The following is a 123,611-nucleotide window of genomic DNA, read 5'->3' as shown; positions in this document are numbered from 1 at the left end:
CATCATTTTCCATGCAGACATTCCAGGTTAATTTCCTTCCATTTTACTCTAATCACAAGAAGCTGACCCACCTTTGGTGGGTTTCTGCTCCCTTGCTGATTCAGACACTCATGCATTAGAGATGTACCTTTTTTTTTTTTGGTGTCTGTATCTCTGCTGCTCAATTTGCAACAGTCTCACTCAGTCTTGTACGCTGATCCTTTCACATCCAGTCTGTTAGTTTATTACAGAGTCTATTCCATTCAATCATCCAAAAGAGAGTTAGTCTGAAGAGGGAGCACAGTTGCTGACTGACTGTGTAGCACTTCTAATAAGTCTCCTTCTCTGGGATATATCCTCAAAGGTATCGGTTGCTCTTCAGGAACATTCTCTTTCAATGCACAATGGCTGAATCATTTGTGGATATTAAAGGGACACTGTCAAGTACTTTTTAAATAGTTTTTAGGGTTTGGGTTTTTTTTACTCTTCCATTGTTTGTAATATTCTCTTACAAGCTTGAAAATAAAATTTCTTTCCCTATCGGTTTTGTCCTTTTCCATTTGGGCATGTATGGTTCTCTCCACTCACCCCATTCCTTTCACCATCCCTGTCCTTCTCCTCCCCACCTTTCTTCTGTGACTGGAGGAAATCTGTATTTCTGATTTCCTGCTGACTGTCCTCATTCTATGGAGGGTGTGTCACAACTCTATGGGGTTGAGTTATTTTGCAGCTGCCACAGAGGAAGCATAAGAGCAGGAACCCTAGAAATACGGAGATTAGCTAGGATTTTGAGGAGCAAAAGCTCAGCTGTCACAAAACAATGACCCCGTAGTATTCAAGCCTGAACTTAGCTCCCTCCAAAATCAAGATAATGTCTTCAGCCAAACTGCATCCATTTAGCAGCAGTGCCAAGCAACGTTGCACGATGGCTGAATGCAGCTGCCTTCCATCATCATACCAGCACCTCTCGCACCTTCTGTGGAGACAGGGCAAACGTAGGCTACCAGCTCCTTTGGCAGCCAGGCTGTCACAGGTTAGGTGTTTCTGGACTGGAGAAGGTGTCAAACTTCAGCCTCTGTGTTTGAACATGGCAGCCATCCTGCAGCGTTGAGGACAGAGGTTAGCAGCTTAAGGCAAGGTCGTATTTTTCACCTCAGTTACTTGACAGTGTCCCTTTAAATATCAGAATGCAACGGCACAGGTACTTACTTCTCTGGCAGAGAATGTGGGAGGTGGAACACCGTCCAAGAAAGCCAGCTTACTGAGGACCAGTGTGAAACAGCATGGTTTCTGAGGCCACTGTACCTTTGTCTGACCAGATTTACTATCTACCAAAGAGTGCTTTTGGCAGAGGGGAGAAAAGAGATGGTGGTGGGCAGAGGGAGAGGGAAGGGGCAGTCCCAATCATCTCTGAAAGTAGCTATTCCCCAGAAGGAAGGTGTTGCAATGAACGATCTCTGGAAGAACTGCTTCAGTAGAGAGAAACCTGGCCAAAGCAAGCAAACACAGCAGCCTCTCATCCCTATGCCTATTCTGGAAGCTGTCCTCATTCCAAGAGATGAGTAATTATAGTGGTTTTGGGAAGGGGGAAACACTCACAGATGAAGGGACAGCTGTCACCCATGATGTCGTTTCCCTCCCTGCCCTCCACTCATTTAATATGGAGAAGTCAAATTCCTTTAATTTGGCTAACAGATAAAATGTTATGAGGTCAGAAGCACAACTTGCTGTGAAAGAGTGGTGTACTCTGAGCACACAGGACTCTGCATACTCTCACTCCAGCTCTGCCACTGACTCTGTAGCCTTGGGCTGTTTGGCTCAGTCCCCCCTCCACGCAAAGGGGGAATAACAATACGTACCTACCTCACAGGGGTGTTGTGAGAATCCACGTTGGTAAAGCCTGTTGAAGTGCTAAGTCTACCACCGGTAGTCACGAGGTGGGTGGTGGGGGTGAGCAGCGCTGCCCTTTTGCTGGTTACAGTCCGAATCACAGCGGGAGTCCCATCGGCCTTCTCCTGCTTGGAGACCCTCCCTGATCGGAAGCGGAGGCTGTCGCCCGAGTGCCCTCTCCTCCATTGCATGACATTTTAAGCGGCTGTGAGGTGCAGGATAGTGACAGACATGAAGTCCTACTTGACCAGGGATTTGCTACAACGTTTTCTATATCTGTGGGGTTTGTTGGTTTGTTTTTTCCATATATTGTGCTTAGAAATAAACTTTCCACTTAGGGCTGGCGGTTTGGGGTCTATTCTGTTGCATGGCAATGTATACAAGTCTTATTGTCTGTCTTACTGTGCAAATGATCCCGCAGCCCAGTTTCAGAGATGGGCATGGTCTGAGCCTTTTCACAGCGGCATAAGACTCAAAAGCCTGTCTAGACTGTTTAATATTTAAACAACACTATGAACTTGTCAATTGTATGTGTTCTGTGCAATACGAAGCATGTCATTAGCTGGCTTGATGGGCAGAGGGGCTAAAGGAAGGTCAAAACTTGTTCAAAGAGCTTCATACATGTGCCAGCATGGGAGCCAAAGGGCTGCCACCAGCAAAGCATCTCGGGGGAAGCCATTGGAAACTATTTTCAGAACAGTTTACTCCAGAACAAGGTACTTCTGAGTTTACGAACTTCTAGGCTGCCAGCCTGAGAGAACAAGTGCAAATTTAGTATGGGGGTTGGGGTTTTGAATTCCCTTTTTCTCTCCTCCTCAAAGTTTTGATGGCAGAAATACTGAGGATCTCCCTTCCACAGCACAGTTCTCTCATCTCCCACAGTCTCCTTGTGCTGTCCCCTTTGTGCTACTATGCAGGACTTTCAAAGGTGCAAATGGAGACAGTACATTCCCGAGACATGAAAAATAAATTGAATATCAGGTGATTCTAGCAGATAGACGAGATGGGGCAGAGCTATGCTACAGAGGCATCTCTTCTTCCCCATGTCTTTCTTTTAGTCTTGTCTGCTGGGTCCCTGAAGAGACGTTCCCTGTACGTTGTTACAAAGCCGTCAGATCACCTTCCACTGACAAACAAAGCTTGCAGAGTTTGGCAGCTGTTTCTCCCAATGGAGAAAATTCTGGGTCCTATCACTGTGGAGACCCCTCAGTTCTTGGGCTTTGTGGTCCTCCAGCACTGTTTGGGGGGTGGTCAGTGTGGAGTATTGTGTTCAGCCATCATCAGAAATCATGTGTGTATGGTCCTGCTCAATCTTGTGATTTCTGCCAGTCCCCTGATTTTCTGTCAGCTTTGACAGGTCTTTCTGGTAATGCTTTTCTGGTTATGCTCTTCAGAGGTGTTTTGCTCTGTGTCAGTTGCCAATGCCATTCTTGCCTACTGAAACATCAGTGCCAGCCTCCAGCTTCCACAGCTCTTCCATTCTTGCCATCCTGTCTCTTGGTAAATACTCACTGCCAAGTTCAAACTCTCTTCTGCTGTGCCTGCAAGGGGTCAAGCACATGCACTAACTCAAGGGTCACCAGAGAACACAGGGAATTTTAAGAGTTTGTATCAATAAGTCAAACTCTGTAACCATCAGTCTTTGATATATATTTACTTTGCCAATCTCAGTGCCTGTTAATTGGTTACTACAAAAAAAAACTACAAATGCTGGCAAAACCCATATACCCAGCTAACTCTTGATTTCCAATTTAAAATATAAAAAACTATGGGCTGTTTTTCCGAAAAATCTGCTATGTTCCCTGTTGTGGTTTCCCAAGCAAGGTGGTGAAGAGGTTCTTGTTTTACTTTCCCATGATGGGATGGGCAACCCAAGGAAAGAGAAAGTCAGCAACTTAGATTTGAGTCAAGAGAAGTGTCAGCTGTCCTGTTTTCACTCACGGAGACAGGAAAATACTACTCATGCCTGCCAGATCCCTGGCTCTTCTCAAAGCCCTTGACCTAGCAGCAGTACAACACTGGAGCCAATGGCTGTAGCTGGAGGACCTTTCTGAAGACTTTCAAGTTCTGTCCACTTGTAGCAGACTTTCATCCTCTGTCCACTTGTAGTGGTCAGTCATTCAAGCATCCTCCCTTTCTTTTCCTTAAGAGAAAAAGATCATTTTGACTAAGCAAAGCACTAATGCTCTTCAGTGTAGGATGAGGCTGTACCATTAGCAGTTCCAGCCTGTGGTACATCCACCAGGATTCCTGTCCATATTCTTGTGAGGATGCATGGTCAGAAGAGCTGCTCCTTCCTCTTTCTCTTTTATGCTGGTCAAGCTCTTGCGGAAAACAGTTAGCAGTGCAATTGCCTTAGGGACTACTGGCTGAGTATCCTGATCTCCCCTCCATCGTCATCTCCCCTGTGACTGCTCCTTCTCATTCCTCAGGTAACAGATGCCTCATCCCCTCTGCCATCCTTAGACCCTGGCCCTGAAGATTTCATGAGCAGACACAGAATTCCTCCCAGAGTAGTTTTTAAGTCCTTCTACGTCGTTTGCGTTTCCAGACAGGCAAATTCACTCCATTGATAAACAATGATGTTCAAATCCTGAGAGGACAAGCAAGTGTAGGAGCCTATTGCATTGACCTTCACCATTTCTTACATGCTGAAGGAAATATGGTGAAAACACCAATTGTTTTCCTCCATTCTGCAGCAATGGACCAGTGGCTCAAGGAATATTTCCCTCAATAATGCAAGTCTAACATGCAGCAGTTACTGCAGGCAGTCTTTGATCTCAAATCTATCATGTTGGATAAAAGGAGAGCAGAATCTGACAGTTCTGTGCTGTTTACACAAACATCAAAAACTATCTTAGTTCATTATTCAAATTACCTCCAGGTCAGTGGGTGAATTTCTCCTTTGATGAAAGAATGATGTTTTCTCTTCCAGAACTGGAATGGCAATATAATAGATATATAAACATATACATATATATTTATAAATGTTATCCTGGAAACATAAAGAAGAGATAAAAACCTAAATAAACCTACAACAATACTTGATTTTTTTAATAGGTCTTGACAGAATCCAGGGAGTTGCTGTGTGGAAAATGCGACATAGGGTTTGACTTCAGGCAAAGAGAAGACAGAAGATGGAAATACTTTTAAGGCACTCTTGGCCTATCTTTAGTTCATGCTCATTATTGTATAGCATTTAATTAAGACAGAAATATGTGGAAAACAGACACTCAGCTCCAGCAGCAGGAAACAGACTAAAGACCCCTCAAAATTATCTGAGCCTTAAACAAGCACAATGATGCAAAAGCACAAACAGCTGCCATCACAACTGCTTGAAAAGAGATGGATTTCTAAATGGGACAAGAATTCTGACCAAATTTTTTTCCAAGCCACATTTCCCATATTTCTTAATTAAAAAAGGAAAAAAAAAGAGAGAGAATATTCCAAAGGAGTGTTTTGATACCTAAGTCTTAAAGAAGTAAGTAACAGTAGAGAATAGATACTAAGAGAAGATGCTCCTTTCTATGTTATATTATGCATCAAGATGTGCTTTGCCAAACAGAATTAGGATATCACATTCAGTTCACTGATCATTCAAAGAAAGTCTCAGTGACTAAGTCTGCTCAACGAGACTTCCTAGAGTGTAGCCTTCTCCAGAGTACCAGAGCTCCCATCTGGATAAGCTGGCATCAGGCTGTTTGCCTTCAGCTGCACTCTTCTGTGGTGGGATCACCACCTGTTGTTAGCAAGTCACTGTTGGGCAACTTTGATCAGTTGATATAGGTTATGATATTAATAATCACAAAAATTGCACATGCCCATTGTGCCCCTGCAAGTGACCTGTGTCATCCTTTCACTGCTCAAGTTGATGAGAGCTACTCTGCTCTTTGGTCTTCATCACAGGAGAGCTTTCCTTTAAAATCCAGCCTGCCACACTTATCTGGGAGATTTTCTACTACACTTTATAGAGGTTCTTTTTCCTATAAGGATGAACAGACCTTCTGACTAACCCACCTGATCTTATTTTCCAGCTAGAGAGACAAAAATTAATGTTCTCTGACCAGCTGATCTCAGTACCTATGTTCTTATGATATTCCCCCTCCCCCTTCAGTCACTGCTCCATAATCTTCACTTTCCTTTGGAAAGGGGTAATTCATTGCTACCAAATGGTAGCAGTCTCTGAGATGGGAGTCCGGACAGCCCTTCTACTCCTTGCTAACAGGCACACAAACCTTCCTCCCACCCCTCTAGACTGATGTGGCCAGCAGAACCCTTTTTCATGGAGTTTCACTTCTTGATCCAGAAGAACAACCGCTTTCAAGCATCTCCTTTACTGCTATCAAGCTGTGGGATAATGGCATGGGGAATCTTTTGTTTCTTAGCCTCAGGGTAACGACAGTGGATGATGTACCTTAGCCAGAAACACGGTGAGGACAAAGCACTTGTATTTTAGATGGTGGTAAACCTGGGTGAGGCTTGTTGTGATCCCAGGAGAGCAAGAATCTTTGTCAGCTTCATACAGTAGCAAATGAAAATGGCCTTGTTCCCTCGTGTTTTTAGCTCATTTACATCAGCTCTCCATTATAAACAAACCCTTTTGTAGGCAATGCAGGCCAGGCCTGGGGAGGAAATCTTCCTCATTCCAGAAGCACAACCAGCCCGTAGCTATGCATCAATCCCTTTGGGACTTTTGCCCTCGAGAGGCTGAGCGCAAGAATGGAGGTGGCTAGCAGGGATGGCAAGAACACTTCCCCAGATCTTCATCCCCAGTGGGCAAATTTTGCATCTCTACATGTGAGTCCCCTTTGAAGTCACTCTTAAGGCATCCTTCACTACTACAGGGTCTGCCCAGGAGAGGAAGCAGTGTCTCTGCATGGATCCCCCAGGTCTGTTGCTGGGATCCTCATTCAAGCCTGTAAGAAATCACTATGTTGACTGAAGGTTGATATGAGTCAATGGTGCATCCATGCAGAAATACTCTTTTTGAGACTACTACAGAGATGTCTGTGGGGTTGGGAGGGAGGGGGTGGTTTTGTCCAGGGCAGGAAGCACGGGGAAGGGAAGGCTGCAATGTAAGGAAAAATCAGCCACAAGGGAGGGGCTGACTAAGAGGAATGACCATGTCGACCGTGTTACTGTCCCGTCATTCTCCTGAACCCAGAATGGAAACTTCCAAGTGCTCTTCATGAGCTTACGTTTATTAGAAAACTATTCCTGGGTGTTCAAGATTGTTTTCTAATGAAAATATACATAATAAAAAAACAAAATTAATGACTCTTGGTAATCTTTTCCTTTCCTCTCTTCACTTGTAACATATTTGAAATTCACCTCCTTTCTCATTTGTTTGCTACAATAAAAACTTTCTTTCTGGTCACAATTTACACCGGGCCTTACACAGTAAACGTTTATCTTCTTTCTACACATCAGAGGAGAAAACTTCACATAAGGAGATTTGAACAAAGGGCCAGGGCTCAGCATGCCTAGCACAATGTGTTAGCACTTTGACTTATCATTTCTTTATGGCATTAAACAGCAAAAATTGTTTACCAAACATCACTATAAGATTCCTGTGTAGTGTCAAGAGAGAAGCTTGAGGAAACCATGGTAAGTACATGCAGCTGTTTTCAGAGCATCCACCCTGATGTGCTGTGTCCTTCCCAGGGACTGTACAGAACTGCCCTCAACAGAGAACATCTCCTGTCCAAACAGTGACAAACAGTCATCCTCTACTCCAGAGCTGTATCTTCTAGAGATTGCTGTGGAAACACCAGGACACAGGCAATGCTCAGAGCAAACATGCACAGCTAAGGGAGGACACTGGAAGCAATCACCACTGACATGGTTGGAAGGGGATGATGGTAAAGAGCTAGGCTAGATCCACAGCTCCTCTCCTGAGTGCATGTGACAGCCAAGCTGTACCCCAGGACACCTTCTGAGGCTGCCCCTTGTTTCTGGGGTGTCTGCTGAATGCCTAGAGCATCACCTGTCTAGGTGATGTGCCCAGAAGGTCAGTGCCATCAGCCACACAGTCTTCCTATCTCAGGAGGAAAGCAGGGGCAGTGTTTCACCAGAAAATTGTCACAAGGAACTCTGAAAACTCATGCCAAAAGGTCACTGAACTTCCCCGTGCTTGCACATGTGAGGATATTGCTCTGTAGAGTTAGGTGGTCTGTTCCTCATCCATCCCCTGGAAGCACATAAGTCCTTTTCTTCTCTCGCTTTTTTTTTTTTTTTAACATAGATCTATTCCAGTAAGTCTGTTGAAATGCAGAGAGAGACAGGGAGGGAGAAAAGAACAAATAGAGAAAAAGGAAATAGGCAGGACAAAGAGGTGCCTGTAAAGAAACAGCTGTGCTAATCAGAAATGAGGGACAAAAAAAGAGGGGGAACAGGGATAGGACTGGTAGAGAGAAGGAAGATATGTGAAGAGGCTGGTGGCAATTATTGATTACTGCAGTGATAACACTGATGGTTTAGAATAAAGAGGATGAGACGGGTCCTAGAGGATCCTCGGGGAAATGAGGAAGAAGCCGTGAAACATGGACAAATGGACTTCTCCACCCAGCCTTTCTATGAGTCCGGTACCAAATCTGGTTCTTTTCACAGACTGCAGCCTGACAAACTTCTTGCTAGATCAAATTCCCTGATTAACAAAAACCTGCATCACCCAGACTAGACAAACACAAATTACTGCGCACATCATCTTACCTCAAACCCAATTATTCTTAATAGAATGTATTCTTCCTAATTCAAGGTGGCCTCCCAGGGCTAGTGTTATTCAATGCACACAGCTCCATTGCTAAAAGCCATCACGTGCCCTGTACCTGCTCAGACCAAAAGTAATTTCCTACACCAGCCAACCATGGCTCTGCTGAACTGTAGCAGCTGTAACACACTGTGGTCTTTGCCACCTCAGTGGATTTCAAGAGAATAGGGCTACTGAAACACTGGGTTGCTCAACAGAGATGTAAGGTAGCCTGTAAAACTGGGGGATTTGAGTGATATTGCAGCCTGGATTCCCTCACACACAGAGAAAGGAGTGTTGCCAAAACATTGGGATCTGAGCTCAAGCTACAAAATTCACCGCAGAATTGCAAAAATCACAGGCTCAAGAGTAAAAAGCTTTAGAGGTAAGGTGGTGGCAGGAAGATGTTTTAACCCCTGGAAACACGCAAGTATTTTGGTTCAGAAATGGGAGGAAATTTCAAAACCTAAACTACAATGAATGTAGGTATAATCTGAATGGGAACATATTTACCTGAATCTTAAAGAGAAAATAATCTATTTTGAGAATTTTAAGCAGCAAGTCAGTGCCTCCCATCCAGAAGTACTGGCCACTTCCAGAGGCAATATAACAGCTGTCCACTCAATGGCCAGAGGATGCCCATTTCTAAAGAAGACAAACAACTCTCTGCAATTACAGTGGTAAAATTCCCAGTGTAATAGAAGTCTATTAAATAGACAACAAGTTTATTAATTTTGAATGAGATCACCTAAGGGGCTGAAAAAAACCTGACTGAAATCAGCAGGATTTTTCCTCAGGCTTGAGTGGGCGCATAAGACCAGGGCTGTGCCCCTGGGGCATTTTGTTCTCCCAGCTCCCCAGTGCTTTTCTGGTTTTGCAATCCGGAAGCAAGAGCACAGGAGAAGTGGATCAGCTCTGCGAGGTCAACTGAGCCTGTGTTGCTGCAGGATTTGCAAAAATTACTATTTTAACCATACAGCCCCTCCCTCCCATGTTTCCCATTGAATTAATAGCATTTAAAGCATCCCGTTTGCAAAAGCCTCGTGTGAATCGACACAGCTACACCCAGTCATGCCTACGTGTATAAACACGTGCCTGTGTGAGGTGGCACTGCTCAGGCACACACAAAGTCAGAGCAAGGCCACCTGAGATGACTCCTGGCATGCATTGTCTTACTGCCTGATGAACTGGCATCAGCCAAAGTGGAACCATAGTTAGGTACCTGCATCTGCAAGGGACAAGAGCCTGTTCACAGGCAGGTATGGTAATCAGCTGAAATATTCTGAGTTCTTACCAAGGTCAGTTACATTTGTAATCGAGGCCTCCATCCTCAAAAAGAGCCAAAAGTAGCCCCATACATCCAGGCAAGACACAGTCCCAGAGCTGCACACCTTACAGAGAATAATTGAAGTATTTCACTCTCATTTCAAGTATAGCTGGGAGCAACAAGCACCGATTACTTAATTTAAACAGTGCCCTGGTTATTTAATGCATTAAATAATAACAGACACCCATAAAAGCACTTACTTTATATACTTTTTTTAATGCCCAAGCCTTCTCTCTAATTTTTGAGTGCTGTGAACTTTATTGCATCACTAAAGCCTTATCAAACTATGGAGCAGTCTCAAGTCAGAGCATAATGGATCGTTTTCAAAGCTATAACTGGTGTACAAGGAGGCAAAATCATTTCACTTGAGTGCCACTTTCACATACAAGCTACATCTTTTCCATTCAGATCAAGTTTCTTGGTGGTGAAAGATGCCAGATCTGGAGCTGTCTCTGCTCACAGCACCCAGAGTAACCCTTAAAGCTCCCTGTGTCTTCAATCTCCAGTAAACAACCTCTGTCAGCTGAGCAATGCTTAAGGCCATCTATTTCCACCTGCCTTTGTACGTATTTAATGTAGTCATCTACAGCTACAGCTCACCCAAATTTATACATCTAAAGGCCACTTGTCAAGTTCTAAGCTTCCTTAGTAATCATCAGAGAAAAATAGGTGCCTCCTAGGAATTATTCATCTCAATTGTGTTCAGCACCAAACTGCCCACACAGTTGTCTAGTATGATTTGAGATGCTTGACTGGCCTCCATTGTCTCAATTTTAAATTGACACCTATCTGTAAAGTTAGGAAAAAAGCACCCACCCCTCTTTTGCATGTACCCAGCAGTTGCATCAGTCATTTTTCCCCCGACTTTATTAATCAAAGGAAGCAAGTTTGGTCGCCCAGGCTGAATACAAGACGTGGTCCCCAAAGCAGTTGTTTCTTCACTTACTGAAAAAGGGAGAAGGAACCTATGGCAACTGTGAGGTTCTCCTACTGTTCACAGTCAGTGTGAGACTTCAGCTACCAAATCTCTCAGCTCTGCAGCTAATTGTGCTTGGGGTCTACAGATCATTACATCTGTTGCTTGAAACCTGCCTCTATTCTCAACTTGGTTCTGAATTTGCAAAAAGCACAAAGTAAAATACTGTTCAACTTTTCCTAAAAGTAAAAAACAAACAAACAAACAAACAAAAAAACCCACAAAAACAAAACAAAAACACAAAAAAACCCCTAAAAAACCCCCCACTTTCTAGGCCAATTTAGCACCTCAAATTACTGTTACCTCCTGAAAATTCAGCCTGCGTTTCTAAACACTCAGGGGAAATGCAGGATTTTTTAAACAGCAAATTAAATTCTTCAAGGTTGTGGATGAAGCCTGGCAAAAAGTTGTTCTCTAAACAGCAAGGCAGGTAGTCCTATGCCTGTCACCATTTGTGACTCTCATCATTACAGCACATCTTGTAACAGAAGCATCTTTCAGAGCTTTAGGGAATAGTTTGTTTTCTTGCTTAAAGCCTGCAAAAAAATCCTGAGAAAACAGAAGAGGAAAGGTAGAAAGAGGCTGAGTCCCAGACAAAATGGAGCAAGTAAAGCCACCATAGCCAGCAAGCTGGCCTGATGGAAAACACAGTCCCATGCTACAGGACAGCCTCGGGATTAGAAATCATGCCTGAAAAGGTTTAACTAAGGCATTTGTCCGACAGCCAAAGCAAACAAGAAGAGGCACAGGGAGGTGTTTTGAGGCTTTAAAATACTATTTGCAAAGTTGAAGGAGATCAGAGGCTCAACAAGGTAAAGCTGCTGGTGCCCATTAAATTTTGCAAAGTAACAAATCTGTGAAAGGGAATCATTCATGATCTCACACAACAAGGAACTGATGTTTTCAGGGAGAGCTCTGCACCCAGGAGACATTCCTTGGACTGCCTTTCTCAGCTACCCAAACAGCAATGCTCCTCTCTCGTCACTTGACCTCTGAGCCTCCCATTCTGGAAAGCCAAGACATGCTGTTCTCCTGCAGGGCAGGAGCAGATGTACCTGGCTTCCTATCCCCACCAACAAGTGGGCCTTGGGCTGAGCTCTCAAGCACTGGTGGGATCAGTCCTAACCTGCATATGCACGTCAAAGGGTACCAGCAACCCTGTTCCTTGCCATGGACTTGATTTGAATGCATCATATTACACTAAAACTACAGCCCAGGAGGCATTCGAAACATCCACAGTACACTCTCAGCTTCTGTTTCTGAACATGTGTAAAAAATTCCCATTACTTTACCTCTCCAGAAAGAAAATCCACTGCTTTCTTTGGCATCTGTCTCCACACTTCTTCCACACTTTCCTCTGCCCTGTGGTGGTGGTGGTAATTGCTGCTGTTACTGAGATGCACAAGATTATGCAACTGTCTAGCATTTTGATTTAATCAGCATGGGGAAAAAATCTGCTCCAAATTCTATTAATAACTACCAGCCAGCTCTCTCCTTCTCTCCCTCCCCAAATTCCCATGGAAGGAGGATCACAGACAGATCCCTGCAAGCGCAAACTAGCAGCCTGACTGGATCAATAACATCCATGGTGCCAGGAATCTGTAATGCATTCTGGGTAATTAATCTGCCAGGGAAAGACAACCTTAATTAAGAACAGCCAAGCTGTTCTTTTCCCAAACCTTGTGCTTAATAAAGTCACAGTATTGGTTTGGCTGAGGATTTTGGTCTAAATTTTAATGGGTTTTTTTGTTCCTAACAAATGTTTTGAAAGCAACTGTGCAGGCAGCAGGAAAGTCTTCACACAACAATCAGAGCTACAAACTCTTTACTTTGCCTTCTTGATGCCATATTAAAGGTGGATGATCTCATTATTTAAGATACCTCAGTGCTGGAGAGAAGCACTGGCTTCAGCTGGGATGGGCACTGCTGTGGAGAGGTTGCCTCCATCCATAAAGGGCCACAGTTGAGATAAAGCTGTGACCTCCCCTCTACTTCTTAGGAAGAGCATCCAGAACAACAGTTTCCTCAGTAGGCCAAAGTCTCTGCATTTTCACAACCCTACAGGCAATCTGGGAAATACCATTTCAGCCCTATCAGGCTGCAAGCAGCCATTTGGATATGGGCAGTTGTGCAGGTCACTCCAAAGTTCCTGAAGCAGCTGCTGCTGCCACAAGACAGTCAGAAATCCTCCCAGGCATCACTGGATGATTTAGGAGGAGTACTGGTTATATTTCAGATACACAGAATTTAAGTTCTTTGGTTTTTTGCTTCTGCTTCTACTTTAAACTCTTCATTTCATGCATGATAAGTGTATCTATAGCAACACTTATTCCAGTGTGCTCAGGACCTTTTTCTGGCACCAATGTCAATTGGTACACACTCTGCCTAGTCCAAACTCGTATTCCTCAGGGCAAAAAAGGCCAAAGGGTGGCCACATCCAAACTGTCCATTGCTCCTGACCTGTGTCAACTCCTGAATTTTGCTGGGTACCCTCATGCTGACAGCTTGGGCCAAAAGCAGGTCAAAATCCACGCTAACAACTTACCAAGATGAGCCTGGGAGTGTTTCCTGGGCATCTATTCATGACAAGGATGTCTCAAATATTCAGAAAGACCCAAGAAACTCCTCCCAAACTGGCACTATATCCCAGCAAGGACTTGGTCAGCTGCAAAAAAAACCTGCCTGAAGCAATTTGCACAGCCAGTTTTGAGGGCCTAAAAAGGTATGACCCAGAGACTTTCAAAAGGATCTCTAATTTTACCAGCCCTGCTCATCTTTGCAGGTCAAACTCTACTCACCTGTCTGAAGCCAAGGGGGGCCTCCATATTTATTGGCAAAAATCAGCATTTTCCCTAATGGTATCCTGGACAGAAGGTAATTGTGGTAAAGGCTGATGATTTAACTCCTACCATGGGGACAGAATCATGACAGCTAGATTAAAGATGTCCTTTATATACCGTCACTGAGCAAGAGAACATGATAATGAATGAGTTAATTACACCAGCATTTGAGGCTGACACTACCCATCTGCTGCTTTGATTAATTAAAACTCTGATGGACAACAATGAGGCCCTTCTCAGGTCTGAAAAAAATTAATTGCCAAAGTCCTCAATAAATCTAACAGCATCACTGACTGAACTGGCAGAAGAGTCCACTGTGAACAGCCCCAGAACAGAGACAGCAGAGCATATCATGGAGTTTGAAGCATCCCCAACATGATGCATTAATCTTTCACTGTTGCTGGGAGCTGGGCCTAGTAGTTTTAACTTCTTGTTTAATCACCTTTTCTTTCCTCTCAACATCAGAAGGGGCAGTCTCAGTAAAGGACATGAGCTGCTGAGGAAAATAAGGGCTTTGGCCCTTTTGATCCTTTTTCCAGGTTCTCCAAGCTGTAATGAATGGGTTGCATTTTTTCTCTTGAGTATCTGTTCTCCTTCTACTAGTTGTAACCAGTCCTGAAAAAGAGAGATTTTAGAAATGCAACGGGAAGCCAAACTTTTCCAATGCTTCCTGTGTTCAGCAATCAAAGAATGACAAAAATCAGCAGCAGTTGCTCAGAAAGTGGTGGCAGACTGGGCACCTGTGAGCAGGTCAAGGGAAGACTCTGAGAAACCAGACACAAACCATGTGTCCTGATTCCATCAGAGCAAAGGCAGGGCATGACAGAACCATCAAATATCCTGAGATGGAAGAGACCCACAAGGATCATTGAGTCCAACAGGATGAAGTCAATCAAGGCACTTTCTATTGTGAGAAATCCTAGACTCCAGAACTGCTTTCTAAAGAAGGGAAAAGAGGAAAGCCCTAGTGCACAACCATTAAAACCCAAAAAAAGTCCTCACTGTACTGCAAAAAAAAAGTGCCCACAGCCGGGGGGGTGGGGGTGGGCTGGGGAGGAATTAGTGCTTTTCACTTTTTGCCTTCCATCTGCACAGAAGTTTTACAAACTAAGCACAACTACAACACAATGGGATTTTGAGGGAACACCACAAAAGTCCACTTTCTTGTGCAACAAACAGAGCTAGAGGGTACCAGATCATCTTCAAAGCCAGTGCAGCTCACACATGTGGTTTGGAGACCTTGGAAAAGATGCTGCTTTTTCAGAGAGAGGGGGAGAAAAAGCCTTTCCTTCCATTTTTGTCCTACTTATACATTGTTAAGCAGTTCTTGCATTTCACCTCAAACAGTAACAATTGAGGAAATAAAGCTTCTTCATGCTACAGATCCAAGACAATGATTAATAACAATTATCAGCAGTGATTAGTTAATATGGCCATAATGCAACAATCCCACTGCCTTCCAGTGAATTGGAGGCATCACTGCATTGGATCATGCCAGCTGCTCTCATTAAACACTGCCTCACTCCTGAGGACAAGAGGACAGTCCTCTGCAGCTCAGCTCAGCATGATGCAGCTGCAACTTCCCATAGCCTCTCAGGCTGGAACGCAACAGCAAGAAACAGACAAGAAATAGCAAGTTTAGACATGCTGAAGAAAATACAGAAACCAGTGCTTTATGATCATAGAATGGTATGAGTTGGAAGGGACCTTAAAGATCATCTCGTTTCAACCTCCCTGCCTTCCAAGCCCCATCCAACCTGGCTTTGAACATTTTCAGGGATGGGGCATCCACAACAGGCAATCTGTTCCAGTGATTTGCCACCCCCACATTAGGGAGAGGGTGATTATACCCAGGGTGCATGGCTCTTATTGCTGGGTCTTTAGTTCAGTAATTGAAAAGGAACCATGTATCAAGGGGTAAGACACGATCCAGTTAGCAGAGGACAATAAAACAGGTTTACTCACGGGGTTCTTGTTTCAAATTACTGCACCTGGTTCTTACAGTGTTTCAAAAAGCAAAGTAACTTCTAACATACGAGTAAAGTAACAATGGGCCCCTTTTCCAGTTACAGAAAAAGAGGAAAATAGTCAAGGAAAGAAATAGAACTGAAATGGGAAAGGTGCTTTCCAACAGGTGCTGTGGTCTTTTGCAAATAGTAATAACTCTTATCTCCATCTGAGCAAAGGGGGGTGAGAGATGCCACATATGTACCTATTTTTCTCAGGAGAAGAATGGAAGAGAAATTAGAACAGACCAGATATTCAAGGATTAAAATTTTTGAAGACTAACCAAAATACACAAGGAGCTGTTATTGCTCAGATGAGCCCCAGCTGCCCCAAGGTATGTCTGTATCATGCAGAACAGAAGCATGCAGAAGTGCCCTAGGCATCTCGGAAAAGCCAGCTAGGTCAGAACTGTGCAAGTACCTCCTCAGAACACTGTGCTCCCCTGAGTCCAAAGGGCAAGAGGAGGTTAATCTTCCACCAGTGCATTTTAAGGCGTCTTCAGGAAGCAGATAATGTGGCATGTCTCTGCAGATCAGCTGACGTGACAGATAGGTACAGACATGTGCATCCACTGTGGACTGAATCCATTACTCAACCTAAGATTTGGGTCAGATTTTCTGACTCCACCTGCAGCTCAACTGAAGACCATTCCAAAAACCAGAGAGCAAGGATGTGGTAGGGATTTGGGGTTTTCACATCTTTTTGCTTTCTAACCCCTCCAAGTATTACATATTTATCTCATCAAATTATCCAAGAGCCTTTCCCTTGTTGTTCAGCCCCAAAAGACTGCACATTCAGGAAAGGTATGAGAAACCATGCTCCAAGGACAGGGATTTTTTTTCTTCATCCCAGTTTTAGGTTTAAGCCCATTTCACATATCAATTTTTAATGTTAAAATTTTATCTCCCTCCAAAGAATCATGTTAGAAGAAACACTTTTCATAAGAACATTAAAACCTTACAGCACTCTGCAAAGAGAACCATCATTCCAGGCTCCCTGCAGTATTTGGCCATTACAAGGTAAGATGGGGATGTGGGTATAACATTGGCTTCAAATTTCTTTCTTACCACTGTCAATTTGAGGTAAGCCCCAGTGTTATTTTTACCCACTGTAAAGACCAGGTACTACAGAAGAACTTGGTGTAACCTGCCACACTGCAAAACAAGTGTCATATTGAATTAGTGATTTTCTACTGCACTTCTGTCCTGTTCTTCCACAAGTAGGCATGTAGTAGAAGAGTAATAAAAAAAATTAAAAATCACTTTCTAACTCCTGTTTTATAAATCAGTTAATACCTCCAGCTACATAGCATTATTGTCATGGACAGTCAAGAGAAGTACTAATTAGCCTGGCCCAATGAACAATTGCATTCTCAGTTCTCAATGTCAGGAGAATATCTCATTTGTACTTTTAGAAACTGTGTGAGGAGGAAGAGGGGAAAACAAAACTCTGATGTAGTATAGTTCTTGACTAACCAGTTACTGCAGTGTAGCTGCCTTATTTTTGTCATAAACCCATCTGGATATGCAGAGGGACTTATTTTATTCACAAGAATATACAAAATAAGCATCTCTCTGATGAAGTCAGTGAAACTGTATTGCTATGCAAACCAGCAAAAACAATATCAACAGTGACCCCAAAAGCTCCAGTGGCACAGACTCTGCTCTAGGCCATCTCTTTTGCAGAGTAGGCGGAGCAGTATCATAGAAGCAGGCTGAAACTTTTGTTTCAGGATCACAATTTTAAGTTGACATCTCCGCCGCCTGCACCAGCTTTTGATCTTGAAAGCTTATATGGGTGATGCTCTTTCCTTCCTCATGCCAATGTATAGATCAATATGACCCTCTTTATTCATCTAATTATAGCTGCAGGGGGGGCTCTTTGCAGCTCAGGTTCATTTGTCTCCCTGTGATGTTAATACAATCAGGCACAAGAATCACTTCATTAAAAGATCATCTATGCTTGATCTTATTTCAGCTATAAAAATCATTCCTTTGTCATACAAACTGTAGGGTCAAAATTGCCAAGCTAAATGACTCACTGTAATGCAGGGAGCAGAGTTCAGCTCCAAAGAGCAGCTGCCACTACGTAAACACAGCACTTCCACCATGATTCAGATGGAGGATCTATCCACTGCACAGATAAATGGCCACTCTGCAATCAGGTACAGGGAGGAAATGAGGAGGACATTGAATGTAAGGTGCAGAGTATCTGTGGCAGAACCCAGAGCAGAGCCTAGCTGTCCTTTACTGTAAAATGATGTCCTGTTTTATTTAGTCCACCTCCCTCCACCTTCCTACTACATATCCCTCCAGAAGTGCAAAACACAGGGTTTGTTTGTTTATAGTGTAGTCAAACAGACACTGTCCTCAGAGCAAAGGGCCTCTTTTCTAAGCAGCTGGTGGCCCAGAGGGGATGAGACCTGCAAAGGAGGCTGAGAGTGTCCCAGAAAATGCAGCTTTAGGTTGGTACTTCATAGTCACCTCCTAGATGCAGCTTCCAGCTGGTCATCCTGTGAATATATCCTTATACAAGAGCACATCTTCAGTGATACAGACACAGACTAGAGGAATCAGGTAGAGGAAGGCTTTCAATTTGAAACTCTGTTATTGCTAGAAGATGTTTTAGCCTCTTGAGTAGAACAGACAATAAGGGGGTAAGGGAACAGCACAACCAGCCCACTTCCACTGGATTTTTTTCAGCTCTAACCTATTTTTGCAGACATCATCTGAGGACATCTACCCTCGAGGCCTGTGGGTAAAGAACAGTTTCTTTGTTAATTTTGCAAGGAAATCAATGCAGCCTTGGGACACTGTAACATGCACACAGAATATGCAGGCAGAGCACAGACTTAGCCACTGCCTGTGCCCCAGCCCAAAATGGGCATCTTTAAAATCCTCCACAGGAACAATCTTGCCCTGCCTACATCTGCATTTCTACCAATACTGACCTATCTGTGTGCATATTGCCTCTCTGTATTATAAACCACTCAGCTGAAAAATAGGAGCAATACTTGTTCTTTTGAAAACCTCAGGATGAAAGTAAGCTGTTACAACACTCTCTGTGCCACTAAGTTTATTAATAAACACACAAAGTCATGAAATCTTTTTAGCAGATTTGCACTGAAAAAAATCTCTACAACCTGTACATGCTAGAAATTCAGCAGCAGGGAAACCTGAATTCTTGGTTCATTACTCATAGAAGTTTCTGGACTTGAATTAAATACATATGCTTAACACCATAACTGCTCATATAGCAGCATCTTAATGTGAGTTTTTCTCACCTTATCATCCAAAATGATTTTCAGGAACTAGTGATCACAAGTAAGTCAGGGAGAGATAATTATAGGTTACCAAGTTGAGACTGGCCTCGGAGAGCAGAGATTAGTTGTACAGCAAGATAAAAAGCTGTAATGGAGCAGCCGAGCACAACAAAGTGGCAAGAGGTCTACCATGCTGCATTGGAGAAATAGTTATGTCCCCAAAGAATGGTACCTTGGAACCTCATTGGCACCCTTCTGGAGAAGTGACTTTTGAAAAGCCATTATGACAGAAGGATTTGAGGGGTGTCATTCCAGTCCCCAAGAGTCAGAATCAGATGGCAATTTCCTGCAATTAATGGTTTTGATTGCCAAACCTGGAAGTGCAGCACACATTGATGATTTTATCTGAAGGTAAGAGCTGGGAATGAAGCACAGCAGCAAAACAGGCTGGAGGGGAAAGCATATGGCTTGACTTCTGCAACTTAGCAGACCTGTTTCTTCAGCTGATATCTGACTTCAAACTGTATATGCTTTATGAGTTGACTTTCCCTTCTCTTCCTTTCTTAGTTGCCTCAATGCCTTTAATTCATGCAGGGAAAAATTCATGCTCCACAGACATGCCTGGCTTGCTGGGTACCAAAAAAATCCCCAAAAGAATCTAGAGGAAGAGCATTCACAGCAGTTGTGCAAGCTTCCCTGCACCCTGCCACCAGACCATTTAGAACCTGATCAACCAGGCTGTCAGTCCTAGGTGTACCTTGGGATTTTACCTCAATATCATCCATGCAGTCAAAGCTACTCAGAGGGAAATTGTAGTGCAATGAAGACAACTTCTGCCCCGCTGGCTGGTTTCGTGCTGTCTCTGAGAGTACCCAGGAAATCCTCAGAGGCTTTAGGAAATCTTTGTATGACAAAGATTATAGCCAAGGCTACATTACCTACAGATGCATTTGCTCTTCATGAAATTGGAAAGTGGGGTTGATTGTTTCTTTAAAGCAACATTGCAGAGGGGCTGGACTAGATGACTTTTCAAGGCCCCTTCCTATGCCACAGCACACGCCACAGTTGAGACAGCCACATACACAAAGTGTCACCATACAATATCAGAAGGCTCCAATTCATACAGAGTAACACCATACCTCATCAGAAGGCTGCAAGCCTCTGCCCTTCTTGTTCTTTAGCCCAACCTTTTATACCCCTCATGTTCATGCATGGCACCTGTGTGCCCTCTGTTCCTTTGGTGGTTGGTCAGTGCACCTGGGCACTCCATGGCTCATTGCTGTCAGTGCTGCTCACCTGCTTCTCACAGCTGTGCCCACTGGGGATGAGGCTGGGCCACAGCCCCAGTCCCAATCACCACAAACTGTGTGTCTACCACACCTTCCAACCCAAACTTCTCTATTACATAAAGCCTAACAAAATATAGAATTACATCCAATAATTCCTGCCATTCTGCAGCTACTGAGTGAATGATAGAATTTTCTTCAGTTTTGCTCATCCCATAGGATGAGTTTTTGTACCAGCCACAAATCATTTGCAACATGTCCTAATTTTTCAAGACCAGATACTGGCAACCTAAAGACCAGATTCCATCACAAGGAAATTCCTGCACAAAAACTTCAGCAGTTACACTTCAGGGAAGGATATTATTTTGCTTTGGATACCTAACATATGTTTTCTCCATGTAGTTGTGACTTAGAGTTTCAATTCTCTTTACTCCACAATAAATATCTGAAACTGCCCACAGCTCTTCTGTGAAGAACAGAATAATCTTCCCTTGAGGAGTACACAGCTGTCTAGAAGGTGAAGCTGGTCCTGCCTTCCAGCACACTTCAATCTGTAACATATATCCATAATGTGGTCCCCTTGGGTATGTGTCATTCTTGTGTTTTAAGTTACAGTGACCTGTGGGTAGCAAAAGGTCATTTTTGCATGCTTTTCTCTCATCATGTTTGCTCCTTTTCACATGTCCTCTGTCTCATCACAGTTCTTACTTCTGAATCATCATCAGCTTTAGGTTAACAGGGATTATACACAATCTCATGTGTAAACCTCGAGCTGTGAGTCATTCGAATGCTAAAGCCTATATTGCTCCCATTTCCTGAGGACTGCAGAGAAATCTCTTGCAGACAAGCTACAACACAATTACATCTTGTCTTGCTGGACTAACCCTATTCCTTCTACATTGATTTTGTCACTGCTGCCCGAAGGGAACTTCACGACCATTTGCATTTTTAAATAGGTCAGTGTGTGTGTGTGTCTGGGAGAACTGTAAGTAAATGCTCATTATGTAAAACAGATCATTCTTTCTGGAATGTGAAAAGAGATATAGAAAGGCTGTTCTTTCCAATAATAAGCTTTGAAACATCATCTGTTTCATCTCCTTGCCTTTCAAAGTCATAACGTGGAATAACTGCTTCTCCATTTCTCCAGAATACCTCAGTCTTTGTCTATTTAATGTCTGCCTCTCATATATTCCTGGTGCCTGTGGGACACTTAATGGAACTCCCATAGTTCCATTTCTCCTCAAGACTAATGATCATGTTCTCCTCATGCCCAGGGAACATCACAATAACTTGCTTTTTTTTTCCTTCATTTATTCCCATCCACCCCAAATCTTCTGTCATAAAACTTTGGCACTGACATACCTTCTGTATATGAAGTCTCATTCAACCAAAGTCCATCAAAAGTCTTTCATCTGCCTTCCCTGGGAGATACCATAAGTAAACAACAGGCAGAGAGATTTTTGGTCAGAGCATGGTGCTAACAACACCAAGGTTGTGGGTTCAATGCCTTGTATGGGCCACTCACTTAAAAGTTGGACTTGATCACCCTTGTGTGTCCCTTCCAACTCAGGATATTCTGTGAAACTGTGAATAAATGGCCCCTAATGAGCCTTCAACAGAACTAAGAATAAAACCCTACTGTTGCTGTCCTCAACTAGTGAACCATATTAGCTCTCTTACATTCTTAGAAAATAAAACAATGAGAAAATTTTAATGCAGCTATGAAGGACACAGCCTGTTTCCCTTACTGTTTAATTTACAGGTTGATTTAGATGGAATCATTGAGGATTCACCTGTTATAGAATTCACCTCTTCTGGAGTACCTCCTTTATCTTTCAAGAAACCTGACCACCAGATCTCACAGAGTTTTGAGCCACCCCTTGTGACAAAGCCACAGACCCTTTACAAACAACATGCAGCAAGCCCACCCAGCTAAGCTATGTGCATTGTCCCTGTAAGTGCAGGTGCTCCCAAGTTTTCCTTGTTTGTTAGCCAGCAAAAGTACTAAAGACAGAAACCTTCCCTATCTCTGCCTCTTCAAGGCATTTCTGCATTTCTGCAGTAAGTGCATTATCCAAAGATAATGTTACTGTTGCTACTAATCAATGGCTTAATAGCTACAAAACACACTGATAGTCCTGGTACTTTAAGGGATAGCATATAAAACAAAAGCAAGTTCATTAAACATACGCAATTTCCCTACCATCAAACCAAGTTTCCTTCCCAAAATCTTTATTCCTTTTACTCAGGCAGAAAAAGGATATACTTGCTGGCTGATGTTATCTTTGATGAATTCCCCCCAGAAAATTAAGTGAATCAGCAAGCTGAGCTGCTAGAAGATCAGATGTTAGTTAAAGGTAGGATTCAGATGATATGTAAATTTGTACAGTAGCCAGCACAGTTCTGTGAAAGGTGGATTACTATCACTTATGCTATTCTCCTCTTGAGGAGCATTTAGCCTTCTAAACCTTGGTGTTAAACTGAAATGTGGAGATCCTACAGGTGACAACTACTGAAAGTTCCCAAGGAGTAATAGGGAGTAATCTACATCACAATCACTAGACAAAGATCATATGATTTCTCAACTCACCTTTGCTGAGCCATTTCTTATCCTTTGCAGGCGGAGAAATGACACCTTCTCAACATTCAGGACAACTGTGGACTAGACCAAATTCACACAGGACTCACACAGTATTAAGGCATCACAGGAAAATGCTCTTGGCTGGCTCTCATCCATTCAGATCAGAGCCTTCAATGCTGGCCTGCTAGGGACCAAAGGAAAAAAATTCTCTCCACCCCACTCCCTCCTTTTTCAGTAAGTAAAGGGTCCCTAAGCATTCTGATACAGCTCCTGTAACTCTTGTGAAAAGTCAGAGGGGCCATTTCTTCACACTGCAGATGTACTCACTCCATGGGGAGAGAACATTTGTCATTTGATTACTTGCATTAGCAGGCTGGAGAAGGCATTCTTATACATCCCAGTCATATAAAATTCCAGCAATCAGGTACTAACAGCTATTTTACCTTTCTTTTCCTAGCATGATGTCTGATCCACATGCTTCAGGCAAAAATATCTGCACCACAGTTGGTCTCCTCAGGGGCTTGTGCTCCCCTTATGCATTGTCTCAGATAGCAGACAGAAAACGTTTCTAGTTATACCCTACATTGGAGGTATTTCTGTTTTCTGATAATATCTTGAAAGCTGCAAGATTCACTCCCTTCTGGAGGAAAAGAAAATGACAGTTATTACTGCCTATTATTGTACTGTAAAATAGGAAGAAAGGAAGAGAGAGTTGGAACTCAGTAAGACCATGAAGAAAAACAACCCTTTGGTTTGATATATTTAAAGCAACAGTGAATATATTTCCATGGTCAACCTACTAATTCCATTATAGAGTCCTCAGACTTTCACAGCAGTCCATACAGCTGACTTGATGCATAGGGAGGGGTCCTAAGAATTAACACACCAGTAAATATATATGTGACCAAATCTGAGTACTTTTTAGTGCTGCAGAATAACTCATTATTTGGTAACAGCGAAAACTACTGTAAGTATTTCAGGTTACTGGCAAAAGAGGTGCTTCTGATGGTCAGCTGTTGAGACTTGTACTGGGGAAGCATCAGAAGGAACAGAATTAATTTTACTATGTCTCAGTCATGCTGTCTTCACAAAGTTTATTGGGAAGAAGCAGATTAATTTCTATCCAGCTTAAGTCACTAAAGTACAGTATGTGCAGAGTCAGATGAGCAAGAGTCTATTTTAAGGCACTCATCTCACATATGCGCTGAAGTTATACCTAGTCTGTAAAAACAAAATTGAGAGGTTTTCTAGTTCCTGTTATTTTCTTAAAAGCAAGCACTATTCATACTATTTTCATAAAAGCAAGCACAAGAGGGAAGGTAGAGGAGGACACAATCTTTCCACTTACCAAAACTTGCTGAATGGAAAAATATGATCAAACTTTAAGCTAAGCTTTGTTCAAAGGTTTTCCAAGTAATTTTCTTGTAAAGAGTATCTCTATGCCAGTTTTTAATGTGGAGTTCAATGCGGGTTTTGATCCTTTGGGAAAGGTAAGAGAGACTAAAAATCACAGCCTTGCCTTTTTTAAATATATCTATTTCAGACCTTCATATCAGAATATGATAGTATTACAAAAGAAAAGTTCACCTATTCTGGTTTCCTTTATTTTCTTTAATATGTGGTAATATATTCCTCTGAAATTTTCAGGTTCAGTAATCACAAGAAAAGAAGAGTCCAAACTGGTACAGAACTTCTTCTAGAGCTGCCCTCAAAACAGTGCAGAGAAATGCTATACACAAACTCTACCCCCCAGAAAGGCAAGTCACCTCTTGCAGAAGTCAGTGCTGCCTTACTTTACCAGCACTTTAAGTGGTGAGGGTTTGTTGAAAGAACTGTTTTATTTATGTGATAATTCTTCAAAGGACTAATAAACAAAAGCCTGGGTGGGCCTCCAGTCCCCTGCTAGTGCTGTGAACATTTTGAGTTTTTAAAAAATCTTTGTAACCTGCATCTCAAAAAAGACACAAGAAAACTTGGAGGTTTCCTACATCTGACATTCACAAGTGCTCCCAGCACTGAGCTCCAATACGGTAATGGTACCAAGAGAAAAATGAATATGGAAGGGGAAAGGAAGCAAAGCTGAAAATTTAGTGGAAATGAGATTTCCACTGTCACAAACCAACAGCTAAATTTAAAGTGCTTATTTCACACTGACAGCGGTGAGGCTGAACAAATCCAAACCCACCCTTACAAGCACAGCAGCAACATCTACCAGTGTATTTGCCAGCTTAGCAACATGCAAGTCAGAACTGTTCTTTCCAGATTATCCCCAACCCTACTGAGATCACAAGGGAATTCCTCCCTTGCCTCGTGTGCAAATGCAGACTATAAAAATGGCCTGTGTCTTTAGAATTCACAACTGAGAGATGATTTTCCTTCGTCTTTTTCTAATTCCTAAGATCCTGCTCCAACATCAAACAGACAATTCTGTCAAAACCCAAGCACCAGAAAAGTTTGCAAGATGTAAATCCACCCTGGCAACTAAGAGACCACAGTGCAGCAGAACAGGTCTCTTCACATTAGAAGTGTTTTGATGGTACGTGTAACACTTCTGTGCCACATTCTCAGGACAGAGATGAAGCCTTGCTTTCAGAATTCTCCAAACATGTTGACATTATACTGTTGACCTGACATTCATTTCAACCTGATTAGTATCACACAAATCACAAGTCTTAACTATGTAACATTCTAGATGTTATGTTTTTATTACTGTGGCATATTGACAACTGTCCAAGAGAACAAATTTGGTTTCTGAGTACAAAAGGAATGAGACCAAACTTGAGAACAGCATAACAAGTAGCAGACCCCACTACAGTGACAGAGCAAAATGCTTTGTGCAGAACTGATATAGCCTAGATATTTACAGATTCACAGTATAATTGTAACCAGAACAGTCTTACTCTTCCTCTATGACTCCCAAACCCAGTATTTTGTCCTTTTCTGTGGAGTACTCTCAGTTCCATGCTATGGTCCTAGATCCCTCACATATTACTTACCCTTTCTGGTATAATACTTTTGGATATTCTCCTCCTCCCAAAGTCCACACTGCAAAATATTTTTTTTAGTCCACACTCCTGTTCTAATTAAGGAAGAGAAGTCTTCACAGTCTTCTTTTTTGTAGATGCTCTGATAATTTCTCTGCCTATAAAGTACATTACAAGGGATGTTCTGCTGCTTGCAGGAAAACAAATGCACTTTATGTTTCCTTTATAGCTGCTTTTGAAGTGAACACCTAACTGCTCTAGTGCTCCTGAGGACTGGTCAGTGTGGCAATTGAAAATGAGAATTCTCACTGTAAACAGTGAGTCAGCCTACTAAACAGTAAGTCAGACTTTGCAATTGAAATTGTGAGCTTAAACTAAATGCAAGATCTCTTTCAGTCATTGAATGAGAGCCTGAAAGCTGATCCTTTGCCAAAGAACAAATGTAACATTAGGCTGCTGATGTGACAGACCCTCACTAAGATCAGAAGCTTCTGAAGACTGAACTCAGAAGCCTGGGCAGAATGAAAGATGATTTTCTTGCCTTCCAAGAATTCACTTTTATTTATTTTGAGCCATAAATTCTCATTCCTCTTCTCAGTACTAGCAACTCAATCACCACACTGATCCTACCTGTACATATTGTGCTGTACAGGTAGCAAGAAGATCTATGCAACAATTCTCCATGAACTAAATGTATATTCTTTGACAGAAGCAACACACTCTAGAAATGTGGTCAACTAAATCAAAATAAACAAAGTAACTCCATATTCTGCTCACCAGGTTCTATATTCTGTGTGGTCTTGACCTGAGATGTTCTCATCATCTCTGCAATATAGAAAAAACTACTTTACTGGGGTGTTGCAAAGTTTGGAGTTCATAAAAAATAGAATAAGTATACTCTGCTTCTGTGGAGGAATTTTGATATTCAATGTTTGCATTGTAGGCCCAGCAAAGGGGCTTTTGATAGTTTCCTTTAGGCACTGCATAAGTAGTCACCTGATTTTAGCAAACATGACACTGAAGACAAAACCCAACCTTTAAAATATTTTTATTAAACAAAAAAAAAAAGTGTAAAAGAAACCCCCAGCCAGTATACTCCATATATTGGCCTTTAAAACACTGATCAAATAATCCTTATTTACAGTTGAGAAAAATATCTTCTGGTGATACAAAAGCTATAAAGGTCTGCAAAAATCACTTGCTCCCTGCCATCTGCATTTGAGGAATGCTTTCAACTCAGTCAGGATAGAATGTAAGACAGGAGAGAGTAGGTTGCTGTGTAAGGAAGTAGGGGCAAAAATCAATTGCTATTTCCCAAACAGGAGCTGTTGGCCACTATAAAGTGCAAATATTCCACAACATTTTGCAACTACAGATCATGATTTTTCCTTTTTTTGTGATCTTAATATAATTTTGCACAGTATATTTATACATTTATAATAATGAAACAACAGCTTTTAAAGGAATGAATCTGGTTAGAACAGACAAGCATGTGTGAAGGTGTCATTACTGTCTCTTCAGCTCTGTAATCAGACTTGGATGTCTCTTTCTAAGCAGTATTTGACTAGTTTGGATTGCTCTGTGTAGACATTATTCCATCCTGGTTACCATTATTAACTATTATCACATACCTATCACAGCTGTCAGCGTACAGCTCTGAGGGATTCTTCTGCTCTGGGTTAGCAGTTCTCAGCAGTGTATGGAATGGATACAGAACTGATTCATTCTCCTTCTAGTACCAGGGGCATCTACAGTAACCTACTAGCTAAAAGTCGAAAAAAATCAAAAAATCCCAGCACATGAAACATGAAAATGTGTGACAGAAAGGGACAGAGACCTTGGGCTGCTGTGAGCTGACAGGAGAGAGAACCTGTAGTACAGAGATGACCATAATTACTGATCTGGGGTCAGTGTGGCAAAATCAGCACACGCTGCTGTGTGCCTTAGATTCTCTTGTGTATTTCAAACTATTAACGTGTGAGTCCCTGGCCTAGAATTTTTTCCCACAAGCCTCTGTGGTGGTTTTCATGGTGCTTTGTTGGGTTTTTTTGCTATATCTTGTTTTTTGTTTATTTGAGTTGGTTGGTTAGTTTTTTTTTTAAGTATGAAAATAAGAGACTTTTCCCCTTCTGTAACAATAAACGTATAGGGTTACCTCCACTAAATATTCAGTATTACCTGGTAACCTTGCTGTGACATTTCTGTCTTCCTTCCCAGGCAATGCAACATGAATTTCAGGCATCAGAGCAGATTCTCATTAAATTTAGTAGTGTTCAGCTAATACAAAGGACAAGCTAAATTCAGTGCTAAAGAAAAGAAAAAAAAAAAAGATGCCTTAAAGGTATCATTACTTCCCAAATATTTCAGACAATTTCAATCTTCTGCTCTAGTTTTGAAAGTCAGATGACATTTATACCAGCTGGAAACGTTTCTTGGATTTCTGTTCTCATCTGAGAAAATAAAGATGGATGTACTGTCTTCTCATTAGCATCTTTTTTTGTGTCCCATTTCACAGAGACATCTCTTCGAAACCTTTGCTTCCACAGTCACCATATATCACTGGTCACATCATGTCCAGCTGCAAACAGAAGAAAGAGATTTGAAAGAAGCAGCATCGAAGTTATTTCTTACATGTGTTCAGAACTGTGGAAACCAAGCATATTTGGAAATCCTTATCATGTAACATAAATAGATTACACAGAATTCAGTACTAATCTTCTATAAAATCCAAAAACAAACCTAAAAATCTCCTCTTCACATAATCATCTGTGCAATTTATAGATTTTTAAAAGTACAGTCCAAATGTAGAAATCTGTTATCAAAGCTTCTTTAAAACCATCTACACCATCAGCTTAAGCCTTGGAGACAGATTTGTAATGAGTCAGCCTGTAAAAGACAGCTGAAATATTTATTAAAAAAACTGGTATCCTTGAATTTCAGCAAGCCTATGTGGAAAAGTTTAATTCATAAGATCAAAACATATTTTTAAAAATGTTTTTGGGTTTTCAACCCACATAAGTAGCTGTTCAAGATCTACAAACCTTTTAAAATGCTATTATAGTAAATTGTACCAATCCACTGTTAAATGAGTGGCTCACTGGCTATTTTGAAGCATATTAGAAGACATATTTTGCCCCTATAAACACCTGTGTTACTACATCACATAGTATTTGCCATCATGAAATTATACACCTGGCTAAGTTTTACAACAGCAAGTAAGTAATTTCATGTGGCTCTTCTGATTCAATTCCTTAGGTGTTTTCTAAACCATGCACTCTAATATCTACTGCTTTAAAAAGCATTTGGCTCTCTCATTGCACCTTCCACTTAGAACTTAATTCTAAAGCCACACCATATCTTTATGGTACTCACCAGATCATCAACATCACCACCTTCATCTGTAGGAGGCAGAGTTTCATTTTTCTGTTCTTTTGGAGCCAAGAACTAAAAAAAAAAAAAAAAAAGCAATACTGACAAAACTGAGAACCTTTAATGTGAAATTAACAATGTCTCCTCTGTTTATCAAAACAAAGCCACCTGAAATTAAAAACCAGGAAGGAAGTGTTTTCTGGTTTCCACCCTCCAAATCCATATTAAACTACAAAAAACTTTGAAAGACTTGCTTTTAAAGGATTTTATGTGTCAAAAACCAGACATAACGATATGGTTCTTGAGACAACACATTGTGAGGCTGTAGAGCAGCCTGTGATAAGGATGCTGCAAATATTATTCCCTAGACTAGGGGGAGATAAGAAAGATGCATAGAAGAGAAATAATTTGAAGTCTACTATGTCCACAGAAACAACCTCAGGCACAAAAAGATTTTGAGACATCAGTGGCTGCAGCCTGGGACTACACATTTTTCTCTACCCATCCCTTTTTGTCCACTGTCAGATGGGATTCTGGATTAGATGGAAATTTTATCAGTTTCAGTTTAACCAGGTTTATGATCTTAAAAAATATTGTGTAGCTACACAATGCTCAGGGATAACAAAATGCCCCCAATGATATGAGTACATACATGAGGGTGACCAATGGCTTCTTTGAGACATTTCCTACACACAGCATTCTAGTTCTGTGTTGAATTTTTAAGCTTCCCCATTTAATTCAATTAGCATTTACCAAATGAACAAAGATATGAATTTAAAAAAAACTCTCTAATATGCAAGATTGGTTAGAATGCCAGTCTTAAAAATGGAAAACTCATTATGTAAAATTACATTGCTGTAGCTGCTGATACAACTCACCATATGCCCTTCACTTAAAGCATGACATTCATAAACAGAAGAGAAAGGTAAGTTGCTCAGATACGATAAAAACTGAAATCAAACATACAGACAATATCTGGAGTACAACCACCTCCAAATTATTTCACAGATTTTTCTCTTCACCTAAAAAAACCCAAAACACTAAAATGGTAGGGAAAAAAATGGCAATACTTAACTCTTACTTAAAAAAGCATTCAGTTGTCTACAAATCCTGGTTACTACCTTTTTACCAATATCCTTAATACAAAATCTTTTTTTCTTCTTATTATTAAACTGCACCAGAGCAAGTATACAGAGCTAGAAACAACCCTGCCCCCAAGAAAACATAGGTATGAAGCAAACGAGGAAAAGCCACATTGCCAGACTTGGAGTTCTGTCATCCTTAAATCAGAAACAACTTCACTACAACTCCAGATGATGAAAGAGAACAGCTAAGTAGAAAATAGCCACATTAAACAGGCTATAAATACCTGCTTAGATAACTCTTTTGTGCTCCTAAAAGGGAGTTGCTGTTCAGCTGGGGAGTTCAACTGTATCAGCCAGAGAGGTTGTGTAAGAGGTCATGGGATCCCTATTAACATCACCAATCTTGGAGACCATGCATTTGTAGTGTGAAAAGCTTAAGCATTATTTTAAATAAATAAAATATTCTGACCCTTCTCTAGAACCCCAGTAACAGCTTCAGGCATGGGGCAAAACGCTGACTTTCCTGTTGTATCCTCTAGGATGAAAAGCAAATACATCATGTTCGGGTAACACCAAAGACAGAGGATACAGGCAACCTCTGTCTCATTGTGTCAGAGACCAAAGGTAAGACCTTTCCTATATCCTAAGCAGCAACAACCAAGAGAAATATAGAAATCTCACTCCACAGACAACATTCATGTTCTCACATGCTAAGTTTAACTTATTGTAGAGATTCTAAAGCTGAAAAAAAAGGCAGGGAATGTGACAGAAGCAATTAGAATTTCAGGAGGCTGTACATCTGTTTATCTTTTTTGTTGGAAGAGTTCTTAATCTAGTAGTAATATAAAGCACATACTATGAAACTAAAAGCTAATGACATTTGTCAGCTCTGAAAAGCTTTTTGTGCCAGATCAAATTTCCTTTTTTCACATTTAATTAAGAGTCAATTGGTATTTCTGAAAGTAGCACATTTATCAAAATTTTTACTATCAGCTTTCTCATGCTAAATTATGCAAAGGAAACTAAAAGCTAGAGAAATGTACAATGAAGATTTGCAGTAAATTGAAACCTGAAGTTTCCACCAAATGCTGAACATCTGAAGTTGGGTTTTTTCCCTGAAAACCTGTTTTACATTTATGCAAAAGCAAATTACATATAATAGCTGTGCTGAAATCCATTATCTTCCCCAAAGCAACCAGAAAAAGCACTTGACATCCCTGCTCTTTTAACCTACCATCCTCATGATCTAAAAAGAGTATCTCCACTATTACAGGGGAAAAAAATTCTCAGTGATAGGAAAATATGCATGCATAACCTACCTCAAGCAAAAAGAAAAAGGAAAGTTTGACCTGTCTAATAAGCAGCCTGGTAAGTCTTCCTTTTTCCTGCAGACAGCAACCCTATATAAAACTTGTAATCTTACAGACAAAACAGTCTTGAAACTACTAGCAGTTAGTAAACAGCACATAAGAGAATGGGCTTTTGTGTCACAAAGGACAACACTGACAGACAACCCCATGACCTACAGGCTTGCACATAACCTCTACAGAGGTGAAGAAAACTTGTATCTTACCCTGTTGGGAATTTTGAAAAAAATCCAATGTAACCCTTAAGTGAAGGGTATCGCTTTCAGAAAACAAATTAAGCACTTTTGCAATCTGCTGTAGACCTAGGAAAATGCTGCCTTGTATTACACAGGAAAACAGTGGCAGGGTTTAATTGGACCAAAGAGGACTAGATTTTATACCAGCCCCACAATATCAAGACAAAATATTCTAATCCTGCAGATCTTACTCCAAGAATACACAGTTTCTTAATGAAAAAGTCATATGACTTAACAGACAATGGGAATTAGGGTTCTGGGTTTGGATTTGGACAGTGTGTGGGGAGATGGTTATCAAGTGAATATCTGGAATTGCCAACTGCTTAGTTAGCAAAGAGATGCAATCCAATTACTCTGGAAGTTCAAGTAACTGTCATATTAGAGAACTCTGCTGCAAAACTGATTTCATGCAATGTCTTGTATTCCTCCAATTTAATGGGAAGATATAGCTATTGTATGACCAAATGATCCATCATAAAATGACCTTCGGTCACATAATAGTTTCCTATATTGCAATAGATGGTGATTGCAGGATGATGGTAAACAGAAATGTAAATTTGCAGTCAGCCTATAAATGCCTTCTCCAGCTTAGCCTGGCAGCTGTGAACCCAGTCCTTGATACTCTTTGTGCTGCATTCCTTTGCAGGCACAGTATTTTTTAGCTACCACAAGCTCACAGTGAAGACAATGGTATGCTGCAAGGTCTTTGTGGCTAACAGAGATTTCCTTAAGGAACAGTGGCTATTTCACACAGCATTAGCACATTTTTTTAAGCATCAGTGGTAGTTTCAGACTAGAAAGTACAGTTCTCAAGAACAATATTGTCTTAGGAAGTTTCCAAGTAAATTCATAGCACTTGAAGTAGATAAAGACTGATACTCTTTAAAACCACCACTGGGGGAAAAGTTGCTCTGTACATTTATGTGCAATGATAAACAGCCAGAAGGTCCTTCATGTCTAGAAAAATCAGCATACTCTGTCATTTGTATCCTGCACATGTGCTCAGCTTTCTGGACTCCTGGTTTGTTAGCTTTTCACTTTCATGACATTTCTGTGCCTTCTTCACCTAGAGGTAAACTGTCACAGACAAAAAAAGCAGTTTCAAAAATACAACCTTTTTCTACTCATTAACTAAATCATAGAGAACCTACGTCTACCCACTTCTGGCTATTGCTTATGGAAGGCCTGGAAGTTGCAAAAGTCGATGTGCCATCTTTTATAAAAGCTACCTCTCTGCAAAATGGTGATTTTAGACACAGCTTTACCTTCAGGGGCGTCTGTGATACAAGGACCTTTTTCCTAAACTAACAGCCTGATACAAAAACATCCATCTTATCCTTTCCACACAAATATAATTTTTGACAGCAGCTCTGAATTCTGCTTCCTTACAAAGAGAAGGCACCATTCTGCCTGTTACAATTCAGTCCTTTGTAACTGGGACATCCTTCGTTCATCACTGTAGTTATTGAAATGTTACATATCTGTAGAAATCATACCTGCAAATAGCCCAAAACTCCCATTTCCAAAAGGATCTAATATGGTCACCAATAACACCCCCAGCATCACATATGATGTCCACCAATCCACAAGAGCTGCATGAAGTGAAAATATTGGTACCACTGCATGTATGGTGAAAACTAGCCTCAACAACCTGAATTGCTGGAGCTCATAAAACCTTTAAAAAAAAAACTACCAGATTTTTGAACTGGTGCTACCAGTAAGAACATATTTCTTTCTGTGAAGTTCAAATAGTGATCTTACATATGTAAATAGCTCTCTGCTGTTCCACTACACTGAGTTGCTGAAGTTCCTGTTCTTTGTAGAAGATATTTTCAGATAATTTCAATACATGCTACTTTTTAAAGACCAATTATAGTAAAACATTGTAGTACATGCTAAGGTATTTTTGCTCTGAAATGCAGAAGTTTCAATTGTGTAGCAAATGAACATTCTTATTTCTTCATATGGATCTTATTTCATTCAGCTGAAGATTTATCCACATAAGAAAGTCTTCAGTGCCACAGCAAGGGCTCTATACAAACAGATGCTCATGAAAAAATGATACCTTCTCAGCCTCTTCACCCGTCACCAAACTTTCTTCCGCTTCATCTTTAGTGATCAAAGAAATTCTTTCTGAAAAAAACCCATAAAATATCATTAGAAGATTTCCCAAAAATTCACCTAATGCTAGAAGTGAAAAAAAATGTTTCACATTCCAACTTCTGGATGTGTCATCATCACCAGCATAAAAGAATATCACTCAAAGGAAAATGTGACTTGCATAAATGAGTCAACTATGATATAAAACATGATATAAAAATAAATTAATGAGCATATTCATAAGCACGCGGAAGTATCCATTTAGGAAACTGCTAATATTGTGACAATCAAACTAATGAGACACTAAAATCATAGATCACAGATGAAATGCTGAAAATCTATTAAAAATTATACTTTTAGTCATTCACAGCATGCTCTTAGGTCCTCAGCAAAAATTAACTCCTAGCATTCAGACACTTGTGCTGTGATTACCTAGTCTGACTACCAAAGTGCTGGTCCTGCCCCACTTTGCTCCTTGGTTGTGCCAGCAGCACCACCCTATGCAGCGATGTCCCACCCCCCCAAAAAAAAACTTCAAAAAATTTTCCATTTATTTTGACCCCAACAGTTTTTCCAGCCCAGTTCATCACTTGGCCATACAAATGCTTGTGCCTGAATAAGCAGCTGTGGCTGTGAGAGCAAAGAATAGGAGATCCATAGAAATTTCAGCAGCAGTGTAAGCATAGAATCACCTCCTTGTGCCCACAGAGCCACATGGCAGGGTTTCGTGAAACAAAAATTTGTCAAACAGATCTGCCTTTCTTCTGAGCCTCTAACTCATTAACTTACATCCATCTTCTTTTGGTGATGGCAGTCACTCATGACAAGACCCAATGCACATCACACTTGGTAGAAAAGAGGGGATGGGTCACGTGGCAAGAATGAGAGAAAACAGAACTTCTGCTCTTGTTAGCAGCAAGTGAAAAGCAATTTCAGCTGCCTACTGAGAACAGCCAGATTATGCATTAAGCACCAAGATTTCATTTCACCATGTTCTCAAAAGAAGATAATCTATGCTGCATGAAATATCATCTCTCTCTGTATTTGTCTGGTTGATTTTTTCCTCAAAAACATACTCCAGTTTGTCAAAAACTCTGAGTTATACTAACTAAAAACTATTCATGGCTTTGAAAGATCCAAGTTTGCTACTTTCAAAGTTTATTGGTTTCTTTTTCCAAATTTATACAGAGAAGGTCCCCTACAGCGCTACTGAATATAATGTTCTTGTCAGTGTTGTCCTGTGCTGTTTTTTTCACATTGCTAAACAAATTCCCATCCTGTAATTCAAAGTTGGATGAAGTAGACATTACAGCATGTCTGGAGTTCATCACTTTGAATGGTACTACACAAAATCACATCATTGCATTTTATAGCATGCACCCTTCAGAGATACAGCTGGGCATTTAACAGATTTTCTTAGCATTGGTTCCAATTAAAAACAAGAGTATGATGTAAAAGATTTTTTTTAGTCCACTACATTTTCTATTTGTGAAAATGTTCCTTTATTTATCACTCGTGTAGTCTCTGAATGTCTTTTAGAATGGCACTGCCTTGTATCTCCCAGTTTAATCATAGGTAGGTGTCATATTACCACATATTCTGTCCTTCAGGTTGCTTAAATACGAAATGATCAGTGACACATTTCAACGCTACCTATGACTTTTTGGAAGCTTAAACTGCAAGAATCTTTTTATAGCTCTGAGTTTTTTCCATTTATTCTGAAATTGTGTCTTCTCCTTACCCCATAACATTTAATTTGTCTCTTCTTCCACAATTAATTTACCATTTCAACAAGACTTGGCACTGCATTATGAATAATGCTGATATGAAACTATTAGTGCAGAAAAGGAAAGGAAACTGCAACATGAAAGTTTTTTTTTTTTTTTTTTTTTTTTAACAGGCTGCAGGAATGAAGCATATCAAAATGCTGCAGTGGGGTTAGTTTAAGTGCCCTACTATTAATGAAGTTTTCTTACTTAGTGGATAAATGCAATACAACTAGAATTTGTCTAGTTTTTATTAAATGCCATCCTACCTTGGACCATGATCTCCCAGAAATCAGATAAGGCTTTATCTTCCAACTTTGATTTCAGGGCCTGCAGAAAATCATTAAAGCACTGCACCTTGGACAGCTGAAAAAAAATGTAACAGCAACTGTAAGCAAGAAATATTAAAACTACTAAAGAGCACTGCAAGCTTAATCCTTCATGAAGTCATTTAACATGGTGAATACAAACATCTCTACAGAATTTGGGGTTTTTTTTCTATTAAAACTGTGAGTTCTAAAGAAAGGTGAGCCACAAAAAGTGCTTCTCAGAACGCTAGAAAGACTTTCTAGGAAATACCTTTGTTGAAGAAGAAAACTGTAGGATTGTACTTTTAACTAGCACAAACATCAGGTCATAGGCCTTCTGTTTTATGTTTAAAAAAAAAAAACAAAGAGCAAATAATACCAGAGAGGTATTATTATCCCCACTCCCATAAAATGCAACTCTATTTCTAAAATTTGAAACATACATAAATTCTTTTTGCTGCAGCAATAGATTATCAAGCAAATAGGCCCATCATGCCTTTAATTTGAAAGAGGTCAGAGTATTCACACATTAACATTACCTTCATGGCCTCCTCTCTAAAAACTCTGATACAGTTAATCCCTTTCAAGTAGTACTGTGAACCTTTATTTTCCAAGAACTGATCAATGCGGTTAATCAACTGCCGACTCACTGGAAGACAAGGAGAAATAAACTGATAAATAAAAGAATGCACACTTTCAAGGAAAAAAAAATCCAACTTTTCTTTTACATCTTTCTTTTTCTACTCCACAGGCATCTAAGTAGTTAATCATACCCACACTGCCTCAAGCTATGCAAGTTAATAATTGTTATATAAGCTAGTGACAATAATTTCAGCCTCTCTGGAAAAGCCAGATATACTAGGAAGAACCTCAAGCATGTCCAAGGCAAACTTTTCCCTGAAAGCCAAAAAAAAAATGCAGTGGCCTAACTTGTTTGATAAAAATTTGGGATCCTAAAGCTTAGGAAGGATAATGTTTTACAACACAAGCACATCCCCTAAACATCCCTTGCAATCAATGCATATTTCAATAAAAGCGTTAAATTTATGAAAAAGGTGTAATAATGTCAAACCAACATGTGTAGGGTGACTGCAGTTAAAAGACCTTGCTGTTATTGACATCAGAGTATGTCTTGTCTTTTTCTTGCACAGGTAGTTTGATAATTTTTCATCAGAGCAGAGAGGTTTGTGATTATAGAGATTATAAACTGTGCATGCCTAACAGAAAGAATCAGAAGTAAACAGTGAGACCTGTACCAAAACGAAGGGGAACACCAGTTTTACCCTTACTGTTGAGCTCCTAAAAGGTAGGTAGCTGTAAACCACTGCAAACAGACAAGAGAAAATGTCACCCAAGAGCTCCGCAAATCCAAACTAATTTCTGCTAGATTTTAGTAATTTACTTTCTCTTCATGTTTACTTAGTTAAGGAACTGCCCAATTTTACCCTCTGGCAAACACCTCAGCCAGAGAAAAAAACAAGTGTGAGGAGGATACAATAGTGAGCTATAAACTCAGAAGCACTGTGAAAAGAATGAATAGGGAGTTGATAGCGCCCTGCCTCTCTCAAAACAAGAGCCAAGAATTGGGTTAAGAACAAACAATAAAACAAGATCTTTTGAAACATACATCAGCCGTTAACCCCTTTACCAAAGGCTGATTTAAGTTTTAACAACTTAAAAAATATCTGAACTAATTCTTAGACTTCTTAAAAGAGGATGTCTGTCAAGGGAGATTAACAGTGTTGTTGCCTCTGAAGAAAAAGAGTCAGGAAAGCTTTCTGACCAAGTCACAGCATCTACTTCTCCTGTTCTTGTACTGTTAAAGATCAGTCAGTGGATTAGCAGAACCCTTCCCCTGATCTATAGCCCTTCCCAGCTCCAGATGTTATATGGGCATAGACATCACTTCAAGAACCTCAGCTGTAGAAGCATCAACAAAGAAAAGCACCTACCAGAGTAGCAGAAGAAACAAGAAGTAAACACACCAAGAAGACATTGTTTAAGTACCGTGTTCCTCTCTGCTCATTGTGAGCATGCACAGCACCAGCTGTTACATAATTTTCTATAAAATGCCTAATTGAACTGAATCTGATGGACAATATCTCTGCATAGTGTGAAACAAGGCATGTTTGATATTCTCCCACTAGGTTTTGACAGTTTCTAGAAAAGGAGGCAGATAATGGTTCTGCCCAACAGCAGCTACAGCACAACAAAGTGTGCTAAAGTGCCTACTGTGCCAGAGGTAATCAGCTCACTCTCTATTTCACCAGTAGCTGACAAACTAAATTGAAGTCTAACTACTTAAGCTTCTCAAGTTAAGTCAGTCCATTTTTTTCATGGTTAATGATTTTCTCATTAAATGTTCTAATTTCTTATGAATTGCACTAATAAAAGCAAGTCCTGCTGGTGTTTTCAGTGGTGGTGGTATTTTTTTTAAACACTGCCTTCTCATTGATGTGTTAAATTAAAACCCCAGGCACTATAAGAGTGCAATAAAAGTCTTTATTGTCAGAAAGATTCCAGCATACTGTTTGAAATTATCAGACACTCTACTGCTTCTTTTGCATTTATTTTTTTTTTAAATCCCTTTCCATTTGATTGCCCTGGCAGCCATCAGAAGAAAAGACTTTCTTGCTACTGACTGTGAGATGCCTCCTTTTGAAGTCAGTGGCAAGGAACCAAATGAAACCTGCAATGTTTTCCCAGGCACTGAGAGTCCATAATATAGGCAGCAAACTGGTTACATGGCAACAGTATTAAAGTCACATTACTCTAATATCCTGAAGTAGCTAGGCTAAAAAGTTTGTTCTGTCCATTGGGCTTCCCTTAAATGATAGGCCAATGATGGATGAATCTAAAATAGACAAAATTTCCTATGTTCTGATTAGACTACCAAATTACTTCAGGGGGCCAAAAGTAATATTAAAGAGAGTAGATAAGGATTATATCAGGAAATTCTTGAAGTGGTTGCTGTTCCTTTACACTTCTAATCTGAGAACTTCGTTGGTTTCCAGCTGCCTTTTCCTTAGTCTGAATCTTTGGGTCTGGATGCTGCAAAAAATAGATGTCCCTGTTTTTGGAGCAAGGCATGTTCTGCATAAAGATGTCTTTTTAACTAAGCTGTGATAAGCATTAACTCTGATGTGTCCCAGACAAATCTCAGGCATTGCGGTTTTGAGGAGTAGGCCCCTGAGTTACAAACTGACAGCCTATTCAGGCCACTCCTGTGTAGTTGTAACTTTTTTCTTCTCTCCCAACTTCCCAAACTCCACACAAACTTAAGGAAGTGAACTAACAGACTTCTACATTTTGCATTAACTGGAATTTCCAGCACTCCTAATAACCACCACATTCTGCAGAACATCCCAAGAAATTTTAATGTCCTCTTTCCTCTTTCTACTGTACCTGACTGGTTAGATAACAAAAATAGTTATTAAGGGTTGGAGAACTGCAGGAAAAAATAAATCCCAGAATAGAAGATCTTTTAGTTCTAGCAGAATTTAATCCCTTCCCCTCTGGCATTCAGATACATTTGCTACTCCAAAATGCATTCACTAGTGCTGTCATTTTTTGTGAAATATGCCATGAACAATTATATTCACTTGTTATCTCTGAACAGCTACAGTACAGAAGTGCAGTTATATTTTCATGTTTGTTCAGTTCAGCTCTTGGTCTTGATTACTATACCAATCAGATTACACAATAATAATAGCCAAAACTCTCTATTATTACAATCCGAGCTCAATTCCTTGGGGATTTCCCCCCCTAAAAAATAAATCAGGTTAAAAAAAAATTTCTTCCTTTAAACAAAAATCTCCCGTTAATCTTCTGATTTACGTGCTGCTGGTGGTAATGATTTGTATTCATGGGCAGTGTTTAAAGTGTGATTCACTGACAAATCAGTTAAATCACCCGATAATTCATTTTAAAATACTGCTCTGTATCATCTTTCTAGAACTGAAAAGAAGAAAGAAATTCTGAACTGAAAACTGTACTAATTTTTAAGGGCCTCCTTCGTCTTTAAGCCAAGAAATAAGAAATTTAAGACCAAGAGCTGTTGGTTGTTGAACTCATCCAATACCCTATGAGGTGCTGTTCAGTTTTGAAATGGTGTCTCTAAACGCCCTGTGAGTATGGATCAGCATGATTGAGGCCGGATGACTGAAGGACATACCACCCAAATCCCTACTAAAAACAGGGTTCACTGTGGAACAGGTGCCTCAGTGCTCCACAGACTAGAGTTCCATGTAGCTCCAAAGATGGAGAGTCTCCAAGTTCTCATGGGCCCCTTTTTCTGTGTAAGTCCCATCATTGTGATCTTTATTATCTTTTCCCCTATAACATCTAATTCAAATTCTGTTTATTGCAACTCAGAGCTTTGAGTCTCACCCAATCACTATGCCCTTCAAAGATAAACCTGGCTTCATCTTTTCTGTATATCTGCTTCACAGAGAACTTCAAAGTGATTCTATACATTCAAGTATTTGCTTTGCAAAACCCCTTCTAATGACTGAATCATTTTCATCAAACCAGTCATTGCATTTGGCCTACCTATCAGTAGAGCATGAATAGTCTCTGAAATACATAAAAACATCCAGTAAGATAAAAAAAGCAGACAAACTACAAAAACATGCCAACAAAGAATTAAGTATTTGCTTTTTGGAAAACTATTTTAGCTCCAGAAAGGTAATTAACTATACTTATTTCTACAGAAAATCTTGCAATGAAATATCATCATTGTTCACAAGCAGTTATTGATTCTTTCAGCTCTATTTTTCTAGAAATGCATAGGAAAAAATATTAACTAATATACTATAAATACAGAAATGAGAGCTTAGTGCAATTTTTCTCTGGACATGCAGATTTCTCTCCCAGCTGAAAATCAGTAAATTAAAAAAGCTTTTTCGACATCATGTTCTCAGATAGGAGTACTGTAAGATGCAATGAATGTGGCCTATAAACTCACACAGAAAATTTACAAATCAAAGAAAATACTATGCATGTGTCAATACCTTTTTCTACTCCCCTGATTCTATCTTATACAGAAGCCTATGAAAATACAACACAACACATCAGACATGATCTGCTCTCCAGAGATGGAGACATGGATGGAAACCTCCAAACAGGAGGATGAACTGGTAGTACGTGGCTACTCCTTTGGCATTACAAAGACGGCAAGCACTGACTGCATGCTCTGAAGCCAAAGCAATGAAGAAACTCGTTGTACACCCTTGGGACCAACAATTAGATTCTACTCAGGTAAACTAATCTATTTTATGTGCAGTCATTGACAAAAATGTCAGAAGACATCATTATCAGGAGACATCTCTTTGTGATGACTGTACACTTGTGACTTGCTCAAAATAAGACCTGCATAACATGACATCTCTCTGGCCATGAATGCAAATAAGAAAGTAAGGATGTCTAGAGGGAAACACAATTCTAGTTACATGAGCATCAGCATTAACCAGTAAGCTGAAACCATCAAACATATCTCACCATATAACCCCTAAGCAGCTCCCTACTGTAATAAACAACACAGTTTTCAGGTAAAACCGAAGTCGACTACTGTTTCAGGAATTGAGCTGCCAGTCCAGAAAGCCGATCTCTTAAGACCCTTGCCAATCTGAAAATCTTTGATTTTCTGCAAATACATATTTAGGCATTAGTGGCAAAGTTCTAAAACAGCATCAGACACAGACTAGCTTCCACTTAAGACTTCTGCTATGAAAGGTACAAGCCCTGATTAGCGAATCCCAGTGAGGGCACTGCAGGAAATATACTGGTACCTATTTTCAGTGATAAATATACCGTCAGGACTTCCTACAAGCTGTTTCAGAAGAAAAAGAAAAATAATCACCTTGCCATCCTCTGGTACTGCTAACTTTATAATTTTGGTGTGGGTGTGCCATTAACCTGCAGCTGAATTAAAAAGCAACTGTAGTGTCAATATTTGAAGTCCAACTCTTCCTACTGCTACAGCTTCTCTATCTACTAAAAAACAACCCACCTCCAATCAAACAGTTGAAAGGTCTTTCTCCTCCCAGTGAAAGGACTGCTATTATTTTAAAAGGTGAAAGTAAGCTCTATTCAGCTAGGAAGACTGTAGTAGATGCTTTTTTAATACAAGAAAGAAAAACAGAATGCAACTTAGCAGTTCGCCTGTCTGCATCCTGACACATCAAATGATACCCTTTTTACAAATAAGTATTTGAATGCCACAGATTATCCTTTTCTGCAAAGAAATTTTATATTTCCTATGTTCTAGCAGAGGGAAAAAATTTCATCATTAAATAACAAAATTATACCAAAAAACCCCTTAGAACCACTGAATAGTTTTAAGGCAGAATTTACTATTTACATAACCAAAGTGCAATACAGCAAGCCATTAAAAACATGCCTGCAATGTTCAATATATTAAGCTACCTAAAAGGCTCTAAAGCACAAAAATTATTATCCAGAATAAAGAGATAATATGCAAAGTATGTTTTTATTTATAGTGGCTTCTATCTATCCTTTAAATGGGTGACTGCACTACATTCTGTTTAACTACACCTTATCATTACAGAGCAGATTACAGAGAATAAAAGCAAATTGCTCAAAATTTCATAACCTTCCAACCATGTACTGCAGTTATCTCCAGCACAGCTACCAAGTGGACATATTTAAACACTCTTTCTAGTTAAACCATCTTCAAGGATAATCACTATACTTATTTCTGCTTCAAAGCTTTCCTACATGATAAAATTTATCACCGTAACAAAGTAGTCAACTGTTTCACAGTTTCTGTATTCTAATGAATTGTACAATGCTTTTTTTACTGCATCTTAATATAGCTGAGATTTAAGAACACAACTCAATATTTTTTAAATAAATAATTTCTTCTGGGTCTAATGAAAAATCCATGTAAAAAGCCTAGCTAGCTGGCATAGAGGTCTGGAAATTCTGGAGAGAAATAGCTATGCAGGCTTTAACAGGCCATATTACAACTCAATATACCACTAAACACACTCCTGAAACTCCATCCAAAAGGACCAAAGGTCTTGTTAAAATACCCAGTACCTCACTTAAGCACCTCAGCAAATCTTTCTTTGAAAAGGAATGTGACATTAGTGGCTATTTGGCAGATCAGGTTTACCCCACCACAACCTTCCAATCACCCTTTACGAGATAAAGGACCCCATCCATCTTGTGCCTTCTTTTTAAGACATCTTTGGATTACACATATCTCTGCATAGCTACTCCAGGAGGGAAATACCATATAAACCAATGATAATTTCACAGCATTTTCAGACTTAGGCCATGCAAGACAGTGCTTGACCTGTGCCTTGTGTTCCTTTTCATCTCTGGGAAGAGTCAGTGCACACAGAGCCTTCTCTCAACTTTCAAATTACAAATACTACCTTTTCATTCCATTCTGAATTCACCTGTGCTTTCTTCCACTCACAAGCAGTAAGAAATGACCTTTGCATGTGAAGACTTAAGTCCCAGGCATGAGAGTCTCTTTTTTTGTTCATGGAACACGAGACAGGTTTCTCACACTGTGCACACCCAACAGCTCTCCACTTCAGGCCAGAAAGATCCCAGGAATGAGCAGCTGAGACTCATTCTGAATGAGGCAGTCAGTGAACACCAAGGGGTCTTCGTTAGAAACACCTGATGGGCTGCTCAGGTGCCTCAGTGTAGCTGTTTAGTGCCTTTTTACCCAAAGACAGCTACCTGAGACTTTTAATTGGGGAAGGCAAGTATTAACACAGGGATTACAGATGACACCTTCCTTGGCTGAGTGGCACTACAAGCTAACTGTAAATTCCAGAGCAACTCACATTGCACTAGAAACTTATGTTTAAACAAATGAAATGCATTTACTGAACTCTGAAAGTCCTACTAATATAATTAAGATAGACAAAAGTAATTTACCATCTTTGAAGTCAGCATTTTTCTTCCTCACCAGAATTCGGAAATCTTCCGCTGGGTTAACACTGCCTACCTACAAAAAGTACAAAACCAATTCAATTGTCTTCCAAAATGCATCTCTTTCTTCTTGTCAGGTAACAAGAATCTTTAAATTTCTTTTTATTTGAATATTTGAACTGTGTACTTCTCTGCATTCAGACTCAAAAATGCAAGTCTTCTAAAGTGTGTTAATGCACAGTGCTCCTGGCAAAGGTTCGTTATGACATGAGCAAGATGAACTCACTCTGCTGCACTCTTACAAGTCAACCACTTCCCTGGTGCTGAGAGGACAGAAGCACAATTCTTCAGGTGATCTGCTAGTTCAGCTTTGGGATCTTCTGTAGCACAGACCTCTTAGACCTCTCTAATCTCACCAGATGCTTAGTGAGGAGTGTGAGCTCTGAGGCACATGGGTACAGAATCAGTGGTTTGCCACTCCAATAAGACCTTAAAATTAAAAGCTTGCACTTAAATCATCTAGGCTTTCTGGCAGAGTCTAACATCTTAAAGTCTAAATGCTCTAAATGGGCATGGAAATGCAGAAACCTTTCAAAGGAACTAAAACCAGGTCAAATATAAATAAACACTGAAAAATGGATGCATTAACTTGAGGGGGAAAAAACCCAACAATCTTAAAATTTTCTATCAGCAATCATATTTCTCCTACTTTTTTTATGCTTTGCTGTCAAAATAATTCCTGGACTTTGCAATAAGTTTGCTTGGTCTCACCATATTTCTTCAAGATCTAGCAACACCACTTTTCAGGAAATATCAGAAAATTATATTAGAAGTGCAGAACACGGAAATCTTTTTAGACTTCAAATATTTTTATAAGTATCAATAATGCTTTTTTCAAAATGAACCTTAAAAAACAGCACATTTGAAAACAAGAGAAGTTTGCTCAATATTAATTATTTTTTTATAATAGGAAAACATCAAATAAAGGAAGATACACAGTTATGATACAGGTTTTATCCAGCCACAAAATAAGCTGGATCTAGTGGCAAGATGAAGCCAAATTTCTGATTTAGACCCCACATTAATGCAGAGAACAATGTCTAAAATCAGAGCAATACTTTTGATTAAATACACAGAGGCAACTTTTATGTTGCAGAAGATATGAAAGACAGCAAGAACAAAATTCAACCACTGAGCTCCAATTCTGTTTTCTTCAGATCCTCAGGCTTTCCTTTTAGAGTTCTAAACACCAGGGGAGAATTTTGTCCTAAAATATCCACGACTGATGGAAACTTGTGTTAACACATGCCTAAGGGCAGAGAAAGTTGTCTTCAGAATCTCTAGCAGAATCTCAAATGTACAAGTAGACAGTATTTCAGTCATGTTTCAGCTACAAACTCTCCTTTTATCAGGAAGCCTGTATATTCGCTACAATAGACCTAGAGAATTAATCTTCTCCTTTGATAATCAGATTTGTAAAGATATGCTTACAGAGGTGATATTGCCTTCAGCAAGTTTCATAATGCTAAAGCTCTCTTCCTCATCTTCAATTTTTGGTTTCTTAAGGCTGGGTTCATCTTCACTGCAAATGACAAAAAGGACAAAAATAAATATAAACACTTGAAGATGACTGTCCTGCCTACTAAGCAGGGAGTGAATAAATTAATGAAATATACACTGAACTAAACTTCATTACATAACTGTTCCAAAATCAACACTTAAACATGCCTTATTTTTCCCTTGGGCTGCACAAGCTAGACAGTAGAAACAGACCAAACTTCATCTTTGCAAACAGCAAAGGCATCACTTGTTGAAGGTATGAGATTATTACTGCTTATTTCAGGTGTGAATTTCCTTACACAAACCTTCTTCATCTTTCTAAATACAGAGTATATCCAAACACTTTATTTAGAACCTCTGTGTTGAGTTAGCCTTGATAATTTACAGTATATAATATGATGTTTGGTATTTTCACTAGATTTTTTTTATAAACACGAAATATAAGTGAAAATGTACCGTTTTAGTAAGACATTCATTTACTGTTCAGTCACTACCTGCTAGATCCTGTCTTGGAATTTATAGCTAATACAAACCTGTTTACACAGTGGCTTTTGAGCCTAATGACCACTATTCTCCATCAGCACATGAGAGCTCTGTAAACTTGCACCTTGTGTTTGTTAAAAGCTGCTAGACAAACTCCAGTCACGCAGATCAGAACTCTCTTAGGACATTTTAAGCTACAACTCAAAATGCTTTCAAAAGACTATTTTTATTTTTAAAAAGCTAATTGTGATTTTGGGCTACTTTCTTGCTTTGTCCTTACAGGTAACATAGAGCAAGGCGTACATTCAAACTAGGAACTTAATTCTAACATGTAACATGCTACACTTCAGAGCACATCTCAGCAACACAGGAAAATCCAGATAATCACAAAAGGGGAAGAAAATCAGATGCTGTCAGGCTACCGACGTAGATGAATTGATTTCCATTTAAGAATGACTGAAAACTACTCGGCAACCCAAAGGGCAGGATTTGTGTTCAAGGAATCCCAAAACAAAGTAACAAGTTTTTCTGAAAAATTCTACTACTGTGAAGAAGAAACTGCATGATGATGTAGGGACAAAGACAGAGACCCTGGATTAGGAGCCACTTTTCATTCTGCAAGTTTAGAAGTGATTGCAAAAACTGCACTGCACATTACAGAAGCAATCAACTATTAGAAAGAACTTCTGCAGTCTTCCTTTTTGCTTTCTATAGCACACTCCCTCCCTTACTTTACAATCATTGTCTATCTCACTTTGTTTCAGCAATCTTCTGTGTCCTTTACTTAGTTTTGTCACTACCAAAATGAAATCCCTTCTCCTCAGCAACTCCTGTCATTCAGCATAACCTTACTTATCACTCTAGGAGAAATGATGACTTTAGCTATGCCTAAGGACAAGGATAGGATACCTTTGCTTCATTCTCAACTCTGCTGACTTTCTGACTAACCTTGAACAAGTAGATTGTTTTGAACAACCAGTGTGTCTCTCTATAAAAGGAGACACTGATACTTACCAACACCAGATAGTTTAGAAATTTCAATGGAACCAAAAACCTTGTATATTAACATGGTTTGATTAAAGGTGTAAAGAACAACAAAAATTCTCTTTTAGAATATTTTCCTCCAAAAGTATATGGCAATCAATTTTCTTCTTTTTCTTCCTGCATTATTTTTACTGATTCAAAATGCTTTGGGATTGGAGGAAAGAGAAAATAAATGATGATGCTGCATTTAACAGCCTAGGACCAAATCTACAGTTGTCATTAATCAGTGCAGCACAGCAGAAACTAATGAATTCATAGCCATTTATACCAGCCAAGGATCTGACATTTAGAATATGCACTGATTAGCAGTATTTTTAAACTGCAAAACGTGCAATTACTATTTGAGAAAAATTAATAAAATACAAGATTAATTTAAAACACCCACTTCTACATTAATATAGAAGCCTCTCACATCCTACAAAGTTGGATGAGATAACAGCCTCTCCAAAGCCAACCTAAGATTTTTTAAACTACACAGATCTTAAGCAAAAGTGATACAAATGAATACTGAAATCTCTATCAAGATATCATGCCTACAGTTATGCTGCTTTAGTTCCATTAGACCTTAAAAATTAATAAAGAATTTGGTCAATATGATGAAAGGAGATACAAATCAGTTTTAGAAAACGAAAATAATGGTCAAGACATCTTCTAAACAGCTTTTCCAAATACTTAAATGCAACCTTTATCTTAGTATTAATAAGTTGAATCTCATAGAACCACAGCATTTAGAATCACAGAATGGTTTGGGTTGGAAGGAACCTTAAAGATCACCCACTTCCTACACCCCTGCCATGGGCAGGGACACCTCCAACGAAACCAGGCTGCCCAAAGCCCCACCCAGCCTGGCCTTGAACACTGCCAAGAAGGGACATCCACAACCTCTCTGGGCAACCTGTGCCAGTGCCTCTGTTATTTAATATTTTCCTTAATCAGTGTTGCAGAGTGATGCACTTTTCTTGATCCAGTGAATAAATTATATCATCTCAGCTTTTCCCCAAACACAGAACAAAAACATACAGTTAAGATTGCTGTTGTAGCAATGACAAAATATTACCAGACCCATTCATTACTACAGCAATACCATTCTTCTGCAATTTAAAAAAAAATCCTATCATTCATTCTTCTTTGCATAGTTGAGTCTGTATCCTTTTACTTCCTTCACAGCTTTTTTTTTTAAATAATTTTAATGACCAACATCAATTTCTATCTAAATTACTTTTACAACTACTTTTATCACCCTTCTAAAGTAAACCCATTTTTAAACAAAATAGATTTCCTTCTTGCTTGTCAGATGCTTTTGGGAAGATATATTTTAAAGCAACTAACAGTAATGGGTCACTGCTTTTTGTTTAAATTCTCTCTCTATCTTGTTTGAGCCCAATTTTTTGCCTTTTATTTCTAATCTGGCTCTACCACATTTTAAGATATACATATAAATGTACATAAACCCAGAGAAACTGGAGCATGAAGGAAAAGAGAATTTAATCAGTATAAATTTCCAGACACACCAAGGCAACAGGAATACACTGAAATCAGCAACAACAACAAAAAAAGCCAGGTGTGTCCCAGTCTGTAGAGAGGAATGTGGTCATTAGCCTCAAGCAGCAAAGTGAGGATTCTTGTGTCGTGTCTTCCCAAAGACAACATACTGAGGAGGCTCTACCCAACCCAGAGGAAAGGACTGAGCTAAGCAAGAGCTCAAAACACCTCAAAGATGTCATTCCTAGTGCTGAAAGGACTGAGTCAAAAATGACAAAACAAAGGGAGAAGGAGCTAACTGAGAACACTCCAACATCTCAGGAACCCACTAGTTTAGATTTCAGTAAATTCATTTCTCAGAAGCAGATTTTGTTTACGCAAATTGATTTGGCTGAGGTGACAGTACAACTGCAGTATCAATTTAGCATTTATTCTTCCTATCTGCAGCAAAAATAAACTAAGCACACTATATTCAATAACATCAAAAATACCCTGTCTTAAAACTGTTCAAACAATAGCTGTTCCAGGAAGAGTCTATAACAGCTTGATTTTCTTGGAGACAACCACATTAATTGCACAGTAGATAATAAAGAAACTGCTTTTCTTTTGATATTCAAAATGAAAGCTAGATAATTACCTAAATCAAGCATGCTAAGAAGGAAGGCTCAACTTTATGGCTAATTTAAACTGCCATGGCATTTATTCTAAACTAAATTAGACCTTCTGTTAGTGTTATTTGAACTATTTTATAAACACCCCTAGGACAAACTGTCTGACCAGGAGACAAGCAGCAATGCAACAGGTTGCCCAGAAAGGATGCACAAACCCTGGAGGTTTTCAAAGCCAGACTGTATGAATCCCTGCTTAGATCTCACAGGTGGTCTTTGAGCAACAGGTTGACCTAGAAGCTTCCGGTGGTCCATTCCAATCTGATGGATTTTGTGATTCTGTGGCAGCAAACACAGACATGAGGAACTTACATGAGTAGGTGCAGGTTCCCCAGACATGAGGAACTTACTGGTTCCTACACTGGTGTCCTGCACTGCAACAGTATGACCACCACTATTCACAAAATACTCCAGACATTCTGTGGCACCACAACATTCTCTATCCATCAGCATTTTTTCCAGTGTGTAACTCATTGATTTTCTGTTCAAAAGATTCTGAGCCTGCTTCAACCAGCAAAAACAACCTGAAGTGTTAAAAAAAAAAAGCTGCAAAAAATCCATAATACATCTCTGACTTACTTGTCTTTGAAGATGTCTTGTGCAGTCTTCTCTTCTTTTTTCCTGCCAACTTCCTTTAGGGGAAAAAGTGCTTTTACTCTTTCCAGAGAAGCCTGACACCTTTCTCTTACCACACAAGGCATCTCCAGCATTTCTAAAATGTGCTCTTCTATAGGTGGCAGTGGCTTATCGGGGTGAAAAGCCTTGTGCTGCAAACACTGCAAGAAACAAAACAATCTGAGCAAAGTAGAACTTTCAATTATATTAAAAACTCTTAATGTAATGTCTGTACACCATATGGTAACTGCAAAATTTCTTCCATATTAAACATACTACCTTTGTATTGCTGAAAAATATCCTGTCTCACAGTGGACTGAAAGTCTATGATCAACTGTTTAAGGAGATTATTAATGATATTAAACAAGAATACTGATGCAGATGAGTGTTCCCACACTCACTGGAATGAGTTCTATGAAAATTATTAGAAAAATCCCAGGAATTAAACAGTCATCTGCAACTGTTCACATTTTTAGCTTCACCTTTAAAAAGCAGTTCTCTTATAAAAACAGTCCCAAGGGAGAGATTTCTATACACTTCAAAATTAAGTAAATGAGATCTATCCCAACCACACATTCCAGTTATTTTAACAGTTTAATGTCCCTCAAAGAAAATATTTCTTTTTGGTCAATTAAACTCAGTATGCATACAGGAGGAATGTTCACAAGCTTAAGAGAGAATGCAAACAGAAAGAGAGAATATTAAATGTGCACAGGTGAGGCACAGAACATATGAATATTTGGAACCTAGCTTTGAAAGGAGTAGGGAATGAAGGGGCCTGACAGATGCACAAAGCTGGAACAGATGGTGAGGGCTACAGAGAAGGGTTTTTCACCCAAGTGTAGAGTCAGTGTACACAGTCACGGAGTCAAGCAGACGGGGAGAGATGAGGTTAATGAGGCAGGCTACAGAAATTCCATGGAGGGCTTTGAAAACAAAGTAAATATCTTTACAATTTTGTGAAGTGTGAGATAGCAGTAGAGAAGTATGTGTATTTACAAATACACACACAGATACCAGTGCATGCACACAAACACATCAAAACATGTGATATACAAAGGAGACAAATTTTTTTCCATGCCCATTGTACTGGGTGCATTAGATACCCATGTGAAGGCACCTACTCAGTAAACTAGGAATACAGCAGAGATTTGCTGCCCTGTTGGCGGTCAGACATGACATTAACTTAAAAAACAAAATCAAAGCAAATAAAAGCTCCTATTCATGCTGGAAATCTGCCAATATAGAAAATCAAGACAATATGTGACACATCAATACTGATGTGTTTTCAGGCTGCCATTAAGATTCCAGTCCACATTAGAACGTACTGCCAAAAGGGGGCAGTTGTACAAGGCTACTGATTTGGAAAACTTGTAATGATTTAAGGCACAATTATTTTGAAAGACAGTAAAAATGTTGCTGGAAGCTGCAGTAATGGCTCTTGTGATACAAAAAAAAAATTATGTAATTGAATTAAACTCACAAAGCAAAAAAACTTAAGTCCCCTGTTATGCCTGTGTGTTTCAGGCTTTTGTAACTGTCATCTTAATGTGTGCAGCTGCAGGAGCTGAGCAGACTGAGCAGCCACAGCATCCACTTTTACCTGTTTTTAAAATAGATGACTACATCTGAAACCTGAGATGGCAGGTACTGTCAAAACTCAGGTGCTAAATGGAGACTAAGTTAAACAGACAACCTGGAGTTTCTAAAGCAACACCATCCCTCTTAGCCTTGTTTCCCCCATTCCTTCTGTGTCCAGCAAGAATCACTCCTATCTTCACAACTAGAAGAAACCCACACTGCCACTGCCTTGCAGACTCACTGTTCTATTCATGCATGTTGTCACCAAGGCACTAGCTCCTCATTGCTTTTCCTCATTTCTCACATTTCCACTTCAAGAGACACAGCCAGCTTTCAGGAACAGGGGTCACACCAAGATACTGGTCAATGGATGCAATGAAGTGGGCTTCACACCATTAACTCCATGATAAACAATGACATATATGCACCAACAGACCAACAGGTCCATCTCTCTACAGAACCACCCTTGCTGAGCAATTTGTTTATTTGGCTAACAAATAAAATGAACTGTATTCCCTAAACATCTTAGGTGCTTCAAATCTCTGTATTTAAGATGGACAACTTAAACAATAATGTTGGAAGTCTACCACTACAAAAGCTTCAGAAATACACACAGTTTTTTTCTGGAAGCAAGGAATAAAGGTTGAAAGTCTGGATATAGGATATTCCTCATCTTCCACTCCAGCAAGCATTAACAACTACTTCTCACCCACTCTGTCATTTCCTGATGCCTACCACTACTTCCAGAGATATAATTTAGCTTGATGTTTTTGTTTAAATTCTGGCTCTTGTCACTTATCATTCCAAATATCTTCATGAGGCAACAAAGCAAGGAAATGAAGTAGGAGTTAATCTTTTCTTCAGAGTTATTTTTCAAAAGCATTTATAGGTTCTATTCAGCCCAATCCACTTACTGGCTACAGTCAAAAGATGATGCAGATTTTTTCTTCGCAGTTCTTAAGGAACCAGCAGTGCCACTTCGCCTAAGAGCAAAATACTAAGAATCTGGGACATCTTTGCAGCAAAGGAGAGAACAACTTACACAGATTAATAACAATTTTGTAATAAGACAAAAAAATGGGGCTGTGTGTGGCCAAAAGAAAGCACTAAGGGGACTAACAGTTTAGGGCTTTCTGAACAGCAAGGACAGAAATTGTATCCTACCCCATACATTCAGTCAATAAATGCTTCTTCTACCAGTAGCACTCACCCTTATAAAATCCTATTATCCTCTAAGGAAATTGGCAAGTTACTCAGTTACTCTCTTCCAGCAGCAATTGACCCAAGTGCTGGAACACCACCATCACACTGTTTCAGAAGACAAATAGCACACCTAAAAAAAAAACATCTTTCACCAATAGGTGACATCCACTAAACTGAAAGAATGCAAAACTCTATCTAGCAGTATAACAGAAGAAATTCTATCCCCCAAGTATTTAATTTACAAGCAAAGCCCAACTTTTGTAATATCCAAGCTTAACAACCCTTCCTAAAATAAGAGTTGTGCAGAGGTCAGTTCATTTTAAGTTCTTGCCCTGCAATAACCTCCAACTGATCAAATCTTGCATTCAGTTACACACTGTCTTGTCAATATGACTGGCAGACTTGATGAGACCTCTGAGTTCTTCAGGTGTCAATCAGAGTAGGGTTGAAGACAGTGGGCTTACACGTGTTCCTGAAACACACATTGACCTTCAGATCCTTTAGTTATTTTAACAACACTGAGGAAGCAAGGCTTTGGGAAGCTAGGGTAAGTTTTCTTAATTTAAAAAAACATCTTCTTCCTACTTGTAAACCAAAATACATCATGTGGAATTGCTGAGATATGATGAATGTGATTGCTATAATACCATTTTTGGTCAATTTTCAGAGCAGAGTCACATGTTCAATATAGCTCCATGGTTCTGTATACAGTACAATTCTGCAGTTGCTTAAATTGCAACATAATTTTCTTTATTTTGAATTTGCTGTGTCATTTTTTAAACACTTGCATTCCAATGTATAATTAAGTCTCTCATCCTCACAGTTGCAATGAAAGTCTTCGTGACATGAAAGGAATGTAAATCAAAATGGAGACAGCTTGATATAATAACTGCAGGAAGTGTGAACTGTTCTGCTGGCTCGTAAAGTGCAACAGCTTAGACACCCCAACAGAATATTTTAAATGTCAACAATGTTAATAACCATTTATTACTGATCCAGTTCGCCTCAGACTGACCCGGTCTGGAACACTGCTAGATGCAACAATGCACAGAAAAGTGATGGGACACAGAATGAGAAACTGAAGATATCCCAAATTCTCAGCCAATATTTTCTTTGTCCAAAAGCCAAAGACTGAATCTATGTCCACAATACAGTGTTGAGAGGCAAGTTTTAACTTGCCTAGTCTATGTGCCTGTGAATATAATTGATGCTGTTGTAGGCACCTCAGCAGAGGTATAAATTCCCTTGCTTCCTGGAAACTAGAAATTTTAAAGATAAATTTATGTCGGGGACAACACAGAAATCACTGGCTACCACATACTTTAATGCCAGAGATTTATATCTGCATTTTCACAATGCAGATCTTTCCAACATGAATCAAAGAAAGACAGAAAGGTGAAAAAACTTAAAAAAAAGTTTTTAAAAAATACCATATAGTTCATCTCACCTGATATAGTCTCTGAAAATGAGGGTTTGGAATCTTGCTGGGCTTAAATAGGTCCTCAAAAGTTTCTCCATCTTCATGAACCAAATTCATAGAATCAATCAGTGAGTCAACAGCAGATAACTGATCCACTAAGGTAGCAATTACATACAAAGGAAGATTAAATACACTTGCAGATGGATGGATGTCATGGTTTGACACTGGCGCAATGTTTCTTGAAACAATTTATAAATGAAGATTCGCTTCACAATGTGACATTTTCACCGAGTCATTACATGCCACAGAACATACTGCAGCTATAGACGTGCCAATAAAGAATATGGATAATGGACACAATAATAAAACCCTGCTTTATTTAAGGACTACAGTGTAAACACAAAGCCTTTTCCTTTTTCCCCAAGACCTCAATTATTGTTGCCTTTCTGCTTCAGCTTTTCTTCTTTTTCAAGACGTTTTCATTTGCAACAGAAGGTTTATAGGCCACTTAGAAAATAAGGAGAACAGTTGGTTTGCAAAACTAAATGGCATAATATAAATTTTTAAAGTTATGATTGCAAATTAACACAGTTCACAATAGCCAGCTACTGCTTTGCTAAGATAGGTTTTAGATTTTGTTATCAAACTGCTGGTTACAGGCAAGAAGACAGAAACTGCTATAGAAACAAACCAGCATGCTAAATATACCCTGATGTGCAGGTGCCCATTCAGTGCATCTCAAAACAAATGAAAGAAGCGGGAGTGGATTTTAAACTACATCCACTTAAGACTCATTGCTGTGCAAAACTCTCAGAACAGCAAGTCAAGCTTTGTGTAGCTGCATGTTCTCCAAAGATGCCGTCCATTCAACCTGGACACCAATAAGCACACGGTTTAATAACACTCCACAGAAAATACTGTCTTTGCCTTTGTACATTATATTAACAGGCCATACTGCAAATGGCTACGGGACCAGCTTTGCACCAACAGAGCAGCTGCCTCTGCTCTAATTCTAGCTAGCTAATCACACACTGAAGATCCCACAAGGTTTGGCCATTTACTCCCACAAATGAGTTCAAAGATCAAAGGATACAGAGGACTAATCACAGCTCTCTATCACAGGATCCTGTGAGACTCACAATGCTGTAATCTGAGCCAGAAGTCATTTAACAGGACAGCTGAAATACTGCTTGCAAACTTAGGTCTGCTCAGCCTGCACCTGAAGTGGCAAAGCTTTAACACACATTTACACTTCAAGGTGACATCACCATAATGGATGCCCAAATACCTGGGTGTCATCCTAAGTCAAAAGAGCAACAAAACTTATGCTTTCATTGGTGAGCCAAATATTCTAACTCTTTTAGAGCATCTTTGAAGACAACGAGCAGGTTACTTTTCCAGTTGACCAGCAAATATCTTACCTGTAGGAATGCTTTTTTTACTGTTTTTCAAGGATGAAAATACATATTGTCTTAGGTCTTCCATATAGGGTAGCTGCACATAGATGAGACACTGTGCAAGAGGAAAGAAAAAACAACTGAGCCTGAAGAAAAAAAAAATCTGTATCCCCAGAGTGCCATATCAGGGCAATATAAAATCTAAGAAAAATCTGAAGACATAATGTCTGTGCACATCAAAACACTTAAAATATTTGCAGAGCAACACAATTTTAAATCAGAATAAAACACAGCGTTATATTTTATAACATAGTGATGGCTACACTCAGTTTTTCTGCTTGTGAAATAAAGACCTCCCCACCCATCTGATCCCTTTTTCTTGTGCAGAGTTCCAATTATCCATGCTTTAAATATCCAATATATTGGCGCTTTGGGAAGTTTTATCACAGCTTACTGTATTCCAAAGTCAAAAGCTGGATTTGTTTTTTTTTAACATTTCTCTGCCTCATTTTTTCTTTATTCAATTACCTCCTCCAGTTCATACCACCCTAAATAATTCCTTTCCATCTTTTATGTTTATACCCTTCAAAAGTCTGAAGACTGTTGTGTCCGCCCCCACCTCCGTCACTGCTCAGCCATGCTATACATATTTAGCTCTTTCAATAGTCTCTTATAAGAAAGATCAGGGGAAACATATGCTGCAAAAGTTCTGACATACTGTGCTGCTTCTGCGTCTCTCTGTAGAAGGGAAAGAGAGAAGAATTACCTCATATGCATCCTTAATATACGGAAAAGCTACTCCAATTTGTGGGTTGCATCTTCTATCATAAGCATAGCGCACTACAGCCACCACTTTCAACTCATCCAACGCACGAACAAGTGCAGAAAAAGCAACCGCTGCATTCTGGAGGGAAAAAAGAAGTCTAAAAAATCATGCAAGTCCTTAATCATGAAATACATCTTTCACAGGGAATTCAACAGCATTGATTTAGTCAAGACTAGTTTCCATTGCAGTTATAACTTGAACACCAGCATTTTTTCATGTGCATAAATCAAAGAAGCAGAAAGGGCAAATCTCATCACGAGAGTGGATCCATTCAAAGCTGAGCCAACTTTAGATTCAGCACATTCCACCTTTTTCACCAGGTGTGAAGAACTCTCAGAGGTTTTGCATGAGATAGAGAAAAGGAGGGAAGTCCCTCAAAAGAACATATTAGAGCACCACAGTGAGCTTTTTACTTCCAGTACTTTGAAGGTCTGTTCTAAATAACAGTGACAGGGCACACTGTTGCTCTGCATAAGAATCGACTTAAGCACCAATTTCATGTTCCTCATAACCTTGCTCAAACATAGTATCTATCAGTTTTTCATTATTCATGAGATACTGTGTTCATCTGGGGTTTAATCCAACTTCTTTTTAACCTACTGGGCAATGAAATAAGCCTGTAAGCTGCATTAAAAGTATTTATTAACACAGAAAGACAGGACAATCTCAAGCATCACTACTATTCTTTTTTTTCTGCAGCAAAATACATTCAACATTAACCTTCAGTTTACCTTACCTCATCATCTTTTGCTGCAAAGACCTTCAGAGCTTGGTTGCCCATGTAGTAATGCCTCTGGATCTACAGATTCAAATGGTCAAGAGTTAGCCTGACCTAAAGAAAAGGTCACTAATGCAACTGGACCAATTAAATTACAAAACAACTAATGTTACTCAAGTCAGAAGCCACCAAATTTAATTACAGTGCATAGAGGTTAAAGTCCTGTATTTGTCTTATATCTCCATTTATCACTTAATGAATATTCAGTCATATTGGGTAGGATATTCTCATAGCTTCCTACTGATGGGCAGGAATGAAAGACAGTACTACTGGCAGCTGTTACCTGTCTGAATTATACTTCAGTAATTCAAAAGTCATTGTGGACAACTACAATAGTTAATACAAGACCTAAACCTAACGGTTACCATATCTATGTCATTACATTTTTCTAGCAAAGATACATCAAAAAGGAGCTGCAAAAAGTCACATCCTTAAATAATAAAGCTACTTCAACAGCAACCCAGAGTATATACAGCTGTGCTAGCAAAGAAGCACTTCTGATAGCAGAGTTTATTCTATTCATGAACATGGCTGAATCTAAAACAAAAAGGAAAAATAGTTTCATCAAGGGGCATCACTGAAACAGTTGGAGCTACAGAAGCTCACACACACAGAAAGTCTGCAATCATAGAAGACCTGTCACAAAGATCAAACACTACTATGGACACTGATTAAAATAACCTCTCTTTGTTAAAGAAAAAACTCTCTGAATTACAGTCTCAGAACTTCATTATATCTTTGATTTTTCTTTCATTCATTTCATCTTTTTATCTTCTTTATTTCGCAAATTACCATAAGGCTGTTGAAGACAGTGACAACCTGCACCAGAGCAGATCTGTTTACTGTATTACAGCACGATTCGTCAGCTCAGATTACTCTACCTGCAACCCTTCTTTCCTGTTCTATCTCTAGATGCTCAGGAAATTTTACGTTCAGTATAGTATACATAACTACATGTGTGTATCACTACACCTTTTTTTTGTTTGCAAAAGAAATTGTCCCTTTGTAATATTTCAAGTATTATTTCATGATTTACATTGCATGGCTTATAAATTAAAAATCAAAGTTTAAGAGGCCTCTGATCTTCTTTCCTGAGGGATGTGAACAACTCGGGAAAAGAATATAAGGTGGTTCTATTCCTTATTTAATTATGTATTTGGAGCTGTTCCAGTTTTTCTAGTCAATAATGAATCATCTTTCCATGGAAGTTTTTCTTAAAAACAATTTAATAAAAACATACACTTGAACAGTGTCAGTTTTATCATTCCAAACAATAAAATTTAGGATGCAAAACTTAAGATAACATATGGGTCTTGAAAACTCCAGCTGTAGTTAAAAGCTTCCTGATATCATTATCTATCCACTGTAATTTTAATCCTGCAAGCACACTTGAATAGTTTTATTCCACTGAGGGGAGGTGCAGCTACTACTGGGCATAACTACTCACACTCCTGGCTACAGGACCAGAGCACACTTTAAGATATCATTTCTGGTTTTTGTGAAATTCAGAGACAAGAGAAGTACATAATAAAAATTAATTAAAAGCAATCAGTATTTGGTACATTGAAAAATTTTAAAAACAACTTGTTAATTCTTTTATGCATATTTACATGACTCAAAAAGTATTCCTAAAATTAACTGTAACCCTACAATCATTAACTATGTATTTGAAGGTATTACCACACTATCTGACCAACGACGGGAAAATAAAAATCCACGCGAGATAACAGTTTGCTCACAAGAACACTATATGCCTCATCTGCTTTCCTCTTAGTTTCCACTTCCAAATAAAGTCAGACTAAGTTGAAACAGGAGGCCAACCTCCAGCATAAGAAAACTCTGCACACAGTGAAATACATCTTGCAGAACTAAATAACAATAGTAAGACTCAGCTGGAGGCTAATAATGTATGGAGAGATCCAAGAAATTGTTGCATTGGAACACAGGATTCAGACACATTTCACTTATTAGATCCAGTTTCTGGTACAGGAGGTAGCACTCCTTAACACCTCTCTGGCCCTGGCCAATTTAGAGCACATAAGCTCAAGCATGAGATGTTTCCTTGATCAATCACTTCTAGTGCACAAGCTCCCACGTTACTCAACAACTAAGTCTGAAAGTCCTCAAGGAGCAACCAGGTTACAGTTTCCAGTTGGGCTGGCTTCTCCTTTCACTAAATCACATAACTTCCTGGCTCCTCAGTTCTTATGTTTTGGAACACTGCACTGCAGTAGGGTAATGACACATCTAGCAATGTTCACAAGGTCTCTGTGACACCTGTACTGTAAAGTAAGAAGGTGTTTATAGTTACATTCATTTAAGAGTAAGCTCCCATAGATGCTTCCTATTTCATTAGCATATTTCCTTCATTGTAAAGGTGCTTATCAAGAGTTCTCATTTGTTCACATAGTGAGAGATTTCAAAGAGCAGGAAGGCTGGGAGTTGTCAGAAGTGAAGGTGTAGAACTGCCCTATGATTTCATTTCAGTTTTGACTGGTAAAGAGGACTGGGTGTGGGTAACTATAAGATGAGTAAAGTTTCAGTCAGAAACTTTTTCAGAGAAAAAAGATGGGGAGCAGTTTAACATTCACAGCAATTACTTGGCAGTCACATCTCTGTACTCTCTCCTCATGTGTCCTTCAAGAACAGTTTTGTTAAGCCTTTGCCTAAGGCTTTGCTAATGCTTAAGTCCTGGATTTTCTGAAGGAAATCACCTTGTGCTGGGTAACTTTTATTAAAGTACTTGCTCAAAGTAAGTTTCTTACAACTGTCAGGGACAGCAAATAGTGAAGTCAATACCACAGGTAGAGATAAGTGCATTACAAACACCAAGCATCTCACGGAAACATGGAGAGTTTTTGAATTATGCTACCTTTGTCTAAGTTCTTATGTGAAGAAGTCTTCACTTCATTTAAGTTTTGTCACAATAGAAAGATGAGACCAGTCATGGTTCACAAACTAATCCTTAAGGAATTGAGAATGAATAGAGACAGCTTCAGGCTCGCTTTAACATTACTTGAGGGAAAAGCTTCTGTTAAGAAGCAGCCATACTCTTGGCTGGACAAAGCTCAGAAAGGCTGCTGCCTGAGCTGAACAGAAGACTGACTACTAAAGTTTCTGAGATTAAATGAGACAACAATACCTCTGTCTCCTCTTCGCAGAGATATGAACTCAGTGGGTCTGGCTTCACTTGAGGGACCAATGGCCACATTTACAAGCTTCTCTCCTTCACAAGACCACATACCGCTTACATGTACTAGAAACAGCAAATAAGTCACCCCTGTATACCTGAGCAGAGATGCCCCGTTCCCAATATTGAAACCCAATACAACACCATGACTTTACTGAATTCAAACCAAGATCAATTGTCTTGAATAACCCAGGAAGCTGAATAGGAAGATATTTAGTATCACACCTGAGAGGATCTACTGAATCCCAAAACAGAAAAACACTTTCCTTCTGTTTTGTATTTCATTTGCTCTTCATCTTCCTTGGAAAAAGGAACTATATCACTCCCATACCGAAAACCTGGAGAACAAGAGAAGAGCATCTGGTAAGCATATGGGCCTACAATTTTAACACTGAAAGTAGCTCTCTGAATATTTTAACAATGCATTTGTGCCCCACAGCTAAGTTCCACACATGCTCATCAAATTACTTTCCCTGCTAGAAAAAAGAACCCAAACACCCATAGACACATTTTGTACTTCACGAACAGCAGTTGCACTCCTTGTACATCATTTTATGTAACACAAGTACTCTCAGAGAGCAGGAAAGAAAATAAGGGAACATCTTGCCTAACAAAGTTATGCTCACAGAATAGATTTAAGCAAATCATAATAGATTTCAGCAAACAGATTGCAACACTCTCTGCAAACATATACAAGCAACCTCAAACATACAATAAATCATACCATACGAGGTGACACCAGAAGAGATTCAGAGAATAAAATGTGCTAACAGTAGAACCAAGGTACACAATGCAAAACCAAAACACTCTTGTATGCAGAACTGGTCTTTTTATATACTTCTGTATCTTACTTCCCATGCTATCCATTACAGGTATATGTCCATAAAATAGGAAGCTGTAATTTCTCAGAGGTATCATCTGCTCCAACTGCTTATTCTCCTATCTCAGCTTCCAATATCCTCCCTGTAATGTCATCACTTTATTATGTTGCCACAAACTAAGGATGATATCCTCAGGTGTGAAGAAAGCAGAAGGAACAGAGATAAATCCCTGGATGAAAAACCTATAAGATACATTTTCCTATAAACTGAAAATCAAACACACAGAATGAAAGAAATTTCAGTACAGGTGCTGAAAATACAAAATATTGTCTAATTATTTCATTTCTCAAAAGATGCACAAAAGTCCAGGAGGCATCAGTAGCTCTTTTAGCATTAGAAATACCACACCACTGACAGGGAAATCTTTTATCTCTTTTGTTCACACTGAACTGCTCACCACTTCTTTTTACTAGTATCCCACAACTACTTACTAACTTAAGCAGTCAGAAGATTAGCTGAGAACAGTCACAAATCCTTCAAAATGCATTTTCTGTAAGAACTGGATTTTTTTTTTGCAGTTTTGAAGTTGTAGAACATAACTAGACCATCTTTTAACCATCATTTCTGCTTAAAGAAGGTCACATTGTCATTGGGACTTTATCTGATACTGCTATGAAACACCTATGGATGCTACAATTGAAATACATTAAATTAAAAAATACAGCTTATTCTAATTTTCAATTTATGTTATTCATCTGACAGCACTCTCTATAGTGTTATCTGAATAGTTCTGCTCTTTATAGTTAATATATTTGCCCTACTTGTGTGGGATTGAAATAGCAAAGGAAAGGAAAAAACTAGTAACAAAATATATCTATGCAATCACAAAAAATGAAATAGATTTGCTTAACTCAATTTTTAAAAGAAAGTACACTATTTCCTGCTGTTTCTGGGCCTGTAGTATTCTAAGGAAATTAATCTGCTCAGAAAGAAGCTGCAGGTCATAAAAAGTACGTTGCATACCACTTCTTCAGATTGATTCTGTTATAGTACAGCAAAGCTAGTACTAAACCCTCCTTTGATGGCTTCATCTTTCCAAGTGCAGAATAACTAGAGCACTTGCTCATCTACAAAAAAAGCAGCACTATGAAAGCATTCATGTTATCAGTACAACTGAAGATCTAAAAACAGAACAGTGGTAGCAGAACTACTCACTACAGAACTGAGGTATGGCCTTCCACACTGTGTAGTTCAGAAAGCTGTTGTGCCTTCTAAGTTCCATCTGTTGTTATTACTATTATTGTTGTTGTTACTCCTATTACAATTATCCCTGTTATTATTATTCCTACTACTGGCAAAATAAGGTTTTTTATAAATATGTGAAAACAAAGAGTCGCATGCAACAGTCTCTGTGTTCCACCAGCCTACAGGGTTCACATTTTAAGACCACAGCTAGGCTTCAAGTCATAAAACTAAGAGGCCCTTAGGTGACCTAAGAGTCCGAGCCATTATCTTCCCTTTGTCTTCAGGGTGCACATAAAGATGTCATACCTTGAATAGTATCATCTTTCTGAACCTCTGTCTCATCATCATCATTTAAGCAGTAAACAGTTTCTTTTTGCACATCATCTTTTCTGAGGGTTTTAGCATCCACAATTGCCCAAGGTTTTTTCACATTCTCTTCTGTGACCTTGATATCAGAGTTCAAAGAAAAGCAATGTTTAACATTTCAATGGGATCCAGAGTACTTACCAGAACACACAAAAAATCCTTATCGTGAGTGCTGCATTGTTTTGCCAATAAAGAACTAATAAAGACTGTCAAATAACGCATCTCTGGCTGCCACCAGAGTGCTTTCAGCACTGCTTCATCTGTATGAGACCTAACACATGAACTGTAGCATACTGACAGCACACTTGTCCTGGTTTTTCATTAAACCTGTAGGTTAAGCCATTTGTGGAAGTCTTTGAGACACAGGATACCATGTAACTTGCTTGCTATGCAATTTACTACCTCCAACTGTATAAATACTTTTGACAAAGCATTAAGAAATATGTTAAAGATACAGTAAGACTCAATGTTCACTCAGTTTGCTTGGCCAAGTTTTTCATCAGGCTTACTACACTACAGGATAAAAATACCTTATATTACTGCAACTTTTCCAAAAGGCAAAAAGATCCCAGTTGCATTATGGGACTTGGGAGGGAAAGAAGGAATAAGTATTTACAATAAGTGAATGTTTCCCAACTACAGGGAAATAAAACTGCTTTCTTTTCTCTCTGCTTAAGTGAAATTGATGGTGTAGCTAGTACATGAGAAGAAAAATGTAGAACTGAGCAGAAAACAGAATAGATTATGGCAGTATGACTGCTGTATGACCTCAGGCCAGTCACTCAGTTCATGTTGCTTATTCTCCCAAACTTATTTTATTTTGTGTGTAAACATCTTTGGGAGGGGACTCTTTCTGTCTATCTGCACTGGTCTGGCACAACAGCCTAGTAAAAAAAAATTAATAACTATAAAGTTGATGTCTTTCAAGGCTAGTATACCCAGCTCTCAGACTTCAGATATATTTCATCTTCATAACATCAGGCTCAGTCTTGTGTTGAAATAACAAGCCAATAAAACTCCATCTCATCAGATCCATCAATACTGCCACACTACACAGTTACCTATTAACTATTCTATAACAAGAAATTTGCACATTTGCTGCCTTTAAATACACTTACTTTTTCCTAGCACTGGTTAAAGGAACCATATAAACCGTAAGAAACAGACTGGGCCCAAGCTCTGCCAAACAGTACAAACAAGCTGAAAAATCAGACCTTTTATTCCAAGTCTGAAATAACAACAGATGTGATTTGAAATGATGGCTGGTAAAACATTTACACCCACCATTTTATACACACATGTCCAAAATTCTTCTCATGCCTAGGGCTTAAGAAATATATAAATAAAGTCTCACATATCCCTGATGCTGAATGTAAATCTTCACTCACAGCATTCTTAATCAGGGTCATCAACTTCAATACCACTAAGTGCCAGAGCAGACAGCAATTACTCCTATGTCTGTACCTTATGAATTTTAGTTATTTAACGTGTACGGTGAAGTTAAAGTTGCTGTGGGAACCACAATTTTAGATGTACTGGCTTCTAACCAAACAAAAATCTCTATTGTAATTATCTGGATGTTGTTTCTTCGTTATTTTCTTAGCTTTAAGGAAAAAAAAATCAACATGTAGTTGCACCTAACTTGCTGCCAAATTACACTGGAATATATGATCTTACACACTTACTGATTTGTAGGCCACAATCCTTATAGACAAATTAGGACCAATAGTGAGCTGGCAGGGCCAAGGCATAGGCTTTCTTTCCATTTTCTTAAACATTGAAAGGCGTTCCAGACTCTCTCTAAATGAAGGAATCAGCAAAACAGCAATGAACTCTGGTGAACTGTAATAAAGTATTATAGACAATACACTCTCCTTAAGGAAATGCAGGAGTCCAAACTGTTTCAGCTTTGATTGCATAAAGCAAATAAACTTTATCAATAATCTTACCATTACCCATTGTCAGAAAAGAGAATAAAAAAAGAGGTGTACAGTAGATTATCCCCATCTTGAGCTTTTATGATGGTGTGACACTAGGGCTTAAAGGCTCTGTGTTAAGTCTAGTGATAAAACCACAATTGCTTCTTAAGCATTTTCCATTTTTCTGTGCTCATCCAATTAGGCCATGCAGCAAGCTGAACAACAAAAATTAGAAAAGGCGCTCTAAGTGGTAAAATGCTTTCTATAGTGCAGCTGAAAAATAAAGAATCCAGTTTCAATTAACGGGATTTTGTTTATGTAGAAATTAACTTTTGGCACTTTTTTATACAGCACTAGTGGACTCATTAATTTAAGGGCATTCTGTCATAGCGAAAGAAGTTATTTCAGCTATTTCTAGCCTAAACAGCAGATATACAAGTTCAAAAAACCACAAAAAACTGAACTGTAATGAATTTATACTAAAAAGTGTTAACTTAATTGCACAACTTTTAGCAATGGAGTCCAAAATTAACAACTCACAGTAATTTATATGTCATTGTGAATTCAAATAGGCTTGCCCCCCAGAACAGCTTTCAGCTAATACAAACTGTATTGTCAATTTGGCTGTAAAATTCCAACACAGAGAAAGCGCTCAATTTTTTTTTTTTTATTGCATGATAAAGCAAAGATAAAACAAAGCTGCACTACTCTTTTTCACATTATGATAAAACCTGGAATCCACCACTCTCTTGATTAAAGCACTTGTCTGGCAGAAATCAAGATGAACTCCTAAAATGACCAGTAGAGAATCCAACCTGGCATTCTACTTTTCAGGTTTCCTAGTATGAACGGAGCTGTTTTTTTTTAAATTCTAAAAGCACAATGGAAGGCAAAAACACACTGGGTTTTTTATATGAGATAAACACTGGATTTCCTTTTTAGTTTTTTTTTTTCTTATGGAAAGGAGGGGAAGATTTTTTTTTTCCTAGCAATAAAGACATCAATACAGGATTTTAAAAAAGAACATGGTACTGCATCATTAGGAGTACTGCAACACATACATTCAGGGATGAGCACAAAAATCAAATACACAAGCACCAAATGCCTAAAAATGTAATTTAAGCTCAGTTTATTATCTCTAGCCTTTAATTTCTTATATTTACAGAAGAAAAATGCTGCCTGTAATTAAAGATGATCCAGTCAATAAAGCCTTGCAAACACATATTTCAGCTTGCATTTAATGAACACAACCTTTCTCTTCTGCTCTGCAATCCCTTCCCTCAAAATCCAGTGGCAGCAGAAGTACATCCTGTCTAATAGGCTGAGTATTATAACAAAAAAATCACAACAAAACCTCCTCACTCACTTTCCTGGCATGGCTAATTTATTTTTACAAGAGTTGAAATATTTTTACCAGCAAGAATAATTAATCTAGGAAAATGGAGAGTGTATCTGCGTTAGCCAGTTATCATGACAGATTTGCAAAGCTGACTTCTTAAAGCTTGATAAGCAACTTAATTGCATCTAAAACCTCACATACTCTTAAACAACTTTTCCAACTAAAGCTTTAATCTACTAGCCAAAAGCCTATTTATCCAGAGATTTTGGATTTCCCCTGAAAGTATGGCACAAAGACAGCTTGTAAAGTAGCAAGAGTCTGTGATAAAAAAAGTATAAAGAGGCCAAGCCACATGGTAGGTTCATGCATATGCATTATCCTAAAGGATAAATGGGCCAGGAAAGAGTCTGCTTTTCTGTGCAGTCTTTGAAGCAGTGACAAAGCCTGCTTTTTTCTAGAGACTCAGACTGCTCTGTTGACTAGTACAGAACACAGACACAGCGACATGTGTCTCTTCACTAATGCACAGCAATGCTCAAGGAGCAGCTTCTCTGGCTGCTGAGGTGCAAAGCTGACCAACTGAGCTGGGGGAGGGAAGGAAATCCCACAAATAAACTGATGAATTACAGCATATAAACCTACAGGGATAACCCTCATCTAAAAATTACCTTTGATAATGACATTACAGCTGTGGTCTGCTAAGCGTCCTGAAAATCACATTGTCTAAAAGATCACTTTTCATGACTGTAGAACAGAACTACTGAGACAGTAACATCAGACTATGATAGGTGCATTTTGCCTGTTTCCCAACTGAGACAACACCTATGTAGAGAAGTCTTGGATATATCATCAGCAACAGTTTTTCAGAGATACACAAACTTATTCTTTCATTGGGAAAACAAGAAGTGAAAAAATCATCTTTCGATTCTTGCATTCCTAATGCAAGAAAAATGAAAAATATATTGTTTGTCACAGTGGCACAGCAGAATATGATTAAAGAGCAGAATTCAACAAACAACATTTACTCAAAGAAATTGTGGGAGTTTATCAAACTAGTGAGCTAAAAGTAGTCTGAAACCAAAGAACAAAGGCTACCATTAAATGGAGATGTTCAAGCTAACTATGCCACAAATTCCATCTCTTTCTAAAACGTTTTTGAAATGACATTTACAGAAATGTTCCCTCCAAAATCCTCCAACACTAAAGACGGAAGGAAACTGATTTTTTTATTTAAATATAGATACAGAAAATTAATTTTCCCCTGAAATCTCTAAGCTCTTCTATTTATTCTAATGCCACTGAAGAAGCTGCATGAAGGGGACTGAGGGTACAGCAAGTCATAAAATTCACTGACTTCAATTGATTACTTAACTTCAGCTTTTGGAGAAGAAATCAGGAAGTATATCTATAGTACAATAACCAGGATTAGCCAAATTTACCTGAAAGTATAAACTTCTTCCAGCCCTCCTTCTTCATCCAAAGTATACATGAGCTTCCTCACCACATCAATACCTTGCTTTTGTTGTTCAGTTAAACCCTTTATGGGAAAAGAGTTTCTGTACATATGAGCATGTACACTGGCACTTGTATCTCCACTTCCTTCATCAACAGTCACTGGAAATGGCAGACTAAGAACAAAAGACGAAGCAGTTAGTTTGACTTTCTTCCTTATTAAAATAACCAAGCAAAACAAAACAAAAATGTTTTAGGATCAACGATTTCTATCTAGCTGCAGACAGGTGTATAAAAAGCCACAGGACTTGCAAAACAAATTAAGGAGTATTTCAAGCCTACTTGGCATTGGTAACATCTTGACCAGAGCAATTCACCAGTTCTGGGTACTGTGCATCAATAAAGACATCCACATACAGGAATAGATTAGACAGTAAAGTCAATGCTGATTAGAAAGCAAGATCCATTAAAAAAGATTGAACAAAATAAAGCCAATAGAGAAGGGAATTAGAGGCAAGACAGCCTTAAATATAAAAAGCTGTTGCAGAGAGTAAGGAAACAATCAGTTCTTTGTATTCTGCCTGCGCTCCAATCACATCATGGAGTCAGGTCATAGTCAAAAACATGCTAAAGGCATTTCAAACCATAATCTCTAAAACCAACTGCCTGAGGAGAGAGAAGAGTCTCCATCACTGCAAATCTTTATCAGAAGGTTAGACAAACACTGCTCAGCAATGACAGACATACACCTGACCCAGGCTGAAGTAGAGGATTGCTCCAGATGACTTGTTAAAGGCGATTCCATGCCTGTGACTCTGTATCAGCTCCAAATGCCAGCAAGCAGGACATTCTCTGCAGTGGAGCTATTAGGTATTTCTGCAACAATGTTATTCTTTGAGATTTTAATAGCTTACAACACTGGATGAATTTCTGACTGAAGATGACACATTCTTCCTGCACTTCATGAATCAGATTTTAAAATTTAGCCAGGGGTTATAGATAAAATGATTTTGCTGCTCTTCAAAATACAGGAGAGCGTTAACTAAGTATAACAAACACAGCAGAGAAAGATGTGTAAGATCCTGTGCCCCTGAAAACACCTGCAGATTTTTCAGGTCTTTCATCTGATCCAATTCTGAATGAACCACATGATACCTTTTATCATATTTCTACAAAGTGAAATAACTTTAGCATTGTATTATGTTTTTTAAAAGGCAACCTACACGTCTCTACCATACTTTCACCTCATTAGTCCTCACTAAACTTATCCATGAAGCAACCAATACTACGCAGAGTTAACATTATGCACAAGTGTCACATACAGCAAAATGAAAAACTGAGCTGCAGCAAAGTGTTTGGTACCTTTTTAGGAAGCAGATTCCACTGACAAATATAGAAACTGTATTTTTAAGCTGATAGGGCAACATCAAAAAGCTTCAAATCTCTGATAGGTAAAAGTTAGGGTACATTCACTACAGAATACCTAGAGACTACTGTGATGAGAAGTACATAATACCCAACACTACACAGTGCTCAGCATGTGCTTGGCACCTGGAAACAGGGAGGAAAACCAACTCTCTGCTGCAAGTTACAACCTAGTCTATGATCAGGGCATAAGAGATGGAAGCATAGGTTATAACAAAAGGTTTAGCAAGAATTTTTTTTAAAATAAGCATTTTATATTTGTACAAGTAAAAATCAAATAATCCCTTGTTCCTGTGGCTGGGAGACAGGGTGCAAACCTGAAACCAATGCTGTAACAGTAACATTTCTTTTCTGCTTCATAGACACGGGAGCAGCAGCTGAATACCAGGGCTCCAAAAGATGTATTCTGACTGGCAGAGGAACTCAGATTCATGGAGTTGCACCTCTACTGCCTCCAGTGCCAACAACAGCTCAAATAAGCCAGGAGGGGCCTGTCACACTAGAAGCATAATTGTTTTTCCTGTGTAGACAGAACCTGATATTTTTGCATCCAGCCTCCCCTAAGCAAAGGCAAAGATGTTTTGTGGAGGATCAGACCAAGATTTTCAGCCATATTTTCCCATCTAACTCCTCTTTTATCTTCCAGATGGGTTGGCAAATGGCTTAAATGAATTCATTAATAAGTTCACAACATTGTTCCTTACAGAATGCTGGATCTAGGTTAAAGTACATTCTCAGAAGTAAATCTAGGGCTTTAACTTTCTCCTGTGAAAGTATTTATAATAAACAGCCACATAAAGTTTTGCTTTTAAATAAACTCCTCTAGAAGGCTCCTGCAACAGCCAATACAGACCTTAACACCACTACTGATTATCTGGATCAATGCCTGTATCTACAGCATGACAATCAAGGGATTCCTGTTCTAACACATAAGACATTGCTTCCATTTTCCAAGCCCATCATTGTGAATATAACCCTTCTCTCCAGACCTGCTTCTCTACTGACAACAGAATCAAGCTATTAACATCTGCAACACTACCTCATTATTTCTTCCCAGTAACATCATTACCTAAAAGGCTGTTGCTGTGACAAAACCACTGTTTCTGAGGCTATCTTTGGCTTATTTTTTCCTAATTCTCTGCTTATATTTTTCTTTTGTCTCCCATTTTACACTTTGGCTCTAAGCTATAAGCTTAAGTGGAGAAAAAGCAGTCATCTTAACATTTATTTGCACATTATTTAACCAAGGGGATTTGGCTCATAAGTGGAATTCCAAGTACATATAACAGAGAAGTACTTACAATAATCATATTCCTTACTCATATACCTCTGAAGAGACTATATCCAGCAGATCACAGGCTATTTCAATATAATTATTAAGAAAGAATAATTTCCCTTTAAAAGATGGCATAGCACATAACAGCCATTTTAATACTTACAAAAACTGAAGTGAAATTCCTGTTTTCTTCAAGTTAGCAATGATAATTCCCAGCTGATCCTCACTGACAGGACTACTAAGGTCTGTAAACAGTTCAATGTGTCTCTTCTCATATTTCTTTCCTCTTAAAATAGAGAAAAACATTTACATATATTGAAAATATTATAAGGCTTTTTAAAATTAATTCCTTACAAAATAATAACAAAAGTAATATAATTGTAATTACTTTTACCAAAGAAATATACTTGCAAAATGAAAGAAAGCAAATAAACCTATTTGGTAGAAGTTGTCGCATCATAGGTTGCACTATTCATCCTAAGTGTTTATATGCTTCCCCTTTCTCCCTTCTATCCTAAAATTGAGGATTCTAGCCCTGTGACTGTAGACAGTAACTACATCTAAATGAATGGAATTCTGCCAATTTTCATCAATGTGGATAAAATGCTAATAAAATATGTTAGGCTGTTTATGGATTACACTGGTTATTTTCTTTGCAGCTGTAAGTCTGCTTTTGTGAAAATGTATTTTAAATTACTGTTGCTGGTGGGGGTTCCATTTTAGTAATCTAATTCAGTAGATTCATTAGAGAAGATGGACTTTCAAGACTACTTAATATACTAAGAAGTAGTAACAGTACAGATCAGGAAGGCTGGCCAATGACAGAACAAAATCCAGTTGAATTGGTACAGTTTTGATCTGGATAATCAAACATAAGAGTGATTGTCTTGGATTTTTACCCTATAGTATTTTCTCAAATTAAGACAAACTCCATATCAAAGGGGTTGGTGCATACAGGCTACAAGAAAACCCAGTGTTCCATAGCTATTCAAGACTATAATGCCATAAATACAGTAATTTTCATTCACAACTCGGTTTTAACCATTAAATGGATACAGCTTTCCACACTGATTAGACTTTATTCATAAAATTGTAAATTGCATCACCAAGTGCAGTCTTCTGCACTCACAATTAGATCATATAACCTTTTTAGAAACACGATCAAGCTCTGGTTTGAGAGAAGTGCAGTTACCTTCCCTTCCCTGCACCACTAATTCAGAGTGTTAGAAACACCTTGCCAGCCTAAGTACATTCACTGATAACTTTGTAACACTGATGTCAACATTTTTTCTGAGCTTAAGAGTGTTTTTTGCACCTTTATTGCACCTTTATTTCTCACAGCCGGCATGTTTACAAACAGCCACTTCATCTCCAACAGTCTTTAAATTCCTAGGCTGAACAAATTCACTTTTCTAGTTTTCTTTTCTTTTTTTCTTTCTAAAATATGCCATTACATTTAAATTCAGTAACCCTTTTCTAAGCATTTTAACATCCAGATTAACAATTTTTGAAAACAACACAAGGTATGTGACAGAAAGGAAAGGCTTTGTGCCTTCTATAATGGCATTAATATTCTCATGGCTCTACTACAGAGTTGCCAGCTGCCTCAGAAAGCTCTCCAATTGTTTGGACAAGTCAGATGTCTCATAAAGATTGTTTGGAGACAAATTTCTGTAGTGTGCTGTTTGTCTTTAATATTTTGGAATTATTTTGCTTGTTTTTTTTTTTTCTTTAAGAAAGCACTTCCCATGTTTATAGATACAGTAAATATAAGACTAGCAAGAAAACAGTACAAAGTCAGACTTCTGTATAAGACCTCAAGTTACATACTTACATTGTTTGCTTCTGAAGCAAGTCCATACATACAATAATAGCATCCAAAACTAGGCAAAATTAAGAAAAATCTCAGAATATGAATGAAGCAATGATAAGTGGTTTTTGTATAAAACAATTTTACTTTTTCACTCCCTCTCAAAGACTGACAAACATGCATTTTAGTTAAGAAATACTCTTTTGAGAAAAATACTTTGCAAATAACTGATGTGCAAGAGGTCCCTATATAACTTGTGCGTATTGTGATCTTGTCTCTACCCCACCTACCCAATGGAACACTAAAAAGACTTCTTCAGATCCCAGTCTCTCAACTGTCAATGAGAGGCTCAAGTCCATGAAGAGGCAGTCTAACCTTTCCACCAACAAAGTTTCAACATATATAATTTCCTCATGCAAGTTTTTCTTTGAACCACCCGCATCTGACAATCTCTTAGTTTCTTCCTCATCACAATGTCCACTGGGAATGTGTGAGCCAGCTGAGTGGCTCACAGCAATCATTTTATGGACAGAGAGAGACAACACAGGAAACTGAACTGAATGCAAATGAAACACATGAAGGAATACTATACAGCTCACCCTATAAAACTCTTCACCTTACCTGTAACTAAGAGTAGAACACAGTCAAACATGAATGGCATTCAAACCAGGGAGTAATACTTGGCAATCTTGGAAACACTTTATGAATAAATCAATCTGATAAACCTCTGTTCTGCTTTCTCTAAGGTAGAGATAGTTTTCTTCACAGGAGCTGGCATGGGGCTGTCTTGAAATTGTGCTGGAAACAGTGATGATAATATAGGGATGTTGTAGTTGTTGGTGAGCAGTGCTTGCACAAAGCTAAGGCCTTTTCTGGTTCTTGTACCACGTTGTCAGTGAGGTGGCTGGAGGGGGGGCACAAGAATTTGGGAGGAGACACAGCAGGGACAGCTGGTCCCAACTGACCAATGGGATATCCCACACCACCTGGCATCACAGTCACCATGTAAAGCTGGCAGGAAGGAGGAAGGGGGGATATTCAGAGGTCTGGTGTTGGTCTTCCTAGGTAACTGTTAAGTCTGATGGGGCCCTGCTCTCTGGGAGATGACTGAACACCAACCTGTCCTGGGGAAGCAGTGAATAATTCCTTGTTTTGCTCTGCTTGTGTACACGGCTTTTAACTTCCCTATTAATTTGTCTTTATCTCAACCCACGAGTTTTCTCCCTTTTACCCTTTCAATTCTCTCCCCTTTACCCCTTCAGTTCTCTCCCCATCCAGCTGGTGGCTGAATGAGCAAGTAGTTGTGTGGGGCTCAGTTGCCAGCTGGGCTGAAACTACGACAGTCTGGTTTCTGGAACTTCTGCTGACTTATTTCATAAACAAAATTTTATTAAAAAGCATAAACCAAGTTCTGTAATGCTACTTTAAAAATACATGCCTTATCTGAAGCCTAAAATTATATTACTATCTTTATTCTCTTTAATTAACAGAACACTTCATAAAAGCAATGATTCCTTTTAAGGCCAAGGCTACATCAGTTAGCCTAAAAGAACTTCAAAAAGCAGCTAAGCCTGCTTTTGGACAAACTTACAACCACAAATTAGCTCAACTCTGATAGTACTTAAAACTTGGGAGGCTGAGCCCAATTTCACAACACTGACTTCCTGTCTCCTACGTAGCTGAATCAGTTCAAGAAGTGCTCTGCAGCAAAAGGATACAGTCTGCTTGTTCAGAGCCTGCTTTAATCACATTTTGAATGTCTTCCAGCAGATCAAAATCTGGCATCATTAGTGATCTATGTACAGTAATGTTTTGGTATTGATCCTCACTGGCAAGGCCATTTCTAGTGCCATTAGTGCCAAACAAAACTACAGCAACTTCATCTTTACTCTCAGCAAAAACCTGCAGATACAGAGAAAACAAAACAGGTATAAAAACACAGGCAGATTCACACAACTATGTTATGCAGATTACAGCACGACAAACTAATTTTGAAACATCAATTACAATGGATTTACTGATTTATTCGGTGCTATCCTCTCGAAATGCAAACTTACAGTGAGATCACAAAGTTAGATATAATTAAACTAACATATTTACAAGAGGCTATCTGGGATAAAACAAATAAAACTGGCTGAATCAGTCCTCAAAATGAGACTTCTGTGTGGTAACTTATAAGTGTTGAAATATTTTAGAGAAAGGCAATTCTTTTCCCGAAAAGTTTCTACTGCCCTGAAGAAAAAAGGTGACCAACCCAACTATCACATCACATGCACAAGAAATACAAAAAAAACCACAAAGAGCACTGTCACTCCTGCATAAATAGAGGCTAATTTTCACTCATTCCTCATTTATTTCAATTATTAGTAAACAAGAAAAATGTTTCACAGATGTTATTAACACTTATGAAATCACACACACCTGTCTCTGCACAAACTTTGTCATAATCTTCTTGGCTTGGTCAAGTGAAGACTCTTCACCAGGGGAAGAACTGCTCATTGTAAGGCCTACATCCAGGCACAGTACTATTGCCACCTGAAAAGCATGAGTGAGAGTAAAAAATAAAATACAAGCATAATTACTTAAAAGGATTCACACAAAACCTAAAAATCAAACTACTTCACAAGAGATTTCTTTTACACTGTTAATAAGAGACAATGGTGGAAGACAGAACTGGTATAACTGCACTGAAAAGAAAATTATTTCATCCTGTACCATGTTACAGACATTTCAGTGGAAAATACAAAAAAACCCCATGTTACATAATAACCTGTGAAGGGCACGTAATTTCTATACAATCCCATGAATGTATTCGGGATCTGAGAGCTTTTCTGCATCAGGAAATTAATCAGATATTTTAGTTCATAATTGGAATGATTAATTCCATTTTCAATTTAGGAGCTTAAATCCCTCACATTAGTCTATGTTTTTGCATTTCTAATCACCTCTTTAACTGATCTATACAAAACACTGCCCAAATCGGCCCATGAATTGATTTATACACTAGAATTAAATAAAATTGTTTCCTGCAATTTCTAATTTGACTCTAAGTTCCTCTAAAGTTCTTTCACAGACTCCTCTTATCTTGATTAATCATCCATATGAATGTAGTTGAAAGAGGAATTCAGCAAAATAAGGCTCTGCATGTCCAAAGCCAGCTCAAATTTATTCTCATGGATTAAACCAAAGCTCCCTAAATATACATCAAAACCTTGCTTGATGGGCTGCCAGTAGATTAAATTACCCTGCCTGAAAAAAACTGTTTGCCAGAACACAGGAAGGTCAGGTATTACCTAGGCTGGAGCCAGCTGACTTGTTTTAAAATACAAGATATATCCAATTCCAGAAGAAATGAAGCTGACAAAAGCATGTGGGCAATAATCCCAAGTCTGCCAAGTGGCACAAGTAGAGTCTGCTTCTGCAAAGCAAAATGGATGAACAGCGAGAGAAGGTGTTGGTCTAAGCTCTGCATATGGCCTTGCAAGCAACTCCAAGTACCTGCTGAGCAGCAGAGCTCCACAAGCTGCCCAGCAGGTTACACTCAGTCTCAGCCCTTTACTCCTCACCCTGCCTTCACCAGTGGCTTGCCTAGGGAGCTGGGAATAAGTGCCAGAGCCAGCCAGGTCTGCAGAAGCAGCTACAGAGGCTGCACTGCGTTCTCACAAGAGCCCTGTCAGTGCCCACCTCCAGCCTGAGGAATTACTGTATCTACCCACATCAGCAGCTGCAGACCCTCCTTGCCTTGGTGCTGTGCTCCGTAAAAACACACAATGGCTGGCAGCCAAATCCATCCTGTTGTCCAAAAGGGGTAAAATTCCCTTCATAGATGGCAGGATGACAGCAGAGGAGTCAAAGAAGTGCAGGAGTGAAGAGCTGCTGTTTTGCTTACGAAACACACGATCAAGCGTCGAGTGCCAAGATGCTCTTCTGGAAGGCAGCAAACCCAGGCGGGGTGCCCGTCCAGGTATGTGAAATCTTCCTTCATGAAGAGGACAGCTCTCGTGGTAACCCTCCTCTCTGTCTCTCTTCAGCTGTTACTCACCCCTGCCATCCCACCCGAGCACCCAGAGCTGCTGCTGGCAGCTGCGGGCTCCTAAGCGACACTCGCCCGAAGCTCCGCACGTGTGACCGCAGGACAGCTCTGTCACACCTGAGCTAAAGCGCCCGCTCTGCTCAGGCACCGCTAAGGGCGGTATGGAACAAGCCGCCTTTATCTCTGGCCTCTCGGTGCTGAAGCAGCTATAATAAAGCAAAGAGGGAGATGGCTACAGCAGCACAGATAAAGCTGTGTTCAACAGATACTAAACTGCCCCGTAACACAAGAGACCACAGCTTTCACCAAGAAGTTCCCTTAAACGCACCACACATACACACTGCGTTTTCAACAGAGCAAAACCAGTTCTATCATTACGCTAGCAAGAGCAATGCCAGTCACTGCTGCGGGAGCCGCACTGTGCTCTGAAGCAGGAACACCGGTTCCCTCTGAGCTCGCCAGCTTTGCACCGGCAGCGGCTCGGCGGCCAGCATGGGGAGGAGTCACCGGGTGCCAGGGATGGGTGCATGTGGGTGCCCGGAGCCGGCGGGACGCCGGGCCCCGGCCCTCACCTTGCCGCTGGGCGCCATCGCGCTCCTGCCGGGACGCGGTGCGCCGCGCTCAGCGCTCCGCCCGCCCCGCGTCCCCCCGGGAACACGGCGGCCGCGCCTCGCGTTCCGCGGCGGGGGCAGCGCCGCCTAGCGGCGGAGGGGGCTCGGGCGGGGCCGCTCCCGGCGCTGCCCCGGTGCCGGCGCCAGTTCGGGACAGGCTGAGGGGAAAGCTGAGGGGGGAACGGGGAGGCTGCGGCAGAGAGAAGGCAGATGTCGGGTGCCCCCCGCATCTTTCTCCTCAGGGCTCCCCGCAGCCCTCCCTCCAAGCGCCACATCTCGCAGGCGTGCCTGTCATGTTGGCCGTAGTGCGAGCGGAGCGTAGCCGAGGACAAGCCCGAGGTGGGTGGACTGGGGTCCCTGAGGAGAGGCGGTGGCAGGACACGTGTCAGAAGCTCTTCTGTCCTGTCCTGGAGCACCTCCCGGTTCCCCCATCCCTCACCCATGGTGATGTAACCCCGGCTGTCAGCCCAGCCCCACAGGCACTCACTCATCCCTCACCAGCAGCACCGGGGAGACAATCGGGAGGGTTAAAGCTGGAGAACTCGTGGGTTGAGGTAACGACAGTATAATAAGAAGAGCAAGAGTCATGCACACAAGCAAAGCAAACCAAGGCATTAAATCACTGCTTCCCCAGGGCGGGCAGGTGTTCAGCCATCTCCAGGAGAGCAGGGCCCCATCACATGTAACGGTGATGGGAAGACTCCAAATAGTCACACTCCATTGCTCCAAATAGCCCCTCTTCCTCCTCCTCCTCCTCCTCTCCCCTTTATATACTCTGATGTTATATGGTCTGGAATACCCCTTTGGTCAGCTGGGGCCACCTGTCCCAACTGTGTCACCCCCAACTCTCTTGCCAAAGTGGCCATACAAAAAGCAGAAAAGGCCTTGGCTCTGTAAGCTCTGCTCAGCAATAACAAAAACACCTCTATATTATCAGCCCTGTGTTCAGCACAAACCCAAAACACATCCCCATGCCAAACTGCTGTGAAGAAAATTAACTCTATCCCAGCCAAGCCCAGCACATCACCCCAGAGGGGCTATCTCCAGGGCTCTCCAGCCTCCTCTTCATGGCACCTCAGAGTCCCATAGGACACAGCCTGCCAGGAAGCAGCCATTCCCCTTCACCACTGGGACAGGATTTCAGCTGCCTGAAGCATCCCAAAAGTTGCATTCTGCCTGTGAATCGCCAGTGGGTCAGGATTGTTACATTGAACACTGACACAACACTAGCTTTCTGCCACCATTAAAAACAGAGAGAATTTCAGAACCACTCTACATCCAGGCTGTTTGATCAAACTGGAGCCCACTGATTTAAGTCCTGGTAAAATAGATGCTATATCAGGTACACCTTGGTGCCCATTGGCTATTAAATCATTAGAGATATATGAGAACGGCAAGTATTTCATCACATGTATTTCGTACTTGTTCTGCATTACCTTCCCTGTATCCTTTGAGGGTATCATTACCAGTGTCTTTCGCTTCTAGGTATATCTCAAAACCCACATGTTATCTATAATTATTCTCAAAACAGAGCTCGAAGTAGGGATACTAGTATAGCTACAAAGGAGTATCTCATGTGAACACTTCAAAAATCTTGTACCATAAGATGACCCTACAAACACAAGTGTTTCCTTTTTATACTGAGTGATGTCTGAAGACAAAAATCCCCTTTCCCTCCTTACTACATTGCCATGCTTTGGGAATACTGGTAATTGAGGAAGTCTCTCTTCAAAGTACTTTGCATATCAAAGGAACAGAGCAGCTTGGCAATGTGACAAACATTTTAGGGGAAACCGGTAGACAAAAAACCCCAGTCAGCTACTGCCAGAGAAAATCTTGCATTGTCTTTCTGAATGTCTCTAAGGAGATTTCAGATTAATCAGCCAAGGAAATCAGGCTGCTTACTATCATTCCTAATGTTATCCTAGTCCAAAAGCCCTCCCTTGGGCTCACAGCCAGGCAAACCCCACTCCAGCTGATTTCCAGCATAGCTTGAATTCTAGGCACAAGACAGGAGATGTGCACATACACGCAGGAAGAACAGAGAAGCAAGAACTCATCAATTTCATCAGCAATAGCTTTTCACACAGCAGCAGAAAAGCATTTTGCAAGGCATCATGATCAATGAACATTTTATTTTTTGCTGGGTTTGGAAGGTAAAACCCCAGCCCTGAGTGTTGGAACAGAATATTGACATAAACCCCTTCTCTCTGAATCCTAGATTTGACATGAAAGCTGAATCCCAGGCTTTGGTCGAAGCTCTTGCAGCTAGAGCTGTAACTGCAAACATTACTCAGGGAAACCCAGTTTGGGCCAGAAATGGGAACCTCTGATCACAGAAGTTTGTATGCCCAGCCCAGGTACCAGCATCCCATTTCCTTACAAGACACCTATAACCATGGAACTCCATCTGTGATATTCCTGTCCTTTAGCTCTCAGTCTGACATAAATGGGGGCTTTTAGCTCTCTGGCAAAATACACAAACAATAAACCCAAACATTTCCACTTCACACCTTCATGATGCCAGACTTCTTCAGAACTGTTTCCACCATTCAAAGGAAAACTGGCTAATCATTCCTGAAACAAACCTTAATCCACATTTCCTTTTTCCTTTGCAAGTCTGAACAGAGCTCCCTTATTGGTAATAATCAAATCTGACTAATCAACTCCATCTGGGGCACTGCTGCTTTGTTAGCCTGGATGAAGATTTGAGGATCTTTGCTTGTAAAAGCGTGTAAAAAAAGTCTGTGACTAATTGTCCATTTCCATTGTATAGAATGCCAGTGTCTGGGTATAAATAATAAATATATGACTTCTCAGAGGACTTAGAATCCAGGGTGATCAGCTGTAATCTCATTCACACCAAAGTGTGTGCCACCTCAGTGTCAGTGAGGGTCTCACTCATTGCTCTGCTCATTCCTTCTTTGGTTAATTCACCCCCCAAACCAAGCACACTCTTGGGAAGCAGCAATGAATGGTCTGCTTTGTGCTAAACTTCTCTCAATGCCTTTACAAGGCAGCAAGGAAAATGGCTTCCCTGTTTTTTACAGGAAGGAATGTATCACCCAGAGAGTTATAGCTGAGACCCAGCTGCTTATGGCATCTCTGAGCAAATGTAAATGGCTTAAATATAAAAGTAGCAAGATGACTTGGCCTTTCTCCCTCTTTACCCACAGGGTAAATCTTTGGATAAATGCCTGGTGGGAAGACTAATACCATAGCCATCTGGGATCTAGCCCAATAGCTTACTGAAATGGATACATGAAGCAGAATTTTCTACAGAAAAATAGAATTAACTTTGCAATCATTACCTATTCTTTGCCTGGGATGATACATAAAAGTGGGTGCTTAACTACAAACTGAGGAATTATGAACTGCATTTTCTACATACAAACAAAGCAGGGCAAACACACTGCGACACCAATCAGCTTTGTATTTCCATCAGTACAAGCTTGGCAGCAGGCTGGAAGACAAAGTAGATGGGAAATTGGCACCCAAAACAAAGCAGAGCTTGGAAGCACATGTGTTAGCATCCTCCTACACTGGACTTTGTGAGGTGTGTAGTTGTCTTCTCCCAAGAGGTCTTTCCAAACACCTGCTTGAAAGACGATGCCAAAACTGTGGTGCAGACTAACAATAGTATTTATTATGTCTGTTTAGTGATTTCTGATGGCCCTTCCCAAGGGATGCAAGCCTAACTTTCAGTGTTTGCTTAGTTGCTTCTGTGGAATACACCCGCAGGGAAAAGATCTCAAAGATCCACTCTCTAAAGCAAAACTGGTCTTTGGTTTTGAGGTCCAGCTCTAAGTCCACAGAGCTTGTTTGCTCTCTGTGATTCAACAACCTTTGGCACATTAAAAAACTGTGCCTTTAATAAACTGGAAAAAAAACTTCTAAAAAATCCTTTGGGGGATTCAGCAGTTTTCATCTGTTGGTCTACCTGTTCTGTCCACTTTCAGTTTAGTTCATGCAATGCAAAGAAAGAGCCTCTTAGGAAACAAAGACATTACTGTAGTAGGAAAATTAGCAAAATAGGAAAGATTATACCACACCATCCAACCTTGCCTGAAAACACAAAAGAAAAACATAGGAAGGAGAGATAATGGATGAGGAGAGCATATTGACTCGGGTTGTGTACTGCCAGGCACATTCCAGTTCAAGGGCTCTTGAACAGTGGCAAATGGGTGGATCACAGCTGACAAACTACGTCAAAGCAGCACATCCAGAACTCCTAATCCCATAGCACTGCAGAGGAGAAATAGCTCTTCAAATCCTTCAGCATGAAGCTGAGAGACAGAGGTTCCATGTTTGCAGTTCCTGTCCCACAGGGGCATCACTGTTGCTTTTCCTCATCACTGCCCCCTGTCCCAGCTACTGAATTTACAGCTTCCTCTTTCCCATCCCTTCCCCTTCTCCAGATAATGCAGTGATTACACATTTCTCAGGCAGAAAATCCCCCCTTCTACTGGCTGTTGTACACCAGCAGAGGCCTCATCAAGTGCCACAGAGAGGGAAAGCATGAAAGCACAGACCAACAGTGGTTACAGCCTATTTCCCCCCATGTGGTTTTTTACCTTTTCCACACTGCCATGGAGTCACACTTGAGAATTACACTCTTCTGAAGCCTGCATGTACTGTCCTGCAGAATTGCTGCCCATCCAGTAGTTCTTCCACCTGCTGGTTTTTATTTCCAATAAACTGAACAGCATATATGTCTGTTGAATCTTGGTTTCTTTCCTCTTTCAATCCATTTACAAATTTGAAACAATATTTTTTTAGCTCTAATCTTCTCAGCCATGGTGCTTGCCATCCCTCTCATTCTAATGATACTTCCAGATTTCATAAGAACTATTTTGTCTTCAGCTAGGTCATGAAAGGTCACAGCACAAGGTGGCCAGTCCTGGGAAGAACCACTAGGCACATCTTAAGATATATGACTCTACCCCCTTTTGCATCTATTTTGTCATACACCAAAATGCACAACACTTCCCAGCCTGCTCAGGAGAATGCAATTTAAAACAGCATCAAAGCCTCACTAAAGAAAAAAAGAAAGTAAAGATGGGTAGATGATTTAACATTTGTCCTTAAACCCCACCCCCCAGGTTTCCTTTTACTTACTGTGTTCTGAGTACCTACTAAAGGTTTAATTATTTGCTACACTACATTCCACTCTCTAGAACACAGAGATTCTCTAACTCCCTAACACCTTTGCCCTCTCTCATCCCTTTTCAAAGTAGACACTATATGTGTAATCTCACACATGATTTTTCAAGGAAAATCATTAAAGCTTGCTTTGGCCAGTTTTATATTTGCCTTGGATGACATTCACCTGGCTCAGCTGATTTGAAAACATCTCCACTGCAAAGCTCTGAGGTTTCCTGTTTTATCTCTAATCACTTTTTGCTGCTGATGTTAATTGTGTTGCTGCCTGATTGCAGATGACCTTTGTAAATGGACAGTCTTCCACAGCTGTCAATTATTTAATTAGCTCAAAAGGCAGAAGCATATGCTATGGGTCCAAAAGTTTCATCCCAGCTGAATCTCATGTAACTGTCAGGAGGAGACTATTTAATGTAATTTCATTTTCTTTATTTATTTGTTTTTTTCTGTTAGAAGTAAAGAGACCATTAAAGTTGCAAAAGTTCAGCTCCAAAATAACAGGAATTTCTGACATTGAAGTTTCTTTTTCCAACCTTAACCAAGTATTTCTCTACACTGTGATACATATTCAGCTACAGGACCAGGTACTTTTTGTCTGACAATGTCATAGCCTATTTCAATACATATTGGGATAAAGTTAGGCCTGTGCACTCAATGAGTCATGAGACTCTTGCTTAATTTGCTATAAAAATTGGGACACAGAGAGTGAAAGAGGAAATTCTTATGATTATGGTAACTAAATGACACTTTAAGAATTAAACTCTGGTTTTGTTCAGTAGATTGCTTGTAATCTGATTTACGTATCACTTGAACCAAGTCTCTTACCAGTAAGCACTGGTTGTGTGAATCACATTTTCTTAGTGCTCAGTTTGAGATATGTCAGATCTGCATAAATGTTGAACACTCACAGGCATTTGTGAATGGAGCTTCACTTTCAAAACAGAAAATGCCTCATTATGTTGAATGTTTAAAAAATCATCTGCAAGGGCCAGATCAGAGGGGCACTGAGCTTTATTAGACTTTTATATCTTTTAAAATATTGTGCCGTTGTTGCCACATATTAGTTTATCAGCATTTATGTTACATGTTATTGGGAAAAAAAACCCCAAAAGTGTTTTTGAGAAGAACGTATATGTTACAGTGGCATGTATTATTGAGAGATTTCTTTGCACAATCTGTGAAAATGGAGTTTGACCACACTCTCATATATAGGGACAAATCAAAATGCTGTATTTGCATCTCATTAATCATTCCCCCATGGCCCACTATGTAAGCCTAGCAAACCAGAGAAAGAGCAGGATGAAGATTGTTCCAGATTGCATACCTACCAGGAACAGGAAAGGAGGGAAGGATTAGTTTATATTCATATATTAAAAATTAGTATGACATAAATTCTTAGTATTTCCATTGCAATATCATGGTGTGTAGGCCTCTCTGGATGCATTTCTAAAGCAGAGAGAAGTGTTGCAGTGGCCTTTTATCCCCGTTTTTCAGTTCAGCCACTGGAGGGCAAGGTAATCCCAGACACCAGGCAGAGGCAGCTCTGCAGCCCGCAGGAGTAGGCAGCGTCACCCAGCAAGCACTGCCGAACTGCAGAGGGATTTCTGCACATGAGTCTGGCAGAAATCAGGCAATAACAGCAGCAAAAAACCATATGCTCTTACATTTTCCCTTTTGGGGAGGTAGATTTAAAAATTTCTTCCTACATTTATATTCTGTGTTTCTGTTCAGGATTTCTTCCCGAGTTCTAAATCTGTGGATTAGCTAAAGGATTTCTGCAGGCAGTGATGCAAGGGCCACTCAGCCTGGTATCACGAGAGGCAAAATATTTCCCACTGCTAAGTAACTGAAAAGCCCCAGACATGTGTCTGCAGTGGAAACAATTCTGGCAGACTTCTCTGGATTAGTTGTTAAATCTATTAAAACAAATTATTTATTACATTTTATAGGACTATTTGCCACGTGGGCTCTGATTTTCTTTCAAACAAATAGAAATAGTTGGGCTCAACTGAGCTCCAGAGCACCTGGGTTCCTGGAGAAGACCAGAGAGAGATCATGTCACGTATATGTGCTTAGGGGAAAGCAGCAGCCCAGCAAAAGAGTAGCAAATAGTGTTTGGAAAAAGTGAAAGCCAGTATTTTATTAAGAGGTAGTAAGTACCAAGTGGTTGCTGCTGTTTCAGATGGGGTTGTTGCAGAAGCAGAATCTCATCCATCCTGCTCTCCATGTGCCCTTTGTTTCGCAGTCTGTACCGCACCGCTGCCTGTGCAGTGCCTTTGTTGGCAGCCATTAGCAATGCAGCTGTGTTTGCAGGGTCTCTGGAAAGCGCTTTCATGCAGCGGATTGTTCAGGACAAGCTAGCTGGGATAACTCTCTGCGTGAGGGATTTGCTTAGCAGATGCACAAGGATAAGCCTTTAGCATCCTCCCCTTTAATTTCATCCTGCCCTCACCAGCATCCTGCATGTTTGCGTGCACACACACACGGGCTGGCTAATAATTTAATTTAATCCCCGCAGCACAGGATTTTGTTCCTTATCCATTCAACTGTGGGAAGGGATGAGGAGTCTTCAGCTGCCAAACTAGGCTCTTTCTGAGCTGAGAGGATCCCATTTTAAATTTCTATCTGTTTGCCTGCACCTGGAAGCAGATTAAATCAGACTGAAAGGATGAAATTTCAGATCATTTGAAAAATATTTGCTTTAATTGCACTTTTGAAATGGAGCATTGCGGCATTGAGGAGGGGGCGTCATGTTTTAATTCTTGTGAGTTTCCAGTTTGTACAGCTTTGGGGGACAAAGCAGCAATGTGAAGGAGAGATCTTATATTTGAGAGGAAAGAAGGGATGGGTTTGGTTTCTATTTGTGTGAATTGATGCTAACCCATTACACTAGCAGATATGTGACAGTGTCAGATGTAGAGCCAGGGGAAGAATAATTTCAAGTTTTCCCTGTCAGTTATTTTATTGTTTCGCAGAAATTCCTTGGAAGGAAGTCATCAAGATGACAATGATTTCTGCAGGTTCTTTTGTACTAGACATTCAAGACAGACATTTAATTTTTTATAACTTTCAATTGAAATAAATGGCAAATTTATATATCAAAACAGACTTGGTTTTAGGGTGGAACTGGAGCCTCAGAGCAATCCTGCTGTAATCATGGGGCTGGCTGAAGTCACCACCATGACATGAAACTTTTGCCTTGGAGACTGCTTCGATATTAGAGTCCATGACTCCAGCGGTGTTTAATCGCATTAGAGACAAGCCAGTGCTATAATCACTGTGAGTCACTGAAGGCAGCTCCACCAACACATATTTGAGGAGAACTGAGACACCATTTAGCAATGACACTGTGTGCCTTGGGATGATACTGCTCATTATATTAAATATTTCACTTTTTTCTTTACTACATGCAGATACTACGAATTATTTCTGCTCCTTTCTTAGGTCACAGAGGAGCTCATTTGAATAAATTATTGAAGGTTAAAATTGTTTCTGTTTGTTAATTCTGCATGCCATTTTTCCATGGATAAAGTGTTAAGGAAAATCTCCATTATCATGGAAGGATATTCTAGTAATTGCCTGTAATTATAAGGGCATCTCACTACAAATACATTTAAGTACATCATTAGAAACTGACACTTCCATACTTCAGGACAAGAATGTATTTTAGAAAGAAAGACTGAACAAAATGCATGCTTTCCTTAGGCTGACTAACCCAGGAGCTGGTGGGTTCATGCCCAGCACTGACACTATAACAGCCATTCAGTTTATTTATGATATTTGGGGTGTTCAGATCACAACTACAGGTTATTCAGATAATCGGGCTAGAATAAATTAAGCTGTATTTGTGTTATATCCTAATGAGCCAGTTTGCTGGTATTTTGTAGTAGAAATAATTGATTCTCTTATTCTTTTACCTTATCACTGTAGTAGCAGAAAGAATTTGGCATATATATGAACATAGTCTAAGGCACCTTCAAATATATTTATCTTAATATACATTACTGCTGGAGGAAACTTGTAATAAACCATGCTCTGGGGGAACATGTTGCCTGGGAGGTGGGGGGTTTATCCTATTTGCAGGCAGAACATACTATCAAAATTAGTAGTTATCCTTTTTTATCTTGTGAAGCTAAGTTTGCACTTGGAAGAAATGGCTGGGAAAAGGAGCCCTAAGACAAGGAGATCACATCAAAGATTTGTATCTTAAGGGGCTCCAGGTCAAATTCATCCATGGCATATCTAATTTCAATGCATAAAAACCACAATGGATTTTAGCTGCTGTACTCTGGGAGTAAGGTTTTATGTTTTGGCACACTAAAAGCAAGGGCATTTTTTTAACATAGGGAAAAATGCATTGTTGGCCTGACTCAGGCATTCTCTGTATTTTAATGCATTCTGACAGACTTCAGCTACCGTGTAATGACATGAAATTAGGAGAACTGGAAGTTAATGGAACTGGGTGACCAGGGGGGATACATTACAGACCCTCAAGCCTCGTTTCTCTGGACTGCTTGTTTGCTTGCAATCACACTTCACCTGTTATGTGGAAGGATGCTTAGGGACTTTTTGAACCCCCTGGTAATTTACCTGGACCTAACACACAACCACAAGCCCTCCCTCATTATTAAGTGGCTGCCTGTTGGAAGAGAAATCATGCTTTAGTAGTTAAGACATGCAAGCACAATGTCTATTCTAATTCACCAAATGAATTGAAAAATTGTGTTTCCAAGTGGATTAGCCCCTCCTGAATCCTGAATTTGAGTCAACCTCTTTTTTTTTTTTTTTTTTTTTTTTTTAGTTCCCTTTTCCATTCAGGGAATAAATGTCCATGGACTAATCTAGGGATGAAAACACATTAATACACCTGCCTCCACATTGCCAAATGCTTAGAAAGAAGCACTGATCCCATAGATAATTCACTGCCTGGGACAAAAAGGGGTTGCATAAATGTTGAGCCAAATTGTGTCCATCACAGTGCAGAACTGTGGTCTGTGCATCCTTATTTTCTCTCTGTAATGCTGGTGTAATTGCATGCTTCAGTGTTCAAGAGCACATTGGAGTGGCTTTTCTTAGCTACTGGTTGCAGCTTCTAAAAGGTACCTGTGGGGGGTGGTTATGAGGATCCATTGTGCAATCTCTGCTGATAATCTCAGCAGATCCTGAGGTCTGCTAAGGATCCTGGCCTTAGGATTCAAAGCATAGGCTGGAGGGACTAGAAGGGTGAATTTGAGGGACTAACTATAGATAAAAGCACATTCACGCTGTTATTGTTTCAGTCCTCAGAGAAACTGAACCGGGTAAGTCAGCAGACAGAATTAGCACCTCCTCTTCCCCTGGTGAGATACATGGTGCAGTCACACAGGTGTGCTTTGCCTGCTGCAAAGATCTTCAATAGGAATCTCTCACTGATAACCATTAGCTTATAAAATGTACCTTGCACCTCAGAAGTGAGAACTGCAAAGGCTAATGAGCTAATTCTCTGGGCCCCCTACCTCCATCTCACAGGAAGCTGTGTTCTTCATTGGGTGAAGAGGTGGGGAGTCCCCAACATACATCTGCCACATATGGAATTCTGTTCCCTTGGCCGTGTTTGCAGCAGGCATCAAACCAAAAGCCCCTTCCTGTTATTTCCAGCTCTTGCACTTCCAGTTTGAGGGAATTACCGACAGGTAGCTTTTTGATTTAAAGAGCTGTTTTACTGAAGCTGTGCTAGCCCTCATCTAGGAATTTTGTTTGGGTTTTCTGAAGATCCATCTCTCCTTCTTAGAAGAAGATTTTAAGTAAGTGTTTTCCGTGTGCCAGCAGGAGGGTAGGGCTGTAAAAAGACCATGTGGGAGAGATCCAAAGGTGTCATTTAATATTTAGACACCCTGACGAACTGTACTGGTGGATTCTCCTTTGACTTATCACAGTCATGCCTGAAGTACCCAAGGGTTGTAAGAAATCTTTGCAGCACAGCTGTAAATAGCAGCTCCAAGTCACAGACACACAAACCATGTTTGAAGAGTTAAAACTACTTCCTGTTTTGGTATGGAAGTGTGTCCCCCACTATAGATCCTTGTGGCTAAAGCTAAACAGACACCCAATGAGTAAAATTAAATCAAAAGCTTTCATTTGTGAGCTAGGAAGTAAAAATAAAGAACCCAGGCCCCAGAGATATATGACAATTTGGCTAGGCACTATTTAACAAGGGGTAGAACTTCAACCCATTTCAGACACACTTTAAAGTGGATCTTCAAATACAAGGAATTCTAATCAATTATCAGCATAGAATGACTGCATCCATCCCACAGCACTGATTTTAACACAAATTAAAACAGAAGCATGAGAGCAACACTCCTGTAAAGTCACACACATCTTTATTCTCCACCCAGGCCAGCAAGGATGGGAAAAGGGAATGCAATTAAAAATAACTATCAGCAAACAGTATCTTTACTTAAAAAACATCCAGACTAGAGCAGCCAGAAACACACTCAACAATCAGAATAACTGGAATTCCCTGCAGTCTGACAGTGGCACATAAGCAGAAATTACTTGTGAGTTTCTGAAAGCAGGGTAGGACAAGACATAATCTTGTGCTTTTTTCTATTACAACAATTGATAATTATTATATATTTTGCACAGGCAAACTGCTACAGAAGATAGTGGGCAAGAGAGAAAGCTATCCAGCTACTTAGAGAAAAGTCTGAATTAAACTTTTACAAATAGCACCAAAACTAACCCCAAGCACCAGAACTAACCTCAAGCTTAAAGTAGCCTCCCACCAAAATCAGTGACAGAATGCCTTGAATTTAGCAGGAGCCAATGAAAGCTTAGTTAAGTGTAAAGAAGTAGAAAACACACATGATGGATTGTCCCAGCATATCTCCCAAAATGTGACCTCCAAATCTAGAAGCACAGCTGCCACTGCAGCGGGAGGGTACTATGACTCCTCTGATGCTCCTTTGTGTCTATGTAGCAGTAAGAGACACAGATTTGGTTTTGTCACCACTCCAGAGGGCTGTTAGCAATCCTGAAAGCAAATCCTGCAGCTCAGCAGACATTTCACATGGATGTATTCTGTAATGATCTGGTATTTATCATCCAAGCCCTCTGTAAGCTGAAGGCTCTTTGTGTTACTGACCCCAGCCTTTCGTCTAGCCTTGAACAGCTGCTGTTTGGCAGTGACAGCTGAATTGGGTTTTCTCCTTCTGCAGCAATGCACACTTGCCAGCCATCCTTTCCCCAAACTTGTCTGCTGCATGTTGGGGCCAAGATACACAATCCACCCCTTTCATGCCAGCAGTGTCCCTTTAGGCAAAGCATGAGAACACTTGCCAGTGGACCTTCTTTTTCCTTAATGCTTGTTAAGCATCACTTATTCCCACCCTCCAGCCATATGGGAGCCTGCAATTTCCATGTGGAGCAGTATTAAGCAGAGTGGCTGCACTGGGTCACTACAGACTGCCAGCACTGGCATGGCTTATCCTCAGCATCTCCATTAATTCAGAGGCATATCAGCCTGCCGGATTGGAACAGGCCAGTGAAAGGCATTCCACTGCTTGAACCAGTCCCAGGCGTATGTTGGCCTCTTTGAATCCCACTAAACTGCCTGATGTTTTCTCACAGATTGGGGTCTATTTTGTTGTTTTTTTTTTTTTTCCTGGAAGTTGGTAATTGCTTTGAAATACTTCATCAGTAAAAAATGACAGTAGGAAGCAACAAACACAGTCTGGCTCTACCTGTGCCCAGGGAGCACCACTGCTTTCCCAGTTAAGTGTGGGGCCAAGACTGTTCTTGATATTTGGCTTGTGCATTAGTTACTGTTGAGCCTTCAGCCAATGTTAAGAGGCTCCTTTGACCTCCCAGGGACCCAGGATGCAGCAGGAACTACTTATTTCTCAGTGTCAGGACTAGAGGATCAGATGGACTTGTTTATACATCACCAGTTCCCAGATGTTCTAACCAGGACAATCAGTGTAGTCTTGAGCTCAACCTTAAAATGCAACACAAAGCATTAGTTTCTGTGAAATCCAGCTTCTGAATGCTTCTTTTTACCAGCCTAAAACTAGAGCAGTTCCCCCTGATAGGGAGACACCTACAGAGACAGGAGTGACTGTGCAGCTGACAGACTGTACGCCACACTTACCTACGTACATGCAAGCAAATGGTGGGTTCCTCTGGCTTGGGGCTCACAGACTTTCCAGCAGCACCAGCTGAACTGGAGCACTGAGAAAATTAACTGTTTCAGATGTGTTACTCAGCCCCCATTAGAATCTGCTGCACCTCTCTTTTATTTTGCTCATCTCCTTCTTAGGCCAAAAGCCCAATAGATGATCAAGAATAAAGAATTTTTCTGCTAGTCATTTTTTAGAGAGACAATTAAGCTTTCTCCAGCCTATGGTGGCAACCTCAGCCTGGTCAGAGAGCCCATTATGATGCCATGAAAAATCCAAAAAGGATAGAAACCCGTTATGAAAATGAGACATGAAGGGAGGACGATGTATGATCCATTGCTCTTCCATAAAATTAAATAGGAGGAGGGATGAGGTGGGGAAGACAACACAGATTTCCAGAGCTGAGGCACAGATAGACATGAACTTCTGGACTCCCCCATTCTGAAAGGGGAGGTCCAACAGGTCTTCCATAAGAGCAACTTGAAAACCAGAATAACTTGTTTCAGAGCCCTTCACATCCCAAGCACCTTCAACTCCACCTCCCTAAATCCAGGTGCTGCAAGTCCACACCTGCATTGCAGTGAGATGTAAATGGATTACCCCTTATTTAGGGGCAGGCACCTCCTTAGAGCAGGTGTCTCCTCCCTATAATACAACTGTTTGCACTGCACACTGTGTATGACTCCTGTAATCGTTCCTCCCTAGCAGTGCACATACCAAGAGATCCACTGCAGATGTGTTCCAAGCACCTGAGCACCTGCAGCCACTTGAGGGTTCTAGGTGACAGCCCCATCCACACACCACATTACAAAGCAAGCCCTGCTCTTCCATCATGCGATGGGGCTGTTTCAGGTCAGTGTAGAACTTGCTCGCCTTTGTTGGCAGCTATGCTGTCCTCTCCCACTATTCCAGTGGTATGTGACACTGGACTCTGACAGTGTCTAAGCAGTCAGCCTGCCCAAATTAGCTGCTCTTGTTGGAAGGACTGGGAAAGGACCCTTTCTAAGAAAACTGCAGGAACATCACACATTTTGCAATTTAGCCTTCACGTCTGAATGGGTTCCTATCTCTTGAAGTTCATCCCCGGAGCAGAGACTTCTTTTCACTCTGTCATAGGTCACTTCTATGTCCTATTGCTGAAAAGTAAAGTCTACCTTGACAGAAGTGGACTTTTCATAATGTGTCTCTGCTACTCCACAAACAGCCAGCGCCCTGCAGATCTGGATTTTCTTACGACTCCCAGAAGCTGTAATTAGCTACAACACATGACAAATCCTTGGAAAGCCATGCACCTCCCCACCCAGAACATGTGAAGCTAGCATTCTTGCATTCTGTGACATTTAAAGAGGACCCTCCGCCCAATATTTTATTCATTATGTTTGTGTTTAAAGATATATGTATAATTTTTTTTTAAAAATCAGTGTGTTATTTTCTTGGTGAGAACACTGGTGTATGACCAAAATAGTCATCTAGGACAAAGGCTCAGACTGTTGAGGTCTCAACCCCCTGCGCAGAGCTCTTGCCAGAGAGACTACCTGAGATATTGTCAGAATCAAGCAGCTCGACAATGCTGTACGGAGAACAATCTTCCAAGCCCAGCTTGCTGCAGAGCCAGCCACAGAATCCTTTCTCCATATCCCTGACAGCGTGCCACCAGTACCCAAAGGACCATGCTACCTGGGCTACAGCTGAATACAGGCCTAGGGAGAAAGAAACAACCATAATTATAATTGGGTAGGAGATAATCAAAAAGGGACAAAAGGTGATTTTGTGCCAGAAGGTCCTCTCTTCATTGTACACCAAGAAGATGTTGTACCATGTAATGGTTCCATAGTAGAATGAAACCACGAAGGACACTACAAAAATGATGGGGAGGCAGATGATGGTCCAGAGAACGATGTGAGGTCCTCTGTCTAACCCAACATCACATTTCTTCTTCTTCTCAGTTACATCTTCTTTAGGAGGTTCCTTTGACTTAGCCAGTTCCTGCAGCTCTTTATCCGTTAGGGTGACGTGGATGTCCACCATCTGACCCTTCTTCTTTCCCCTGGTGATTGTTCCAGTCAAGGTGACATATCGGCTGTCTAAAGGCATGTTCCAGACACCTACAACACAGATAAACTCATCTACATCAGATTTATTTTCTGTACAAAGTATTTTGTGTAAATCTTCAAAGACCCCAAAGACAATTAGATAGTGAATATGGAGTTACATTTAAAATCAAATTTAAAAAGATGGAAGACAAGAAGCAATGCAGTATGAAGAAAATTACCATAGAAGAAAATGGAAGAAAAGCTAATGAGGAAAAAGGAATTTCAGAGGATAGAAATCACAAGGGAGAAAATTCCAGTATCTTCACTAGGGACCATACTGAAGGGAAAGTGCTGCTAGAGTATAGGAGAATGAGACATAGTAACTCAATTGAAAATGGTATACCTGTTTTCTCTGTTTACTTCATGGATTTATTCCTGAACAGCATGGACACTTGGGGTTAATTAGATAAATATCACTGAGACTCTTGTTTTGGAATAAGCACATCCACACATGGAATTATACCTGAATAGCTAATATTTCACTTTACATTTGCATTGTATCTCAATCTAAATTATTTTTTGAAGTTTAGAAAAACTTAACAAACTGTCATAAAATTATATTTGCATTTTAAGAGATCAGTAGAGGCACCAAAGTGGACAGTGCTGGTATATGTGTTAAAGTTACAAAGGGACTGCTTTAGCTTTCAAGCGACATTGGTATGGGATGGGCCATGCAGTGGTACTGGCCATAAACTCCTCTTTGGGGCTACAGTGTACTTCCTCCTGGTCTTAATTCTGACTAGCTTGGAAGAAGGTCTTCAGAAACTCTTAAAAAGAGGCTGAGCAGCTTGAAATGCTCCACAAAAGTAGGAAGGCAGCAGGCAAGTAACGATAGGGTCTGGGATCATAGGGGCATCAGGTGGACCAGGAGCATTTAAGCCCCTCTCAGCCTGCACCGCTGACTCACAGGAGTATTTAGCCACAGGACCTGTCTTCCACACTTCTTCCCTGCAAGGGTACCCAGGACAGATAGCAGAAGTGAAAGTGACTTGAAGATGCCCCATGATGACCTTGCCAAATAATCAGCCTTCAAGAGGAAGCCATGCTGAGTGTATGCAAACAGAAGGCAACAGCGAGTCCTAGATAATGAGTAAAATTCCCTACCAAAGGTAGAGCCACTAACTCCATCTGCTTCCATCCTTTCACTTAACAGGCAGTTGTTCAGGCACGGACAGTGGCTTGATCACGGCTTAGAATGACATCATTGGCTTAATGCATGCATAGCGATGCAACCAGCACATCAACCCCAACCAGCACATACATTTAAAACTAAGACTGCAGCAATAACCAAACTTTGCAAAGAACTGCAGGAGACAACCAAAATCAGCCTGTAATGCTTTCTGTTTCAGAGCATTTTCATGTATGAACTCAAGCTCTCCTTGCCTGCAGTCTTGGAGAGGGTTGGTCCCACAGTCACTTCCATTTGACCTTAGAGCATGACGGCATCAAAAAAGCTTATGTGAAGTGAGTGTTCTCAGGACTACATACCATCTGTCATAGACTGACCCAGGAACTTGGAGCCTTCCTCAGAGCTCCTCTCCCCTCCTTCTTCATCTGCCTGTTCTTCTTCCACCTTATTGTCATTCTCAGACCGATATACTATTATTGACTCAGGGCGGGACTCTTTCTTCTTCCTTTTCCTGCGGTCCATAGTGGCTTCCCCATCAAAGGTGACAGTAGTTGCCACAGCCCTTCTCATTGTGCCACAGCGAGGGCTCTGGCCTCCAGATTTGCTGTCTTTCTGCACAGTCTCCTCCATCCCGCTGCTGCTTTCAGTCACCTCACCTGGCATCTTGTAGCACCTGTTTCCAATCCAAGAGCACCAATCCTGCACTTAGAAGTCATTGATTAAGAATGGTCCCATGGATGCTTTGTTCTGGTAAGATGTCCCACTGCTGGTATCCAAACTATGCACTCCATTCTCAGCCTAAAATGAGAGAGAAGGCTGAAAAAGTGTCTTTGTCTTACCAAGTAGAAAAGATTGGCAGAATTTTCCTCAAGAGAGTTACTTCTAACTGGTTTAAATGTTATCTGGAGATCTCTATTACTGTCCAGAAAATCAGTTCTCTTACCTGGCTACATGTTTTGTGGTATGTAATCTATCTTGATTCTTATGGTCCAGTTTTCACTATAACAAACCAAAGCTACTGGAAAGAGTATTAACATTTATAAGAAGGGATTAAACATAGCCAGCTTACTGGATGAATTTAACATTCCTCTGCAATGCTGGAAACAAACTGAAGACAATAGTTTTGGCCCAAAGGCATCAGAATAAAGGATTGAAACCATAGATGAAAAAGAAGTTGACCGATTTAAGGGACTGGCTTAGGGACAACTGCATCAGGAACACTGTGCTTGTCCAGCATTACAACAGCTATATTGGTGCCAGCTTTTCTCATTTTGAGCGTCTAAAGATTTACTCCCCTCTGCAAGAACATTACAAAAATTAATCAAATTATGTCAAAATTATTGATGTTTCAAACTTTAACAATTTAGCAATATGTAGTGTTGCCATACTTTAAAAATACAAAATATACAGTGGATTTAAAGCAAAATTATTATTAAGATGACTATGCTGGAGAGGGAATTGAGAACCACAGCAAATTCTTCTGATTGCGCAGAGAAAACAAGTGTTCATAAATCTTTTTAGCAAAAATCAGTTTTTGCTCCTCATTCAAGCAAAGTTAACAGTGATATCAAGTGAAACTGTAATCCATGGGAAGCTGCCTAAGTAAAAACCACATAATTAAACATGCATTGAGGCAGACAAATCCTGCCCCATGAATATGGCAAAAGATTAATGGTTCTTGGATTTCATAACATTTAAGGAAACTGCCTCTGCCAAGTATTCATGAAGCATTTAGGTACAAATCTGAATACAATGAATAACATTTTAACAACTCTGAAGAGCTCTGTTGAACATTTACATGAACATTTGTATTTAAAAGAATGCAGCTGACCAATAATTAAGCTACTACCTAGTAATTGAGTCTTTCCTGTAACAGGAAACTAAGAAACACAAGTATCATAGTTTATACCCTACATAATGCCGGGGAAATAGTTTTACTTGAATGGATGACAGAAAAAAGTTAAGCATTTTTAAATTTGGCAGTATGGTCCTGGTCTTCCCACAGACCTAAGATTTTGCTGGTCTGTTTTGAAATTTTGCGCAGAACTTTAGATCAACTATTTATGCCTGGTATGCTCACACTTAAACACATCACACCCACACAAATCTTGTAATTGTATCACTTTAACACCTAAGACTGTACCCATTTGGCTCTATGGAGCCTTGAAGAATTCATAATTTCAGATTATTTTTGTGCATTAGAGAAAATAAATCTTCCCTGGTGATCAGAAGACACATAAAATGGACTTAAAAACCCCTCAAGATTCAGTATACCCCAGAAGCCAGCCCACTTCTAAATTACTGGGTAGGCAGTATTTTCAGCTCTGCAGCATGGCTGGAAAGAGTCTGTTTAGATTGCCATCACACCTGCCATAAAGTATGTATGTCTAAATTAGCAGACACACTGGAAAACAGAAATTCACGTAAGCTTTGGTTTGTTGGGGTTTTTTTTGTTTGTTTGTTTTAATGCCTTTAAGGGTAAATGGAATTAATTCATGCAATGGAATAAACTCACTCTTTGTAGTAAATTCATTCAGGAAGTACAATAGACTCCAACACTTTTCTCTGAAAATCAGTTGTAAAACTTGCATGTTTTGCATCTATAAAACCTTGAAATTACATGATTGAGCCTAATGAGCCCCTGAGACAACAGTGAGATTCTGCTTCCAAAAGTCAGGAAAACAGGCCTGGAAACAGAGAAACCAAAAGCATCACTTTGGGAATAATCTATTAGAAGTCTGGAGACACAGAAGTTGATTAGATTCCCAAAGTTCCTGGCTGTAGTTCCATGTTCAGTCCCTACTGACTTGAGAAGGGGATGACTTACAAGTAACATATAAAAATAACACAAAGCTACAGGCAAATATTTGTAGTTGGGCCTTTTTTTTTTTTCTTAAAGTTGATCCAGCTGTGGCCTTGCTTAAACTCAGAGTGGATGATAAGCTAATGTCAGTTCTCAGTGTGATGCCAACCCCAAAGGACTATGTCAGCCTTGACTGAGCAAGGAGCAAGGTGATGTCCCTTCTAAATCTCTCATAGACAGGCACTGGCAATCTGTGTCCTGTTCTTGCGCTCACCACGCAGGCAGAACGCTGAATAATGAGCAGATGATGTCCATGATCCCCCAAGTTATTTTGCTATGTCTGATGTTCCCACCCCACTATAGCAGCCACCGCCTCTGTGAGTTACCACCAGGACTAGAAACACCTCCACAGCAGGGTAACTCAGAGTGGCAGCTCAGTTTCTCCTCCTGCTGATAAAAGGAGAGGGAATGGGCAATGGGGGACAAGCCCCTAAGAAGCACTGCTGCTGTGGCTGAGTCAAAGCCCATGGATAAGGAAGCAAAGGAGCCCAGATTATTCTGTTTAAGGCACAAGAAGGTAAAATCTGATGTCAGTCTGTCTACATGAAAACCAAAAACATGTAGGAGATCCTTATGACACAGCAGAGGAGGATGCAGCAAGATAAAAAGATGAAAGATGCAAATACAGGGCAGACGTTAGGTAGGTGTTTTAACAAAGTGGGTAGGTGTCCCTTGATATATATCACTGAGTGATAAACTGTCAGAAACTTCCAAATCTGGACTGGCTGTCTTGGCAGAATTTTGGTCACCTGTACTTGACCAGAAGAGGGAAAGTCCTCTGGTTTGCATTAGGGAGCAGTCAGATTGAAGATCACAAAGATCCCTCCTGATCTTATGCCTGTTCTCACAGTACATGTTTATTTTTCTCTCATCAGTTTCCCAATGAAGCAGCTAGAATATCCCCTGCCAGCTGGTCCAGAACTTCTGAACACAGCACTTCAAAATACCACCATCAGCCCTACATCCCACAGCAGTGCTGCTGAGTTGAACAGGTTCAAGCCTCAGTCCCATTTTTCCTGGAAATATTTTCTCTGTAGTTGCAAACAAGAAATGGGCTCTTGCAGAAATCAAGTAGTGTACAAAGAGCTTAATTTTCCTCTCTTTCTTTTCTTTACCACTTCTAAGAATAGGGCCAGCCCTCAGCATTAGACAGCTGTCCACAGCACCAGTTCCTTCAGCCACACACCAAAATCTTCACCCTTTAAAAGCCTTGCTATGGAGCTGAAACATTAACAATTGCTGTGTATCTCATACTAGTGATGCTTCCCACGTGGGTGCACAGGGGCAGACAGGAATCTAATAATCGTCCATGGGAGGGAAGTAAAAGAAATGGTCATATTTCAGAGATAGCAAGGAGCAGTTTATTAGCCAAAAAATTTGTTATTAATCTCCATATGAAAACAGATGGAGAACCCTGGGGAGGCTGCTCTGCAAAAGCACTTTGTAGAGTAATTTTTAGAAGCACAGTCTTCTGTTACTATGCAGGAAAGCTATGGCTGCTTATGCTTCCTGTGACAGTAATAGTCTTTGACACACAAAACAGGAGCCTAAAAGCTTGGCCTTGCACCATTTAGGCCAAAGGAAGCTTCTTTCATTGGTTTTCAGGGTTTGATCCTGCTGCTAACAGAAGAGAAATTATCTGGTTTGAATGCAGACAGGGAGAAAGAGCCTTCCTGCAAGCAAATAAAATCCTTGATCTTAAATCTCAGCTACAGCACAAGTAACCTTTTATGACTGCTCAGAGCAGACATGAGAGAAAAAATGTAGACGGTAAGCAGCAAGGAGCATAAATTTTTATTTTTATAGTCACGTAAAATGTACAGCACATAAGAAGAACTGGCACGGCGTCTTCACTCACATCATGCAGAAGTTGTCTGCAGAAACAAAAAAACAACCTGTGCTTTAGAAGCACTGTGATTTTTGCAAGATGGGGAAGAGATGAAGGGAAATCTACCCCAGAGACACACTTTGAGAGAGCTTCCCAGCCACAGATCTTCCTCTGCTTACTGCTTTTACTCCATAACCTCTGCATCCCCAATCCCATCTCCACTCAACCCCCCACCTCTGATTTTGTGCATGTGCACGTGTGTGGTTTTGAGCACGCATGTTACCCAAGGGATTTTTTCCAATCCCTAGTATTTTTAAAGGGGTTATCTGCTGTAACTGCAGGGGCAAACTGTACACATGAAAAGTAGGTGATATTAGAGGCATCCAGCTGTTCAGGACAGATCTGTCTGCCACCAACCAATTGTGTTATGATGAAATGCATTGGTCTAACGTAGAACATGCGGACCCCAGGCCCTAGACAAGACATATATAAGAAAGCACATTTAATTCACACATTATGTAGGAAAAGGGCCAAATGGTAGGGCTCCCTCCACATGTTTTAAATATCTAAATGACTCCACATTATCTTTCACATATGCATCCTCACCTGCTAAAACAGAGGATGTCTGTTTCCTCTTTATTTTTATGGTGAAATAGATCAAACTAGATTGCACAGTCACTTGAAACTAGCAAATACTCAAGGCTGTGATGAATGACATATTAGACAGTGAGGCAAGAACAGTTCTTCCCTATCAGTACTAGGGTCTGTGCAGCTTGTGGTGAGCTTGACAGGGGGATTTATCTCACTGAAAAGAATGTTATTTTTAGCCACACAGATTCTTCAGCAAGCAGCTCCTTCTACAGGAAGGAATGTCTAAGGAAGGAGGGAAAAACTACCCATCCTGGCAGTGGCTGATTTCAGACTGCATTAAGTGTCTGTATAACAACAGCAAGAAACACAAAGGAAAACATCTACCTCTGCCACCCCAGCAAGGTAAAAGAAAGCAAACACCAAAGTTCAAAGATCACACCCATCTTTCTCTCCCTGCTTAATCCACAGGCTTCCAAACACTTTCATTTCTTGGGAAGTCAAACAAGAATAATAACCATGCTCTGGGCATGCTTCCAAGCAGGAGCAGACTTTAAGCTGAACTGCCACAAGCAGAGGACAGCACTGAGCACCTGAGCAGAGGGGATAACACAGTAAAATAACCCAAGTCACCAAAAACTTTACAGGTATTTGCTAGTGGAGTCCCCCATGCTCCATGCCTTCCCCTCAGGAGCAGAGGGTGCTAAAAGCTCAAGCTAAAAGCAAGGGGAGGCATGGGCAAGCACTGACAGACCCAAGTTTGCCCAGTCCCTCCAGTTTATCACAGGCACACAGCTCCTGCCTGTTGGCACGTGCCATTAGTGCCAGCCCTGCACCACACCATGAGCCAAGCTGCTGTGGCCAGCTCAGCTGTTGACCATCACTGGAGCTGCAGCAAGACTGGACTTGCTTGGGTGTGGATTAAGGGCATCCTGGCTCCCTGAGGCACCATGCTGGGTGCCTCAGGACCTTTGCTCTCCCTTCCATTCTTCCACAAGACACCAAATACTCAATGACAGAATTCTACAGATACAGCCAAAGCACACAAAAAAAAAAAATTAGTGAAGAGATACATTGCATAGTATCACTATTGTTTCTGAATTATATTGTTTCTGAATTATATAGTTTCTGAATGACATTTTCCAAGGGTATTTTTAAAAGTCAAGGACATTTTGCAGAGTATCTGCTTTATGAATCAGTTCTTTTTATTTTCCTTGCTGTTCCATAACTTTTCCAAATGTCACAAAACAATAACTGCTGTGCAGATCACTTATTATTGAAGACTTGAAGACAGCATACAAGAATAGCTGAGCTTTTTTATTTTATATTAAATGAATGCCCAATCAATTTTCTTGCATACCAACTTTTATAAAGTCCCCCAGCTGTACTAGTCTACCTTTTTTGGAGCAAAAGCCTGAAATGCTATCTTGCCCTTGTCTTCCCACTTATTTGAACAGACTGCTAGAAGAAAGAGAAATTGAGATAAAAGACACAAAGCTTCCCACTGCCTTCACATGGATGATATCTATTTCTTTATGTTTATTATACTATGCTAAAAATGTCAAGGAATGGCATGGGCACATTAGCCTTTAAAGAGAACCAAGGTTTTAAAAGGAGCCTAATTTGGAAATGGAAGGTTTGAAATCTTCAAAGCAAACCAAGCATTTAGACATGAGTCTTGAATAAACTCAACCAAAGTCTCTAAATTTTGTAAGAAAAATTAGATTTCAACTGTAGAGGCATGCTTTCTCTGTTCCCCTGCTCTACCCCTCACTTCTGGATTTGCCAGAACAAGCCATCCTGCACCTCGAAACAGCAGGTGCTCATTGCAAATCTCTATGCCATCCCCCAGGTCACTGCTGGATTACACTGTACCATAGGAATATCTGAACAAAGTCAATCCCACCAACTTTAGCCAAACACCCTGCCTCACAGGGTGGAGTGCAGCAGTGCCTTTAGGCTGGGATCAAGTGTAGCGTCTGTTTTTATTGGTATAAGACCCAACTTGTCCTTGGTTGGGATTGGAAGATGCACTAGGAACATGCTGCATACACAAACCAGAGTTGTGTCTCCTTCCCTCCAGGCATCCAAGTAGATGCCTAGAAAACAGTAAAAAGCAAGTAAGTAGTACATGAAAACAGAGCTTTGAGCCCCTCACCTCCCACACCAGAGGGCAGAGAAAACACCTCCTACACAGCATATACACACACATGTGGAAGTAAGAAAAACTGGGAGTTTCTCCAGAGCCATGAAACACCAGTGGGTGGTGGGTGTGAAGCACCTGTGCTAACTCAGGACTTCTGCTACAGACCTGACTGCAGGGGATGCCAGTGAAGAGCTCCAAGACCTCCATCACACAGTGCTCTCAAGAAAAGGTTTTAATGCATGCTGGACTCTTTTCTGACCTTTACAATAACTAGAAGCAAGGACCCTGGTTAACAACTCAGGCTCTTTTTCCTTCCTTCCTACTCAGAAGATCCTTGACCATCTCAGTCTCAGTCCCCTTTCCTGCCCTGCCCTGTGCTGGCAAGATCAAGCACCCCAGTCAGTGCTTTACTCTGACAAAATGAGGAGAAACCACACATTGAAATACCTGCAATTAGAGAGGAAGCAATGGCAGTCATACAGCCTAATGGAAAATACAGTCAGTTGTAAATCCAGTCTGGAAAGCATTATCTGAAAAATACCAACAAGCTACATACATCCTGTGGTTCTTCAATAGGCAAGATATTTGGGGGCTTCAAATCAGAACTTTTTCTGAGTAACACCTGGCTGCAGCCCAGGAGTTGCTGGAGACCACAACTGCACAAAGAGTGAACTAGAATATTCCCGTGGGAGTGATTCAGGATTGTTTAATGCATTGCACAGTAAATACAATCTAGGATATTTAGACAGTATCTCCAGCAGCAGGAATTACTTGGCTCAGGGGAGTTGTGATTGGATACAAGTGCAGATAGAGACCTGTGATGCCAGGATATTAAAAATGCAGCACTTTGAATTGCAGACAAGTGAATGCTTCAGTATCGTTAGTATGGTATTAGCAGGGTGTGTAATTGTTTAGAAAATCTTTCTATGAACCTGTTTCAAACTGTTTGATGCTGATATTCTATATCTTGCACCACTGCAAACTCTGCTTTGAGTGGGATGTCTGTCTTGATAGCTCCTTTTTTTTTTTTTTTTAATCACTGGAATGAAATTGCTAGGGATAATGATAAAAGATTGTAAAATCCTGATTATCTTCTAATTGGACTGAAATCCCCCAAGACATAGCTGAGAGTAAAGTGCCTTTCCAGAGAGGAAGTCCCTAAAAAGATTAATTGACCAGAAAGCCTGAATATCAGCTGGGGCTGACCAGGAGGCTGCTCTGACATGGAAACCAGAAGCCACAAACCAGAAAGGCTCTCACTTGCTGTTAAGAGATGATGAAAGGAAAAGCAGCCTCAGGAGAGAATGTATAGACAGGAGGAGAAAGTAGCTAGGATTTCCAAAGAGGCCTATTCCATAATCCCATGGAAAGGTCTAGAGAAGTAAGGACATAAACTCACACCAGCTTTCATTTGGTTTAGGCTAGATCCAAGCATTTGTTGTAATGGGAGAGAAGAAATTACTGTTGTTACACTTTGTGTGGTTTTTGCTGCCCCAGGAGAAGAAAATATGAGCCTGGAGTACCCATAAGGGGTCTGGGAAAGCAAAGGTTACTGGAGTGCAAGCCTGCATTTTTCTGAAGGCTAACTAGCATAAATGTGCTATGAGAAGCTGTCTCTAACCTTAAAATTTTATTTCTGGCACTAAAATGCTTTTCATTAAATTTCCTCTGCCCTCACCTCCTTGTGAGACTGCTGACCCCAGGTATACCTCTCACAGGGTTTGGATCCTGCAGAGGTTTCTCTCCCATTTGGAGCCACCTCTTCTCTCACATCACATTGGTACTTAACTACTCTTGAGATCTTTCCCCTTGCCAGTGTGGATTCTGAGCTATAGGAGGGCACAGACACCCTGAAGGAAAGCATGCCATAAGGAATTCTCAAGGAAGTACATGTCAGTGCCAGGATTTTTAAAGCATGGCAGCATACTGGACTGGCAGGTGTCATCAGCTGAATAGCTGAGCCATAGGCTGGCAAAGCACAGCTTTGGACAAAAGTAGCCTTTTCTGAAAATGCAGAGTTTCCTATTCATCTCAATAAATTGAACTATTTCATTCAAAGCCAAGACACAATCTGGGAACTGTAAAAACAGGAACTCTATTTTTTTCATTTTTTTCTCTTCAATATGTAAATAAAAAAGTAGATGTTCAAGAATGACATATGCTAATCCAACAACTCCAAATGAGCTGACAACTAGAAAAAACTACTGAATTCTTTTTGTCATTTTGACTTTTGAATGGTTGATGTCTTAAGCGATAGTTATACCAAGGCAAAAAAAGTCAGATGGTTAACTTCAAAAAACAAAAATTAAGACTCCAAGGCTTTAAATGCAGATTTATTTTCTTCCAAATTCAAGTTGACATATACTGAAAAAATAAATAAAAAATAAGCTATCTAATCAGCTATTTTTTAACACATAAAAAGTCAGAATCTTAACATTAAGTTAATAGAGTAACATCAATATGCAAAAGCCTTATGATTACTGAACTTACCACTGTCTGTGTGGAGTGACAGACCAACCTGTTTTAATGCTATCAATAAAAGTAACATTCCTCTGTTATTTAGAAAGTAAAAGCATATGAGGAGATTAAAATTGATTTTAATTAATAAGATTTTCTTCCTTTCAGCTGAAATAATTTTGAATTTCAATGACTGGGGTCAAATCAATTCACACAAAGGTACAGTTTGAATCCTTGGTTCAAAGGCAATGCACACAACAGAGAACAGAAGCCACTGCTTTGCTGAAAATGTCTGTGGGCATCGGTTATCCCAGGTCTGTATTTTGTGAACACATTTTGTACCAGAAGGGGCTACCCTCCACTGAATGCCAAGGAATGGATGTCTCCTTTCCCCTCCTCCTTCCTCTAGAGTCTTGATGCCTTTCCCCTTTCTCCTCCCACCCATCATTCACAGAACCCTAACTCATGTGTTCAGCCCCTTATATATGGCATTTCTGTGGCTACTGGGAAATTCCAGAAACCAAGTAATATGTCCTGATAGGGAAGAAAAATTCTTTGATAGTGCTCTCCAGGAAGAACACTGTAGTCAAGGAGGTCATGTGAGTAGAAAGGTCCACTGGATTTTCCTTGGAGCCATGCAGCTCAGTTGGGATGGTAGGCAGGCTGGAATATGAAAATCTAATTCACCAGCACAGATGAGTGCTTCTCCTTGGGATTAATTAATGATTGCTCTGATACAGCCTGCCTAAGATATGTGGGGCAGCCAGAGACAGTTAATGGGAATCTGTGAAGTCTCAGATTGTGAAAGATAATTAAAGAGAGGACAAAAATTTTGCAGTGTCACTCACAGTGCTTCACATTTTGCCCCCAGAAAGTGGAATGCTTTCAACACTGATGTATTCTGCAAACATTGACCCACCCCAAAAGGGCAATTTTGTCTAACAGTTGCCTTATTGGCCTTAGTCACCATGCAGAAATGCACCCGTCTTGTCACCTTTTGGTGAATGAATCTGGACACACTGTTAGCTTCTCCATGCCTCCCCTACCATACACTTAAAAGGAGGGTATACAGCATCGAAACACACTGAACTACAGGACAAACACGTTACCCTAAAATAGTGCCCGATTTAAACTATTAAATCTTAAAACATATTTCTGGAAAAGTAAATAAATTTGTTTCACAAATGGGAATCCCAAAACAGACTCAGTGATTCTCCCACTTTACTTACACGTCTTAACAAAAACCCCACTCTCTTCTCACATTAGCCAACTCTCCTAAGGCAAAAATAACAAGACAAAATAGAGACATACTTTCAAACATCTCTTCTATTGAAAAGGACAGAGGAGATGCTTGGAAAGACACTGAACACGCATACACATGCTGCTGGGCACATCAGCGCTGGTTACAATCACCTGCAACGGACAAAGATGCTCTGCCACTTCACTGTGGGATAGGAAAGAAAATAACGCTGCCGGTCCGCTGAGTCAGCTGAGCAGTTAATACTGAGCTTAGTTAGGGCCATTTTAAGGGGGCCGGGAGAGGGGGGACGGACGCCGCCACCACCACAAAGGCATTTGAGCCCAAAATGACTCTACTGGGGACATGGTAAACGCTGTCACCTCAGCTTTCACGGTCTCTTCCCTACAAAGTCCATGCCCGGAGAGGACTGCCCGCCCGCGGGTCCGTGGCAGGCGCACACCAGCACCTTCTTCTGTCCGTGACAGCCGCCGGGCTTCCCACCGGCTGCTCCCGGTGGGGCTCCGCTCCCGCTGCTCCTCAGGGTGCCTGCCCGCGTCCACGGGAAGGTGACCCGAAGCGGAATAGAAAACCAAGGCGACCCGTCCCTTGCAAGCAGACGAGCCCGCGGCTGCGGCCAGGTGGGCGCTCACTGCGGGGCTGTAGCGGCGACCCCGCGGCGCCACCGGAGGCACCGACCCCTCCCGGGCGCTGAGCGGTGTCTGCCCCGCGGGGTGGGACCCGGGCGATACCGACAGCTCCCCTTGCCTTACCTGCCGCCCGCGGTGCCGCGCTGCGCCGCGCCACAGGACCCGGGCGCCGCCGCCACGGCCGGCACCGCTCCGCCGTCCCCGGCGCCGAGCCGCGGGCGGGCGGGGCCGCGCGTCACACGGCGGGGCGGGCGCGGCTGAGGCGGCCGGAGGGAGGGAGGGAAGGAGGGGGAAGATGGTGGCGGCGGGGCGCGGGCTGCTGGCGGCGGGGCTGTTCCGCGGGCGGGTCGCCATTGTCACCGGCGGCGGCACCGGCATCGGCAAGGCCATCGCCGCCGACCTGCTGGCGCTAGGTGGGCGCGGGGCGGGCTCCGCGGGAATCCCCGGTGGGGCCGCGGGGCCAGGCGGGTGTTGGGAGGGCGGATGGAGTTTGAGGGGCCGTCAGGAAGTGCCCGCGGGCTGTGCTGCCTTCTGGGGGCTGGCGGCGCTCGGGGACGGTGCAAGGAGCCCGTGGTTGGGACGTTGTGACAGGGTCAGCAAGGGGTACGAGGTGAGGCTGATGTGGAACTGTGCCTTTTGGCCCGCAAAACACTCGCTATTTTAAACACAGAGGTCAGTGAGGTTATGTTAAACCAGGACCCTTTCTCTCAGCCTCTCCCTTCAGTGACTTCTCGTCTTGCTTCAGCTGGAGGATTTACGAGGTTGTTGAACCTTGATTCTTACAGAGCAGTATCCTTAAACTGCTGCCCGCACAGTAACATCTTAGAGACCTGGTGCTTCTCTCAGTGCCTGCGATTTCAGGAACGTCCTGAAATTGAAGAACCATCATCATGATGCACGGCGTGGCTTTTCTTTCCACGCTGAATACAGAGAAGTGGTAAAACCTAGAGTGAAAGGCAGTCTCCTGACTTTCTGATATGAGACCAGGAGAGGTAGAAATGACTCCTACATCCACCTTGCAACACCTTTCCTGCAGATTTCAACATCAGTGCTAGGGATCGTCGGCATCAGACGGGGTTTGGGTAGTTTATTGTCGTGATTAGGTTCAGCGCCTTCAGAATACCAACGCTAGTGTTAGACCTCTCGGTGTCACACTCTCGTGGTTCGCATTGTTGGAATGTGCGCCTCTGCACTGCATCGTAAAGAGCTTTCTTTGTTAAGGCTGTGCTGGGAGAAATCTCTGTCTCTCCTGGCCTTTGTGCCGCAGCTTTCCGCTTGCTTTGTAGAGCTGAATGGAGGATTAGTTCTGTTACCTTTGTATTACTGGGGAACTGAGTATTTTTTTTTTTCAGGTGTTTTACGTGCTGCTTTAAAGAGGTACTTTTTAAGCATTATCACACTGTTGGTTGGTGATGTTACCCAGTTATCTTAAAATTGTGCTTAATTTCATCTTTGCTGTTTTTTCAAGCAAAATACAATAACAAAAGTGTGTCCATAACAGCCTAAATAGAGCACAATAGAAAACAAATCTATACAAAGCACATGAAGAAATGAAGAAAGAAAATGAAAAATGAAGAAAGAGCTATAAAGGGCTTAAAACTGACTGAGTAACCTTCCTTACCTGTAGACTTTCTGGTTACTCCTGACAAGATGATGATTAGGAACTATTTCCATGTATACTCTGCACTTCAGGTAGGGGAGAGTGGTTCTTACAGGCATAGGAGCAGTGACACATAATGCTAGTCATGATATACATTGTTTATATAACCAGTCTCCTTTGAGACACTCTGGGCAAATTTAAACCTTTTATCTGGAACCTTGTGCCCTTTTCTCTGACCCTGTCAGGAAATGGTCTGGTCATTCTTTGTGAAGAAATTTAAGTGAGGTTGTCAGCTTGCACAGTATGTACCAAATGTTCTTCAGTGATTAGAATCGCTTCCTCTCCCAATTAGTACATTTAGCAAAAATACAGACTCTTACTGGACCTTATTCTATATCAATGTGTGTATTAATAAGCACTTAAGTTGGTAAACACAACTGGGCTACTGTGATTCAGTATTTTGTGTTAATTGGTAATTGTGTGTGGCATTTTATGAACTTTGCTTTAGTTAGGTGGTTGTGCAAGTGACTGGAGTTCTTAATTAAAAAAAAATCAGGAGACCTCAGAGACAACTGTCTTTATATATGTTGTTTTTAGATGGCCACAAATTAAAGGTGAAGCTCCTATTCGTAAGGATATGTAGTTGTAAAGCTTCCCCCTGGAAGAATTAAACTCCTCTATTTGTAATATTTTTTTAAAAATGCATAGTTTCCCAAGACAGCCTGAGTCAAATGAACAGCTTGCTGCTCTTTCCTCCCTCTAAGTTATTTTGAGTTGATTCTGGTGTTTGCTTGATCACATGAGAGGCCAAATTCCACTCTGCAACAGAGGGAGGGGGGGAACACCCGCACCTGGCAAGATGTTAACTTTTTCCTTTTTTTTTTTTTTGGCTGGTTGATGGTTTATATTGAAGCAGATGAGCAGCAGACCTGATATGAAGAAGAGATTACTTCTGAATTACTAAGATGATGGAAGGAGCAAGACCTCCATGTCTGCTTGGCTAATAATTTGCTTATCCATTGCATGATATTGCATGCATTTGCACTAGGAATTAATTTGGTGTCCTTTGGTTTAGTCTGTGTAATAGCAATTGCTGAAGCCTTAAAGCTGTCCTGAGTCCACTGGTGTGACAGTAGAATTTAGACTGGTTTCAGTGTGAGTGCTTGACTTAAATTTGACACCTGCATTGTTTTTTCTCTGTAAAATGAATTGTTCTGCCTCCAAATGCTGAAAAAAGAGTACTTGAGCTCCTGCCTTATTTTTTTTCTCTCCTTTCTGCAGCTAGGATTCTGCAGTGCCACAGGGAGGGCTCTGTTCCCAGTGTCTGTAGACTGCAGATAGGGATTAATCTTGTGAGGCTATTATCCTTTCCTTCAGTCGCTGTAGAGTTAAAAACCAGACCATTACATTTACTGCCAGTTGTACAAGAAGATTATTTTTGTGGTTCTAAGAGCAAGCATTTTTTGTAATCAAGACCTGCTGAAACATCTTTAAATCACTTATTGATAAATGAAGCAGCTGTGAGCATAAGCAGCAGAAGTGATGTCTGAAAGCTGCTTTGCTGACTCTGCAACTCAAAGGCTATCTTCTCTTCTGCAGGAAGGAGAGGAAATCTTGTGGATGGTTTTTTTTTTAATTGCTCTTTTCCTGGCACAGAGGGATCTTGTTGCTAAGAAGCATCTGACATCAGTCATTTCTCTTTCTTGCAAGAACTTCAAGACTGTATTTTCTAGTCAGTGACTAATAAATGCACATCCTACAAGATATCTCCATGATGTTACTAAAAAAAATAGCATAATTTTGTTAGCCGAATGATGTTTCATTTTGTCTCTACAGGTTGCAGTGTTGTTATTGCCTCTCGTAAATTTGACCGATTAAAAGCTGCTGCAGAAGAGCTGAATACCAGATTTGCTTCCATGAGTCCTGCCCAAGTGACCCCCATAGAGTGCAATATCCGCAAAGAAGAGGAGGTAAAGATGAGTGACCTTGTTCTGGGGCTTAACATACCAAAAGCATGTTGTATATATTAATTGTCAGATCTCTAAAGATTTCTAGCCTTCTCAAAAGTAGCTTAGATCAGGGGAAAGGTGGAACAAAGATCAGTTAAGTTGATCTGGTTAGATGTGCTTCCCAAGGGAAGATATTTGTTAGCCATCTAAGCAAAAAAGCGTTTGTAAATATTGGCAAATATTTTTCTGACCACACTTACATATTTCAAGTATTTCTGGGAGATGCAGGCCTTGGAACTGTCGTGTTCTACAGTGAGCCAGAGCCCACTTAGCATGATTCTTTGTCACATTGCTGTGACAGAAGTGAGGGGGTGTAAACTTGTGAAGATGGAGACCTCAGAATAGTTCCTTCAAACAGGAAGGCATAGCATGGAATCCGAATGCTTGTGACTTGACACAAGTGCCCTGCATTGTCAGTTTGGCTTGTAGTAAAGCCAAAAAAACCCACAAATATATAATATTTTAGCCATATCAAAAATTTTGGTTACTGTTTGAGGCGTGCCTCATTGCAAACTCTGTTACTGTTCCAGTTGATTTTTAAATTTTTTCATCATATTACAGAAAATGGAAGATCAAGAGCAAAAGTACGTAATCCAGGTTCTTCAGAAGTCTGCTTGCACCTCCTAATTCTTTTTATCTCTGTAGTTAAATATTTAAAAGTCCAGCTTCAGGTTGGATTTTTGACTTTTTGAAGTCAGCTAGAAAATTTTCCAATAACCACTGATTGCTTCATTTTTCTAAACCACTCAAGGTCTCCCTTAACCTAGACATTAATGACCTTCAGTAGCTATAAGGATTCTGGAAGTATCCTAAGATTCAGCCATAAAACAAATAAAAATTAAAATTCTTCCCTTGTGGAACAGTTCGTGCCATAAAATATTTATAGTGATCTACTCAGACTTTCTCTCCTGAAGGAGATGAAGCCTGGGGCTGTGCAGTATGTCACTTCACCTAGCAGTGAATTTTAGGTGTGTATTTACTGGCATCAGCAGTGCAACATAATAGGTTATGGCAGATGTCAGAGGGCAAGTTGCATGATTAAAGCTACAGGAAAGAGGAGCGGTAAAGAGGGAAAAAGGTTTAAGCTTTTTTTCAGGTCTGTTTCTTGTAGAAAGTACTCTGGCATGCTTAATAACCTTCTGCAGGTAAATCTCATTTCTGTATCAGTGTGAAATTGATTTGTGGGAACTACAGCCTTCTGGGAGATAGTTTAGGGCTTGCTTGGATGGTGAAATGGGGTAATCTCCACTAAACTGCTGTTCCTTCTTTGTTTCCTTCTTAATTGTGGCTAAATACCTATTTGACAAAACAGGCTTAAATGGCTTTGGAAATTTTTGAAGGTGATTTTCAAGCCTTCTTTATAATGGTGTGTAACGAGTTTAGGCATTATTCTGTGTAATGGGTAGCCATACTGATACTTGAAGAGACTTCTGTCCTTGCTATTACCTTGCAGTTTTATCATAGCATTGTGCTGTTTCAAATTTAAACTCTACCCATTTACAGGCACACCAGAACTTTCCTAGAACTTTTCATATGACATTAGTGAAGCTTCTATTGGATGTCTCCTATCAGTGGAGAGAATTCAGAGGAAAAAGGCAAATTCAACTCTAGTCTTGAACTTTTCAGTCATTGATTTAGTCTTATGGTTTGACTCACTTCAGTTCTGCAACTGCTCTTATTTAGTTCTGTTAAAGTCCTATTTAGAAAAAAATTACTATGAAAATTTCATGGGCCTTTTGCTGACAATCTGAATAAGGAATGCAATTTCTGTTGCATGTTAACATAAGAACTTGTGTGCCTGGTAGATATTTCTCTATTCCAGATGCCCGTCTCCAAGACCAGATATTTTATTGGTTAGAGACATCCTGTAATTTTAGTTCTTTAGCTTATGCCTCTCTGGCTCTGTTCTCTTCTTAATGCTGAGATTCTCAAAGATTGCTAAATCCTGGTCATGTGTTACTTAATTTCTAAATTTACTGTTTGACCAGAAATTTGTGTTTTCAGCTCTCAAATTTGTAGTGAGGATAGAGCTTTCTTACACTTTGTAAGTGTAAACTAGATAAACTCAAATTAACAATTGTTAACTTACACTACTAAGAACTGTCAGAACTGAGGTATATGGCAGGTTTTCCACCTCCCACTATTGCTTATTTATTATGTCTCCTCGAGCAGCAATGGTGAAAAGTACTTTTTTCCAAATTTGCACTTGCTTGCCTTGTGGAAACTGGAGGAAAAGTACCTTTGGGCTTTTACTTTGATTCAAAGAGAGAGATACATCCACTTTCAAAACCTACTCCATTCTTAACTTAAAATTCAGTGCCTGGGTCTTGGAGTCATAGAAACAGGAATCAGTAAAAGATGTTGTTAAGGATTTTTCTAGCCTAGGAGGCAAATACTGAGTAGAGGTAACACAGTAATATAACTCACTATTTTCATAAATACAGGAAGAGCTTCCTGTTACAGTGGAAGAGGGGATGGGAGGGCATGTCAACTTTTGGTTTCCCTCATGAAAGAAGTGAGACTAGTTACAGCTGTGTTGGCTCTGTGTGCTACTCATTAGTAACATTACAACTCATTGTTTGCTTTCAGCTTAGTATGAGTGAAGAGTATTTACCTCAGAAATCATGGGAGCACATTGTTGGGTAGAGAGGAACAGCCTCTGCAAGAATTCCATGTGAGTCACTACATCTTCCTTCTTAGTTCTTATAACAGGTACCAAAGAACATGTTCAGGAGAAAAACATTATAAATGTTTCAACAGAAAAAAAGATGTCAGAAGTGATCTATCACAAGCTTCAAAGCCCAGGAAGTTTCCTGAAGAACTACATAATTCATTTAATATATCATTTTCTCTGATGTCTCAGAAGTCTTTCTAAGAGTAAATCTTTGTTTTAAAGGAAGCCACCCTGATCACCTGTAGGAACAAGCCATTTCTTCTTATTACAGAACGCCATTTTTTTAGCCCTCCTTCTCCATCAGTTGTTCTGCATTTCTCTAAAGGCCTCTATAAATTTTGTCCTGGTTTGAATTTTATAAACTGGAGGGAGGGACTTTAAATAGGGAAAATTTAAGAAAGATGAAGGTGCTTTCAAATTGCCAGAAGACTATTTTTTGCCTCCTGTCTTAAAGTAACTGACCTGCTTTGAAGATGATACGGTTCATGCCTCTAGTTTGGATCTGTGAAATTCAAGTATTAGAAGGTTCATCCCTCATCATGTAGTCCAGGATGTTTGTTGGAGCTCTTTCTAGCCTAGGACGAGGCAAAGAAGGTGCAGTGAATTAATTACTGCAGAAACTTGATGGCAAATATCATGGGAATAGCTTAATGAATTCATATTTTTAAGTCTCTAAATCTTCATCCTCAGAAGTCCTTTGGCTTTCTAGCAAAGCTTACTTTTTGTTTAATTTGCAAGAAATAATCCTGCTTGATGGAAGATTTTCAACCACTGCATAACCTGTCAGGCTTATTTTTGTCATAAGTTTGCTGCTGCTTTTGACTAGTTTTCCATTGAGTGTTCCGTAAAGGATAAAAAAACTGGTTTATTTTTAAAAATGGCAGACTAGAGGGTTCTGGGATAAGAGGACTTAAGGTTTCTCTATGCTGTCATCAGAATATATTTCTTTATTCTGTCATAGGGCCTTATCCTGGAGCAGCAGCTGTTCACCTGTTCCCTTTCCCTGTGGTTTGGAGTGTATATAGTGATAGTTGCTTCTTAGTGATTATGAAGCTGAAGTGATTTTCATTGTTTGCATACTTTCTGGCCTCATAATGTGTTGAGAGCAGATCAGTTTGCTCTTGCTGAGATGCAAACCAGGCAATTCTGTGTGCATGTGTATCTTTATTTATCTCTTTTTGTGTCTTAAATTTTGAGCTACAGCAAAATCTGTTGGCTAGGACAAGACATGAGGAATAAATGCCTGAATTAAGGGGAGGGAGAGAGGGAGAGAGACTGAGACAGAAACCAAGCAGATGATAATCAAAAGCTGTGGATGCAGCAGTGTCCTGTCAGTATTCTGGGGGTACCACCTTCACAATGGCGAAGTTTCAAGTACCTATGGGGTGGTCACAGGGGCCATTCCCATAACTTGGGGTGATATGTGTGAGCAGTTGCTTCCTTTCCCACAGTTTCCACAGTGGGCATTTTTGTCTGGATGCATTAACCAAGATGTTCTAACCCAATCTTACCTCTGCTAGGCTTGGAATTAATGCTTTCCTGTTGCAAATTCCTCCCTTCTATGCTTCTCTCAAGTTCCTGCTTTGGTGGTTTGTCATCTTGTGGTAAGTTCGTTCTGTGGCCTTGACAGTGTTTTGAGACAGGCAGCAGTACTCTTTAAATCCTTACACTTTTAAAGCCTTTTTGCAATACTCTGTGGACAAACATTTCTTTAACTGGCACCTAGATAAGTAGAAGCTTAAATGTCTAGGTAAGTGGAAGATAAATCCTTGTACTTCTGTTAGGCCACAGCTGTTCTTGAAATCAACAATTCAGAATTCTGTTCATGGTGTCTCCTTTCCATATTTGAACTCCAGCAACAGAACCTGCTGCTGGACCAGACCCCGGGGTAAAATCTGTCAGTTTGGACATCAATAAGACAACTTCAGACAGATTCAATACAGTGCTTCTTAGCACATACCTTGTGTCTGAGCTCACTAGCAGCTTTTCTTTTCCTATAAACTTTATAGCTTAGCACAGGCTCAGTTGGTTTATAAATACTTAATGCCTGTCTGTGTGAAGCCTGTAGTGAAAGACTGTGCTTGGTGGGGAGTTGTGGATAAGAGATTCCTGTTGTTGTACTTTTAAATAACACAGCAGTAGCACAGTAAAAATACCTGTTACCACAGTGCCAGAATGCCTATTAGCTCTAGCCACCAAATCACAAATCTCTAACACTCTGTAGTGGGTTGTTTGCCTGTGTGTTTTGCTCAGAGTGACCTGTGAATGCATGTGGACATTTGTTCCTTTTTCCTGAGTCAGTGACTGCTGTCATCTCGGTTGTCTGTGAGTATGTGCTACTGCATAATACATCTAAGTTGCAGTCACACACAAAAGTTCCTTATTGCAGTGTTTCAATCTTCTGCTTATGTCTGAAGTGCCTGATTTTGTTATTTTCTTTTTCAGAAGAATCTCCTAAACTAGTAGCTCTATTTCCTGCAGCTTTGCTTTGCTTCCAAAGAGAGTCTTTAATAGCTTTTCTAAGAAGTTCTTTCCAAGTGGATATTTTAATTATAGCAATAGAAAAAAGAATCTTCTTTAGTAGTCACTGTGATTTAAATGTGTTCTACCAGACCCTCCTTCTCCCTGTGCTGCTGGCTGCTGTCACCATGTTTACTGTAACTGGGAGAAGCACAGCAGTGATGCTTTTCTACAGCACAGAAGACTTTGTGAAGATTGCTACAGTTGAAGCCATCTGAGCTGTCACTGGAGAGCCTTCTGGCCTTTCCTGGCTTTCAGAAAGCAGAACTGATATGCGTTTGTTGTTGTTGGGATTTTAATTTGTTTTTCCTGAGAATATGGCGCAACATGTAGGAACAACAACAGTTCCTTAAGTGCAACATGTGAACCATTTTGAATTGATAGCATAAAACATACATTTTGTCCAGCTGTTGAAAAGTTGCTTTAATGTCTCTTCTCAGTGGATTTTTCTTGCTAATTTGTTTTCAGTCTTTTCTTTTTATCATTCTTAGCAATTTCCCTTCTCTCTCTCTCTCTCTCTCTCATCTTTCCACAGTCTGAATAGCCTTAGTCTGTTCAAATCTTCTTTGTACTGAAACCATTTCTGTTCTATAAATGAGCCCATATTTCAGGGACTTACAGAGAATAATATTCAAAGCAACATTCTCAGACTGACAGGGAGAAGAGTTTGATATTGCTGAGCAAAGCATAACTTTTGCTGCCTAACCAGACATAACTTTCCTTTGCTCACAAGAGAAAAGTAAATGCCAGAACGTCCTTGTGGTGTGGCTGTTCTCGCAAGCTATGAGTTTGGGACTGCTGTCACAGATATTTTGGTTTTCTGCGTTTTTTCCTCGCATCCCACTACCTGCAGTGACTAATAAGTGAGGAATAAGATGACATTCGGAATTTGAAGATTGGATTTAGGTATTGAAATTATTTTCTTAAGGAATTTTTTCTCAGCAGGCACTAGTTTTTATGTCATTATATGTTTGTTTAGGGTTTTTTTCTTTCAAGAGGTGTATCCTTAGAGGATCCATATTGTCCTGTTAAATCATTCTGTGCTGTTAGAAATAAAAGATTAGTAAGTAAATAGTAAGGCAGCCTTTGTGAGACTGGGTTGGTAACACTCATTGTGATATACAGATAATGCATTGCTTGCACTTTTTTTGTTTCTGGTGTTCTATTGCTAACTCAATAAAGAGAAAGGCTGATTGATATCTTCCCCTAGCCCAATCTGTTTGAGTGACAGCATTGCTCCACCTGTTTGGGTTTTTAGGGTTTTTTTGTTCTGTGTTTTTCTTTGACCACAGATGCTAGTTTATCTTTTTATATATGCTTGAGTAGGAATAACTGATGCATGGTATCTAGTTATGATTGATGATGTAAGCAGGAAACAGTCATGTTGTCCCATTTCCTGTTTCTTGAGATAAATAGTAAATTATTAAGTTGTTGCTATGGAGTTCTTGCTACTATCTTGCAATAATATTTTTGCTAAATAAAACAACTTGTATTTCCAGCATTTTTTAGACTTCATGTTTTTTAGGGTAATTAACCGTCTTGCTCTGTGTAAGAAGACCAGCTATTGCCAACTCATATGTCAGAACTGTACTGAATATACTAAACTTCTAGATAAGGATGCTAAAACTCCACAAGACGAGTTAGGTTTTCTATTTAAAATGGTCAGATAAAAATAACAGTAGCTACCCTATATGGAACTTTTTGCAGATCTCATGTGAACACCCCCACTCTTCTGAAAAACATCAGGAGATTCTTAGTAGGTCATATGTAGTGGGCTTTTGTGTCTGTTTGATTTTACAAATCTTTGGCATCTTAAATCCCCTTCTTCTTTGGGTGCTGGTATTCTATGCAGCACCTGCATTATACCAGCAAAATTTCCTAAGTAAACATGGATATAGCCCAGTCCTTCTTGGCTGCCTAAACCTGTCATACCAATCTTACAGCCTCTCTGAAGGCTAGACCTCTTTTTCTGTGAAAAGGGCATGAAGGAGAAAATACTGTCTGAGAACAAAATTGGGTGTAGACTTTGATCAGCGTACCACGCTAACAAATAACTGTTTCAGGTAGAAGCTTTGGTGAAGTCTACACTGAGTCTGCATGGGAAAATTGACTTCCTGGTGAATAATGGAGGGGGCCAGTTTGCAAGTCCTTCTGAAGCCATCCGTGCAAAAGGCTGGAATGCTGTGATAGACACAAATCTGACAGGGACCTTCTATTGCTGCAAAGCAGGTAAGGTCTGAACATTAAGGTTTTTATGTTTATTTGGTTTTGTGTTTTACAGAAATACCAGAAGATAAGAAATGTCAAGTCTCCCTAGTCTCAAGCTGTGTCAAGGGAAATACAGGTTGGATATTAGGAAAAGGTTTTTCACAGAAAGAGTGATAAAGTTCTGGAATGGCCTGCCAGGGGAGGTGGTGGAGTCAGCATCCCTGGATGTGTTTATAAAAAGACTGGGTATGGCACTCGATGCCATGGTTTAGTTGAGGTGTTAGGGCACAGGTTAGCCTTGATGATCTCGACGGTCTCTTCCAACCTAGTGATTCTGTGAGTTGTATGAATTCTTCTTTTCATGCACTTACCTGACAGTGGATATTTGTTTTCCTGAATCTCATCCAAAGCTTTGCATTAAATGGTATATTACATTTGTTCATAAATACAGACATACATTTAGGCAAGCATGATCTTCTGGTTAAGGCCAGGTTTGGGAAATCAGTTGACTTGGATACTCATTTAGAAGACTATAAGAAAACCACATAACTTTCATGGCCTGTATTCACTGTGTAACATAGGAAAATAGTTTTTTCAGGGATATAAATTTAGGCTTAAATTTAAGTATGGTATGTCATTCTCAGATAGCATTTGGAATGTGGAAATTAAAGTAATTTACATGGAAACATGAAATCTTGATTTCCATTAAGTGCTTCTTTACAATCCTTGAGCCTTACCTGGACTGTGCCTGCTGCCTCATGGCCTCACCTCTGGATTGGCAAGGCTGTGGTACAAACAGCAGATAGTTTATCCAAAGCAGTATGGCAAATGTGTAGTGTGATTGCACTTAAGACTCCAAATTTGGTTTCCAGTTGGCGAGTTCATTTGTATGCATTTCTTCTGATATTTATAGGTTATCTTCCTCCTTCATACAGTGTACAATGCCTGGATGCAGGAACATGGAGGAGCCATTGTCAACATTACTGCTGCCGTGAGAAATGGCTTTCCTGGAATGTCGTAATATATATATATATTTTTTATACTTTCCTATATTTTTCCCCCAGAAGTACTAACTGTTCCTAAACACCTCAGAAAGGTGTGTACTGGGCAGCAGCAGACTACAGAAATACAGTAGTTAGGTCAAGAGAGAGTAATATCTGGTCAATAACCTAGTAGGTGGCATCTCTGGTGTCTCTCCTTTTGTTTGTAAGAAACTATGAAGCAAGACTTGCCAGTGAAGCTTTAATTGGAAATTACTCCTTTTTCTGGTTTTAGTTTGTTTGTTTGTTTTTTTTTTTTTTAACTTGGAAATTGAGTTTCTGTTGAAGAAATATAAAAATATATTTTAAACAAGTGTTGCATTATCTCTCTTCATCCTCATTCAGGGTTGAATACTTTCAAAACCAGCACTTTTAAGGAACAGCAGCATATTTTCTCACTAGCTTGTTCTTCACAGTACAGAATAAATAGAGAGATCCACACGGTGGTGCTGAAGCTACAGTTATTTCAGTATCTCCACTGTGGTATCTGGTTCAACTGTCATGGCAAATAGGGTGAAGATGTTTCAATTTGAGTGAGCTAAGAGGAAAAACAAGCTCATTCTGAATAACGGTGAAAAAATTTTCCTAAGTAACCATTGTATGTAGATGGATAGACAAAACTACTTCCAAATTAAATTGAGTTGGAAATTCTTGCAGAAATGTACTGTTGAAAAAGATATGCTCATGCCAAAAGTCACCCGATAGGAGTTTTTTATAAATATTAATTTTGAACATAGAAGTTGTCATGTCTCCTCAGAGTGTGCCTGGAGGTTATCTATTTCTGGCCTAAACATATGAATAAGTTATCTTTGGTTTTCCTTAAGCTTTTCATATTCTTTCCCTGTATTTGAGAAGCTATTGTATCTGTCTGCTCTTAGTCTGTTTTGCTAGGCTAAAGCTGCTAAATGTATTCATTTTCTCTGACTACAACTGTCTACAATTCATTACTGCAGTAATTTTGTTTGCATTTGTTCAAGCTTGTAATCATTTCAGACTGGCTACTTACAGCAGCAAGGCGTAGGAGTTCACTCCAACTCTCGTGTCTCTATCTCCATCCACCTACAGTAATTTTTGAATAGTGATTTACTTTAATCATGTTTGTCACGATTAAAACAATCTTCCAGACCACTGTTCTTCCAAGTGTTGTTTTACTTGTGCTACAGGTAGTTTTACACAGTTTGAACTTCAGTTATTTCTCTTTTTATAAGCCTTCTCCTGCAGTAGAGTGTAGCTGACCCCATGTTGCATTGGGAAAGAGATTTTAAGTATTTCTAGCAATGACAGGAAATCACAGCATGGCTTGTTTAAACAGTGAAGCTATGGTCAGACTTGGAAACTAGAGGGTCTTTCTCTTCCAAATGCTTGGTCCAGCCACTGAAAACCACTCTGAATACCCTAATGAGTAGAATTAACACTGGACACTCCTAGCTAAGGGAACAGATGCTTCCTTTGCTTTCTTTTCTCCATAGGCACACAGGAGCTGCAAGAGCTGCAGTGGATAACCTAACCAAGACCTTAGCTTTAGAATGGGCTCACAGTGGAGTGAGAATCAACAGTGTCGCTCCTGTAAGTAATGGCAAATAGTCTGATTAAAATCAGCTATTACATGTGTTCATAGTTAGAGCTTTTGGACCAAAACAGATTTTTAAATTTATTACCAGCAACTCTTTGTGGATTATTTATATATTTGTTTATTTATAATTCCCTTACTGTGTTCTTTGGACCATTTGACAGTGGTTTGTACTTTTGGATGATGAGTCAGAGGATGTGGGATAAAATTGCTTCTGCTTTCTGCCTTGACTTGGCACGCTTGGTTTTTAGGTTTTTTATAGCTAAATTAAATAATACTGGTAGGAGTTGGTGACCTGTCTTACAAAGCCTTGACATAAAATTACTGAGTGCTCTGTGTTTCAGCAATGGATACTTTACTTCTGAGTTCAGGAAACCTTTTCTGTTTGAGGTTCAGGTATGCTGATGGTTTCCGCCTATGTTTACAAACTTATTTTGAAAATCTCTGAATGTTTCACATAATGCCTTTAACTTTGTCTCCTACATGTTAAGTTAGTTTAGCTTTAGGCATATAAAGAGACTGTAGTTGGCTGTACCTTCTCTCAGAGAAATCATATATAAAAATGTGTGTTTTGATTTTTTTTCATAAGAAACTCATGCAGACAGGAAACCACTATACAGGTCAGCTAAAATATGCCTGCCACATTTCTGAGGAAGTAGACAGCAGGTAGAGTTGTTTTAAATAACTGTATAGAAAGCTGCAGATTTTGTAGTGCTGCAGATACAAAAGTTATATAGAAGCTCTAGCCTTGACATTTGAGAATGTGTGATCTGTTGTAATTTTCTCTTATCCACAATTTTATTTTGCACGTTTACTCCCTTTAAATTAAAGAGGAAACATAAATTTTGTCCAGCTACTTCTACAGTCAGAATTTAGCTTATTTCACAGTGAGTGTCATAAGTGAAGTGTCATGTTTGTTTAAGTGATCTCTAGGAAGATCTTGCTACTATTTTTGTAGAATGTCTGTGTATTCTGTTTTGCCTCTTGTCCTAAAACATCTGGCTTGCTTTGTTTGGCATAGCATAGAATGCTTAATGGCAGATGTGTGTTAATCATTCAGGTAAAGGCTTTTATGTAACCTTTGTGAGACCCAGTTCATCTGGAGACATGTTAAATGTTAAGATGTACTGACTTGTGTTTCCTGTTTATCTGTTTTTTCTGATTTATAAAGTCTTGGGGAAGTAAGTAATTAAGACAGCATTATTATGTGAATATACTTTTCAGGCATGCTAATTACCTAATGAATCATGCTGATTAGATATTATAGCACATGTCAGAAGACGTTTTTGACAAGCAAACACTTCAGGGCTTTGACTCTTTCAGAAGTATTTGCTAGCTTTGTTACTATGCTGGTAACAAAAGTCCACGTTGTAGTTACAATGATACTTCTGTCACCTTTGTGGACCCATCAGGTCTGTGGCAACAATACAAAATTGTTACTGCTTTATGGGAGGAGAGTAACCTGTAGGGAATGGATACATAGAGAGGGAAGTGAGCATTCTGAAAGAAGGAGTTTCACATACATTATACAGGTATCTTCAAAATCTTAGTATATGCTTCATGGGTGAATTCAAATTTTGCTATTTTACTTAAACTTGAGTCCCAAAAGTTCTGTCCTAACTGGTGGATGTAACTCTGTGTTCACATTGCCATCTTCCTTCTCAAAACTTCCTTCTCACCAGTCACTCTGGTGACTGTGTGGTCACCAGAGCAAACACAGTCATCTTTTTCTGCTTCTGGAGCAGCTAAGTAGGGAGAGTCAGAATTCTGACTGAAATCTGTCTGCTTCTGTAAGTCATAATAAATCAGTCTAGTGCTCCTACAAATGACAAGAAACTTTTGAGAATTTATTCTTGAGGCTTTGCAGTTTCCTGTTGTAATTTAACATTAAAGGCTTGAAATTTCAAAGCAGCATCTGAGTTTTTTTAAACTCCACTTTTTTGTTATTGAAGTGACAGCAGAGAATTGGAATAATCAGAATTATTGTGCTTGAACGGAGATGTGGCTAGCAGCCAAATTACCTTCTTGTATGAATTATACTATGCCATTACATTTAGAAACTTGTATTCAAGTGCTCTTTAGATAGTTCAGTCCCACAGAAAATCAGTACTGACAACGTCACAATTTTAGAATGATCAGTTTAAATGTATGCAAGAGAACTTAAGTTTCACTGCGCTGTTTTTAAATAGGGACTGGTATTTTCGGAAACTGCTGTTGCAAACTATGGAGAACAAGGTGTAATGATGTGGTTAAAGAGCATACCAAAGGTTCCTGCCAAGAGGTCAGCTGTTCCTGAGGAGGTAATGTATCTCAGAATGCTTCTGATATGCCTACTTCGGTGTCTCTATTTTGAAGCCACTTCATTATATGGAGAACAAAAAGATTTAATTTTGCACTGTGATGGAATATTTAAAAAGAAGAAAGCTTGTAGCAATGTGTGGTTGTGCCAAGTGAGAGACTTAACCAGTAGTCACTATTATACAGAAAATTCCATTCAGCTGCTGCCTCTTACAGCTGAAGTGTTTGACAGTAGACATTATTTCTTGAAAAAGTTGACTTCAGCAGGAAGGACTGAAAGAATGAATATTAAGAGGAAAAAAAGTGTATCTGAAATGCACTTAGCTCTCTTCCACCAAGAATGTGCATCTTTGATAAACTGATCAACCTTTTTTTGTTGTTTTTTGGTATCTGATGCTGCTCTGTGACAGCTTTCTGGTTTTCCTCTGTTAAATGCTTGATGTTTGTGGCTGGAAGGACGGCTTTAAGGCTGTTACAGTTTTCATTACTAATACTAGATCTTGCCTATCAAAGTTTTCACAAGCTTCTTTGACATGAACAATTCCCAGCAGTTTAAGAAAGATTGAAATTTGAGATTTTAAAATTAAGATTTTAAAATGTCATTCTTTTGCTAGATCTCTCCTGCAGTATGTTTCCTGCTGTCTCCAGCTGCATCATTCATAACTGGGATAACCATGGTTGTGGATGGTGGCCAGAGTTTATACGGCCATAGCCTAGAAATACCCGGTAAGAAATGGGCCCCAAAATAATGCCCTTCAAGGCACTGAAGTTGTGCAGTGGGAGGACACAAAAGTAAAATATCTAGTTTCTCAATCAACTAAGTAAATTCTTTTATTTGTTTTCCTCAGATCATGACAGATGGCCCTCACCACCAGAAGGAAAAAATTCTGAAATGCTGAAAAAGCTTGTTTCTGGCAAGTTCAAACCAAAGCTGTAAAAGAAAGAGATATTACCCTTGCTAATAATCTCACATTGTGATTTGACCTTATTATTCTCAGTAATAAATTTTTTTGCTCATATGTAACTACATTAAGTGCCTTGATTTTTCTTGGTTTATATTTAAAACTTTTGAAAGTCTTTACATTGTACATGTCTTCTTTGAAAAGTCTCACTCTGAAAACATTCAGTCTTTTGGGAAGGGAAAAGATATAAAAGACCATCCATTTGCACAGGCATTAAGTAATGAAGAATCCCAGCAAGAAGGGAATACAAAGAATACTTATTTTGCAGTGAAGAGGGAATGTTTAGGAATCCTTCTGTCCTTGATGAATTTATGGATAAGGTAATTTTAATCTTTTACTATTAGTTGCATCAGTAACCCTTGGGTCAGGGTTAGCTCTACACTATTTCTGTTCAGCCACATACTGAGTGTTCAACAATGGTTTTAAAGACCAAGTAGAGTATGTATTTCTCTGAAAATAAATAAAAACAAGATGGAATACTGTTATTAATGTTTCAAACTAATATGGCATATCATATTTTGAATATTATGAATTGTTTGAAGATATCATGACATAATGGAGTTAAGGTGGCTGCAATTTGATAACAGAATAAGCAGATAATAAATAGAGTAATGGAAAACAGTATAGATTCAATAATTTAATGTGCAATCCACGGTGTATATTGTAGTGCTCTCTGCAGTATGCTACACTTTCTTCCAAAGGAGAAATTTGGAATTCTTTTTTTGCCAGCTAAAACACCTTTTATCCATACTTGTTGTCTTACAGTGTTAGCAGAATTTTTTCATTACTGTCTTTAAATGTGGTTTTTGCGAACAATGCAGAGATGCCATTTAAAAAATGGAAGTCTTGTAATACATCACTTGAAGAGACTATATTTGTAATTTTTTTGTTCACTTTAAGGCAAATGTTCCCATGTCTGCTCACTTTGGTGAAAATAAAAAAAAATATGTATTGACTGTGCTTGTTTGCTGTAAAAACTGAAATTCCTGGAATCAAGTTGCTGCTATAGAAGGGAACTTTTAATACTTCATTTGGTTTGATGGTTGGTTGTTCTCTGCAAAGATGTTTGACTTTCATGTCTCTCGGTAATATACGTGTTTTTATATAGGTACATGTAGATTGCTTTTTCATGAAAATGAAATGAATGCCAGTTTTGGGGGAGGGAGGGTAGTTTGAGCCATCATGTGTGTTCTTTCTGCTTTAGCCTCTTTCCTTAGTAACTGAACAGTCATTTATGTGACTGTGAGAAATTGGTAGAGAGATAAAGCCAACTTTTTTCAAACCTCTTGTGCAAGGTATATTTTATTTATTGCAAATATTAGTTCAGGGTACTCAGCAAGAAGATTCCTGGAAGCAAATGCACTTGTTAGATAGCTAACTCTAGAAGTCTAGCCCATTGCATTCAAATGAAATTATTTAGTTTATTAACACATTGTTTTCACATTCTTAACATCTTTCTGGAAAAGAAGGTTAACATGAATAAGCTTGAGACTTGTGGAACTTACTTTCTCTTTATGTTTGACTGTGAGTTTCTATGGTACATTTCTAAGCCATGTACTGTGGCTTTAAAGTGAAATGGAAGTGAATTGATTACTTTTATTATATCCCAGAAATGTTCACTGAAATATTTGAGTACAAACGTAGAAATCATCAATTTTTAATCAATTTTTAATAAAGAGGGGAAGTTTATATGTAATGATGGTGAAATTAATCATTCACCTCAGGAAATCATGAGAACATTAGAAAGGTGAGCATTCTCCTGTGTGGGAGACAGGTTCAGTCTGCAGTTAATAAATTCCTTCACAAGTAAAACTATAACAAACCTTTCTGCTTGTGCTGAGTACAATTTGA

General features: G+C 40.0%; 3 protein-coding genes across 8 annotated transcripts; 1 reads left to right on the top strand and 2 right to left on the bottom strand.

Moving 5' to 3' along the window:
• Positions 1–26,913: 26,913 nt before the first annotated feature.
• Positions 26,914–81,616, bottom strand: XRCC5 (X-ray repair cross complementing 5). 4 transcript variants are annotated; one of them, XM_068195496.1, is made up of 21 exons: positions 81,144–81,616; positions 74,347–74,460; positions 73,644–73,827; positions 71,950–71,998; positions 70,279–70,401; positions 67,402–67,590; positions 64,390–64,504; positions 62,645–62,783; positions 60,498–60,610; positions 57,041–57,103; positions 56,245–56,382; positions 55,503–55,593; positions 54,109–54,236; positions 49,842–50,038; positions 45,517–45,607; positions 44,032–44,101; positions 36,651–36,760; positions 36,073–36,169; positions 34,003–34,070; positions 29,253–29,324; positions 26,914–28,458 (listed from the first exon to the last, which is right to left on the bottom strand). In XM_068195496.1, exons 2-21 carry the CDS (start codon positions 74,422–74,424, stop codon positions 28,444–28,446), a joined length of 2,130 nt encoding a protein of 709 aa, XP_068051597.1. In that variant the 5' UTR covers positions 74,425–74,460; positions 81,144–81,616; the 3' UTR covers positions 26,914–28,443. The 4 variants fall into 4 exon arrangements, with proteins under 4 accessions (XP_068051597.1, XP_068051596.1, XP_068051595.1 ...); XM_068195495.1 differs by lacking the exon at positions 81,144–81,616 and adding an exon at positions 79,158–79,184; XM_068195494.1 differs by lacking the exon at positions 81,144–81,616 and adding an exon at positions 76,531–76,563.
• A 6,458-nt stretch (positions 81,617–88,074) lies between these two features.
• On the bottom strand, positions 88,075–104,561 carry TMEM169 (transmembrane protein 169). 3 transcript variants are annotated; one of them, XM_068195492.1, is made up of 5 exons: positions 104,304–104,561; positions 95,731–95,797; positions 93,470–93,908; positions 91,705–91,993; positions 91,424–91,588 (listed from the first exon to the last, which is right to left on the bottom strand). In XM_068195492.1, exons 3-5 carry the CDS (start codon positions 93,771–93,773, stop codon positions 91,441–91,443), a joined length of 741 nt encoding a protein of 246 aa, XP_068051593.1. In that variant the 5' UTR covers positions 93,774–93,908; positions 95,731–95,797; positions 104,304–104,561; the 3' UTR covers positions 91,424–91,440. The 3 variants fall into 3 exon arrangements, with proteins under 3 accessions (XP_068051591.1, XP_068051592.1, XP_068051593.1); XM_068195490.1 differs by having other exon boundaries at positions 88,075–91,993; positions 104,304–104,555; XM_068195491.1 differs by lacking the exon at positions 95,731–95,797 and having other exon boundaries at positions 88,075–91,993; positions 104,304–104,555.
• Positions 104,562–105,137: 576 nt separating this feature from the next.
• Positions 105,138–123,042, top strand: PECR (peroxisomal trans-2-enoyl-CoA reductase). Its single transcript, XM_068195489.1, has 8 exons — positions 105,138–105,292; positions 108,316–108,449; positions 115,746–115,911; positions 116,826–116,907; positions 118,400–118,496; positions 120,690–120,800; positions 121,413–121,524; positions 121,647–123,042. Exons 1-8 carry the CDS (start codon positions 105,175–105,177, stop codon positions 121,733–121,735), a joined length of 909 nt encoding a protein of 302 aa, XP_068051590.1. The 5' UTR covers positions 105,138–105,174; the 3' UTR covers positions 121,736–123,042.
• Positions 123,043–123,611: the final 569 nt, after the last annotated feature.

This window comes from Anomalospiza imberbis, chromosome 7 (genome assembly GCF_031753505.1).
Source record: "Anomalospiza imberbis isolate Cuckoo-Finch-1a 21T00152 chromosome 7, ASM3175350v1, whole genome shotgun sequence".
Taxonomy (NCBI): Eukaryota; Metazoa; Chordata; class Aves; order Passeriformes; family Viduidae; genus Anomalospiza; species Anomalospiza imberbis.
Note: the sequence above shows the minus strand (reverse complement) of the source record. Positions and strands in the feature narration are given on the sequence as shown.

What these genes read in the sequence shown, in the direction of transcription:
- XRCC5 (XM_068195494.1), bottom strand. An exon ending in GGAATTTCACTTCAGTTTTT is followed by an intron (nt 67,591 to 70,278) that starts GTAAGTATTAAA and finishes TTTTGTTCTTAG; the next exon opens with TCTGCCATTTCCAGTGACTG. An exon ending in ATATTAAGGATGCATATGAG is followed by an intron (nt 55,594 to 56,244) that starts GTAATTCTTCTC and finishes CCTCTTGCACAG; the next exon opens with TGTCTCATCTATGTGCAGCT.
- TMEM169 (XM_068195490.1), bottom strand. Translation starts at nt 93,773, where the DNA reads ATGCCAGGTGAGGTGACTGAAAGCAGCAGCGGGATGGAGGAGACTGTG. An exon ending in GGGTCAGTCTATGACAGATG is followed by an intron (nt 91,994 to 93,469) that starts GTATGTAGTCCT and finishes TCTGTGTTGTAG; the next exon opens with GTGTCTGGAACATGCCTTTA.
- PECR (XM_068195489.1), top strand. Translation starts at nt 105,175, where the DNA reads ATGGTGGCGGCGGGGCGCGGGCTGCTGGCGGCGGGGCTGTTCCGCGGG. An exon ending in CTTCTATTGCTGCAAAGCAG is followed by an intron (nt 115,912 to 116,825) that starts GTAAGGTCTGAA and finishes TCCTTCATACAG; the next exon opens with TGTACAATGCCTGGATGCAG. An exon ending in CCATAGCCTAGAAATACCCG is followed by an intron (nt 121,525 to 121,646) that starts GTAAGAAATGGG and finishes TGTTTTCCTCAG; the next exon opens with ATCATGACAGATGGCCCTCA.